Source organism: Lonchura striata, chromosome 8 (assembly GCF_046129695.1).
Source record: "Lonchura striata isolate bLonStr1 chromosome 8, bLonStr1.mat, whole genome shotgun sequence".
NCBI classification, from domain to species: domain Eukaryota; kingdom Metazoa; phylum Chordata; class Aves; order Passeriformes; family Estrildidae; genus Lonchura; species Lonchura striata.
Genome location: NC_134610.1, coordinates 31,706,312 through 31,850,490, shown reverse-complemented (window position 1 = coordinate 31,850,490; position 144,179 = coordinate 31,706,312). Strand labels below are relative to the sequence as shown.

At 38.3% G+C, this 144,179-nt stretch overlaps 1 protein-coding gene across 3 annotated transcripts; it reads right to left on the bottom strand.

Moving 5' to 3' along the window:
• Positions 1–76,729: 76,729 nt before the first annotated feature.
• On the bottom strand, positions 76,730–139,983 carry CALCRL (calcitonin receptor like receptor). 3 transcript variants are annotated; one of them, XM_077785154.1, is made up of 13 exons: positions 139,880–139,983; positions 107,193–107,292; positions 106,015–106,159; positions 104,470–104,580; positions 103,443–103,555; positions 101,019–101,110; positions 95,846–95,972; positions 94,326–94,479; positions 93,081–93,141; positions 92,899–92,965; positions 87,255–87,473; positions 86,848–86,889; positions 76,730–80,776 (listed from the first exon to the last, which is right to left on the bottom strand). In XM_077785154.1, the coding sequence occupies exons 2-13, from the start codon at positions 107,247–107,249 to the stop codon at positions 80,555–80,557; spliced, it is 1,410 nt and encodes a 469-aa protein (XP_077641280.1). In that variant the 5' UTR covers positions 107,250–107,292; positions 139,880–139,983; the 3' UTR covers positions 76,730–80,554. The 3 variants fall into 3 exon arrangements, with proteins under 3 accessions (XP_077641280.1, XP_021396613.1, XP_021396614.1); XM_021540938.3 differs by lacking the exon at positions 139,880–139,983 and adding an exon at positions 139,689–139,849; XM_021540939.2 differs by lacking the exon at positions 139,880–139,983 and adding an exon at positions 116,651–116,657.
• Positions 139,984–144,179: the final 4,196 nt, after the last annotated feature.

Sequence of the window (144,179 nt, the reverse complement as noted above, 5' to 3'; positions counted from 1 at the left end):
TGGTCATCTTAATTCAGTCAACTTGCATAAGATGCAGAAGCAATGGGTTTTTTTAAATTTAAAATATACATAGAAGATTATCTCTTGTATTTAAAAATACTACCTATCTGTGAAAAGTAGGATAGGTTCTTTCAGCTTTAACATTTCATAATGCACAATATACATTACACTTTCTTATTTATGTTCAAAGGTTAAATCTAAAGGTTGTAATCAAAGGGCATGTTCCCATGTGCCAAGAAAAGTTGTGTGAATAGTAAAGAGAGCTAAGATGAGCAAGTGACGAAACAAGTCCAGTGATGGAGGCTAGTTTAGTCACACATTCTATTATAAAGACATAACTGTCTTCAAACTTTGAAACAGGAGTTGTGTAAGATATTGTGTTAAGACTTTCACAGGAGGCAGGCTTACTTAAGACAAAAGGTATTTTCTTTTTTAGGGAGGGCCTAAATTGTTTCTGTCTTGCTAATGATTATTTTGCATTGTGTATCATGCCCATTTTTCTATATCTGTGTGTAGAAAACCACACGATTAATAATTGATATGAGCAAGAATATACAGCCTATTTTGCAGGACCAAGGATTTGCATTTTCTCTGTGAGATTCAGGTAATGCTTTCTGTGGCTGGTAAATCCTCATTTCATTCAGACATTCTGTGGCACTTTTATTTGATGTCTATTTTGAAACTTTGCTGCAGAGAGATTTTAGGGCAGGCAGTAGAGTTAATGTTAAGCATGTGCTTGGGTGTGTGGAGCTTTGCAAGAGGAGAAGAGCTGAAAATGATACCAGTATTAAAAGGCTTGTGGAGTAGGGGGATGGTGGAAGAGTTGACAGTTACAGCAGAACAGGAGGGAAGGAGCTGGGAGGAGAGAAGAGACTGTTTTGACACGTTGATTTTCATTTGGCAAGAGGACATCTGGAGAAGATTGTGTAGAAGCAGTTTGAATTACAAGTGTGAACAAAAGGGAAGTGAGTGAGGAGGAAAGAAATCTGGAAATCATTGACACAGATTGTAATTCAAATCCTTGAGAATAACTAAGGTTGCACAAGGACAGCCTAGATGAGTTGTGTGCATACTATATACTTAAATATCAGATCTTCCCAATTGGATACTAATTTTCTGAAAATTAGAATAATAATCTTGAAACATGGCTATCTGTTATAAAAATGTATAATTCTTATTTCTAGTAAAAGCATGAATAATCACAGAAATGTATAATTTGAAAATATTTTTTCATTGGACTGTAAGATGTCTTCAGAATTACAAAGGAAAACAACCAAGGGAATTTCATTATGCAAAATTTCCCTGAACACGCAATGAGCAACATGGTAAAGCAATTCTTGTTTTAGTGAGGGAGCATCAAAACAATTATTTTGCAAAGATGGTTGATTTTATACAGAGTATTAAAAAAATAAAAAAACCCCAAAACAACAACAACAAAAAAGGCAATAATTTCCCATGTATAAATTGCTTTTTAAGCCTGAGGAATTTTTGTTACTATGATTGTCTGAGAACTGCATCTGATTTTGAGTTTCACACGCCTGGAAGTTACTGTTCACGCCCAGTGATAAAGGCCACGCAAAATAGTGACATAACTGGGTGTACTGTAGTTCATCTGCTGACGTGTCTGACTTTTGGATTCAAAAAACATCAGCTGTTCAGAGCACTGCAGTTAATAATAAATAGAGGAAAGTATCAAGAGAGTCTGTTTCTTCAGACATTCAGGCTTGTGATAAAGTCAGGTTATCTGCTTCTCATTAGAGCTTAGTTCATAGTTTTTCACAGAATTAAAAAAGTCATACAGCCTGCTTTTCTTGCATAAATATTTTCATGATAGACAGGGTGTCATTTTTTCCCTTCTGTCTAGTCCAGGCTGCCTTTTTTATAGGTTTTTTTTTTTTTTTTTACAATCTATGACTTGTATACTTTAGCAAAGATACACAACCTGGAGTTTATAACATACCTGACATGGAGGATAGTAAATTTTAAGTAAATATAGATGTTTATTTAGAACATAATGATTTTCTTAGTCAGTGGCTGTAGTTGATGTATCATTTACATGTTTGGGGATTTGTTTTTTTCCCCCTTGATCTTCCTCATATGAAAAATGGACTGTTCAGAAAAAGGAATATTTGTAAAAAATATTTTTAAAAATATGCTGTGTCAAGAAATCATTTGTAGATCTAATTCTGATGGTTTCTGCCTTAATGCCCCAGTTTTCACTGAAATCAATGCAGTTGCATGAAGTATTGTCTCGATGTTGGATTTCAGAAAAAGACCTAAAGTATATTCACAGAATCATCAGGTGGTTGCCATCCTTTGGCATTAATGTGGGTGAATATTCAGAGATCTCTGTTAATATTCAACAATTCATAGCTCTGTTAGGGCTTGTTACCTGAAAGTCTGGGTTATTCTGAGAAGTGATCTCAAGATGTGAATCAGATAAAAACAATCCCCAAAGCTCTGGCATTCAAATTCAGAGCTACATCCCAACTTCCCCAACTGCTGAAGGTCAACTTTTGTCTCTTGTCAGTTCAATTCTTGTGTCTCCTTTCTGAGCCTGGCACAGGAATTAAAAGGAACATTGGCTCAGAACTGGAAGCTTATAAATAGAAGCCACTCTGTTTATTTATATCCCTTCATAAAAGGTGGTTGTTGGAGGCTTCATTCAACAGCTGCTTGCACCCTCCATAAAATGGATTAACCATCTCCTTCAGTGTATGATGAAATGGAATCACTTTACTCTGAAGTGAGTTTTATCTGACTAAAAAAAGGTAATACCCAGTGCTTTGGAAGAGCTCTGTGAAAACAAACTGGAGCATTACACTGTTGCTCATAAATGCCAAAGGATGTGGTTACAATGTAAAAAGCACGGAAGAGAGAAACCTACTTTGTTCTTTATTGTTTTCTTCTGGATAATTGGGAAACCTATATAGTACTCTATGAATCCTTAAATAGAAATCCTGGAAACTCAGAAATTTCTTGGATGTTAGTGTGTACACAGTTACCTTCATTGGTTTCAGAGATTTTCATGCTCATAGTTGACACGTAGAGCTCTGTATTTACCACAAAGGTGATGTCTGTATCTGCTGAAGTTTCTGGATAATCTGTCTCTTAATAGGTGTTTAGTGGCTCCTTTTAGCCAGAATATTTGGATTTACAGTTCTAGTGTTTACAGAGATCATGGGGCTGCAGTATTGAAAATGTTATTCCAAGAATCAACAGGTAATCATGACTGTGCAAAGACTTAATGCTGAAGCAGAAAATTAATGTATTCTAATAACACCCAGCTCTTTTCCCAGACAGCTCTGAGCATCCTTAACCACTTAGTCTGCACGTGCATTCTCTCCCTGATTTTGTAGTATCTGATATCTCAGCACACTACAGGTAACAACCATCCTCTTCTCTGGAAATTGCAGTTCATTGTCCTTGTTGATTTGGCAGTTGCTGCTTCTGGCAGCAAAACAGCCTCACTTCTGTCTCTGAAAAATGAGAGGGTGGGGTAACACCATGGACAAATCCATCGGCAGCCACAGTACTCTTTTGTGGCTTTTTAGTTTGGATCTGGTTTGGATTTACCACTGAGGTCAAATCTAAACCAAATATCCCCAGTTTGGTTTGATTGCTTGGCTGTGAAGAAGTGACAAATGGTGCAATGCCACATTATTTTGTTTCTCCTATCCTTCAGTTTTCACTTTTTTTTTTGTTTTCTTATTTAATTTAATAATTTTCTTAACATTTCATTGAAGCACAGCATGTTTTAGGATTTCTGTAGTTTATAGTTTATGAGATACTAACAGATAAGAAGTTTGGCAACAAAAAATCACATGGAACTTCCCTTCAGATTCTTTTTACACGTAAGCAAATCATACATTATGGTGAGACAGAAACAAAACAGTACTAATGTATATGAAGTAACCAATGCTAACATGATTTTTTTTTCCAATTGACTCCTTAGTTGCATAGTGTTGTACAAAATAGCACCTTCATTTCATCCTGAGGTTTTGTTCCTGCTGGGATAAACTTGTTCCTTTTCTGGCCCAAGCATTAGTCATTAGATTAGAACTGGGTCTGTGTTAGGCAGGAGAAAAAGGAAAAATCTGCAATTGAATTAGTCCCAGAGCTCTCCTCAGAGAGTAAAAAGGCAACATTTCACTTCATTGCTCATGGCATGAGAAGGAGACAAATCTTGTCTGCAGATGTTTTTTCAGCATTCTGGGCCACACCTGGTGGGGGAGTTATGCTGTGCTTGGCTGTTTAGCTCTAGCCAAGAGGGGGAAAACTCCACCCAGCCCACAGGAGGAAGGAAAGCCTGAGCTCTGAGCAATGCTGTGTAGCTGCACCACTTTCCATAGGTGCCCTGTCACTGCTGACAGCCTGGCAGGGCAATGTGCTGCCCATTTAAAAGAGTATGTGTAGCTGCTGCCTCTTCCCAATGCAGGAATATGAATACAAGGAGTCCCTCACTAGGGTCCTTTCATGACTGTTTGGTGTCATGGGAAAATTAGGGAGAAGAAAAAGTAATTGGATTTTAGATATATTTGTGTGGGAGCAACACTTGTCCTGAAGCATAACCATGAACTCACAAAAATATCTTCATTTTGTGGTTGTTTTACTGTTCCATGTTGGTCACACATTAATAATGAACCAGTAGATTGTGAACCTCATTTTCAAGGCTGTTTCTGGCTGGTTGCTGTTGTGAGAATTCCTGTGGGATGAGCTGATCTCCAGGAGCTGTGTATTTAATCTAAGGGGACTTAAAATCATAACTGTTGACCTCTGCTCCCAGTCCTTAATGTGTGGCCTTGTATGAGACTTAACCTCTGCATTTCAGCCTCAAATTCTTTATGATGAGCATAAAAATGAGATTTTCTCTGAGTATGAAACTGCATCTGGAGACTGGAATGCAAAAGTACTGCTAAAATTCCAAGTATGCTAATGCCTAATTATTTTTGCTACCATTTATTTATTTCTTAATGATTGATAACTAAGCTGTGCTCACCTGTTAAATGCCTGCAGCATATAAATGCCTAGTAATCCTTCTGGTATTGAGCACAGCCTGGCTATATGAAAGCTTTGGAGAAGTGTTTTTGCTGACTGCCTAAACCTCATTGATGAGGTGAAAGTGTGCTATTCCATCTTGAATATCTGTTGTTGTTTCTAGTAGAATAAATTCAATCACCCTAGTGCTGAGCCTGGGACAAGTGAACAAAACTAGTCAGCCTTATTCCTCCTTGATTTGGATTAGGTCATTGTGCCTTAAATTAGGGAGTGTTGAAGTCACATTTAGGATTTACACATCCAAAGTACCTGTTGCTTATTGTGGGCATAATAGGATTTGTGCACTGCAGTGTCAACCTCTGTAGTTTATAAAGGTGAAATATTAATATTGGGAGCATAGAATATTCTAGACCAGTGTAAGTTTAGAAAGAGAACAGATACATGTATTGGAAAAAACAATTTAAGAGGTAAAGCACACTCAGCTAAACTTCCAGGCTAAATTCAGAACTGGTATGTCTGGCTGAATGTGATTAAAGGAGGAAATCTAGTTTTGACCAGAGATTGTATTTCTCTGAGCAGACATTTAAAACAGGAAGACATGTAGAAATAGATGCAAAATGTCTGTGCTGCAGCCTGACAAGTGGCAATACCATATGTAATCTATTATAAGATGAATGGCATGTTGAGAAATGATTCAAGCTGGCTAATTTACAGAGCTCTAATTCTGCAGCAACGTCCTGGAGAATACCAGAGGAAACAGCAAGTCCCATGCTAGAACACTGTAGTGTGTGTGCATGCATGTTCATATTTAGTTGTCATATTACAACAGGAATAATGATTGAGATTTAAGGCATTTCCTGGGACTCAGAGATCAGCTGGGATCAGCTGAAGCTCAGCCAGGTGCCATCAGCTCTCACCAGACAGTCATTAATCCCCAGGCAATGCCTTGCCCTTCAGTCACTATTCCTTAGCTGAAAGTTTTCTTGTTAAGGTTTCAACTGTCTCTTAGGATCTTATTAATAATTATTTTTCCATAGGAAGTAATGGTTTGCAATAAAATACAGCATTTGATCCCTGTATTTTTAGCATTTAATGACCTTTCTATTATAAATAACTTGTGAAGTTGAGGGTTTGTGTTAACTCTAAAGAATTTTGCCCCATACTGGGGCATTCAGTAATAGTTTTGTATCCTCAGGTAGTGAACTTGTTAGGAGTTCAGCTGATTTCCATAAGAGATGTCTTATATATGTCCCAAGTTTGCTCTTCCTGTATTTATAGCATTTCCATGCAACAGCTCTTACCTGTTCCACTGAGTGTGTTTGGAGGATTTTTGGGTGTCTGTTTTCATGCTCACCTAGTACAGTTTCTGTGGAATGCCACGAGTGGGTTAATAGGGAAAAGCACAGGAAATGTTAGAGGAAGGTGCATCCGGGGAGGGTATTTGCCCATCCCTTTTAGGAAGTGACAATCTAGTTCTCTGTCATGTCAGTCAGTTTAAATCCACTTGATGTAACCAATTTCCTCCAATTCATGGTTGTGTAAGTAGAGCACTGATAGGTGTTTCTTTTCTAAGTTTCAAAGTCCCTTTCTAGGGAAAAAAAAAAAAGTTCTAATTCCACCATTTCCTGCAATTGTTCTACCTTAAGCTGAAGAAGATATGTGCATAGCTGAGAAAAAGCAAGATCCTGAAACTTTTAATTGCTTTTGTTACCTGATTTGTTGCCAGAGGGAGGGGGAATATGATAAGCTGTGACACCTTCATTGATAATGGAATTTTACAGCAGTATGTGATACTGGACAGCCAACTGAGTAGCAAGAATTTAAGTATCTCTCCTTTCACAGAAAGCAGAATTGTATTGCCATTCTCCTGCAAACCCACTCTGTTATTTTTGACAATTGCAGAGTAGGATTAAAGTTTATCAGATGGGTGTCTGGTGTCCAGCCATTCCTTATCCTGCTTTTGCTTAGCAACTTGAAAACACTGCTGAACTGTTGGTAGCTGCTGTGTGTGCCCAAAGCACGATGTAAGAGGGATATCTGTTATCTTACTGCATGGACTAAAACACAGCTCAAATCCTTTCAGCTGCACACTACTGAAAATAGCAAACAGGGAACAATTCTATTTCACCTATCTCGAGGTGACTATTCTGTTAGTGCAAAGTATTGTTTGGAATTGAGTGGCAATATTTATAGGGCTTAGAGTTATTTGATTGTGTAAATTTAAGGCAGAAATATAAACACTCTTTCTAGATTGCAGTGCAAAATGTAGCCCAGAGTTCACAGCTCGGAATTTTTGGAAAAAACATCCCAATAGGTCTATAGTGAGAAGCAGATCAGAATTAAGAAAAAAATCCCCTCTCCTGTCTGTGCAGACTTGGGAAAAGCCAGGTCTTTCTTAAAGTACCAGAGGTGAGAGGCCTATCCAAGCTAGACAACTAAAGTATCTCAAATCTGCTTTGGGTAAATGCTCAGAAATTCTAAGTTTGTTCCCAAAATTTAAATCAATGTAGAGCCTGTAAAAGAAAATGGCACAAGTTTCTTAATCTGAAAGTTCTTCCAAGCTTCTTAGCAGTGATGCACAAGCATTTCCATGTGGTTGAATGCCAGTGCCTTTGGAAAGGGTTGAAACCACAGAATGACCTGCTTACCTGTCAGTGAGTGACCTGGGGGATGGCAGTAGGGAAGAGCTCTTAGCTCCAGATTGACATTCCAGCTTGTTTTGTGTTCCTCTGGCTAGGCAAGCCCTAAATGAGATTGTTTTGATGTGTGGGAATCAAGGTATGGATCTTGTTAGGTTTTGCAAACTGTCAAGTCTCTGAAATTGTTGTTGGCGTATTTCTATGCAAAGTTTTTGAAAGACAAGGAATCGGCTCTAATCTGCAGTGGCAGAATTCCAGGTTTCCGCTTTCACATCTCGGTAGAAGTTAGGGAGGGGAGCAAAAAGTTACATGTGGACAAACTAAAAATAAGTAAAATAACTGTAAGTGTTGCTAAGGATTTAGGATCCTTACTCTGGGATGAAAATCATTGTTATACCCTAGCTAGATTTTTTATTTTTTACTGTTTGTGTGGACTTTATTTTTTTAATTTTCCCTTTATAAAGCTTAGAGATAACGAATAATTACTTTGGAGGTTTTTCGCATTCTTCTCACTTTGTTTTCCTTTGGAAAGTAGTCTGTGTGCTTCATGTAATCAACTTTTAAAATTAATGTCTAGAGACTGTTTTAAGAAATACTTGTTTTATAATTCAAAACCATAGTTTATGTGAGGACTAATATTTTTTTACTTTAAGAAATATGTAATGGAATTGCTTTGTGTTCTTATCTAGATGAGCCAGTAGGGAGCAGTATCTTTCTTGGCATTGGTTTTATTTTCTCAGCACTTGCTGGGTGCATTGTAGCTCCCTTTCTGATTTTGTGGGATTATGAACACTTAGAAGCAGATATCCTCTCAAATAAATTGTCATTATGAGAAGAAGATTCTATCTTGGCACATCAGCAGAACAGGTGGAGATTGAAAACAAAACAATTTTTTTGAGAAGTTGCCATGGCATTATTTGTATTAGGTTTGCTCCTACCCAGCTACCTGTAGGAAGTGAGGATTTTATGATGTTAATTGTGAAGTGTGATCTCATGGGATTCCTTGATTAAAACACTTGCAGGTGTAGAGGCTTGCAGGAATGAAGCATAAATGCAAAACTGCTGCTGGTAATTTCTGTGAGATCTGAAGCATATTTCTCACTTTAATCCTTGTTAAAGGATTAATAAAGAACAAGGATTTACTCCTTGTTAAAGCAGGACAGTGGAGAGAAGAAAATAATTTGGAAGCAGAGTTTACACACAAAATATTTTAACTTGAGTTTGTTTTTTTCTTCTTTTTCTCTCAGTAGGTTCATTCCTTCACCAGTATTAACAGAATGAAAATTTAAGGTTATATATTGTCTTCCCCTGATATTGCTTTAAATTATTACTTTAACACATAACAATACTTTAAAAGTAATAGTTAGAGAAAATGAAAATTCCTCACTCCCAATTTGCTTACTTTTTGTCTCTGACCACTTTTGTATATGCCGCCTTAACCTTTTCACTGCTAGGTAATCTTAACCATTTCATTTTGTCAGTTTTGAAGCTCTATGAAGTTGTGGCATATCAGTGAGAGTATTTCTTAATTTTTGCTTGAAAAATAACTGCATGATAAAGCCACATAGGGAAAGTGCAGTAACTGAGGAACCTTTAATCTAGTTTTGCATGAAAATAACCATTTTTCTCTATTAAAGCAACTGGGTTTGAAGGATGTGAAGTAGAGGGCTCAAATTTAGATCTTTAGATTGCATGTTTTATTTAGTTTGCAACTGATGAGTATGGAAGGGATTTCCCTCTCCCTCCCTCTACCTGTGGTACTTAATTTAGTACTCCTTCATCCCTTTGTCTCTTTTTTCCTATTTGTCTGTAGTTATTTTATTTTCTTTTCTTTGTTCATCACTCTCCTCTATTTGTCTTGGCCTACACTTCTCTTTGCTTGTTTATTATTGTCTCCTATTTTATTTCTGTTTTACCTTTGTCAGTATTCTTTTTTTGCCTGTCATTCCCCCCATCCTTGCCAATCAATGCTAAACCTCTTATTCTCTTACTTCAATGATAATTTTCAAATCCCATGTTTGATTATTCCTTTCTGTGAAGAGGTTAAAGTGGGGAGCAAAGGCAATTTTTTTGCCTTTCTAAAACTTCAGGTAACTATCCCAAAGAATTTTGTTTGGCTTCTTTGTTCAAGAAGGTGGCAATCAGGGGAAGCAGAAAAAAAGATGCTGATGGCAAATTCTGAGAATTTGTAGGAAAGGGAATTTTCTAGTGCTATTTTAATTTTGCTTTTGTGTCGTGTGTCCCCCCCCCCCCCTCCACCTTTTCCTGCCTTACCAGCATTTCCACTGCCTGTAAAGCAGCAGCCAGGGAGGAGCTGAGCAGGCACCAGCACTGGCTCAGGCCAAATGAAATCCTGATCTGATGTTCTCCTGAGCAGCCACTCGATCAGCTGCAGTGCAGAACTGCTGGTACATTAATCAACTGTCTCCCTGAGTCCAGAATAAACACTGAAGGGAGACCTTGGTGAACTTTCCAGTTGAATTTCAGCTGGTTCCCAGGGAGCTGGGGAAAAGCTCTGGCACTGCAGCTTCTTCTTGGATACCTTTCCTAAGAGATCTGTTGGATGTCTCTTCCACAGAAGCAGAAGGGCCATGATGTCAAGGCAGTAGAGCAGGACTGGGAAATTATTTCCCTGAATTTGGAGCTTCTTGGTTGTGTGCATGTAGCCTTACATTTATTTAATAGTGTCCTAGAAAACAATACCTCCAGGCTCCTAAAACTGCTGTAGGCCTGGTCTAAAGCCAAATCTTTAATTACCATCCTGTCTTTTGATTGTTGACTCTGCCCTGTAACAACAAAACAGAGCCTCTATTTTGGATTTGATAGCGCTGGTTAGATCATGACCTTGCTACTTACTGTTTCTTCTACTGTTTCAAAACTAAGTAATCCTTAGAAATATAGGTTAATAAAGGCAGCACCATTTTCATATTAATCCCCCTGCAGATGTTAAAATACAGAGCAAAGTTTTCATGTGAATAATATCTGAACTTGGTATTTTGTGTTTTCATTCAAGTAAAAACCAATACTTTATTCTCTGATTTGCAAGTGTGCAGTCTTTCTTCCACAGATCATCAGTAGAATTAAATCTTAAAATGCTTAGATATGATGATGTTTCCTGTTTGCAATTTGGTATTTTAACTTTCTGACTGCTAGTTTTCTTGGTACCAAATATCTGACCTTTACCACTTGTCCTAAAGGATTCCTTCCTAATTTGGCTCCACTCTTGGTAATTGCACTGCATGGACCCTATGCTAATGTAAATGGTAGTTCCACATTTAGCTCCAGGCATTTAATTACAGATTAAACTCATATCAATGCTGCTTCCTGGTTGGTAAAAATGGATATATAGTATATTAATTGGAAATCTAGAGCTTTCTTGGTGATATGATTAGTAATTTGGATAATGAAAATATCAGAGTAAGTGTGGAGGCAGTTAGCTCCATTAAGAGGCTCTTAGCAAGGTGAGTTTTGGCAGAAGCAGCAGCTTGCAAATAAATCATGGTGATGATGGGTGAGCTTACAGAGCTGTTGAGATGCAAAATTGTAGAGGACTTGGACGAGTGAGTACGAGTAGGGCAAATGGGTATGGTTTTCACTTGCCAGAGGAGAAGCGAGTCTGTGTATCCTCAGAGAGATATTGTGAAGTGAAACAGTGGAGGAATAAATGAAGGGCATTGGGAAGGCATCACCAGAGTGAAAAGGGTTCACATTTCCAGTATGAACAACAAAGTCAAATAAACATTGGGCTAATTACTTGGTAGCCTGAAACTTTGCTGTTTGTGAATATACAATCAAACCACATAATTCTGGAATCACTCTATTCTACTGCTTAAAAGCATGCCCCAGGTTTGTCTTTTCTTGATTTTCTGGATAAATTGGATATATTTGTTTCACAGTGAAATAAAAATGGGGCCTGATAAGTTCCTGGCCTATCTTAGGCCTGATTTTTCCTCACAGACTATGCTGAGACCTTTGAAATGTCAGTAGAGCTCTTGTAGAGAAAAATTAGCAGAAACATCTTACAATAGCAGGAAGGAATTATAAGATTCCTATTAGCAAACACAGATGCATTATTGTTATTATTGCTTTGAAAGACAATTTAAACAGAAGTGCCAGATGTCCACCCAAAAGAAGAAGGTTTTTAAAATATAAAAGCAGTTTTCATTTTTGAAAGATCTATTCACTCCTCGTTATGCTGTCTGAAATTGCATTTAAATGTAACAAAAGACAGCATTTCCAAATGTAATGGAAATTAAGCTTATTTGTATTACTTGAACAGTTGTCTGGGGTTTCAAGAATATAATAGTTCCTTAAACTGAAAGAACAAAAATTAAAATGCCTAAGTAATTTTAGGATTAAAAACTGTCTGGGGTGGGTTATGAGCTATAAAAATCAGATGAAGCATAACAGATTCTAATTTAAAGTGGTATAAATAAAGTTATAAGTGATGTTCCCAATTTAAGTAATGAAAGAATGTAATAAGTGCTTGTACTACAAAATCAGAAGGTATTGGTACCTAGACTAATTGTGTTATTTGCTCATACAAGGGAAAATCCTGAGCTAATATTGTAACAAATCTTTTAAAACATATCTTTACTCAGTAGAAATGGTCTTTGCCCTATCAGCCTGGTGTCTGTACAGTCAGTGTAAATTCAGTTTACTCCAAACTGGTTTCGGAAAAAAGCCTGGTCTATTGCTCTTTCAAGTAGCCTATTCACCACTGTAGTGGCAGAGACACAGAGTACAGAATCAGTTTTTCCTAAAGAGGTTTTCAGTTTTTTTGTTTGATATCTCAGATGATACAAAGCATCAGCGTGTTCCTTTAACTTTTGTTTAAGTACAAGTGAAAACAGAAAAGAAGTGCAGGGAGCTTTGTTTCAAAAGGAAAGGAGCTCTAGGTCTTGTTTTAGCTGGCAGAGGTGATTGTGCCTAAATGGGAGGCCCCACTGGCCCTCTGCAGTTATGTATAGGCACAAGGAGCTCCTTGAGTGAAAATGGCATCTTTTTTCTCTAACTTTGAGGAGCTTTTTAATTCTGGTTAGTGAACAGCCAAAATAAGACTGGTTTGTGTTTAATGACCAATTATATATTTTGTTATATTCCTGCAATAATTCAGTGGAACAATATTTGATGGTGAATTTTTCAGGTGCAGAACTGTGGCTATACAACTGAATAAAAAAATCATGTTCAAATCACTTTTCATTGCTGATCAGGTTTTAAAGATGTCACATGCAAGGCCCTTAGGATCAAAGGCGTATTTTTTCTAGTGTGATAGTAATGCAGAGACATTAGGAAATTAATATGCAGGGATTCTTTGGCAAGAAGCAGAAACACTGTGTTGTTTCACATTACTTGCTCTTGGAGGTCTTTACTGGTTTCTTAGGAATTCAATCCTATTCTGCTGCTCCTAAGTAGGAGAGAGAATATAACCTGAAATCTCAGTGGTAAGGTTTGAAATGAGGTGTATTTGGACATGGAAGCAAGGCATAGGAAAAATCTGAAGTAATTCATAAGGGAAGATTTTTTTTTTATGAATTAAATGTGATTTAATCTGACAGATGTGAGACAGAATAGACCTTTTAAAATGTCACTAAATCTGTTGGAACTGGACATGAGGAGCCACCCAATTTCTGCTGATAGGTGTAGCAGTGCATCATGATAGTTCAGGCTTGTTTGCTCTGGCAGTCCAGCTTTCCCCTTTGCAAAGGCAGTGAAAGAAACATTTCAGTTCAGAAAGCTCCCATTTCAGTTGAGCCATTGTATTTCTAAGAAGGGGTCCAATATATTAGTAGGTTTTCCTGTTGTTTCTCTGGTTTTGGGAGAAAGGAGTGGTAAGGGAGGAAAATGTTTTGTGCTGTGTCCAAGGACAGGTTTGATGTCCAGCAGTTTCATCAGTAAAACTTTAAGCTAATTTTGCAGCTTAACTACAAATCATTGTGTTGACACTGCCTCCAGATGAGAGAAAAATATCTAATGTGAAATCCCACAGAGCTTAATACTAACATTTTAAACCTCTTTAATATATTTTTTGTTTGCTTGTGGACATATTGTAGGATTTAATATACAAGGGCAGGGAAAAAACTGTAGAGAAATATTCACTATCAAAATGAAAAGCAGCTTTAAATAAATTTCTTCAGAATGATAGGAGATCACCAATGGGATTAATCTCTATAGGTCTATATCCTTTTCTTATGCTTACAGAAGGTTTTAAGATGAAGGACATTGTATTGCTGAGACCTTAGACCAGGCTTTCTGGGTTTACATCTAGCCAAAGATTCAGAACTATTTTAATGTGTAGTGCTTGCAGAATATTGTTTTAGTTTGTTTTAAAAGTGTGATTTTTTTTTTTTGTACCTCTGCATGCTGCTTAGAATGTATTTGATAAAGAATTCACCTTAGCCACAATACTCATTATTCCCAAATTGCCTAACTGATAGCCTGGAGTATTGGTTTCCCATGTGTTATTAATCTCAGTAAACCAAGTCTTGAAGGCCTTGTATCTTAAAAGAGGAGTCTTGGAATTTTACTGGTGTAAAAGAGCTGGGATATATATTCTTTTAGTGAATATGTTTTTGAGAACTGGAACTGCTTCTGTCATCAGAGAAATCAGTCCTCTTCATTTACTGGAGAAAGCCCTTCCTCCACGAGCTACATTTTGCTCCCACAGATTTTGGATTTCCCATCCTTTAGCTTGTAGTCAGGATTTTAGGTCATGTATTTTGTATTTTCAAACTATGCGATGCCATGACTAAAATGGCTTTGAAAAATTTGTTTAAGGGTTCAGTTTTATGGTGTCTGCTATTTTTAGCCTACAAAGAGAGACCACCAAAGCTTAAAAAAGCTGGAAAAATACATGCAGGTGTTTCTCTTTTCCTGTTCCTCTAAATCTCTCTTTCCCTTCATGTAGCTGTTAAGAGCAGTATTATCTAAACTAAACTACATGCTGATAATGGTCAGATAAATGTACTATCCATTAACAAATTTCAGCTCTAAATTAGCTGGTTTCTAACCATTGTCTAATTAGTGGAGAAAGAATCTCCCAACTTAGTTCTTACGGTGCATTAGGAATAGTTTGTGAACAGGGATATATTCAGGATTGCTTACACAAGACAAGGCTTGGTGATTTGATGAATCTCTTTTTACTCCCTGCCCTATCTTGCTAAATGCAGAGCTTTAATCTTTCAGACTTCTTATCAGTAATATTAGATTAATGATTGCAGATGGATAGGCTGTATAAATTTAAATCAGTGGTGTGTTGGCATGGTCAGTCACTGGAAAGGATCTTTTCTCGGCTTTGTTTTCAGTTTGTATCTCCGTTGTTGTCTTTTTCATGTTTATATTGGATAGAAACTAAATCTGGATGTGGCATGACTCTGACAGTTGAAAAGTAGTTTCTGGAAAACCTGATTAAAGAATTGGAAAACTGTTCCTTGGTATCATTGCAAGTTCAAAGCCTAGTTAAATGAAATTTGAAGAATCTCAGCCTCCAGTAGTGAAGGTATTTTGGAAATTAGAGACAAAATCAGGAACACAGTCTGATATTTCTCAAAGGGACATATAAAACCCAGCATTACACCATTAACTAATATAATACTAATTAGAACACTAAGTATTCACTAGGTGAGTATCTACTCATATTTCCTGAACCTTGAAGTCGTTCATAATACAGTAAAAGCTCATGCTAGAGGGGAGGATTACAGAAAAAGGCAGAGTCTTACTTACATTTGATAACATTTGAAAATGGTGCAGATATTTATTTACATTAAGTATATTTTCCTTTTTAACATGGGAGAAACTGAAGTGTTTATTAATGTAGACAAATACATATGGGGCTAATCCAAAGCCCAACATGTCAGTTAAAAAATTTCTACAAAGGTAACTAATCTGCAGGTCAGGCCAGTGGATTCCCCCAGTGCACAGTACAAATGGGACTCTTTATATATATGGCCAAACAGTGTGTTTGGAATGCTGCCAGCAGAGTTTGGCTTTGATTTCACATTAATTTATTTCAGCTTGTTAAGCCACTGCTGTATGATTTAAATAAATGTTACTTTAATGGATGCTGATAAAAAGAGATGGACTTCATGACATGAAGTTCAATTTTGGAGCCTGGCTGCTTAAATACCTCAGTTTTGCCAGCACATAAATAAGTTTTCATTAACAAAAAACCCTGTGGATAGCTTGGACACATCTGAAAAGCCTCGGAGTGTGTGTTGGGAGAAAAAAATAATTTCTGTTTGAAGTTTGAACTCTGTTGAGTGACTTTTACATGACTGTTTTCTCTAGAAGCTTCTTAGGAAAGTTTATTTTTTGTATTTCTTGAATGTTGCATTTCAATTGCAGTTTAGATCTCCATAGTATTAATGGAAACAAACTTTATAGTAGTTCATGTGAAGGAAGAAGGTAACACTTTAAACACATAAACAGAGAATTATCTAGCTGTCCACCAGAATTAACTAACAGTCTACTAGTCTCACCAGAAGTCTAGGCAGCCAAAAAAATTTAAACTAATATTTAGAAATTATGGTGGTTTTATTTTTTAAAACCATTTAGAGTTTTTCCAGGAGTGGGCATTGTAATGAGATAAAGGTTTTCTATAGGATGCAGCTTGAATTGGAGAGATTCTCACATTTTCCTGTGCAACATTTCTGTTGCCATGTTGAATTCTTCTCATGATGAGGAATTTTTTTCTTATGCCTGTATGGATTTCTTCCTGAAGGAACTTGAGTCTATTTCCTCTTGTCCTGTCACCATTTATCCTTGTGAAGAGAGCATCTCTACCTTCTCCATAAAACTTTTGAAATATCACAGGTATGATCAGAGCCTCCAAACCTCTCCCCATGCCTCCAGTTCCCAAACCATTTCTTTGGCTTGGTGTCCCTCCATGACCCTCTGTAGGTTTCCACTGCCTTTCAGAGTGGGGTAATTCTAAGGACACCCAGTGTTCTGGGTGTGGCAGAGTGAACTCATGGCATCCCTTGATCTTCTGAACACTTTAAGATTTACACCTGTTTTTGCTAAAGCTCCTGCTTTTCTTGTTAGGCCAGTCCTCCAGCCTGCTCTGCTTTCCCTTCCTAAAGAGGCTTTTGTCTCTGCTGTATCTACTTCTCCTTCTAGCTCAGTGTCACACCCCGATTTCCAGTGGATACTTTCAATTCCATAATTCCAGTCATTTATACATAGTGAACACTATGTGCATTTACATTGGATGTCTAGCTGGGGGTGGCAATCTTCTGAACATAAAAAAAATGCACCTATTCTGTACAGGTTTACAGCATTTCTAAATAAAAGGTGGCTGTGACATGTGAAAATATGACTGTACAAAGGCATATTTACCAGCCATTTGGAAGCTGTTTCCTAGACAATAACTTACATAAGATTGATGCTTTTCAGAACATTTAGAATTCTCTAGAGACCTGTAGTAAAAGCCTAAACTGTACTTTGAAGCAATGCATGTCTGTCAGGATATTTTATTCACACACTTATTTTTCTGATTCAATCATTTCTGAGTGATGTAGACAAGAATAGTCATTAAAGTGCCAGAGAAAAAGACATTAATTAATTTGCATGCTTCATGGCACAATATATTTCATGCCTCAGCTCTTAGTAAGCTGTTTCAGCACAGAATGGACAGACTTCTTCAGTCTTATATTGTATGACATATTGAAAAGTTGTGTTATTTTGTATTGCTCCTAAAGGATATTTCAGGAATCTTATGAAAATAGGATAGTATTGTGACAGCCTGAAGTTGAAAATGGGCTTGTATCAAAGTTTTTTGGGTGCTTTTGAGGGGGGAAAGCAAAAGAATCTGGGTTACAGGACTTGAAATCTGTGTCTAGGTTTTAGGTTTAGGGACTTGGTCTTCATAAGCGGAAAGAAGCTTCTCTTGAATAGAGAAGTTTTCGATGACAAATTGCAAACAAACTTTAAAGTTAGAAAAAGGAAAATGGCTTCCAAGTAACATGCCAAGAGGCTTTATTTTTAATAAGGTTATTAAAGACTTGGCCATGAGAGTTATACTGTAACTGCCATCTGTCTCTTTCTTCTCACTTCTCTCTCTCTCTTAAATGTTTCTCATTTGTTTATTCCCCATTCCAGGTGAAATCTCTGTGGAAGTAACTGTTCATTCTCTTCCCAGTTAATTCATGAGGAAATCTTAGCTTGGCTTTGGGATGGAACTTTGTTCTCCTTGTGTGGCAGCTGAGCACTGATGATTACTGGAATAAGTATCAAATGACAGAAATATGTCACTTGCTTTTTGATCTTTAGTTTCAAGACCAGATGGAAAAGATATAATTGTCTAATCTTTTTTTTTTTTTTCTAAGAATAAACCCATTAAAAGTAAGAATTAATATGCACAAGGGTAAAACTGCTAATGCAGTAACTGAGCATGGTTTTATGAAGCTGAACAAAAACATCCTGCCTGTATCTTAGGAAGAATATTTTTTCACTTTTCTGTTCAGCTGATTTATTACACTCCGTCGTGTTGGAGGGTGCCTGAACTTGCTTCCTTTTTCCTTTGCAGCTTCCTTATTTTAGCTCAGATGGGACTTTGCTTTAAATCACATAATATGGTAGAAGGTCTGTTATTTGACCTGGGACTAGGGTCACACAACCAATCTTGGCTAATCTAAAATTAAATGTAAACAATTCTAAAATATATTGAATTTATCTACTTAAACTTGGGAGCTGCCAAGTAGAATGGTACTTTATTATTGCACAATAAAACACCACTAAAATAATGGCTGTTAATATTTAAAGATTTCTTTAAATTGAATATAGCAAAGCCTTAACTCCTCAATACTATTATTGCAGCTGGTTCTCTGTTTGTTGACGGCTTGAGGAGACACTTCCTATTTTGTTTGATTTATAGCCTTATAGCATCACAAGTAAGAATTTTCAACTGCACAATGGATGGAAAAGACAAAACAATTAAAAAAATGGATTATGTTTTGCAAGTTGTTACTTCTACTCCATAGTCAAATATTTCCTACTTCTGGAGAGATCCCCTCCCACCCCCACCTTCCTTAACCATGATAATTGTATTTCCAGTTATATTTCAAATTATTACACCAATAGGATATTTTTTATTATTAAATTTGTTCTTTAGAAAAGTTGAAGTTAAAAAGGAATAGCCACAGACTATGGTTTTAGAGACACAAGTTATAAAAATTTAGTATCTAGATTAAACTGTTTATTTGAGGCTCTGTTTTTTTTATATGGTTCAAATCTGTAGCTGCAGCAGTTTGAACAATTCCAGGATAAATTGCCATTAAAGGCTATGAAAGTCTAGGAGTTGTTGTGCATCTTGATAAATACTCCATGGGGGCACTTGGATTTTTTAAGAGAACATATCCCAGGTTGCTGTGAATTAATTCTGTTTCCTTGGTGAAGCCTCATGAGTTCAGTACTGTGTTCAATTTTGTTCTAAAATATTTCCAGAAATATTTGATACTAGACAGGTATTCAGTCATATTTCTCACTTTATCATGTGTCCTAAGAACATCTGTGGTTGTTTTTCTCCTAATCTGGCATGGGATTAATTCACATTCAGATCTTTCTTTGATGGATGTGTGTGGTGAGCAAGATGGTTTAAGATTTTACTTGGTTACTGTAATTCATTTGGAACAGACAGCAAAGAGAAAAAGACCTTTTCACTCAGAAAAAAGAATAGCAATACTAAAAATTATGTGAGAAGATGTGAAGCTCTCTTTAGCTGTTAGAGTTTTTTAAGTATTCTGCCTCAAAAGCTGGGAAAATTTCAAGCCCTTTTGTCAACATTTTGTATTGGCTATAGTGTTCAGGCAAATTTTGGGTATCATCACAGCCCCAAACAGACATGAAATACTTTTTTCTACAGTTTAATATCACTCTTTTCACTTGAGCTGTTTAATACAGCACTGTTCTGAGAGACTCATAAAAAACCCCAAACTATTGTTGTTTGGGAGGCTGCCTGTGCCAGAAATGGTGCTGTCCCTAAAATAATCTTCATGTGACTGTGATTCACAGAGATTTCTGCTTTAGCAAAAAAGCTGTTAAAGGTCACAAAGCATTCACCTTCATCTATTAGCTGTGCTGTGTGGAGGGAGTAGGTGGCTGATGGTCAGGGTGTTCTCCTTGCTTGCAGGAGGATTTAAGGGGAAATCTGTGGGTTCAGTGTGGCTGTCTGACCTCAGCCTCACAGCCTGACATGGGCGAAGCTTTCATAACCTTCACTTATTGCATCAGCTGAGATGGGGAGTGGCACTTGTAGCAGGGCCAAGGCATCAAGACATTATCTCTGTTTTCAGGGAAAAAAAAAAGAAAATCTATATTATATATTGTCATTATCCCCTTTGTCACTGTTTTTATCTGTTTCATTACAAGTTTCCCTGAGAAGTTCAGAGGAAAGTCAGCACATGTGTTTGTGTGTGTTCCTGTGCATGTGTTCTCCAAGTATTTCTCTTTTATTTGCTGTAGTTTAGAGTAAAACAAACCTTGGAGCAAAATGCTGAAAGCTTGGGCAGCAGATTTGAGTGCCTCTTGAGTTCCACAAACCTCTATTGTGAATTATGATTATGAAAAAGGACTGGTTTATGACATTTGAAAATAGACAATTTCTGCACTAAATATAAAGTTTTTAACAGCCTAAACCCCAGATTTTAAAATGGGTGAGATTTAAACATCCAGATTAAAACTGGATTATTCTGTCTAGCTTTTGCATCTACAATATTTGCATGATAATGCTTACCTTTTTTTTAGAGGTTAAAGAACACTGCAGATTATCTTTTTATTGAAAATCAATAAACTTAGAACAGAAAGCCAAAGAATAATTTTGTCAGGTTAATTTTTAGAATAAAATCTGAAGTTTTGAAATACAGAATTTTCCAAGCCACCAGAAATACTCATTGTAGAGTACTTAAAAATGGCACTGATGTAACATTTGGTTTTATGAAGAGCTTTCAGAAACATTAATTTTATGGCTGATAGTCAGTTATTTTAATTTTTAAATTTATGATAGACACAACAGTATAAGAAGAACCTTGCTTTGTGTTGAAGACTATAAAAACTGAATTTTCATTTGGCTAAAACTCATAGTCGTGCACCTGCGAAAAAGAATATGAATCTGTGTTTGTTCTTGCAGACAAAGGGTGGTTGGGCAATTCAGCATCTGTTTATTAAATATCTCTTGCTCTTGTGCCTGGGGGCAAGTAAAAAACCAGGAGTTCTGCTTCATATGACCTGCTCCATTCTAGAAACCTCATCTGTATTGCTCAGCCTTGCAACGCTGGCTCTGCAGTCTTTTGTGAATTGAGATTTTTGGAACCAATTGAACTAGTAAGACAAAAGTCTTCAGCGTGTGAGACACGTGATGAAAAGCGTTTGAGAAAAGTATGAACACAGTCAAAGTAATCCAAGAAGTCTTTTCAGTCAGGACACAACCTTTTGCTTACCAAGTTTTAATTTCTTACATTCACTATGAAATTAGCTGAAACTCCGTTGGTTGTTAGAAACAGAAATGAATATACTTGGTTTTAAAATATATTTAATTATTTATTCCTCAAGATTGCACAGAAACTCCTTGTCCAAGAAAAAATAATAACTTCATTTTGCAGAAGAAAAACAATACAAAGAGGCTGCACTGCAGAAAAACAAACGCTGGTATATACTGACAGAAGTAGAGGAAGCTTTCCCAGGACATGCAAACACAGTACAGTTGGAGGTGATGATAGATTTGAATGTTTGTTTGTGTTTGGGAGTTCTTAACATTAACATGAATGTATATTTCCTTAGGTGTCAGATTGTTTTCTTCCCACTGAAAAAGGATTTTTATCCTGACCATAGTAAATGAAATGGCAGTAATACACAATTCAGTATATTTAACACGAATCTAAATTCTTAAATCTTAATATAAGCAGTGTTGTAAATGGCTTAAAGGGCTATTAAAGCTGTTTTTGTGGAGTAAGATTTCTTACCAATTTATTCCCATTTAGAACACTAGAGGATGAACTGTGTAATCTTTGATTTTATGATATAAAATCTACATAAGTCTTTCTAAATGTAAAGTGCATCTATGCAATTTCATTGCTAATTAGTCAGACAGAACAGCCATAAAACTGGTACTTACTATAGTAAATATCACCAGGTCTTAGAAATATCAGAAAAGGCATAATTTTCTGCTATTCAGCTTCTTGGTTAGATCCCTATTGTAAAAATAGCTTATCATTTATTCCATTGTTAATTGTAAATGCAGAATCTTGGTGTTTTGATCAGTTGATTGTAACTCCCTAGATCTAAAGAACTGCCCTCAGGAAAGAGGAGAAAATGTACTTAAAATAAAACAAGGGAAAATTTATTGTGGAAGGACAGGCAAAGTCCTATCTCTGCCTATATCCCTGCCTTTGAATAATGTCTTTTTTTGGCTAGTTAGTCCCTTTCTGCAGCAAGGGTGTCCCTGACTTCAGCAGTGACAGCCTTACAGATTTCTTTGAAGTCCTATCCCCAGAAAAGTGTTCAAGCTGTCTGGCTGGCCAGTCTCAGGATTGACCTGCAGCCCATATCTTGGGTGATTTTCACTTTTGTTAAATGTTCAAGGAAATAACCAGATATAATCTCAACTCTATCAGGAAAAATTGGTACAAGTATTCAAGTCTCTGTAATAACATAAAAAGAGAGTGCATCTTCACCAAGTCAAGTCTTTGCTTTAGATCTTGTTCACCCTTACTCTGCAATAGCTCATATTGCAGAGCAACCAATGCCTAAGAAAAAAAAAACAAAAACAAAACCAAAAAAACACACACAAAAAAACCAACCAACCAACCAAAAAAAAAAAAAAAAAAAAAACAACCCCAAACAAAATTTTAAATGGAAAACATACTCCAGAAGCACACTGGAAAAAATTACTATTGTGTTTACATTTGTATAACTATTTTGAGGCCAACATGTGAACCCAAGGAGGGGCTGAGAACTTTTCAACTATCTTGCTGATTCTGGGTTGCTTTGAAATGTGCTGAGTGGATACCCCTGGAAGTCTGCCAAAGTTGCAGCAAAAGGCTCAGAATATTTTGCTGGAGAGGTACATGTTTTTTTTACTGGGTAAACCAAGAGCCTATTCAAAGAAAATAGCACAGAGGCACTATGCTCTGTTTTCGTGGAAAAGCTGGCAGCTTTTCAGGTAATTCAAAGGCTGAAAAAGTGGTGTGAACATTGAGTAACAAGTATCTGCTGTTGTTTATTTTCAGGGAAACAAATTTTGTAGATAGGATTTTAATAAGGAAATATGAAACACTTTTATCAGTACTTACTTCTAGTAGTAGTACTATTTATCCTCTGCCCATATAACTATGAATATGGGTCAAAGAAGACTATACAACCCCAGTCTGAATTGTTTCTGTGTGCAGATCTACATCAACAAGGATGACACCAGTCCCTTGTTGAGAATATTCTGTGCTAAAGAGGTCCTGTTTGCATCTGACTTTAACACCTCCAAAATAATCCTTTTCTGACCTAAGTGTTTTGGCTCAGAAGGAAAAGAATAATTACAGAACTGATTCAAAAATAATTGGAAAACATTTGACTTTTCTTTTGCCTTTCCCCTTTTTATTTTTGTTCCAGTATGCTAAAACAACAGCTTTGAAGGCATGAGGCATCTTTGTGACTCAGTTGTCAAATAATACGTCAGAGAAGCCAAGTGTTGGGCAGCGCTTCCTTACCTTTGCTCTGCCTCACATGGCCTTCCAAAACCCAGAGTGTGGACAGCTAGATATGTAAATAAAACTCTGGACATCTCTTTTAGTGATTGTTTCATGGGGACATGAAGTCTGCTATACTTTGTTGCTTAATAGCTTGTTCTGAACTTTGGATCTGGGGACTGGCGTGGGGCTCTACAGCTGTGCTGGTGCACTCCACTCCTGTGAGCACACCCAAGGGCAGGGCACTGCCCAGTGCTTGGGGTGAGCTGTGCTTTCTGTGCACTGCCCAGTGCTTGGGGTGAGCTGTGCTTTCTGTGCACTGCCCAGTGCTTGGGGTGAGCTGTGCTTTCTGTGCACTGCCCAGTGCTTGGGGTGAGCTGTGCTTTCTGTGCACTGCCCAGTGCTTGGGGTGAGCTGTGCTTTCTGTGCACTGCCCAGTGCTTGGGGTGAGCTGTGTTTTCTGTGCACTGCCCAGTGCTTGGGGTGAGCTGTGCTTTCTGTGCCCCCTGTTCTGAGTTGGCTCCTTGGGGTGCTTTTATCCAGAGCCCTCTGCACCATGCTTGACAAACAACAGCTTCTCTGTGCTTCTTTTGCTATCTGTGCACCCAGGTCCCATGGGTAATTCTGTGTTCTGCTGAAATATCCTTTGTGAGACAAAGGACCTCAAAGTTTTCTTCTCCACTGCTGCTAAAGAGTGATTTAACTGTTTCTGGTGGCTGCCACATGCTGCTGACTGACTTTTAGCATGTTGCTTTGAATTAATGTGTGACAGGAAAATAAAAAATCCACTACTGTAATTGCTTTGAAACGTCGCTTTGGATTTAGAACAATAAATATGCCAATGGATTTCTTGAAGACATCGATGTCATTAACAGAATTTATGCAGGACTTTCTCGTTGTTTTGTGCTTTCTGCACTTAATTACCTAATTCATGTTGGGATGTTCATTAAAAAGAATAATGTCATATTTCTGTGATGCCTCTATAAATCCTGTATAATCTGTCAAGTAATAGATCTTAGTTCCAAAAGTAAATTTATTCTGTATTATTTCATCATAAAACACTTATACAACTTGATATCAAAATTAAATTAGTCAAATGTTATTACTGTTTCTTCTTTCCTGAAAGTGAATTGTGAACTGCCTGTTTTGGGTTTAAACTTCTGCCTTGGAGAAAGTTCATTTCATTAAAACAGTTCTGATGCATCTCTTGGCTGATAAGTGATGAAATCACTCTGAATCTCAAGGGAGAAATCCTTACAAACAACCACAAACTAAACAAGTGCTCTGTTTAATACTAGAGTTAAAAGGAGATATTTTCAAATACCTTACAAATCCTACTGTGTCCTTACAAATCCTGTCCTTGCTGCAGGAACCTTTGTAAATTCTTATTCTAAGGAACCTTTTAAAAGTACTCAGTTTAAACTTTGATTGCTGTTACTTCATTTTTTGCTTTGTTGGCACAACATCAATGTTGGTGAGTGGGTGCTACATATTCACTTTGATAAGTCAATGTAATGACAGAATAAAAAAATGGTCTCTATTCCCAGAGAATTCTTCCTAGACCTTATCTGTGCTGCCTCATATGCAGATTTCAACTACTGGGAAACTGAACAGGCATTATTTGGGATATTATTTCTATTTAATTGCTGTTTCCTACTTGAATGTTTGTTTTTAATATTAACAAATTGATTTGAATGTTTGTTTTTAATATAAGCAAATGTATTTTAATCACTGTGCAGTCACTAAGGCTCTGATCCTGAGAAAGGTTGAATGTAGTGATTTTGGGAACAACTGTAAGAGAAATGAGAAAGATTGACATATCAGCTGAATGTTATCTATCAGAGCTTCCAGCTTTATGTATAATAATGTTTTTTTCTCATGGTTTCCAAAAACAAAGACAAGCTGGGTATAAGGGATATAAATTCCAAATAATATAAAGAGGAAAATACACTTCAGTCATAGAGATAAGCTAATTACATCTACCATGGAAAGCGTGAAAAATGAAAACCAGAAAACAAATTATACTTGGAGATGAATGAAAAATAGCTTAGTTTCTCATAGAAGTCTCAACTACTTTTGAAAGCAGTTTTGCATATTTTAAGATATTAATGAATCTTTCCAAAAGTTTTAAAATTATTTATGTCAGCTGATTGTTCTTAATTTATGGAGCTTCAGAACACTGTGTTTATGATATACTCACCCATATGAGGCAATTGTATCAAAGAGACTTTTTTGTGCTATACTTGCAAAAATTCTGGGAGCAGCCCCAGCTCCAAGTGCACTTCCTACCATTGTCATAAATCACTAGCTAGATGTTTTGCCTTACTTGGGAAATGCTTTTGTAAATCAGTGACTGATTTACAAAATCTGTTGCTTATGAAAGTACAGTGAGACATTTGCTCTGAGGCTTTTAGCTTCTCTGGAAGTCACAAAACATATTTCATTTCTTCCTCTCCATTCAGTTTGTGTGATATTTGAGTTTTGTAATTAATGATGCTTCAGTAGTGAGCTTGGAACAGCCTAGTCTTGGTTAATTTTGTAATAAAATACTCTGATTATATTTTTTTAAACTCTTACCACTTCTTCTGTCTATTTTGAAATGTAGATTGTTTTGCTGTGAAATAACTTTTAATTACAAAGTTATGCAGAGGTAATTTTGAGTTTAAAACTTTCACTTCTTTGTTAGGTGACTTTTAAAATTTGCCCACAACGATTAAACCTTGGATAAGAAGGGTTCTTGGCAGGTATTGTCACTGTACAAATGAAGTTTGATATTTGTTCATTTAATATTTGACTCTGTTGAGAGGGGGTTGTTGAAATTAGAAAAATATAACTAATCACAGTTGATCATGTTTTTGGATCAGAGTTCCTGTAAGTCCAGCTATTTTTCCTGCTGTATTTCTTTTGAAATAAGCCTGAATCCTACAAAGTCCTCATTGCTATTTTAGTGAAATATGAATAGTAAAAGTATTACTCTGAAGTGTTTTAAAGCTTTTCAGTTATTAACAGATATGATTGACATGGGAATCTTCACTGATATGTTTTTAACCGTGATGAATTCTCTTCTCAGTTGTATGTTTGCATTTCCCAGCACATATTTAACAAATATAATGTATTTAATTAATTGTAATTCATTATTTAGTAGATGCAAAAGTGCTGAGCCAGTGCAAGTGAGGAAGCAATAGTATCCAAAATGATTGAATCAGAAAGATGGAAGACCTTGGAACACTCTTACTTCAGAATAAATTTTGATGGGCATAAAAAGTGCCCTTTATAATATCTTGGTTTGTCATACTCTTTGGATATACCACTGATCAGAGCAAGCAAATATTCCTTAGGACTTTATCTTGTTTTCATTGAGATAACACCAATTCCTGTTGATCTCAAGTTTCTCCCAGTCTGTTTCCACTGTGCTTGCAGGGATATTATTGTAGCCTAAGAAGACAAGTTGTTTTCCATAGGCAGGAATGTGTTTTAATCTGTGACTTCACACATGGAGGAGTTTCATGATATATTTGTAGATTCATTGAGAGTTAAGTATTGACAAAAAGAAAGAGGCAGGTAGGTTCAGGCCATTAGAATATGATTCCCAGAGCTTCAAAGGGTTGAACTCTGTTCCTGATGGTGATTTCAGGAGCTGTCAGCCTGCCTGCTCACTGTGCTGCACTAAGCAGTTTCAATCACTGCACAGTATTTATTAAGAAGGGTCTCTTCACAGGGCAAAACAGCACTTTCTGAGAGCACTGAGAACATTACAGTGTCTTGACAGGCACTCTTTTCAAAAAAAACTAAGAAAAATGAAATGATAACCTAGGGATCTTCCATAACTTTAAAAACGCCAGGTATAATTTCACATGTTTACACATTCTGCATCTCTTTTTATCAAGCATCAAAGCTTTGATACTAACAGAATAACCCCACTGCTGGTGTAACTTACCAGTAACAATTTTGGAAAAAAATGTGGATAGTAATAAATTTTAAAAAACCTGTCTCTGCAGCTTCTGAGGATTCTGTAATCCCTCTTTGTCTTCTTAGGCAGGAATGGAATGTACAGTGAAAGAATATAGAAGACTTTTCCAGAACAGAGACTATTGAAATGAGCCTTACAATTAATTCTGTTCATTAGCACTATTTCTCATTCGTTGGAAAATTGGTACCTTAAAGTGCCTTTTGTGATTCTGCTGTGAACTCTTATGCCTCTCACACTAATAAAAATATGCAATGCATCTAAGAAGAAGCGTCTGATCTAAATCCTCCACAGAATTGAAATCATTGGACTGTGACCTGTTGCTTTATTATCTCAGAGGACAGCTAGTAAGAAAATGTCAGAGTAAGGAATGGGAAATGTAAAGCTTTGCTGGCAGGATAAGCCTGAGGCTTATTGATGAACTCTGCCTTTTCATTCAGGCTCTAAGCTGAAAGTTTCTGCTCCTAAGAAAATACATATATTTCTAAAATATTATTGGAAAATATTTTTCCTGAAATCAAAGCATTTCATTCCCGAGTTTGCACTATTCCCTGTCATAGAAAATCAATTGGTCAGGTAAGTGCTTTTCCTTAGAGCCATATTGAACATTAATCAGAGGGAAAGCATGGTTCTGTGAACTCAGCTGGGTCACCTGGGCTCATTTTGTGCTAGGCCTGCAGCAGTACTTTGCCTTATGCTTCATTTTATCACAAAGGTTTGTCAAAAAATACTCAATTCTTATTTTTCTTTCCTGCTTCAGATGAGAAAGAAAAAGGCCTTCATGAGGTGGGTGAAGGGAATTTTTTTTAACTACTTCTTCTTAATTATTTTAATGGGAATCCTTATAGTAGACAGTAGGGAACTGGGTTCTTTCATCTGCCTTTTTCGTAGAGCATTGCCCAATATATGGTGCAAATTAATACTTCATTTCTTCATTCTATAGGCCCATATAGGGCTTTAAGTCACAAGTCTTTTTTTGATAGCACTACTGCTCTACAGCAGAGCTTTTTTATCTTTAAATTTCAGAAGAGGGGCGCCAAATATCACTGAGGGGACAGCGTAGTTTTGATGAAACTCCTTTAAGATGCTTATTTAGGAGGTTAAGGCATCTTGTTTCCTTGCCATTGTGCCTGGGGGTTTGGAACTACATCTCTGTGTCACCTGTTACACTGAAGCCATTGTGTCACAGGTGCCTATGTGCTGACCTAAAGCTTTATTCGAGGCTGTAGTTAGAGAGTGAATGCTGCATTCTTGTCTGTTTTCTGTCTTAACGTGTGTTTCTGTGGTGATGGGACTTGGAGACATTCACTGCTCAGGGAGGTCACCCTGTTGTTCAGAATACCTGCACTTGGATATACCCTGAGGCATTCTCATGGTGACTTTTGCATTCCTGTTATTAGCAAAAGTAAGCCAAACACTTTACTGCTCTGAAGTTGTATGAATATAAAAGGCATATTTAACCACAGGTTAACATTCAAGAGTACAGCTACCTGTTGAGAACCTGTGGCTATGCAAATCTGATTGGCAATTCAGCAGGATTTCTACAAATTGTTTTTTTTTTTTCTGCCAAAAAAAGAAGAAAAATCAAAATCAAGACAGTGCAATGCTGCTACTGTTTGGATCCAGCAAATGTGGAAAGTTTGATGAAGTAACACTCAGTAGCACTTCTATACCTCCCTGCCTTTTGGAATTCCTTGGTCTCACTCAGAGCTGGTTTCTCCAGATAAGGAAAATTATTACAATCAGAAGAGGACAAGATACCAGTGCATTTCTCTGTATCCCAAAACCTGGTCTTGCAGGAATTTGGCTTGAATAATTATTCTTATGCCTCTTGGCTTGGTATTTTTCCCTGTGAAGTTGAATTTGCAGTTGATAAATCCTTCAGAGATCTAAACAAATACATACAGTTTCAACAAACTTAGTATCTAATTTAGCAGTTGCGGTCTTGAAAGGCACAGTTCTATAATATGCTGACCATAAGGTTCAACAGCTAATAAAAATAATTTGCTATAGATATTATCTTTCTAAAGCTGATCTCTGACAAGATGTTTTGTTGTTAATGCTCTGTTTGGAGACTTTTCTGTTACATCAGTTTGACTTGGATTTGAACTCGGTTCCAGAGGTGAATGTTCAGTGCTGCAAAGTGAGTGCTCCACCCAATGCACTGATTATGCAGGTTCAAGAGATTTCTTTTCCAAATTTTCCACCCAAAGTGTAGGGACAGAACACTGGGGATGACACAACTACTTTCTGTATTTGTGGGAACTGTTGCTATGAGCAGATCTTAATCCCATATGTAATCTTTCAGTTTCAGAAAACAAAAAAAACTAACAACTCCTTACACACTACCCAAACAACAAAGAATTATTTATGGCTGTTTTAAAATAATTTAAGAGAATTTGATTGCTTTATAACCCCAAAGCAGCTTGAAGATGTTAATTTATTTGATAACCTGTGCAAATGCTTTTGTCTCAGACTGAGACCTCTCAGCAAAAAAAGTTGGACCTCTAAACTCACATAATTCTTGATTTAACTGATGGATTTAGTAGCCAGAGTAAGAGAAATTTCCTTTTCTCTTCAGACCACAGTTGTGAAGCTGTGCCATTGTCAAAATTTTGAATTTAGTGGAGGAAAACGCTGAATTATAGGCACCTCAAATCTAAGTTTGTGCCAAATGCAGGTGGGTATAGCTGAGTAAAGCAAAATCCTGAATCTGTGGCTTATGCAGCCTTTGAGATGGTCAAAACCCAGCCAGACAAGGCCCTGGACAGCATATCCTGTTGATGCTGTTTTTAAAGGACAATTGAACTGAATGATCTTCAGAAGTCACTTCCAAACTCAACTATTCTTTGCATCTGTGAATTATTTTTCTGTATAATTTAATTATTATTTTCCCCTGCACAGGAATATGTGAAATTACACGTGATCCCTGCACTGTGCATCTGGTGTTATGCATAAAAGAAATGTGATGAAGATGGAGAAGTAAAAATATAAGTGAAACATAGTTACAGTTTACCATCCAACTTCTTTACATTTACAGGGTTTCAATGTCCAAGATATTTAAGGTGATTTCATCCTCTCAGAGGGGCCTGAATACAGATATACTTGTATGAAGGCCACACCACCTGTTTTCATACACCTTATTTTAACATGCTTAGCCTTGAACCTGAAATTCTGCCCTAAAAGCATAATTAGTGGTTTACCTTTGTGCATAAAACTCACACTTAGGAGAGCCTGTAGAAATTACCTTGGAAATTGCAGTATGTCTCTCATTAATGCTTTGGAAAGCAAAAGTGTGCTAATAGAGGTGCTATTTGCTAATTGTCATAATTGATGTAATTTTGTTCATTATTTAATACTAAATCCAAAAGGAATAGAACAAAAATGGTTGATGCATGTAATTTATGGAATAGTACTTAAGCATTTAAGTTGTCTGAATATAATGTTTTAATGTGGGATCTTGATGTTAGTCCTTTTATTTTTTCCAAGAATTCTATTATTACAAGTTTGACAAGTTACCTTGTGAGTTGGATTTCTCAGTGGAAACTCTGACCTGCACAGAAGTTATTAAAGGGGGGAAATGACAGATTCTTGCTAGTCACTAGTGACAATAATTTTAATATTCCTACACAATGTGTCTTTTAGGCCACTGGTGTAATTTTAATCTTGTGATATCCTTCACTCTTTTTGCATGTATTTTAAACGGTCTCTTTAGTTGAAGTTTACTTTAGCACTGCATGAATTAAATGGCAATTAAAAGTACAAGTTGCACTGTATCTGGTAAATAATTCAACAATTTGAATATCTTACAATTTTAAACTGTTTCTTAAATTAAGTTCCAGTATTTTTAAACCAGTATACTTTAAGAAAAATTGGAATAGTTATTTTTTAAACAATAATTGCTTGTCTTTAGTTTCAACTAAATATTAATTTTCATCATTCTAGAAATGATACTGAAATAAAAAACATATTTAATGGTCTTTTGTTTTTTTTTTTAATTTTATTTTTCTAAAAGTGCCCCATTCCAAACTTCTATTTTCAGTATCAGACTGTGAGCAAAAGGAAAACAATGCCAGAACTCATGAACTAAGCCAAATAGACTATTCAGAAATATTTTAAATTTATTTTTGATGTCTGGACTTTAAGGATTAATGCTTAATGTTCCCATCTTACTTCTGGGTCTTGTCTGGGTTTCTTGGTTAGGCTTTGCATGAGAAGTTTGCACAGATAAAGCAAAGTGAGGGTTTGCACTGATTCTTAGATAAAGATCATGTTTCTGAGCTAAGCTTAAATTTCTAAGGTTATTTCTAACCATGGACTGGCTGGTGTGGAATAGGACTTAGAAATGTCTCTTCTAATTGGAATGAGAAAAGTCTAAGGAGTTGGAATACAGAAGTTAGGAAGAAGTGCCTTTCTTCTCTTTTTCAGTGGTTTCTGAAACATCTGGTATATTTCTGTTAGGATGACTTACTGACTGGGAAACGTGGAGATATATTTAAATAAAGTTACTACAGAATTTTCAGGCTGTTGCAACAGATTAAGCTCAGACCTTTGCCCAAGAAGTTTGGCCAGAGGGTGCCTGAGGCTTTGCTCAGGGAAATGTTGGCTGATGCCAGCAACAGCAGAGTGGTAGGAGGCAAAAGTTAGAGAGTGAAGAAAAGGCAAGTTACTCCTGCAAAAGCTCTAGCAAGAACATCTTACAGATCACACTCCCCCACCAGAGCCTGGAGCTCTGAGAGCATCTTCTTGGTATCCTTACCCAAAATGAGTATAATGAGGCAAATGAGGATACTTGGAGGGAAGGCGTTACAGGAAAATAAATATATAGCCAGCTGGGGTGGGCTCCTCTAGGTTTGATACCAACTGTTGAAACCTGACAAAAAAAGTGTGAAATAACAATTAACAGACAGTTGGTTCCTTTCCATCCCATAACTGCAAAGTAAAGTGACAGCTTGTGGCTTCACTTTGCTATCCTTGTGTTGCTTAAGATAACAAGAATTTTTGCTGGTTTCTTGATAAGTCAGTTTTCAAATGCACTCAGTGATTTCCCTTTTTCTAATATATCAGAGAATGTGGGCAATTGAAGAAGAAATGAATTGTGCACTACATAGAGTGTCTGTAGAACAGATCTAAAGGGTGGAAATACATTTTTGTGGCAAGTATTCTTCTCTCTCAGGATTTTTTCATAGAGCAGCACAGAAGAAAGAAAGAGAAAACAATTTCTATTTCTGCTCCTTGTTTTTCCCATGTGGAATGTGTTTGGAGAATTGCTTACCTGGGGTGATTGCTTGATTGGATTCAAGTGAGGATTGTCTGAGCCTGATGACCAATCCAGCCCACCTGGGGCTGGACTCTGGTGAGAGGGTCATGAGTTGTGAATCAGTCAGATATGGTACTTAGAGAAAGTAGGTAGGTAATTTTAGTATCTCCTTTAAATAGTGTATTAATGTATTATAATATATTTATAATAAAGAAATCATTCAGCCTTCTGAACTGGAGTGAGACATCATAATTTCTTCCTGCCAGGTTCCCCTGCTTTTACAATACACTTTAAGAAATATAAACCACCTAAATTTCAAAGTGGAACTAGCAGTTAAAAATGGTCAGTTGGACCAAGATGGGGTGTGTGGGAGAGAGGAAATAGTTCTTTCAATCACATTTCTCTGCATCTTTTAATTATGCGAGTCTAACGTAATCTAGTATCCAGATATTATCCAGGTGTAACCAAATGGTTTAAGCTCTACATTTTTAAAATCACATTTTATTTTTTATTTGTTGTGTATGGAGTCATTGTTACTTATGCTGGTGCTAAAATCCCCCATGCTTAATTCCAGAAGTGATATTTTAATAACTTCTGATCTTGAACTGTAGTAAAATCCTCAGGTGCAGGTGCTGCTCTAGTCACTGATGTGACTTGTGGAGCTGAGCTCCCTGATTCATATCAATATTCCTGATGGTGACTGCTCGTGGTGGATGGATTGCCCTCACTCTGGTGCCTGGTAAGGGAGCAGGTGTGACTTTTAAGCAGCCTTAGTTAGGTGAGGCATGGCTCTTCCAACCTGTGTCAAAACTGAGCCTCAGACACAGGTATTTTGTAAACAATCTCAACCTTTCTGTTTTCTGCTTCCCTGAAGTTGTTCAAATGAAAGTGAATATCCCTAGACACATGTCCAAACTATTACATCCTATTATCCCAGCATCCTGTTTTTGATAGTATCAGAAGTGTTTTGTTCTTAAGGTAGATGAATAAGTTTCCTGCACAGAGACAACCTCCATGAATAGAATATTTTTATTACCTATCTCATTTGCTTTTTAATAGACCATAAGACCAGTGGGTCTATACCTTGGGTTGTGCTAATTTGATAGTGCAAAATGGGTTACTGGGCAATAAGAATGTACAACAAAGCACTTTTTGAAGTTACTTTTTCAGACAGAGTGGTGATAATTTATGCATAATTGTATGTATTGGTTTTCTGCTTTTATTACTTTAAATTACTTAAAGAGTCTCCTCTTAGTTTGCAAAAATCAGCCAATCTTACTAAGAACCAAACTTGAATCCTTCAGATATTTAAAGATGAACCCACCAAGCCTGAGGTAGAAAGCTGTAGACTGCTATTAGTATGTCAGAGATGCTATGGTTATATAAATAGACTATCAGGTACTAAACTGAGTTTTGAATTGCTGATCCTTGAGCCTCTTCTACTTGATACACTCGAGTTTAAATATTTTAAGAGAATCACTGAATAGTTCTTTCTGCTGTAACTACTTGGCATTGCTTTGACTTTTGGATGATTTTTTGTCCTTGGGTGCAATGACCTATTCTTATGGTTGAACAGGAATGGGCAGTAGAGCTTTCCATGGACTTAGAAAGAAAATGTTTTAAATCATATCAAAGGTTAATGACTTATAAAGCTAAGATATAGATGAGTGATATTCACAATGGAGAAGAATCAGGGGAGTTCTTTATATTATAAGTCCTGACCTTGCATTGGTTATTTACATAAAAAGCTGAGAAACTCTTACAGCAATAAGAAACTTATGAACAATAAGGAACTTATGCTTATTCTTCAGCTCAGTTATCAATTTGTGGTGAAATTAAAAATATTCTTTGAACATCACCAGAATTTTACCAATATCTACAGACAACCTATTTTGCTCTGCATACTGAATCACATGGAAATGTTTCTTTTGTTTTATTTTTCTTGATAACAGATATTCTTAAGACATAATTATACTTGCTCCTTCACCATGGGAAAACCTTAATAGTGAGGGAAAACCTCCCTCTCAATAGTGAAGGAAAACCTCACTATTGAGAAGAATGTTTGTTTCATTTCCTGCATGACATGTACCAAAGGAAGAAATAAAATCAGAGGTTTAATATGTTCTGAAATATTTCTGTCAGTGTGACAGTCAATCTATCTAGAGCATTATCATGTCATGGGTCTTCTTTAGGTTAATACTTCATTTAGAATGCATATTTTACAAAAATTAACCTTAATATTCTAGATATAACCCAGGCTGACTATATACATAGAGAGAACTGAATATAGACATAGAGTACTGTAAAATGTGGGGTGTCTGTATGTGTAGAATGCATCAGTTTTGAGATTGTTTTTTTTTTAAGTGCATCTAGAAAACTATAGAAGTAAAATCAGACTACAAAGGTACATGAATTATCCTCCACAATAATAATAAAAATCTCATCAGTAAATGTGCTTATTTATGTCTGATTATAACATGGGAAATTCAATATCATGTCAAACTGAGTGCTAAGAATGGAAATGTAAGGGAAACAATTTCCCTCATGTTTTTTGTTTCCTTTGGGAGTTTTTTTTCCCCAACATGGAGCTTTTTAGAAAAATATATTTTCAGATATACTGTAATGAAAGCCAGGGTCATTTTAAGACCACAAATGAAGATAAAACCATGATTATAGTAGGCATCACAAATATAAAGGTTTCGCTCACTAGGGCTGTTTTGCTTGTGTCTAGAATTTCTAGTTCAAAAATAACCAAAGAGAAATGGAGAGGGGAAAAAAAAGAGGTTATTAGCATCTTTAGGACTCAGTGAAACATACTCTCCACTGTTCTGGATTTGGTGTCTGAGAGCCCTTCCTTTAGAATTACAGCATGGTTGAGGTTGCAAGGGACCTGTTGAGATTACTTACTTATGTGTCCCTACTCATGATGCAGAGATGATTTTTTTGCCTTTTCTATACGTTTCATATAGCTTTTATGTATCCTCAGTATTCTTAACATACCTGCTTGTAATTCCTTAAGTCTGATAACTTTGCATAGTCCTGGTATTCTCTTGGGCCAGGAGACCAAACATCCTAAAGGCTTTCTAGTAGGAGGCTGGAGAACCCCATGCTACCTTGGGAAACTAAGGGCCTCTCTAGAACATACCCTGTAAACCAGAGATTTTGCCCATCCAGGGGGGAGTTCCATGGATGGGGGAACTATCCTGCCATTCATCCAGGCCTCCAACTGGGGCACCCTTGTTAGATCTGCTAATTTGTAAGGTCTATAAATTGTATACGTGATCTATTGTGTGTGTGCACTGTGTTGCTTTCCACCTTGGCCAAGCGGTGCACCATAAGGATCCTTATTAAAATCCTGAGGTAAAAACCCCTTAACCCTGTCTGGCTCTCAATTTTTTAAGCCCTGGGAAAAGCATCACTCAGAGCAGCATCAACTAGAGCAGTTGTGCAGGGCCAGCTCCACTTTGACTGTGTCCAAGGATGGAGACTACAAACTCTCTGAGCAACTTGTTCCAGTGTTCAGGTGGCTGAAAAGAAGGAACTAAACCTAAATTAAATACTGGGAACTGGTCTATCATCTGTGAATTTCTTGACAAAGAACATGGATTCTGTACCACTCAAATATTTGTAGCAAAGCTCTGTTTTGCAGCTGATCAGTATAGTGTAGTTCAAACTGTGTATGGCAACTATATGCAGCGAGTAGATTGGCTTAAGTTAAATGGTTTTACAAGCAGACATTTCTACTTGCATCAATGGTAAATTCAGTATTTAAGTATTGTTTGAACAATGTTTCTGGGTTTTTAAAAATTTTTTCTTCCTGCTCCAGCTTGGCCTTGCTTTATTAGCTACAGGAAGTTGAATTTATTTTCCCAAAAGCACCCAGTTTTGCTGTTTATTTGTACTTTGTCATTATCTGAACTTTCCAAGTATCTTGAGATCACATAGTTGTGCTGTAAACATGAGAACTGGTTTTGTTAAGCTTTAATACTTTTGGATTAATGGGACACGAGAAGTCCATCATGCGTGACTGCTGCGGGGCTCGCTTGCGCGGCCCCGTGCAGAAGAAAGGTTGGAATGTCCCAGGGGAGGACCTTGGCCTGGGACAGCTTTGTGTGGCTCTGTTCAAGAAGAGCTTGAGCAATCTCTGTGGTGGTGAAAGCACAGCACCGAGCTGTTGCTGTGCATTTCAGCTCACCTGGCACAACCTGAAAGAAAGCAGGGAGCAGTGTAAAGCCACTTGCCCGCCCTGTGGACTGGCACACGGCAGGCAAATCGTGGCAGTGATTTGATATAGGCCCAGAAATTTCCTACTCTTTCTTCTCATTCCCCCCTTCTCCTCCAGCAGAGAAATGGGAAGTGTGTAGGGCTTTGTGTCATTTCTAGGGAGAAGCTCACCTTTGTTGTCAGAGTTGCGGTAGCACACTTCAGGGATGGGCTTAGGAAGATATTATTGCTCCAAAGTCAGGCAGATCTGAGGGCAACGAGTCTTTCTTATGCTTATTCCTCTGTCTGGCTATAAATGCAATAGAAAATAATTGAAACTATACCAAATCCCATTTTGATTTTACAGCGTAAGGGATACACAATTTCACTGTTTGTGTTACGCATGAAAAAATTACACAGGGATATTAAAAAAACAGAAAGAGCAACTTCATGATTTAATTTAAGTGCATTTTTAACAGCATGTGCTTTTTGGTCAGCACACTCTGGTTTAGATAAACACTGTGTTGGCAAATAGCAAGTGACAAGGAGTGGCCAGTTAGCATTTAGCATGTAATCACTGAATGAGTCATGAAACCAATATTATAATTATGCCACTATGAGATCAGGTCTGCAAAACCCCACATTTGCAAATATACAAACCAGTGACTGAGGAGGTTTGTTGTTGGCTTGGTTTGGTTTTTTTCAAGGTAAACGATTTTGAAAAAGGCACACGCAAAATAAATTAGTCCCTACAAACTGGGAGATGAAATCCAAGTGCTGCAGATTATAATAGATGTGCTGCCTGTTGGTTTTGTGGGTGTTATGTGGAACAAAGAAAAATACCTGTTGTATTTTGTGGTTACAAAGGTGTTGCTAAGGTTGTAATGTCAAGCTAGGATTTTCCAGCAGTTTGTGCCATCCTGGAAGAGGAGAAATTTTAGAAATCTCATATATGAGTAATTGGTCTCTTCTTTACCCTTAATGGTAATAGTCAACAGGGCTCATGACATGGTTGTGTATGATGTCAGCCTGCAGTATATAATTACATATAAGAAGGACAAAAGGGTGTATTTAAAGAACTAGTGAGCAGAGGAAGGGACAATTGAGCCCCTCAGGACTGTGAGGCCTCAGTGGCCTCTCTGTAATGATGTCTCAAGAACATTCAGTCAGGATTTGATCACCCTTAGCATGGCTAAGGTCACAGATCACCACACTGTGTGCAATGCCCTAAGAAGGGTCCCAGAAGAATAACTAACAGTCTTCAGATTGAACAATAATATAAAGTCCTAAATATTTGGAAAAATATGTTTGCTGTTCAGACCTGAAACTTTATTTTTGGGTCTCTGTATATTTAGGAGAGTGTTTGACATGTATTTTGATTTTACTGTAAATGGAATATGCCTTTCAGAATCCAATTCTGATTAAATTTGTGGGAATTCTATAGATGAAAATAGAAGGAAAAAGTAAAAGTCTCCTTATTCATCCTTCTATTATTATCCAAATTTTAAAAAACCCCAACTTATAGTGGTGAGGGGGTGGATTTAAAATCTTCATGCCACTAACATTTCAGTTTAATTTATTATATGTAAGCAAACCTCTGAATTTCTAAAATATGCCCATTCAGGTGTGCTAGTAATCTCCGATGCACACTTTCAATATTTAGTGATACAAATATGTAAAAAACCTGCGGGAGCTTTTAAAAAAACCTTTGAAAATCAATTTACACATAACTTTAATTTGTGAGGGTTTCTCTGTGCTTTACTCTTATCCCTGGAGGGTGTAAGTGGGATGGAGAATAGCTAAATAGCAAGCACAAATGTTAGATGTGAAATCAAAATTAGGTATTCAGATTTAATCCTTCTTTTTATGTTTGGTTGAATGAAAGTTGTGTCTGTTTACAAAGAAGCAATTAGTTCTAGAGGACTACTTATTCCCCTCATTAAATCATATTTGTCAAAACAGAATAATTTACATGGTAATTAATTTTAATACTGCTTATCCTGGGTTCTTATTTTGGTTGAGAAATAGGCCCCTGGAGCAGATGTGCTCTTGCTGAGAAAAAAGCCTCCTTTTGGAACCACAACTAAGGCACAAGTGGAAAAAATAATGTAGAAAAGACTCACAAAACAATTGTTATTTAATAAATTCTTTGACTATTTTGTTTTGAAATATATGAAGAGCAAATTCACCAGCTGCGTCTTTGCTTGTTTAATCAAGGGTTTCAAGGCCTTTTGGCTGGCAGGTCAAATGCCTATTTTTTCTTTATCTTATTTCAGAAAAGCCCAAAAACCTCATGCCAAGCAAGAACTTACTGTTAGAAAAGTGACTTATACTCTTGGAGAAGTGTCTGCACCACATTATTTGTAGCTTGTGGTTGTATTTCATGGCTGATGATTAATTGCATAGACAAGGGGTTATCAAAGGAAGCAGCAGTAAATCAAGTAACAGTAGTTTTTGTTTCTTTTCCAAAAATGACATAAATTGCATATCATTGGAAATGCTGGCATAGTTATGCATTGGTTGCAGGCATTAAAACCTCAGTTACTGAGCAGTAACTGAAGATTATGATCCCAAGAGCTGCCATTATTTCTGCCATTTGGGATAAATACATCAGTTCCTGTTGTGGTGAAATGTTTTAAGCCAGGAGGAGTTCATCAAGGAAGGTATTCAGAAGCAGACTGTAGAATCATATCAGTTTGTCTGGGGCAAGCCATTATTTAAGGAATAGTTGATTGGTAAATATGAATTAATGTGGTCAAAAATAACAAGCTTGTAGTGATTGTTGCAAGAAGGCTGTGCAGCAAGTGTCTCCCTGAAGTTTCTGGGGAAGCAGGAGCTGTGGAAGAGGTGCTCTAGTGAATAGGAGACAGAGTGAAAAGGCTTTTCCAGCATCAGTGCCTCAGTAATCCAGCCTACTTTGTTCTTTTGGGCTGGCTTCTCTATCACATGCTGGAAGCCAGCAGCTATGAAAGCAACTTAACTCTTTTGCTTCCCTCTTTGGTCAACTGATTCCCTTCCTTACACCATGAGGAAGTGCCTCACAGTCCCTCCCATATTTTCTGGCACAATTAACCCCATCCTGTCATCCAGCCAGAGGCACGAAGCAGGTCTGTTTCCTGGTTTGGGGCTGATTTTTATTTTGCTGCCTGGTCCTTTCCTTGACCAGAGTGGAGAGCTTGGCTTTCCAGCACGTCAGCTGATTTATGCCATGTGCTTGAAGTTTGGAAATTATAGCTGCCATTCTTCACTGCCTGATTTTTACTCTCCAGGAATCTCATTTCAGAGAAAGAGACTACTATTTTTTGTGCATTTTCCATCCTAGATTGAAATAATAAGGACATCAGAATACGAAAAGTACAGACTTTTTTCTGGTTCAAAACATCCTTTGTATAGACATGTCATGACAATCTGAAATTTCCTCTTCCAGTTTATGAAACTTCTCTTTTGTTCCTAAGGAATATTAGGGCTCCTCCTTTCCCTATAATAAGAAGAAAGAAAAAAGTAGCACTGCTGTCGAAATATTTTGAGATGTTCTAGTCATGAAGTGATCCAGGGAACATCAAGGCAGTCATTTACTTGGCTGGGAAGGCAAAGAAAAATAAATAAAATGACTGTAGCAACAAATAAAAACACATGAGCAAGCCTTTCCCAAGATAATTCCCAGCTCATAATCCTCTCTGTGAAAGGAGAGGCTCATTTGCTGAAAGAGAAATGCTAGGCTGAGCAGCCTCACATGCAGCCTAATAATTTATGAATATTGCCTTTACACTTCAAGTAAACATTTACAAGTCTTCTTAAAATTCATACTGAGACTTAGAAATAATTAAGAAATAAAATAATTTATATAGCTCTTTTCCTAACATTTTTATTTATCATATTATAAACGTTTGAAAGTCTTTTCTTTCTGGATTTTAGTTTTGTTGTTTCTCTAGCATGTTTTAAGTAATTTTGAATTGTGGAACACTGTCAAGTTGATTGTTTTTCAACAGATATTTTACACTTGAGTATAAAATTATAATAATGGGTCACATGGAACTGAGCAAACCGCAGAACTCATCTCAGAATGTTTTTATCCAGGCTACAACAGAAGATAGTTATTGGGATGTGAACATAATCTAGAATTTAGTGGAATATTCAGTTGAACCACCTTTCTCATTAACTTTGAAGTGTTCAAATAGCTTTTTTCAATCACTTGCTTTTAGAGGTGAAGAGGCAAACACATTAGTGTTTTTCAAATCAATGCTCATGAACATGTTTGCTCTGCATGTAAATTAATGAGCTCCTTTGTTTTAAAGCCTTTAAAAAATACCTAATCCTGGGAAGCTGGAGCCTGTAATTTTCTGTATACCAGGTTTAATAATGATTAATGAATTCTGGCTGTGGTGAAGCAGCTTGTCTTATGTAAGCAAGATATCTTAACATAAACAACTCACTTTTCTCATTAAAGTAATTATTGAATCAAAGCCAAGGCAATTGTTTCAAACATGTTGCAGTTCTGCTCTGGTGTGCTGCTCAGAATCAATGCAGCAGACCACTGAAATATACTTACCAATGAATTCTCAAAAGGATTTGGAAGCTGCCTGAAGAATCCTTATAGACATCAGGACATTTGGACAGTTCTGGGTTTGTTTGCAAGTTCCCTTCTTCCTTTGCTGGTCGCCTTTGACTTTTGGGGCAGAGATCCTGGAGGGCTGTGCAGCAAGAAAGCTTCCTGCTGCCTACTGCAGGGAATAATTCTGTGTCTTTGGATGAGATGCAGAGCAAACTGCAACAGTTTGGGTAAAATCACTTCAGGTGGTGAATGCAGACAATTTTACATCCCGTGAGGGATGGAAAGAAGTTGGCTGTTCCTCTTCAAAAGCAGCCAGGTAACAGGCACTGGGTCCTGGCAAAGGGATACCTTTAAAGTGATGGGACGAGAAGGCTGAGGACACAGGTGTGTCATTCTTTTTCACTTCTCTGATTTGTACAGTGACAGAAAACTCTGCCTCTCCATACAAGAAAGAATACAACTGCTTACAAGACAATACAACTCTGTACAAGAAAGAATACAACAGCAGAAGTCAGCCTCTCCCAAAGACACAGCTAGTTCAGAAACTGACACCCAACAACAGCATGTGCAATTAATTCATACACTTTCAGATTTATTCAAAGAGGTAATGAATCTTAAGTCATATATAGAAAAAGCAAGAATGTTCACAAGGAAGGTCTTTGGGTAGTCTTTGACGTACCCAAACATTTTGTCATTCATTACTCCTTTTTTGATAGTAGCAGTCTAGAAACACTTATTTTCAGTTGCACATAAGCTTATGTAGATTGTGCTTTTTATGACACAATTGGAAAAAGAAATTATCTTGAAGACCTTTGCCATCATTTGAATATCATATATGCTTACTGCTGAAAGCCCAGTGAAGCCAATAGTGACTATCCTGGGTTTCAGTATGCAAATAATAACATCAGGGATTATTTGAAACACAGGAGGGTAAAGACACTAAAATAAGAGATAAGTGTAGCAAAACATGACATCTGGTAGCTGACAAGGGAAAAATTAATAGCAAAATTAAATGCAAATTAGGAACAGCAAGGAACAATGAAATAGCTTATGATATAAGTAATGATTTCTCCATTTGCTTGTGTCTATAATTAAAGACTTGCTAGGATTTTTTTCTGTTGGAACTCACTTTTTTTCGTTACAAAAGTAAAACTACAGGTAGTCAGCCATGGAAACGTGTTACTGATCAGTTTGCCCTAAATGCTAGCCCACAGCAAATAGCAAATATATATCTGGTTCTTGTAGGTTCTGTAGCCTGGGCATCCTCATGCTGGGTGGATGGCAGGTCTTAGTTAACCTGCATAGCTGCAGTAAACTGGCTTCATCACTTCTTAATTTAATTAAATCTGAGATCTCTTCACAGCATTTGGAGAAATCTGAAGAAACATTACTTCTTCACAACTCAGATTCAGCCAGATTTCTCCGAGAACAGAGTGACCGTGTGAATGTTACCAAAAGTGACTAATGAGAACAGCATGCTTGAAATGTCATTGGATGTTTAAGGAGAACTAAAGTGTGAAAATCAGCTCAGGAGTGGGTGCTCTAATGCACCTGCACAGCCCTGCCAGGGTAGGGATGGGGTGCCAGGTTGTTTTGTGAGGCTTCAGAGACTGCAGCGCTGCACTGGCACTGCTGAGCAATTTGGGAAAAGCCATATCTGCTGTCCTGGTTCAAATAGGTCATTATTATCCATGAACAAATATGTAGCTGACAATTTGTAATTGCTAAGCTTCCTTTTGGTTATGCTTTTGGCCTGCATCCTAAAGACACTACATTACCAGTGCAGAAATGGGATCTTGGGGATTGTTCTAAGTGCTGAAGACTCCCTCCCTTAAGTTACTTCCTCCTTTATCAGAGGCACAGCTGATTAGATAGGAAAGCCTGCTGGCTGGCGCCTTCCCATCCCGTTTGTTTTTGTACCTCACTGCTCTGTGGTGCTGGGTCATGTTCCTATTCATTTTTCATGACCTTACCTCATTACACCCCTTCCAATTGCAGCTTGTTTCTCTGACCTTGAAGTCCTACAGGCTGATCTAAATGATCATGTTTTTAAGTTACTTTCTGGAAAGGCTGGAAACATGAGGATATTTTTCAGCAAAGAAGTTTGTGTGTATGTGTACACTTTTACTTGTGTATTTTTTTACTGTTTTATCATGTAATATTTGACTCAGTGTTGTAGACTGGTTGTGCAGCCCACTAGCACCTTAATGAATTCTGGTGTTGAATGATTTTTGTTTACAAACATTTTATACTTGGTAAATGTTTATAAAAACAAGTGGATAATCGACAAATATTGTGGGAATATCTGTCTTTATTTCACAGGTTTTCAGTCCCACTGCTTCTCTGCTTATTTCTACATTGACTTTGTGTGTTTCTGTCCATCTGAAAATCATGCAATTATAGTGGCTTAGAACTCACACCTGTTTATTGCAGCCACAATAGATGTTGAACTTATGCTATGGGCAACTAACTAAATTGAAAATTGACATATATGCATTTTGATGTGCTTTACCACATCTAGACGCCTTTGAATAGATATTTTATTTTGATTGTTGGCTTTGTTTAATGTTTGATTCACTGTTTTCCTATGCAAACATTCAGTGGATACTCAAGCAATTGAACAAGTGTTGTGATCCCTTATTGATGACTAAGTGGATTATTGCTTATTAAAGGTACTTCCTCCCTGCCTAAAGTCATCTTCCTATCAGGTTCAGAGCCTGAAGAGATATGGAAGTTATATGAGAGTTTTGAGAAAACCTGAAATAGTAAATAGTCTGCCTGTGTGAGAGTACAGGAACAAACAATCTGCCCTCCCCATGTGCTCGGCGAGCCGATGTGAGGCACTTCTGGCCAGGAGTTTTGTAACCTCACTTGTGTGCCATGAGCCCCTCAGCATCCAGGGAATGCTGCTTCCCATGGGAGCCCTGGCAGAGCCCATGGGCTGGGTGGAGTGGATGCACAATCATCCCTACACAGTCCTGGCAACATGCACTTGGTGCTGCCTGCAGGGCACGGGCGGTGCCAGCCTCATCCAAGCTGGTCTGCAGGTCGTTCTATTCAACGCTGGCACCCAGTGTGGGATGCCTGTAGGTATGTGCTCTTGCATGCACTGGCTCCTGGCAGCTCTCCCTAAAGCTGGGAAAGGAAAAACAAAATCTGGATTCATCCACATGCCTGCACTTAGACATAAGTCGGTTTAACATATGAATTTAAATCTGTCAGTTTTGGTGTTGATGTATTTTATTATAAAATCCTGTCATAGATGCAGAGGCAGATGCAACCTTGATGTAAATGGGAGGATTTTTGGAGCTAAATGTTCTCTTTTTTTGGTATTTATGCCTCAGAGACAAGTTGCACTTGTTTATACCTCACCAATGGTGTCTCCTTTCCCTATATTCTCTTGATTGCCTTGCTAATCTTCAGAAGGAAAATGGCCAGGATGTTTTATCCTGTTTTTTCTGCAATTTCAGCTCTTTGGAGCCATTGACTGCTGCTGTAAATCAGAGTAGTCTTGGGATTGAAGTAGAAGTACAGTGGTCATGTGAAATTGGGATAGATATTTGTTTTATTCTGTCTATGACTTTCTAGTCATAATGGCAATACTTTGAATCATAATAACATGATAATCATAATATCATAATGATAACATGAATCATCATAATGAGTAGTAGAGTACCTAATAGTAAAAATGCCTTGAATAAAACCTTGCTACTCAGTGTGCATTAAAAAAAAAGTTTCCCAAAAATGTAATTTGGTATATTTGAAAGTAAGAGCTTTCATTTAGAAGCATGTAGAGTTCTAGCATAATTTAAAACTTGGCTTCTGTTAATTGTAGTTTTACTTTCATGTGGTGCTTTTAAAGGTGAAACTTGTTATCTAGAAGGACATGATTCTTTTTAAAAAAAAAAGTAGATGGATGCATACTTTTGACACGAAAATAAGTTCTGAAAGGCATTTTCACTGGTTCAATTACTCTAGAATGAAACAGGAATTCATTTTAACAGGAAAAGTAACTGCAGTCCAACCTAACATTTATGCCTATTAATCTTTATAGTGCAAAATAGTTAAATATTAGTATATCCTATGTATCAACTTTGTTTCTTAATATAATATTGGCTCTTATTACAGTACATGTGTTAAGTACCTGCTGGCCCCAAAAGATTGGATTCCACTGACTCAGAGGTTTTGTTACTGCAGCTGCAAAACATTGCTTGACCTGTAGCTAAGACACAAATATAAAATTACAGGCAGAATATTGAAGAGAAATTAGGGTTAATAAAAATACACTGCTGCTGAAGCTAAAAGGAAGTTTGTCTTCTAATTCAGCTGAAATGTAAAAAGTGTCTTGTCAACAGCTTTTGAAAATCTCTCTGGAAAGATGAAAAGAAAATTATTTAAAAGAAATGGAATTGTATGTTTGGTCAACCCTTCATTTTTTCCCTTGCAACTTCAAAAACCTATTAAACTTGATGAAAACAACAAAAGCTTTGGCTCATTAAGTGCCTTCAGTTCAAGGTCTTTCACTGACTGCCTAAGCACTGTTGTAGGCTCCTACTAATTAAGCATGTAAAGAACACGTGATTTGTGCTTAGAAAGTATTTTTTACAATTAATTAAGGCAATCTAATAAAAAAGTGCAATTTTTTCTGGCAGGAGATCTCACTTTTTTGAAATGTTGCATAACTAAGGGAAAAGAATAGTGTTTGATAAATCTAATTCTTATCCATTTTTGCAAAAAGAATGTGAAAAATATATCGCTTTCTTTAACTTATAAAACTTGATTTGGTGTAAGCCAAGTTTATGTTGAAGCAAGAGATGGTGTTTGTTTTAAGGCTATGAAAGCTTCAATTCTTGTAATGACATTGTAGAGACAGAGGCTAAAAATGAGCAATTGCCTACTGCTTAAGATGCTGTGCCATGGCAGGCACCACACCAAGGGATAATCCAAACAAAGGCTTCCTCATCATGCCCGGAAACTGCTCCCATTGTTCTTGCCCTGGTGCTGCTGCTGGTGGAAGGTGATCACTGGCACTGAGGCTGCTCGTGCTGAACATTTCCAAGAGTCTCACATTTGTGAAAGAGACTGAGAGGTCATAAGAAAATCCAAAGACGTTTTGAGGATTTTCTCACCCAGTCCTCAGCATGGCTAAGCACATGTCTTGGGCAATCAGAATTAAGACTAGGTTTGATCTCTGCAGGAGACATAAATACAGAGCCTAAGTAAAATGGGCTAGACATTTACAACAGTGAGACCTGATGGTAATTTCCTTTAAGTGAGTTGGCTGTAAAAATAAGACTTACTCCTACATAGACTTTGTTTTAATGAAAGCAATTTATTTTAACATCTAATAAATAAAGCAACTTTGTTTCCTATCAAAGATTAATGTTTTGTTCAAGTTTCTATCTTTTTTAATGCCCAGTTCAGCCAGCTGCAATGAAATGAAAAAACTGCTCAAAACCCAGCAGTCAGGGACACTTCCTTCTGTCTTCAACATGGTGCACACTTGTTTGATGAGATGGTTGGGGTACCTGAGATTTGGTGTCTGCATTAATGCTCATGCTTTCATTCTGTGATGTAGTGAATGTATTTTCATTTTATCTAAAATATAATAACTTCTGCAGGAGGGATTGCTTCTCTTAGTGTGTACTGCAGAGTGTAAGAGTCTCCTCTAGGAGGCCAACAGCCCAAGAGGGTTATTTATTGAAATACTTGTTCTGATTCATGTGCCAACAGGCACTGACGTGAGGTCCCAAATATCCTGGCCATGCCATTTGAAGGTGAACAGCAATACTTTGCTTTTGTTTTTTGAAATAGTTTTGGAATTTAGTTCCTCAAAATGAGACACATTTCAACACTTTCCCCACATTCCTTCTCTCCTTTCTTCCCTCCTTTCTTCTTTCTCTCTCATATTCTTTACATCTTTCTCTGTATTCAGAAATTCAAAATCAAACACATGAATATTTTCAGTTAATTTTTTGGCCTTTTAGCATTTTTACTCAGCTGTAAAATTATTGTGAGAAGCTGGATATAAGTAATATTTGTGAGTATATTATACATATCTGTAGGGAATATTTAATTTAATAAAGACAGGTGTTGTAGGCAGTTGCCCACCTCTTTTATTAATTCATTTATATATTTCTTTATGTTATTTTATAGTCTGTTTCCACCAATAAAAGTGGTCTCTGCTACACAATGCAAATTGTCTATTGTTCAGATTTTAGGCACTACAAGATTTAATTGATTAATTTAATTGAAATGCATCAAACCAACATCATAAAAATGTTGTTTGCTTTTCAGCACTAGATGCTTAATTAGTGATTTGGCAGATAGGACAAGCAGGGAGGGTATTTCCTGATGGTGGATAATTCATTAAGTTGAGTGCCAACAGAAAATCTAAAATCCCTTAACTGCCGTTAATTAATCACCAGGAAATACCTGGCTCGGGTGGAGGGGGTCATTAGGCTTGTATTCCACGTAAAACTGTGAAAGGTGAAAAGAAATCAAAATAACACAGGCAGTGTATTGTGCAAAGCCAGTACAGAGCCCCAGCTGTGTCCAGTCGGGGCTGTGCAGTGGCACCAATGGGCCACCACATCTGTCCTAGAAACCAGCACAGCTCAGAGACACAAATCCAGAACTTCACGGTGCCCTTGGGTTTAGTGTGCACTGCTGCAACCAGGATTGATGTTTGCAGCAGGGCAGTGCTTTTATGTTCGTGTTTGAGAACAGTTTGCCTTGGTAATACCTCAAAGCAAAGGCCTATTGAATGGTCTGAGAATGTTTAGGCAGTGGCTTCTCCCCTAATGCTCATTCACACAGGATAAAATTGGGTTACAAAACGTGTTGCAAGATATCAGGTTGCTAAAGTGTGCCTCTGAGTTTTCTTCTTTTATCTTACAGTCTCCAGTTGCTCATTTATTACTGTAAATTGCTTTACTAATAGATACAAAAGAATAGGTAGTCCTTGATAATAAATGATGTGTATTTCGCTGATTATACCCTTATTTTTCAATATATCAAAGGAAAAGGGAAGAAAACCTGATTTCCTCCCACCTCCCCCCATCACTCCCTTTGCTGAGATGTCTATATAATTATTAACCAAGAGAAGTCTTGGTTTTGATTGAAATAGAATCTTTAGCCTGAGCTGTGGTGCGCATGTGATTTAGAGACTTCATGATTCTGGAATACATTTATTTCTGCTCACACAAGTCCAAGTGAGAGGAGGACCAAGCCCAGAGAGGCACCTTTAGTTTCCTTCTAATGAGGATAGCCATCCTTCTGGTGACAATAAACACAGGTAAATAAAACTGGGAACTGGTGCTATTTTGTATTATCTCAAACTCTGTAAAGATTTTTCTTTTGTGGTGGTTTGTTGACTACCTGAGCATTTCAAAATAGGTTACAATTTATTATTTTTAATTTTTTTTTTAATGTTATAACTGTCAGAGGAGATTTCCTCACCCTTCTCTCCTTCAACAACAATTGAGAGTTATATTTGGAAGGTACTCACATGCACATAATCAAAGTTGAGTACTTCAGATGCTTTGGGAGTCCAAACCTATTTCAAGTTAGAGTAATAAAGGTTATTAAAGAGAAGAAACTTAATCCCTAACCTATTTCATACCCGTAGCAAGCATATATACAGTTATTCTGATAAATTTCTTTCCAATTTTTAAACTTCCCATTAGTCTGTACAAACTTGTCTTAAATACAGCAAATCCTGGAGTGTAGTTTCAACAACAGGAACACTATAAATACTCAGGATTTTCACCTAAATTTTTATTTCATCAAGTTGGAGTTTGGTGAGGGTTTTGTGATCTCAGTTTGTGTACACAAACTCTTGATACTGTTCAGAAATAGATTTGACAGAACATTTGAATTTGCTTTACCCAAGGAACATTTCCACCACTTTACTTCACCAGGCTGTGCAATAATTTTTTTCCACATCCTGACAGCATCAGCACCTGGTGGGTGAGCCCAGAAATTTTTCCATCATTGGATTTTCAATAGAATGTGTGTGATGAGATGGGAAAATCCCTTTAGGCAGTGGTGCAGAAGGTGGAGACTCAAATGGGACTGAGAAAGAAAGGGGGAACTGTAGGAAGTGTACAGCAAAGTAGTTAATTTCCTTATATTTGTTAAATCGGTGAGTTCCCACACATTAATTTTGGCCAGATTTGTGTTATATTTTTAAGTATCCTTGAGGATCAGCTGATACCATGGTTAGATAACTTATTGGGCCACTTTGCCTTTTCCTTAATAAAATAAATCAGATTTTTTTTCCCAGGATGCTGTGTCTCAGGAAAATTTTAACACCTTTAGGAAGAATAGGAATTCTAATGTATCTTAAAAAGCCCTGCCCTGGTTATTCAATGGCTAGTTGTTTAAATTTAAACAGTGTTCCCATGGGACAGGAAAAAAACTACTGATAAGAAACAATGTAGTCTAATGGTAAAGATCTTGTGATTGTGAGCTTTTCAGTGATCATTCTAATAATTCATGTACTTTCATAACAGAACAAGATATCTTGTACTTATAAATGAAGGGTGGATATTCCTGCATAAACTATATACAATGCCTTTCAAGCTCTTTGTTTAGATGCTGTCTAAATAAACAGCTCAAATCCCTCTATCACCAGGATGAGTGGGGGAGCTTCAAAGGGAGAAAGAACATACCCACTTTATCTGATCTAGCAGAGACACAATGGGACAATGAATACAAGAATATTTCTGTTTTCTTCAGATGTAAACCTAAGGACAAGAAAAGAATGTCTTTTATTGCTCCGTTTTCCCGGTGGGACACACCTAGGAAATATTGCGGTGTACTTATTTTTTTAAAGTGAAGGTGAAATTGCAGATTTTGTCTGCAACCAGATCCCATTAAGAAGATACAGCCATATTTCTTTCCTGCTAGACAACTAAATTATATTTCTGGTGTAAAAGCTAATATGGCCTAAAAGAGCTGCTGATAGCCTTGTCCTAATCTTAGAATCATCAAAGTGGTTGACATAATGCAATTGTTAAGAAACTTGATTTTTTTTGATGGAAACTACCTTTAGAAGTTCATATGGAGAGTAATTGCAATACATTCTTCATGAGGAAAATTGACCAAATGTTTGAAATTCATTTGTTTCCTAGAAAATGTAGAGAAGGTTTGAATAGCACTGGAAAAAAAAATAATTAATTATTCAACTCAAGACAATGTATTCTGTTATGCATTACAGAAAAATCAGTTCCCCAAGTTTCTTGTAGGAAGTTTCTTTTAATAATTCCTTTTCAAAGTTGCTTTGGCTCTAGTCACTATAGTATTTTATGCCCTGATTACTTGGTTCCAGCAAAAATGTCCTTAAGGTTTGCCAGCAGAAGTTCTGATTAGATATTAGGCAAACATTTTCACTGGAAGAATGGTCAGGATTTGGAGTAGGTTGCTGGGGGTGGTGATGGAGTCAGTGTCTCCAGAAGAGTTCAGGAGCCCTCTGGATGGAGCACTTGGGGCTGTGGTTTGGGGGTGGCTGAGGTTGATGGTTGGACTGGGTGATATTGAAGGCTTCTTCCAAACTGTGGTGATTTTTGTGTGATTCTGGGATCTTGCTGTATAAAGAAATTATGCAACCCTTAATATACAGTGACATTGTCCTTAAGTTTGCAAATAATGATTTGGCTGTGACTTATGTGAGACTGAGGATGAAAAAGGAGCATAGAAAGCCATGCTTTGTAACTTAACCCAGTAGAGCTCCTGTTAGAGCAGGAGGAGTTCTTACTGAGGCAATAAACTGCAAAAAGCCCTCAAATTGCTAATGAGAATCTTGAAATTGGAGTTCTTACAGATTCCCTTGCTTGTCTTAGCATTTTATTTCATTATTGCACACTGAAGCTTACTAGGAAATTAGATAATATGTGGATTTTATTTATTATACTCATTGTAATGCAATTAAGTCTTTATGATTCAGTTTGAAAATATAATGTGGGGGGTTTTATGGGAAATTTCAGTTGAGCTTCCCATGTAAGTGTCTGGGAAGTAGATGAGAATATTATTTAATTTTTTATATCTCCTCTTATTCAGTATCTTTCCCATCATGTTAATTTTGTACATTCAATTGTACATTTGGGGCATATTACCCTGGTACTTAAATGAGTCTGTGAATATGAAGTTTTTAAGCCCTTTTTCTTTAAACATACCTTTGCTAAGAATCTTTTTTAAGATTTTTCAGCTTTAACTTTCTCTTCACCAGTATCACGTGCTTTTGTGTATTTATTCTCTAGCATAAATGATGATAAATGGAGTAAAATACTTGTTTTTTTTCTTTTAATAGCTGGTAAAGGACACAGAGTATATATTTTGAATAAAAGCATATTTATGAAACTTAATTTGATGCCAATCCTTTAATGTCTACCTAATACTGGGAAATCCTACACCTATCAAAGAGCAGAGAACAAGAATAATTATACTTTTAAAATAATTAATTTCCCATCTCAGGCCTTCAAATTTACCCATTATCTCTTCTCCACTGTAGGCCTGTGTGTTTTATATATATATATATATATATATATATATATATGTATATAAAATAATGCTGTTAGTGTCATTACCCAAGGTAATGTAGGGTGGAGCAAATGTGAAGTTTGTTCAAGTCTATCTCACTCTAGTGCCAAATTTCAGCTGATAGTTGTTCTTCAGATTTTGTAATTTTTATTGGAATTTACAGTGTTAGCTAGTGACAGGCCAGTCAGAACACACTGGGGATATCTGGGTATATTTCTATGAAAAACATTTTTATCTTCAGCACCTTTACTGGTGCTGAAAGATGTGAGGCTGCACAAAGCTGGAGTTTCAGATCTTGGGGTGCTTGCAGAGTTGGAAGTGGTGGGTTGTGTTGTTTTCATCAGTAAGCCAGACATCCAGAACAAACATACCATTTGCACATGTTGTCAAGACAGTATCAAGGCATAATTCCATGTACTAAAAGAAAATAATATAATACTTTATTAAATTCAGTTCAGCCAACCATTTTTAATGAATGGTACTATTTTTATACATTTTTAATGTATAAAATACTAATAATTAGAAAAAAAGGTTTCTGTGGCTTGAAATAATTCGCTGTTCTGCAAATATGCTTTTCTCTACTCTGCCTTTTTTGCTGACTTTCAATTCCACTATCTTTTTCATCTACTATTCTTAACTCTTCTCTGAAGGAACACTGCTTTCTTTAAAGACAATTGCAATTGTCTGGTATTACTTCTGACTTTTAAACAAAGCCAAGCAGTAGCCTTTCTCCTTCCAAAACACCATTTATTTATTGTATGATGAATTATATGTTTTAACAAAACTTCAGGACTAATCTGGAGCTTTATTACACGGGATTATGGGGATGCACATGCACGTCAAAGTTAATCTCACTGGAAATAAGCAGAAGTAAATCTTCACAACTCTAAATTAGCCTTTTAGCTCAAAGTAAAAAATTTACAGTGACATTTATAAGATAAAATGATTGAGACTTGCTTTTAGTTCTAGCTTACTTTTGTAAGGACTAAAGTGATCATGGCACTAGTTCTGCCTGGGAAGTTCTCAAAGCAGACTCTAACCATAAGGACAATTTACCACAAACTAAAAGCATCTTGAAGAAGTGACAGAATGAAAGTTGAATGTCAGAGGTTAGAGGACAAACATTTAATTTCTGATTCCTAATTTTTGTTAGGTGACCACTGCGTTGGAAGTGAAGAGGAAGCTCTGAACTGTGGATGTTCTGGAGCTGGATACAGAAACCTTTCACTTGTGCCAATGTACAAACCCCTCTGGTTCCAGCAACGAAAGTGAGTATTTCCTACCTCAGCTTGGAATTTGAGTGACTTTACTCCATACAGTTCTTCACAGAGCTATTTTTAAATAGCACAGAAATTGTCATGTTCTTGATGTTTTTTAGTTTGTTCTGGCTTTATAAAACATGTGTGTCAGCTCTTCATCCCAAACCAGATCCTAAAGTTTTCCTCAATGACATTTCTGTTTCTAAATAACTAATCACTTATTCAGAATGCAGAGAATTCCATTAAGGTGTGACAATTCTCACATAATTGGAGAGCACCACTTCTCAGGTATTTTGACAAATACATACAATGTATGTGACCAAACTTAGTTGAGAAGCAATGGAAATCTTGGCTTTTGGGGCAGGTTCCCTCAATATAAAAAGGATCTGCAGCATTCACTGATGATCTCACAACTGACATATGTCCCATCTTATTGCCCATGTTTTCTTGTTTTACTTCATCAGTTATGTCACTCTTTGACGCTTTTCCTATTGCATTCCCATCACTTTTCTTATCTCTTTCCACATTTGTTTCCTTGTGGCATTGCCTCATTCAGTACATTACATTCTCCAAGTTCCTTGACAGCTTCTAGATTGATTTCTTATTTTTTTTCTTCTATGTAAAGGTTTTGTTTAGCCTTTGATTTATTTTCCTCTTGTGCCAGTTCCTTTCCTGCAATTTCAGCTGCACAGCCCTCTATAGCAGTGGTATTAACAATCTCCTGCCCTTATTGGCTTGCACACAATTAGGATTTTATCAGTCACTTTCTCGGATTTTGTATTTCTCTGTTTCTAGCTCTTCTTACCACATCTGAACTTAAATTCTGTTAACCTCAGCTGCAATTGATTCAGGACAAGCATGAGTTTTAAGTATACTAAGTTTTAAATATACCAAGGGAATCAATCTAATCAAAACTTACTTTTCAAATTATTTCTCTAGCAAAGTTTTTCTGCATCCTGCTCCAGGCTCTCTCTCTTTCTCCACCAACACATCCCCATATATGATTTGCCTTTCTTAAACTGCTTCTTATAATTTCTATACTTCATACAGAAAAAGAGGAGAGTTTCCCATACCACTTGTACTTTCAGCATAAATTATTGCCACAGGGTAGTTTTTGAGATTGCCCAAAGTATGTATAGATCTTATGCTAAAAACAAGGGAAGAAATATTTATTTTGTAAAATTCTTCAAGAGAATTATTTTGAACTTTTGTTTCAGAAAATCTTTCTTTCCACTGTTCTAAGTTATATATTGACATTGTAATTTTACTAGGCTTACTAGAAGTTCCTCTGATTATTTGCATCATTTGAATGTTAAAGGCATTTTTCACATTAAAGATTAGGAAAAAAAAGCATATTTGGTCCAACCAGATATGTGGAAATATAGCAACATTTGTCTTTATTTTTGCTATTGTGAAAATCCTGCTATTTGAGCAAAAATTTCCTGAAATTAATGAATTTATTCAAAGTAAATAAAACTTTCAGAGAATACTGACTTTGACTTGTGACCAAAATAAAGGGAAATTTTTTCATGCAGAGCTTATTACAGCAGTTTACTGTCAGTGAAGTAAATATTTTACATTTTCTACTGCCTTAAAAATAACAGAGCATGATTAATATAGTGTACTTTTCCATTAAAATATAATTTATAAAGAAGATTACACCTTCCTTTTTAGGAAGGCTGAGAAAATAATTTGGAATTTACAGTCTAGGTTTAAATTCAAATAATGTTGTCAACTTTTTTATGATGGACACAAACTTACATTTTAAACTGGAATTGCAGAGAGAAGGTAATTTTCAGAAGTGAGTGATGCTGCACATTAACAAATCTGTGCATATTGCCTGAAACTTCCTAAGTAGAACAGACCAAGCTTTATGAATGTATTTTGTTCCTTTAATTTTTTAAAATATTATGACATTTTTTTCCTATTTATTTTTCTTAATCTAATTGTAGGGGAGGTGAAAAGGCAATGCAGAAGCTGGGGAGAGCTAGAAAATCTTCTTGTTGTAGACACAGAATTTAATCTGTGGAAGGACAAGTTCCACCTTTTCATGTTCTGTTTCCTCACTCTGGAGACTTACTAGACCAGACCAGGCTAAAAATTGCATTAAATTTGGAATCCCTACTAAAGTTCAACAAGTTATCCTGAGGTACAGCTGTTCATTAGAAAATGTGCTGCTCTCAAATTCTTCATTGCATTAGGTAAAATGAATTCTTTTTCCCCAGAATTAGATTTTTCCTCTGTAGCATTTATTGCCCTCTGTTTCTGTGGTTTTTGGTTTGTATTCTAAATTTTGGAAGATGAGGTAATGATTTTATTGCTACAGAAAATAAAATTCCAACGATTTTTATGCAACCATTGTTCTTTTATTTGTGGCTGATTTTAGCTTTTGTCATTTTTTCCTTTCTGATTGAGTTTTCCTTTCCCATTGAATTAATTTTAACTGGGAAAAGTAAGTTATGGCTTACTTACACTATTCAGCAAGCTATAACTGCAAATCCCAGGGAAAGGCAGGGTTAATAAGGGATAAACACAGTATCCTGTTAGGAAAGAGTGCTTCATACACAAAAACCTTCTCAGAGATTGATACTGAACAAAGAAAATTTGTTGTGCTTATATTTAAATTGAGTTTCTAATGGGCCAGTTCCCTTGTTCCTGCACTGGGCTGCATCTTGTCATTTTATGTGCTGATCTCACCTCAGTTTCTTTTTGATGTGTTATGCACAGCAGTGAATTCACATTGGCAGTGTTTGAACTGGCATGAGAGGACAAAAGTCAAATCTTCTCTGCTCCAAGCTGTAGTCACTAAAGAAAGGAAGTTTGTGCCCTGTGGGGCAGGAACCTTGCTCAGCCACAGAGGTGCAGGTAAGAAAGCTGCTGGCTCAGTAGGACAGCAGAGCAAGCTAAAATATAGTAAAATATAAACAAGTAAACAAGTAAAATATAAACTAAAGTCAGTCCAACTGAAACATGAGAATCCCAGCTGTGAAGGTGGACTGACCCCATTTTCTTCATCAAAAATAAAACTCTTCCTATATCCTATATATGTGAGAAAGTGAGTGAATATTCTCACAGCACACAGGGACCAACACGAGCCCTTTTCCTGCCTGAAAGCCACGATCTGTGTGAGTGGCTTTGTGCTGAAGCCTTGCAGGGCTAATCCTTAATGGGAGTGTCTGGCCCAGAATACAGATTAGGTGCTGCTCCACTGCTCTGGATTTGGCTGTGGACAGTGTGTCAGCTGTAAAAAGAGCTGATGTATACACCTCTCCTAATGCCCTGAACAAGGGTCTAATGCAATATGTTAATTGCAGCTTCCACTGATTTTAATGAGATTTCCCATTGGGAGTGTTAGCCCATGAAGACATCAGTATTTTCTGTGTGCTCAGTCTGATGTTCCTTAAAGATCCATAATGGATATACATTAACTGCAAGCAAAATTAGGATTCCCATGTATCCTGAGGTGTCTTCAATTCTTTACAGGCTCTCAGTGTAGGCAGGAAAGCCTTACTGGGATTCACATGAAGCAAAAGTAGGCATGCTCTGAAGAAAACCAGATGATGAGGACAATTCTGAGAATGTGTTCTTGAGTGAATGCGACTTTGTGTTTGTTTGGAATATGTGTAACCATGAAGGGATGCAAAAAAAAAAAAAAAAAGCCTGAATGAGAGCTATTGTTAGCAAAAGCAAAACCCACTGCAGAATAGGAAAAAAACAACTAAAGAACCAAAACAAACTTAAGAAACAAAGGGTAAGCAGGTGCAGAAAAAAAAAAACCTTTATTTAAACATTTTAAATTTTGAAAGTAAATCTCTTTCCTCCTTGTTCTGAAGAACCAGAGCATAATTACACTGATTTGTTTGTCCTTCTCTTTAATGCTTTTATCTGCTGAGTTGCAACAGAAAGTGAGTAATTTTTCTGATGAGAAGGTAATTTTCTTTGAAGTTTGAATTATCTCCTTTTTTCTTTTACCTAATTTTTCATGAGTATATACTTCTTTCTTATTTAGGCAGCTTTAGGGACTTTGTTGTAAGTTTTAGCCTTAAAAATTAATACTGCAATGAATTCCATTGTCATTAGTAAAAAACAAGGAATCATTTAGAAAACCCAAACAAAATCCAAGGCACAGGGGAGTTAGACATATATAGTAGGAATGGCCTTCTGTCATGGTGAACTTATACTTGGAAAGGACCAAATAATAAGAGAAATGTTATTATCTCATTTAAGAATGTGGGATGAAGAACAGAGCAATGATGTGACTTGAGTAATGGTGTAGATCTGAGCTGGGAACAGAATCCAGACTGCCTGACTCCCCAGGCAGAGCATTAAACAGATTGCCTTTCTCTCCTCCTTGAGAAGTGAGGGCTACCTGTTTAACAGCCTGGATTTGATGAAATGTACACTGTATATTTGATTTAGTGAATTGTGTTTTATCACAATGATGGTATTTTCTAAAAGAATCTATAGTGAAACTCACCGATTATAAATTATTTATAGGTTCAGTGTGTCACTGCTGTAATGATATTTCTTTCTAATCAAAGTGACTGTATCATGTCAGAAGACACTGCTGTTTATCTCTCAGGCAATAAGCACCAGAAAATGCTGCACAGGATTTCTGTTCTTTCTAAGCAGCCCTTGTTAACATTTAACCCCCAAACACATGGTCTAAGTCTGAAGGAGCAAAAATAAATCTGTTGACTCAAAAATTGTTTTAAATATATATGCAAAAGTCTGTCTTTTTGGATTTAGCATTATCTAGTGTGTGCTGCAGAAAACTCCTTTAAAACCAGCCATGGTGATATAGCAGTACATGTCCTAAAGAAATATTCTTACAGTTTCCCTCTATAAATACATTCTTCATTTGTTAACTAGAATCCCAACCCTGCTGGAGGCTGAATTGGGTAGACTTTGCCTGAGAGATACACAACTTGGTAAAAGGAAATGACCTAAAATTAAACCAATCAATGTTTAGAGCAAACTAGGACTCACAAAAGAAAAGAAATATGTTGCTTAACTCCATAGAAGGTGTATAGAAGGGTGAACAGTACAATCTGTAGAAATGGGAGTTAAAGTGGTACTTTCTTTACTTAGTACAGTAACTGTGACAAAAGCTGGAGCTTGCACATTATGCATTCCCAGACATGTCCCTGAGCTATCTTTAATGAATGCTCTTCTCATTAATTTAAACGCTGCTAACATGCAGCTAGCAATAAGGTAATTGAAGAAGTTCTTAATTTAGAAGCAAGCTCTCTGGTTATGCCACATGAAGTAGCAGAGCTATAAATTGTTCAATTCAGGACAGAGAGTTGAATTTTCAGAGATGCATTTAACAGCCATGGGGAGGGAGAGTAGGGGAAGAAAAGAGAAATACTCACTGCTCTTTAAAAAAGAGAAGTAACCATGGGTTTGAAGGACTATGAATTTATTTTCCTAAAGCCTACTGTCTTCCAGCAGAGACTTCATGCTAATTAAAGTTTTTGGGGCAGGAATTCTCCTTTTGTTTTGTCCTTGCACAGCATTAAGGGTAACAAAGTTCTGGAGCAATAAATTGAGGGACCACAGTAATTCACCTGCCATCCAAAACTTGGCTTTGTGCAGAGGGTTACCTCTCTTCTCATTCATTTGAATAGTTTTCCCTGAATTCAATCCTGACTTTACTGTCAGTTACCTCTAATTTCCATTTTAGCAGACATGCGAGAGTGACCCAGGATTTTAAAGCAGCTGATGTTGAAATATTTTTTTTGTAAAACTTTTAGATATAGGGAAGTTCAGAGGCTTTAATATGAAGCCATAAAACCTGTCAGCTTCCTTACTGGAGATTTCTCCAAAGCATTATGAACTGAAGATTAGAACTTCTACCTCTATGGAAGCTGAATTTAGCTGGCTTTGTTTTTGTTGAATTTTATGAGACTCTTGTAGAGAAATTATTGAATTTCTCATTTTAAAATATTATAGCAGAAGGAAGCCTTATAATAAGTGATGCGAATGTGTAACATCTGATAATGAATTTCTGCCTCTGTGTATCAAAATCAACCTCTTTAAAAATGTTTAAAATTAGAACAACTCTTGATTTTCTTTGGTTTTAAATCAAGAAAAAGCCCCATTTTTCTGTAGATTGTTCTTGTAATAAACCAGGAAAAATAGTTTGATTTAAATATTGTATGATGTAAAATAACTGAATTTCAGCAAATCCGGCTTCTAGCCTGGCTTTGTATGACCATATTTATCTAATACAAATAATGCAAAATTTAATATTGTACTGGAACCATATTCTTAATTGCGTAATTCTTTATGTCTAAGAAAAAAAATCCCAAATAAAAAAATAACATTGAAAAAGTCAGGTTTAATGTCATTAGTTTAATATCCAAGTGTAACAAGCCTACGGATAATAAACTGATATTTTAATGTGCTAGGATATGTAAGGAAGATTTTATCCTGTACCTAAATCTGTTTCAGAATGTTCTGTTTTTTCTTGAAGAGATTCAGTCAGGCAGGCACTGCTGGCTGAGCACTGTGTGTGCCTCTGCAGGTGGGTACAGCCCTGAAAATTTAAATACAGCTCTAAAGGTTTCCTTGCAGTGTCAGGGGAAGGAATAGGAGAGAGAGATTTTTCTGTGCTCTTTAACGTTACTGCCATGAAACAATCCACTTCAAACACCCTTCTGGCCATCCCTCGTGGTGCTGGCTGGCACTGTGGCAGCAGGGCTTCCACTCAGTGCTTGGCTGGAGGCTTGGTTGTGGAGCCAGGGAGAAAAGGAGATGTGGAACGAGGTTCTCAAGCAGAGAGGAGGAGGTGAAGACAATCAGGGTGTTCAAGCTGAGTCCTTGATGTGCTGGCTGGTTTGAAGAGGGAAGATGTGGGACACCTCTTTGAAAAACAGATGTAAAGACTATTTTGCAAACCACTCTCTGTGGTTTTAGCCAGGGCACTGCCAGTTTGGAGCTCTCCCTCCTGCCTGCCCATTCTGTAAAAATTAGACCACAGTAGGAATCCATTTGCAGTAGTTGGATCAAACTTCATTTTGATGAAGTTTCTTACGTTCAGTTTCTCCTCTGCTCCATCAGCTCCTTCTCAAAGATATGTTCTCTGTTATTTAAGAATAGATGTTTTCATTCTTTCGGATTATTCACTAAAACTCATGTTGATTTATATGATTTGAAAATGGTAAAAATGATAAAAATAAATCCTCATAGTTCAAGTCTGCTGTTCCAAGTTAGATTAATATCTTATATATGTATCAACCTAACATGAGCAGGAGTCACCTGTGAATTTTTTTCTTTCCTTCTTTTGTTTTATTTTTAAACAATACTCTTGATTTCAGCAGCATATACATTTTATAATTTTAACTTTTCTTGGATATATTTTGAAAGCTCTCCTGTATATATACAACTTGTGCAGAGGGACATTGAGCTGCTGCTGTAAAAGTTAAAGAACTGGAGAAATCACAACAGCCATAGAATTCCCAGCCTTTTTGATGAATGATTCAAAGGAAGTAATTGTGTTTATAATTCAAAACCACCGTGATTAATTCTCAGATTTTTTTGATATAATATTATTAGAAATTTTCTCATTCTAGTGTGTCAAAATGTCTGACAATGGGCAACATAAACAGCAATACAAGAAATAATGCAGTGTATGTTTTTGGGTGTATTTGAGAGCACAATCTTGATCAACTATCCAAAATCCCTTGTTTTCCACAGGGTTTTTTTCTAAACAAGAGCCTTGTAGCCCCACAGGAGCTTTCTTCTATTTTCTTCCAGAATTTGATGCCACTTTCATCAGCTACTCCAACACTCAGGTTCCTCATCTGAGTGCTATTCTCCCCACATCTGTAGTAACTACTTAAACAGTAAATTAACACATATATTTATGGATTACATGCCTTGGTGGCATGTGCATGAGATGCTGTAATGCCTTTGTTGTACTTTAATTCTTCTTTCCCTTACTTTTTGTTAATTGGATCAACTAAGATTATAAATTCTTCTTTGATTGTTATCAGGAAATATAAATTGATCTGTGGAATTTGTTGCTGCATAAATACTCAGGAGAATCAGTGAAAATATTTTTTTTTTTCCTGAGAATTCCATGTTGGACAGTTTTGAATTTCCAAAAACCAAAGTATCATCTGATTCCTGGAAAAAATCTTGAAGACTTGAAAATTTCTTCTTCAGCAAACAGGCAAAGTTCGCACAAAATAAAAACACTTTTTACAAAGAGAAATGAGTCCCAAAGTTAAATTGCAATATTTGAGAAGTTCATATTTTTAATATAACAATTCTGCTGTGAAAGCAAGTGGTGAAATTGGAGTTTAGAAATCATGTTTTTTTTCCCAGCATTCTTGGCTTCCCTTTTACTTTATAGCTGGCTTCCAGTTGATTTAGTATTTCACATCAAGCATATTTCTAAATGAGTTCTGAAGACTTGGGAATTGTCAGATGATGGATGATCAGTCTTGATGACATACATTTTCCTCTTTAAGTAGGATAGCAAATTAAAATTCACCTTGACTTTTGTTCAGTTACACCTATGGCTAAGGAAAAATGCATCTAAAGTACTTGGTCTTTAAGAATCCATGATTCAGTTGCTAAGAGGTCCATCTAGAAAACTCTACTGCCTTTTTTCAAAAAATGGGCTGAGAGCTTTATATGGCATGTAAAGCCCTGTTTTTCTGTGGGATAACTTGGTGAGTTTCCCACAGTCACTGAGAGCCCATGAATGTTCAGCAGGTTCATCCCCCAGGTTACAGCAAGGGAGAGAGTTTTCAAACATTCTCAGAGCTATGTGTGCATTCTTGGGCATTCTTGGGCAGGTCATGCTTATTTTGGTTCTCATGACATATTGAGCAGTACATATATTTAGAATTAAATCCTTTGGAATCCCTATGTAAATATAACAGGGTTAATGTAAAGGCACTAAGTCTTGCCTTCCACATGTCAGTTGATAAGGTTCACTGAGCAGTACCTTTGATCCAAAGCTTTTAAAGACACTTCCCTGAGCATTCCAAAGCAATCTATTTTTGCACTGGCATTCTACACCAAATAAGGTATTTTGGTGTGTTTCACATCCTGGTGTTTATATTCGCTGTGATCATTTCTGCCCCAAATGATGTTTCCACTAACTGTGAAACAAATGTGCAATTTATGCTGTTCCACATCCTCATTCAGAGTGTTTCACATGAAATCCAGTTGCTGAGGGTTGAGCATCCTTAGTGGGAGCAGCCTTTTCCCTCTGGCCAGCACTCAGTGCTGCTGGGGGTTCCCAGGCTCTGTGCTGGCTGCACAGTCCCAGCAGATTGCTCTGCCTGCCCTGCCCACCCCAGCCCCAGGGGGGCACGGTGCCCACAGCATTTACTGTGCCCACAGGCAGAGTCCTCCTTTCCTTCTAACCTCCCAAACTACCCTGCTTTTCAGTGTATTTGGCTACATACCTACAGGCTTCTCCCAAGGGCAAGATATCAGCTAACTACTATTAGCTTGGCTAGGGTAACAAAACCAGTTGTACTATTAGCATGTAGAATTTTTCAGATTTAGTATTTTTCCACGTGTTTGGAATTTTGGGGTTTTTTGTGTTTGTTTGGTTTGGTTTTGGTTTGTTTTTTTTTTTTTTTCTTTCTTTTTTTTTTTTTTTTTAGAGAAGGTGTTGTTTGGGGGAAATTAAAAGTGTAAACCCATCAGTGTAGCAGCAATGCCTCTCCAGATTGCTCTAGCAGTTAGTCCTGATCCTTTATGGAGTTTTGAATATTGAAGAATAAAAAGAAATCATTATATTAAATAATCTATTTATTTAAGCACCGATTATCACTCTTAAGGTGGAGTTTTGTGTGAGAGTTCAGTCTGGGTGAAAAAAGATGGAACAATGAAAAGCACATCATCTCTTACTGCAGCCAAATATTTGTAAACTGAAGTTGCTGAGAGTGTAAGTGGTAACAGTCATCTTGCAAACAGATGGGACAGTCCTGTGTTTGTGAACTTTTGCCCTAGGAAGAATGAGGGTAAAGAAAAGAGGAGAAAGTACACGAAATGCTTAGTAATTATTAATTATTGCATAGTATTACCTTGAAATTATTGTTTTGCTCAGGCATATGAATATAATATTCATAAAAATAGAGTAATTCAGATATCACATGTAGGTGTAATTTTGAAAATTGCCACTGGATGTTTGTATCATGTTTGGGTTGGTTCCTTTTTCTTAGTCAGAGTACACAGTGTGACTGAATGGTCACTAGACTATTAATGATGTCATAGATCAAATTGCATTCTATAAACAGAAATTTGCACCCTGTACTTTCAACTGAATGGAAACGTCATTTTAAATTTGCCATAAATAGTCTGCACTTTCCAAATGTTAAAATCTACTTTGAAGTCTTAATAAATCGAATTAATAGGATTTGTGAAGGTGTCTTAGAGTGGTCTAAAATTTAGATGAGAAGGTAATGTATTTAAGGGTAATCATTTTTCTGTGCAGTGATGTTAAGTGCTCATCTCCTTTAAAGCATGAACTTGGTTACAGAATATTTTAACTTTTGATAGTTTAAAATTCCCTGTGACCTTGGCTGCCATTAATGCAGGATGTTTGTCTTCATTGATAGGTTTTTTTAATATCCTGTTTCATAATTGGCAATATCCCACTGTTTCATACACAGTAAAATCATTAAGACTTCCACGTGTGGTTAGGAAGGAAATACTTTCTACAGAGGTTTGTACACGAAATCTATTGGTGGGTTTGTTCATTCCCTTATGTTCTCTGAAATATGCTTTATTACTTTGCAGCATCCTAGCAGGGTCATCCTCTCTCTAAAACTCCACTGACACCATTCCCCCAAGCACTGCAAGGTGCCCACAGGCTTTCACCATAACCCCTGAGACACAGCCAGTCCAAGTCAGCTGGGGATGACCTGAAATTAGTGCTCAAGGCAGAGATACTTCCACACTCAAAGCCTCCTGCTTCCAGTACCAAGCTGGGCAGGCCCAGGATGCAGCCCATGAAGGACCTGGGGGCAGCCTTTCCATCCTTCAAAGTAATCACCAAAAGTGCTATTTTAACATAAGGCTTAACTAACTAACTAACTTGACTTTGCATGCTGCTGCCTCTCTCATAATTCAGTTTCTAGTACCAAACTTGGTGCCTGTGTTTGTTTCTATGCACAGGTTGATATCAGATCCACTATAGCAAATAGAATTAATATTTTAGGTTTTCCAAGTGCTTTGTGCCTAAATTTTTTTATTTTAGTGAAACCAGCTCCTTCATGGTGTATCAGATTTTTAGTTCAGGAAAACACTTGTTTAATAGGGAATAATTTGTATAAAAACTGTTGAGTCATAATGATTTAGGGACTTTGGTGACCAATGACCCCTAGTTGTTTTCACTACAGCCTGGTCACTGTGCCTGATGCTGTAGAGAGGCCCCTCTCATTTTGTATTTTCACTAACAAAGCCCCACATTTACACTGTGAAGGTTTCCAGCATTGCAGATTGCAGTGAGAATGAAATATATTGTTATTGTACTGCCTCAAACACACATTTGCTGCTGTTACAGCCTCTCCATGGAATATCCTGCTCATGTGGACACCCTCTTCAAGAACTCCATGGCAAGGTCTGGTCACTTGTTCAATAAAGGTGAGTTTAAAGAAGTTTAATTAGTGTAACCAGGCTCAGACTTTGTGCCAAAGTGACTCAGGTAAGTGCAGAAAGGCCTTTGTCTGTTTTCAGCAGGAAAGGGCCAAGAGGGTGGGAGGTTTGGGAAAGAACGTTTGTAAATTTTATTACTTCCACTCTAGAATTCATAAATTCCAGTAGCACAGAATTTGTTAATTTAAGGGTGCTCCCAATAAAGGATTGGTAACTTCTAAGCATTAGATTAATTACCAGTTCTAATTGTGTAGCTAAGAACTCTGATAGGCAGAAACAGGACAATTTCTAGTCAGCAGAACTTTTGAGAACGTTTTCAAGCTTGTTGCTGTAAATTAAATGAGCATTTTTCAAATGCAACCAAATGTTCTGAATTAAGGTCATAACATTGAAAAAGTAGTTACTAGAAAAGTGGAAAAAAGAAAGCTGCTTTCTGTGGCTTGGTTTCTTACAGAAGACAAAGCATTGCTTACAAAGGGTTGTTGACATCATGGCAGGACATAAAAGAACTGCACTGAGGATTGGAGCTACTTTCAATAACACAGCTGGAATGACTTTAATAGAACTCTCAAAAAAGCTTTTTGGGATATTTAGAATTTGCATGTTCTCTTGATTTAAGGTATATGAAAAAGTTCTGCAAATATATTGAGTACTACTTAGCTTTATAGTCCATAGATAGCATAACAGAACTCTTTTTAATTTCCATGGGAATATTCTTATCCTTATTTTATTGTGAGTTTCAGATGAAAGTTTGTGTTTCTTGAGGTTTTCATATAAATACACGTGGTTTAAAAATTTTTAAATGAAAATGCCACTCATGTGAGCACTTAATTCTGGGAAAGAAAATAAAAACAAAGGTTGAGGTTAAAGATAGTGTAAAGATCTTTGACAGTGGTTTCTTGTAAATGGATTTACCTTTTTTAGAAATATGAATGCTACAAGAAATTCATAATGGTTTTATTGGGATGGTACATATTGTTTAGAACTAAATAACATATGTTGGCTTAGTATAATACTACACCAGTTGTGACTGGCCATGACTGGGTTATTCAAGCTCTCTCATTCATTTTAGCCAATTAGTTTGGCTGCTTATCAGGAAGTGACTTCAGTAAGGAAGCACACTAATTCAATTATCAAGCACTCCCTTTCTTACTCTTCCAAGAAAATGCATATGAACTCAATGTAAGAAAAACATTTATTTGCAGCTTCTTGTCTGTGATAACTCATTATGTTACATGCAGCATGATTCACCCCAGAACGCTTATCTCTCATGGAGGGTGGGAGGAGGAGAATGAAAAGTTCTTACACCACCTAAAATATATCATTGCCTTGTAGGCAGTGGTAACATTTCCAGGAGAAATAGCTCAGTTATCTGTTTGGAGGAAATTCCTCCAGCCCCTGGGCCTTGTGCCCTTTGTTCCTGATCACCTTGAGACATGCAATTAGAAAATCTCCAGCTTGGGAGCCATCAGCAGGCAGCTCCTGCTCCTTGTGAAAAACTCAGTTTGGATTGTAATGTGTCCTCTGAATATTATTGTTAATACATCTTAAAACTGAAATAATAATGATTGGAGAGTGTTCAGAACTTTTCACTGGTCAAAGTTCACATTCTCTTATTCTCAGTGAGAAGGAAAAAATTAATATAAGACTAAATTCACAGCATTGCATGGCAAGCAACAGAAGGACCATGCCTAAGAGAAAACTAAGAGAAAATCTAGCTTTGGAGAAAACTTCAGATGTCTATGAGTAATTTGTGGATGGTTTTTACTGTCTTTATTTCACACATATAAATTCACAAAAACTAACTATCCATGCTTTGGGTTGGAAAAGACCAGTGTCAAATTCAGCTGTATTTTTATTCAGGAAGACATCTTCACTCTGTTTTGAGCATTGTGCATGGCTTCAACATGCAACTCCCTGATGGAAGATCACCATTTGTGTTGCAGAAGCTGGAAAGAACTTCTTATTTTTTTAATATATCAACTTATAGCGGAGGGACCCTCTAGTGGGTTTTTGTGGCTAAGAGAACATAACCTCTCCAATGTGCCTTTCATGCGTGCTCAGCAAGGTCTGTGAAGTAGCCAAGGTGCACGTAACATGAAGGAACATGTAAGCTGAGCCTACAACTCCTGTGTCCACAGCTGGACATTGATCATTCTGGACAGAAATACGAAAAAACAAGGATGGGCACTTAGGTGTAGGAGAGAACAAATTCATCCAAAGGGCTGTGTTGTATGAACAGATTTAAAATAATTTAAAAAGTAAGAAAGTAAGATTTTCCCTTTAAAAATAAGATGCTATACCAGATATCTTTCCAACAGTTGGTGATTTTCTGTACTAATTTAAAAAAACAGGCAGAATACCAACTTGTGGCCTTTTGGACTCTCTCTTGCATCAGGCTATGATTTGCCAACTTCTCCACTTCAGATACATTTGCCCTGTGTTCAGCACCATGAGAGTGTGGGGATTTACATAGGAAACTAAATGAGGAAACAAAGAGAGGCTCAGGGTAACATTGGATAGAAACAGGAATGTCAGCCCATAGTGTGGGTTCTCTGCTTGCTGTTTCTACCCCTGTCAGGGTCAGGATTGGAGAGGAGACTTCACATTCAGACTCGGGTATTGTTTCTTAGTGTCACAGCCTCACAGCCATGAGTTCTGCAGTCTTTCATTAGCAAGGCACAAAATGGCCAATTATCTCTAGTTACAAGGTCTTTTAAGACTAAACTGTCCAGTTAAGAAGGGACACCTAGACTATTTTCCCTTTTAACCCAATAACTGATCCCTTGAAGCCCTCAATGTGGACTTTTCTGTCTAATTACAAAACATCACCCAAACCCATGAAGAAGAAGGTGAAGAAGAACCACCTGTCTCTGCCCTAAAACCTCCATCTTGCTTGATATTTATTTCTATATTCCAAAACCCCAAACTCTAATTTTTCTACCCTGTGATATTACACACTTCTAACCAACTACACACCTGTAATCCCAGTGCTATTAATCAATTTTGGAAGTCTACTCCACAGCCCCAGGTCAAATGCAGTGTTCTGTTGGGGGTGTGTGCCTTTCAGCACAGAAAGATTAAAATTCTCAGCATCCAGAGCTCCAACACATAGCTGAAGATGAAGTAATTGGTGCAACTGAATATCTGGATCTGGGGAAAGAGGTGAGCATGCAGGTTTCTGAGCGCGAAAGTTTCTGAGTGTGCAGATTTGCAGAATTCTGAGCGTGAAGTTTTTTCGGCATGAAGATTTACAGATGTCTGAGCGTGCAAGTTTCTGAGCGTGCAGATGTACAGGTTTCTCAGCATGCAGCTTTCTCAGCATGCAGATTTGCAGGTTTGTGAGCATGCAGGTTTGTGAGCAGGTCCCAGCACGTCGCTGCCCCAGCTGCCGGCGCAGCCGTTCCCTTGGAAGGGAGCCCTGGTGGAGGTCTGTGCCCAAGGGAGCTGCATGAATCAGCAATCTGCCACTGCTGCTTGCGAGGGATGAGAGCTGGGCTGAGCTCCTGGTGAGCAGCCTGAGTGGTTTTGTTACTGGGACAACAGGGGTAAACTTCAGCTGTGTGCAGACCTTTCCAAGGAGAATACTGGCACGGTCCAGCTGTGAGCAGATCTGGACTCTCGTGCAGCTTGTGCATCACAGACACGAACAAGTCCTGCTGCTGGTGTGATCAGATGGAGAAAAATATTTGTAATCTAATTAGGTCTAGCGTCATGGACAGGCCAATTGTTTGAAATTGTCTGAAAAGATAAAAAAAAAATTATTTTGCAAAAATTTTCTTGGCAAATTCTTCTCATTTCCAAGAGTAGACAGATGAGTGTTTTAGATATAAAGCATGACTCACAAATTGAATATAAACCTGGAAGGTTTTAAGGATTTCAATGTACTGACTAAAAGGACAAAGCCCAAAGCATCTTTTTGCTTTGAGTGACATCAGAAAATATGAAAAAAACCCTACAGCTTTATTTTGCACCAAGTATGAATACCATATTAATGAATTTTTAAAACTAAGATTATTCTTCAAGATAAGAAGATACAAAATAACATTAAAGATACTAAGTCAGTGTGATACTAAGGCAGCTGTTTGTGTCAGAGCAGCTCTGAGCTCCACACAGGACTGTGGTATTTATCACAGAGCTCTGCTGCAAGGCAGGGATCTGAAAACTGGCATCTGCACCAGGGTTTGGTGATGAGAGTAGATTTAATCCATTGTGCTTGAAATGATGCTCTGTGTTGGCAAAAGGAAAATGTTAGGGGTGAATAAACTCAAGGTATATTGGTATGAATAACAAAAGACCAAAGAGTCTTTTAAATTAAATCTGATAAATTCTAGCGTTTCAGAGTTTTGCTTTTCATATTCTATATTTTGGATGTATAAAATATTATGATTTTCTGTTCTGTGTTTTATCATAGCCTTTTAAAAATAATGATCTTTTCCTTACAAAATAATTTCTTAATGAAAAATTTCAACTTGCTGTAAAAGTAAACAATTATTTCCTGCACTATTTCCTTAACATTTGTAAACTATAATTCTGTAAAGAACTTTAAAAAAAGGTAGTGGATTGATTTTCTTAGAGGGGAGTTCAGTTACTGTATTTCATGGTAGAAATGGAGTTCAGTCTGTAGCATTTGTTTTATTGCCAATGTCTGTGCTTTTGTGCATTTGTAAAATACACATTCACCCACATACACAGATTTTGACTGACACAGTTCTTGAAGGCTTATAAGCTTGCTGTAGCACCTTTTTTGTTTCCTTCTTTCAAGCAACCCAGATAGCTTCACTTTTTTTGCCTAGAAAAAATAGATGTGTGACTCTTTGCTGATGGTGTGCCATACCAGATATGGAGGCATGTGACAAATGGACAAGAACAGTAATTTTTACTATAAAATTATTCAACAGGACCTAATACTAGAAGATGCTGATTTACAGATTCAAAAGATGCCCTGGACTGCTGGAGAGTTTTGTTTTATTTTCACATTTGCTACTGATAGGACAGCAGTGCTTGGACATCTGCCGGAGTAGATATTCCAGAAAAAATACTTCATAGTTTAACATATTCTCTCCCGACATCAATAAAGCAATTTAAGTAAAAAACTCCACAAACCTATTTTTGTTGTGGAAAAACAGTGTTCCAGTGTTCACAATGGGAGCTCTGGAATAGTCTGGAATAGCTATTGTGCTAAACTGCCAGTGTATGAAGGGAGCACATGCTGATCGGTACTGCAACAGATTTTAAAACAAGCCAAAACACAAAAAATTATATTAGCTGTTGAAAAGGCCATCTTGGCTCTTAGAACAGAGCCAAGATAGACTCAGAGGAGGCAAGATAGCTAAATAAATTAAATATTTAAGCAATAAAAGATCAAAATATCAAATTCACAAGAGAGGTGAAGGTCTCAAGGAGCTTTTCTTTTGCAGATGTTCCTATATGGTTTACAGGAAAGAAGAGAATAATCAAGATTCAGCTGAAAAAGGACCCCTGAACAAGTTTCCTTCCAGGATGGCTGGGTGGTCAGAGACCTGCACTGAAGTGAAGGTAAAAATGCCTCTTGGCATGAGTGTTTGTGTCAGAGTTGAGCTCCTGCCCACGGCGCTCTGGCAGGGCAGATGCTGCTCTGCAGGGCTGGGTGGGTCAGGGGCTCACAGCTCCCTGGGAGCGCAGCCTTCAGAGGCACTCACACTCATCTGCAGCTGAATTTACTCTGAGCCTCAAAGCAGAGCCCAATGATTTTACTGACACATCGTTGGAGAGGCTAAAATATTGTCATTTCCTATCACATGACCATGCTGAGTATTTACAGATAAGGAAGGGAGCTTGCAGAAATACAGTGACAAGTTCAAAGCAAAATTCTTTTTTGCTGAATTTTCTGTCATCACTAAAATGAGAACATGTTGTTCTCACCATGCGTTTGCTAGTGAGAGGTTCTCCTGTTCTCAATTTTTAAACACTTATTTACACTTCACATGAGGAAAAGTCTGTTGGGCTTTTCTCTGCATTCAAAAGAACATACTAGATGATATTTCATGTATCTTTAGTATGTCCTTTGAGCTGCCTTGTTTGAAAAATGGAGTATGAAAATGGTGATACAGAAATACCTGCCAGCATCTTCCTTTAAATTTAAACATCTCTTTTATGCAAGGAAGTGTAATTTTGGACCTGTAATTATCACACCAGTGCATTATCTGCACTGGTCAAAATCAATGGGTCTAGAAAAGGAGATTCACTGCAGTACCCTGATGATGAGGGCAATGAGGCAGCAGTAATTAAATCTCTCTGATCTCTGCAACAAGGGAACCCATTTTTGCCAGGTACCCCTCTGTTCTTTCCTATTGTGCCCTGCAGTCAGATGTACATGCAGTACATCACATCCTTCAGCTCACTGTGGACCAGAGAACATAACACAAAAGGCCAGGAAAAGGTGATAATTTCAGTGTCAGCTTTCTGAAGGCGCCATTAACTTGACTTTTTCATTGCGTACTTTAATGTCCTTCAGAGCATATTTTCTCCCTTTGTTGTAACTCACATTTGCCTGTAAATGTCAATTATTTGAGACCTGAAGAAAACCTTGATTCTCTGAGTGTTGCTTGCTAAACACACAGCATGTCCATCAGAATGCACAGCTGCCTTGCCCTTGATTAGAGGACACACCCCTATCAAGACTTTTAAAACCTGACCTTTTTTTCTGCCTGTAGGTGATAATGCACTTTCAGAGGCTGCTTCAAATCAGGTAGCACAGAGCTCATAGAGGAGAGTTAGAATGAACACAGAGTCAGCTGGTCAAATGCAAAATGAGCTGGAATCTGTGGCCTCACAGTGGTTTTTAATAAGCTGGTGAATGGAACATGACAAAAAGGTGTTCCATGGGCAGACTGCATGGATGCCTGCTGGTTTGTGAATATGATAACAGTGCTAGTTCTAGGAGCAGGTGGAAGAAAGCAGGGAAAACATGCTTCTTAAATTTTGTTTAATAAATAAATAAATTCCACCTGTATTTAACCCAAACTCATACTAGTCCTTTACAATTTAGTTAGTTCCAGTTCGGAAGAAACCACTACTGGGCTAATCATTCTATAGATTGTTGCTTTCAGATGAAACCAAGGGAGACATTATTAATAAAGAATTTTCAACCTTTAAAAAGGTCATGCTCAGTTCAAGATTGTTAGCATGGTCTGGATGCCTTAGCCAAACTGTTTCACTTAAGTCTATGGGAACTGTCCTATCTAGCCTAGGCAAAGGAGATATAGTATTTAATTCCACAGTAAATACCTCTGACAGCAAAAAAAAATTATTTCTTTGTCTTGGAACACATTGTTGAGAACTGGGCTGGATGGCTAAGGAATTCATCATGTAGAATCACTGTAGATAAGGCCAGATGATATCATGTTGTACATAAAAGAAGGGAAATTAAAGAAAGAAAAGGCAAAAGAGATGTGTGGAGTTGCTGCCCTTTCCTTTTTGCTGAGTGGGCTGTGCCCACTGATGCTAATGGAAGAAGCCCCAGGCCCCCTCTTAAGTTTTCCTCTCACCAGAATTTCTGTGTCTGGAAAGCCAGTGGGGAATGTCTGCAAATATATGGATGTGCAATTTTTCTTTATTCTAAAGTACAATTCTTTTGCAAGGAGAGAAGAGAGACTGTTTTTGGAATTCTTAAATCAAAGACAGTCCCTATCTGTACAAGCATTTATTTATTCACTTTCTTTTTTATTCACTTTCTCTTTGGTTTGTGCTTTTTCTTTTTTCTTTGGTCGGTTTGTTTGTTTTTTTGTTTTTATAACTCTGCTCTATAAGCTTTGCATGCTGATGTTGTCTCTGGTCACAGTCACAGAATGTTCTGAGCTGGAATGGACCCACAAGGTCCAACTCCAAAGGGAATGGTCTGTCCAGGGATTAACCCATGACCTTGGTGTTATTTGTTCAGTAATTCTATGCTTTTATTTTATGCCTTTGCTGGATTGGGAATAGGATAAATTAGATTTTTCTGCCTTTTAGTTTGCAGCCACCACTGTATGTAGGAACTGATGGGGATTCCTGCTCCCATCAGTTGCTTAAACAGCACCAAAAGGCATAAACAAGGAGTGACTGAGGAGAATGTCAGAGATTCCACAGCTCACAGGGAGAGTCCAGCCAGAAACCAGCTCTGTGCATTCTTCCTTGCAGGAAGGAGCAATGCCAGTTATTCCCCTGTGCCAGAACAACTTTTCCTAGGAAATGAGTGAGGTAAAGGCTCTCTGAGGCTGCACTTCCTTCATCCCTGTGCCATGAAACTCGGGGAGTGCTGGTGATTGCCCTCCTGTGCTGCTCCTGGCACAGCTTGGAAAGGATGCTAAGCTGGAGCTGCATTACTCCACTTTCCATCTTTGGCTGGTGGAAAGGAAAGCATCTTGCAGAGCATAGATAACTGCTGGGGCCTGCCCTTTGGTGAACACTAAGAAATGGGAGGAAGATTTTTTTATTGGAAATAATAAAAATCATGCCACTGCTGGAGAAATACTGAGACCTGAGGTGATGGGACAGACAGTAAGGTGTAAAACTCAAACTATTTTGCTGACATTTAAACAGAAAGTATATTTTACCACTTTAAATGCTTGTACTTCTAAAAAAACCTCACTTTACGTGGCTTAAAAGGTAAAAATCTTTTTCTATTATATAATGAAAACATAATTATATAATGAAAACATAATTATAAGTAGTGCTGTTGTTGTCTGCAACAAAAATACATTTAGAGAGTTTTTCTACTAGCATGTTTCTATTTTTGCTTTCAACATTTTCATTATTTCTGTGAAAGCTTCCTGATTGAATCACCTTCTCTAAGAATTTTTTAGACTTGAATTACAGATCATTCTAATAAGCTTTTTAATTACAGCTTTTTAATTAATTATTTAGAACACTCCTGACTGTTAGAAACGAGTCCATGTAGGGTAAAACTGTGAGGTAATTAGCTTTACATGAAAAACAGCTGCTATCATTTTCCACTGACAAAAGGAAAGAGAAACAATTTCTACACCTCATAGCAAAGGCAGACTTGGACTGGAAAAGACTGTTTGGCTCAGAGTCCATAGCTTGAATTTATCTGAAATTTAACTAGTTTTGTCACAGGTATTTGCTATGAAGATTTTGAAGGCATTGTCACTCTAATTTTCTAAATTCTTGTGGCAAGTGTATTGCATCACCTGGATAAAGAGTATCCCAGTTCTGTTAAATGGAGATGCTTTTTGTAAGAGGATTGGGAATATGAAAAACAAGGCACTGTCATTACAGTGTGCTATAACCCATGGAATAGTATAATAAACTAGTAAAATAGTATAATAAACTAATAAACTAGTAAAAATAAATAGTAAAAATAAAAAATACAAAAATAGTATAAATAAAAAATCATAAACTTGAGGAATCTTCAAGTCATCTCAGACCAAGAGCTCTTGCTGTGAATTTTCTTGTTACAGATCCTGAAGCATTTCTCATGGCTGAATGCCTACAGGCTCTGGAAGCAAACTCTGGAGTAAGGAAACACTCACTGCAATCATCTGCCCAAACTATGCCAGAAGGAGCCAATGCTTGAGGACAACTCCTGGAGTCCAGTTGGCATCACAGGATGGGAGCTCCTTGTGAGGAGCAGGACCAGGCTGGGAATGGGCCCTGCTCCGTGGCTGCAGATCCCTCCAGGAATCCCTGCCAAATGCACTTTGGAGAGCTCTGCGAAATTTGCACGGATTTGGCTCCTGTTCAAGGTTAGCTAAGGAAAATGTGATTAGGTATTTGTGTTCCTAGCTCTTCTCTGATGTTTCAGGTCTACATCCAGGGCAGCATAAGGGACAAAGTCATTATAATTTCTCTATGTCTATAAAGATAGAAAGATATCTTGAAAGATAGCAATGCTCTGCTTTGAAAATTTTTATACCACATGAAAAAAAAAAAAAATATAGGCACAGAACACTTTATTCTACTTTTTGTCCCCTTTGCTCTATTTCCCTCATATCTAGCAATGTTTTTGTATCACCACTTTATTGTGTTAACTCTCTGATAGCTATTTCTGTTTAGTGCAATCTACTTTTTATGGAATCTTAATATTGTTGTTCCTTACTAATTCAGTATTTTATTTTCTTAGATATTTATATGCAAAGCTACTGGAGATACAGTGGACTGTCACAATATGGAACAGCTATGGCCTTCACTCTGTCAGACACCACCCCTTTACAGTGATCCCTGTCCAATGCATGGAGAACCTTTGGGAGGAGTTTTTCTGCTACAGGCAAACATTTGTCACCTTTCATTGGCAAATATCAAGGTAAGGAGCTAAGGAAATACATGAATACTTGTGTTCAAGCCTGTTTTCTCCTTTGATAATTTGTGCATGGCTTATGATTATGCATTTGCTGTACAGCTTTGGGATTCCTTGCTGGACTCTGCCCCAGGCACTGGCCATGGGCCCACTGGCTTCAAACCAGTTCTCTGCATAGAAGGGTTTGCTCCTGGCTCCTCCACAAGGAAGAACTCAGTTTAGTTTGTCTGCATCCACCAATAAAACTTGGATTCACCAGACACCACCAGTACCTCTGGGCACTTTTTCCTTTGTGGCCATTTTTCATTTTGATACTGATTGTGAAATCTGAATTTCCAGGAAAGCTTGTTCATCTTAAGTCAGGAATTAACAATAGTGTGTAAGCACTTTTCAGAAAACAGGCTTTGATTTTTTTTGTCTTTGTGTTTTGTTAAATTAACATAAAACAATGTATTAAGCTTCAAAGGAATTAGCAATAATCATATGATCTTTTCTCTTTGGTAAGAGTTTTTATTTAGAGTGGTGAATCTTGAGGAGAAGAAAACTTTGAAGCAGTGGCTGAAAATATATTTAAAATTAATGGGGCAGTTATAAAACTCAGTTTATTTTAAAAAGAATCTTGTATGTATGCCATTTGCCTCAAATGAAGCTTGAACTCCATGTGGATAAATTGGAATTATTCATTTAGGAAGTACGGTTTAAAAGATATTAAAGAGCTGCAGCTGTAGAGTGATTGATAGATAATTGTAATCATAAACAGAGGTCTGTCACTGCTGCACTTGCAGTCAGACTGACTTTGGAATGGATTTCATCTAATTCAAAATGAATTTTGTATTTTCTTGGCACATAGCTGTTCAGAGTCAGATCATTTTCAAAAGCTAAAACTTTGGTTTAGAACCTTGACTTCGATGGTGACTGTCATGACAATAACGTGCAAGATACACCATTGGAATAGTTTCAGAGGCAGTAATCTTTGTATCTTGCAGAGAGTGGAACAGGATTCCATGCCAATATTGATGGGATATTGGTAAGTTCCTTTCAATGTCTTTTGCTATAAGAACACTTCCTCTTTTAAAATGATATAGAAAGTGTAAGGATCATGGTTTAGTCTGAGGAGGTTAGAATGCTGGGTTTCATTTTTTTGTTTAATTGCTTTTTGGGCACCTATACTGCATTGGAAAATGCTACTGTAGCTATCATTTGTGCTCCTTTACTGCTGGCCATGAGTTACAATAAAAGGAACAGCTTTTGGATTTGGGGGGATGGTTTTACTTCTTCTCTACAGTTACTTGTATAATAGTATCGAGCAATTGTTAAATGGACCAGTTTTAACTCTGTACAGACAGAGAATCAGTAAGTGGGAGCATTGGTAGAGAACTGAAGAAACAAAATTTCCACTGCCTGACATTAGGTCCTAGGAACTGAAGATCAAAAAACCTACCTGCAATTACAGGCTACTGCTTAGAAGCCATGAAGAGAGGCTCCTGCATCTTCTGCAGATGTGCATTTTCTGGATGGATATTAGCACACTTTAACTAGGGGTAACAGGCAGACTGTAGTATTAACACCCAGAATTTAAGATTCCCTGTGGGGGGTTAAATATTTCTTGTGTTTTTACTTGAGCTCAGGTTTGCTTATCTACCTCCACCTAGACTGATGGGATGAAGAAGATGGATACACTCAATTTAGTCTCTGCTGTTAGTTCCTGATGAAACAGACATTTTGCCTTAATGTAAGTAAGTATTAATAACTTTTTATTAAAAGGTGGATTCAGAAGACAAGAAATAGGAATATCAAACTTTCAGGTAAACAATTTTATGTCCAGTCATCTCATATTATCTGTACAAACTTCCTCCAGAAATTCAACACTCTAGTATTAAATGTAAGTATTGAAAAACACTTAAAACCAGTATACTATATGTAATTACTTTCTCCCTGGGTTAATACTTAACTATCACAGAATTAAGACATCTGTGAAAGCCAATTTTGTCAGCTTTGTTATATTACAGCACAAGAGAGATGAATAAATGGAGTAATATTTTATTGATCAGAAACAATACTTTTCTCAGCAATTAAAATGCCTGATTCATATGAACAAGGTGAAAATGAAACAACCAAAAAAATAACTTCACATTTTTTCCATTTTCTTCTTAGTGTAAGCAATAAATACAATGCCATAGCTTCTATTAATCTTATTTACATAGTACAATAAATGAATGTTGCCTGGTTTCCAGCCCAAATGTTTCTTGACATCAAAAGGAGTACATGTTGCAGCATTTCTACAGCCAAATACTCTTGTAGATCACCACCATGAAAAACTGAATAACATAAATGCCAACATTAAACAACCAAGGGACACTGCAATGCAGCCATTTATTAATTGAAGACAGTAGCATTAAAAAAAGACATTTTCTTTCATTGCATCATAACATGCTGGTGTTACAGATAACAAATATAAGACAACTATTGCTGTAGCCCCCTGTAGATTGATATAATAAATCCTCACCCCATTAAAAAAAAAAAAAGAGCAAATAATAAAAAGTAATAAACAAATAATAATCTGCATGTTCAAAGGAATCTCACAGCCCCACCAAAAGAGAGTTTACTTCCAACCCAGAGAATACAGCTATGGACTACAACAGTCTCTAAAGCAGAACAGAGCCATGAGAAATCAGCATAAGAATTTGATTTTAATTTACGGTGGCAGAAAAACATTTTAAGAAGCAGACTCTTCTCTTAGCTGTGTAGAAACTGAAAGAAGGTGAGGTAGGAAGACAAAATAAGGAATTTGTATTTTCCAATGCAAATTAGAAAGCAGATTATCTAACCTCAGCAGGAGAGGGGAAATATAGCTCTGCTATACATGTGACCCTTCACAGCCAGAAATATTTTCTTGCAAGTCCAGCTGGCTGTGTTTCTTTTCCAAAGTGAAGATGGGCAGGTGTGTGCCTAGAAAGAAGCTGTGATTGTCCACCTAGAAGTCAGGTAATTTCTGTATAAAACCAATTTTCCCTCCTAAATTGCAATGACATGTTTCTCTAATAGAAATATATATTAAATGACAAAATCTCTAGCCTGTTAAATTTGAACTGCCTCTCTGAGAATGAAGCTTAATTAAAGTCTAATACTGTATCACACTCTAAACCAACATCTATGTGTTAATTAAGACAACAATCCACCAGGTACCATGAAATAATTGTCTAATAATATGTCATAAATGGTTTACAGCACATTTAAATGGACAGACACCTGTCTGGGCTTTGAGTCTCAGTGGTACCTGCAGATTGTGCAAAGGGAACTCAAGACAGATTTATACCAGCTGATGATCTGGTCCCGCAAATGTAAAGCTGCTATACTGGAGCAGGGATTTTCTGCACCACTGATATCTTCAGAACATTGCACAAATTTTAAGTAACACTACAAAGAGCAGCAAGCAGAGTTGTGAACAACCTCTAGTTGTGTTGTAGAAGACATTGTTACTGTCACTCTTAAAATGTCACAGACTGTGACAATCTGATTGCCAGATCTCACACTATTCTACACAATCCAACTGATTCTTCAAATCATCCCCATCAGCTGACCAGACAGCCCTGCAGAAGAGGAGAAATCTTCATTTGTCCATCCTGGCTGAGATTCCATATTGTGAAACTGTTATCGTTAATAAAGCACTTCCTATGTTCAATCTCCAGACATAAGAACTGTAAAAAAAAACACTAAATAAAGGTGCAAGTGGCAGGACCTTGCTAAATCCTCCCAAAGTTTTCTTTTTAAGTACAAAGCATGAAACACCTTATGAAGTCACAAAGTAATAAACACTGAAAATTACCTAGACACTACTGAAGCATAGAGAAAAGCTGCTGACAAAAATGTTTAAATGTCAAAGTCAAGGTGGTTTGTATACAACAATTTTGTATGCAAAATTATTTCAAACTGGTCTCAGAAAGAACTGTCTTCCAATTTTTTGACTGGACTACATGCATCAGTATTATGTTCATTAGCAAAACAGCCTGTCACAGATCCAGCATCTACTTTTTCTTCTGCCTAATTTTGTTTTTTCCCCATTTCAAGTAGACTTATCTGCAAATGAAATGTGTAACATTTTTAATTTTCAGTGAACTCACCTTGTTTCATGCCCTCATTCTTGAGCATTTTTGTCATTTCACTTAAGAAACCTACTATTTCTTTAAAGCATAAAGATTTAAGAAAAATACAAATTTCTGCAAAACACACTTTCTCCTAATTTACAGTCAGACCTTTATGCACCAGCAGAACCAAAGAAACAACATATAAAGTACTGTTCTTAGCTAATTAACTGAGACAGAGATTCAGAATCAACCAATCCAAAATAACATTGAACTTCTCAATCCAGAAAATTTTGAACCTTTATAAAACAAAACTTATACTGGACTTTCCAAATAATGAGATTTACTAATATTTGCTTGATTAGTCTGAGTCTCATATACTGGCTTTAAAGGTAGTATATCATGTGCATTGTGTTCAGTCTTGCATACTCACCTCAGACAATAAAAACAGCCACAAAACTTTGCCCCAAGAATGAAGGAATAAATTATCAAGCCTATGGCCAAGGAAATACGTAAAAGTAAAATCAGAACAATGCTACCATGAATTCTGTACATGTTCTTCTCCAGCTGAGTAAATTCCTTAAGCACACAGTGAACTTCCACCAGCTGCAGTTACTAGAGTGTCTGGGAGGACTTACAGTGACTCAGGTGACTCCTTTGCTCTCTGGCAGTGAGGCCTCATTAGTCTTGTCTTTGATAAATGAAGAAGAAAACTTCCATACAATTCAGGACAAGGAGACACTTCTGAATATCCTGAAATAGCTTAAATAAAATTGCTCAAATCTTGGTGCAAGATAGTACATTGCAGTACAGAAGTACATGAAAGCTCACACTGGAAGTGGGGTCTCTGTGCTTGGTGTAAAACAGTGGGAATAAAACAAACTGGCCAAACCAAAGCAAAACATCAATCTCTTTAACCAAAACAGCAGTATCTGTCTTTGAATCTGTTACCTCAGACTACCTGTCAGGCCTTTTTGACAGCCAAACGAATGCTGGACCAAAAAAAGAACCTGGAAAACTTCTTGTTATTGCACCTATTTAAACCATTTTGCTTTGTTCTATTTTAGGTTGAATTAAGACAACAGAGTATGGTATTTACACTCTAAGATTCTATAGGCAAATGAAGTGGCTTCAACACAGCACAGTCTTATACAAACTTCCAAGAAAATAAGAAATCCTTCATTGATTCCCTTTGTACAAAAATTTGCCAACTTTGTCTACACAGTAGAAACTGAAGAGGCAAAGTTTGTATCCTTATATAAATGCGCATACATATATAGATATATATGCACAGATGTCCATACTGTATAGATACACAAACACACGTGTATATATATGCACGTGTCTTTATACACGCACGCATACGCACAAGAAGCGCGTTGGTTTCGTTTGCATCATCCGGGACAAAAACACATCCCAAGGCGGGTGAGATCCTCTGGCCATGAAGTCACCGCGGATTGGCAGGGGCAGCCCCTCAGCCATAGAGCTTCTCAGTCTTGAGTGCCACGCTGTCCATGTCGTGGTAGCCCTTGCCGTTGAGGTGCTCGCCGGCGCAGTCGTGGCCGTAGCCGTAGCCCTGCACGTCGCTGATGGTGGACACGGTGTAGGAGGCCGTGCGCATGGCGTCCGAGTGGCTGAAGCTGTGCTCAAACTGGATCTTGTACTGGTTCCAGTGCCTCCTCAGGACAGCCTGCACCTGCGCCCCCAGACAAAGCAAAATGTGTGTAAACCACAGCTTGGGGCCTCCCTTCTTTCTGGTTTGTCTCTTGGCTCTTTGTCTCAGCAAATGGGCCAGTAAGGCTCAGAAATCCTGGACAAGGGTATCCACCTACCCACCATAGAGCACTTGAATTTTTCACCACTTAGGTAAGTGTTACAGTGCGCTCGAGCTATGCTTTCTCCATTTCCAGGGACGCCTATGACTGGGGTCAGATAAGCCTGGTCCCTTCCTGCTCTGAAGGGGTTGGCAGAGAGCCAGAAAGCCCTCCCTGTCCAGAGCCTAGATAAGGCCATGACCCTTCCTGTTCACCCTCTTTTCCCCCTCTTGTTTAATCTCATGGATTAAACAAGTTTGGAGAACCACATTGGGGAATTAGAGCCTCTTTTGTATCTTTGCCCATCTCCTGATTCACCTTCCCTCAAGGCCTCGTATATATGGGCTAGCCTAGTAATTTGGGGGGCTGAGAGGGAAGGTGCATCAGGTAAGCGTTATTCTTCAGCAAATTTGGTGTGGAGTAATGGCATTTTACAACTGTAGTGCACTAACCGCTCAGAAAAAGCGCAGGTTACAGAAGGAACAGCAGCCACACAATTTTCTGCTTCCTCCCTGTGAACTGCAGTCCAGTGTAGGACAGACAAGAAACAGAGGTGAAAAAGATAATTTCTGTTCGTCCTTATTTTCAAAAGGCCACATCCTCAGCATCTGTAAATCCATTTACTCTCAACAAACCATAATTTACATTTGCTATGGTTTTGGCACAAGTTGGTCGTTCCCAAGTTTTGGCCATACCTTAAGCAAATGACTAGAAGGACAAACTCCTGAACTCCCCATTTTTACCAGAGTTAAAAATAAAGCTGATAGAATAGCTGAAGGCCCCATTGGTTTACATGTCTCCACTGAAAGGATGTGATGTTTGTCATGGCCTTCCTCCCCTCCAATATGGTTAAACACCTGTGCAGAGTGGAGTGAGGAAATGTCACATTCATGAAATTCACACAGAATTAGTTTTTCAGGGCAGATGCCAAGTGGGGAATGCTAACAATGGTAATAGCTCCTGTTGCTTCTTCAGACATTTTTCTACATTAAAATAACTGCCTACAGGTCATGAAGATTTAATTTCCTTTTCAGCCAAACTGTACAGAAAGCAGTCCTAACTGCTAACCAGTGAGCAGGGACTGCCCCAGTTAATTGCTATATTGTGGGTAAATATTTTTAGGATTTTCCATATGTCCTCAGGGTTTATGTTTGCTTTCCATTTCCCTCACACAATGGCTCCTTTTATCTAATTTTACTCTGGCTTTAATAATGAAAAATAAAAATAAATGCAAGAAAAGGGATGTAGCTTTTAGACTTCCTGCAGTCTGGTATCAGAAACCTCTGTTTAAAGGAGAACTTCATATTTCTCAAATCCTTTCCAAGGAAATGTTAAACAGTAAGGAAAGATGTATCAACCAATTAACATAACAAATTAGCATTTTGGGGCAAAGGAAGTGCTCTCTTATTGTTCACAAAAACTTTCTAACTCACTCTAAACATCTAAACACAAATCTTCAAACACTGAGAAGTCAATTATCTTAATAATTTTGAGTTTCAGATCTCATTGCTTTTCATATAAAAATTCTGTATTTCCTCAGAGTCTAAAAGCTGAGTTCTTGTTTCAGCGTGGGAAGTTTTTGATAAATTATTATATGCATGGCATAGAAACTTAGAATAGAGCCAATACAGAACCTTAAGTCTTTCAACAATTTGAATCCACCTCCTGTAACCTATCATAAAGCCAAGACAAGGACCATATTCAAAATTCCAGCTTTTCCAAGAGGGAAGCTTGGAATTTAGTTTGGAGTCAATCAATCTGTGTTTATCACTAAGCTATGTGCTATTTGTTGTCCTTTCACAGTCAGTTACTTCAATAAGCTCAGAGTTTGAACATAGACACACATGCAAAAAATTACACATTGAGCAATTTTCACTTTAGACAAGACAGGCTGGAAGTGGGGAAAATGCTAGCAAACTGGAACTAAATGGCTTAACAAGGTCAAAGATGTCTCTTGGCAGAGCTGGGAGATTAACTAGGCTTGCCAAATTACACACTCCACTCCTCTTCCATACTTCTGGTTCCCTCAGTAACAATTATTCATCTTATTTTTGCTTGTTAATAACATTTATTAACTGAACCTAAAGGATTCCATAGCTCCTGAGAGTCACCAGCATCCCTGCAAGACAAGTGTCTTGGGGCTATTGCCAGGGAAAAGCAGTCCAGCTGCTCCATGCCAGGACAGAGAGCTATAAAAAGGGTTTCCTGTACGGGCAAAGAGCATTTCCTCTCTGCTGCCCCAGTGCCCATCACGCTCTCTCCTGCTTTTCCAACTGAGCCACGTATTCCTGGCATTCTTCCCAAAGCCTCTCCATTACTGCTGAATCAGGACTGCACCCCTGATCTGCTGTGTGTCTGTTCTTGTAGGGTCTTATATACTTTCATCTATTGTGAGTGCCTTTCAGTCTTCTCTAACCTTCCAATCATTTATAGAAAAAGATGGAAAAAGTCAATTACACTCTGTTTAACAATATGTGTGTCTGGCCACAAAGTGAGAATAGAACTTTTACCACTTTCTCCTCAGCTTTGAGCAGTGGCATGGAGCTGTAAATTCAGCTCAGGAGGAGTTTTTTTACAAGAAAGGATGTTAAGGAAAGCATTGGATGAAAAATATTGTAATAATATAATTGTGTTTCTCAGTCATTAACAGAGATACTGGTTCCAGCTGGAAAAATCTTTCTTTCTCACCTTGTAACTTAATAATGGCTGGATTTGATGAGTTTGCAGGAAAGACTCCTTCCAGTCAGCCCTATAACTCTGGTAGCTTGATGTTGGATATCAGACAAATTAAACAGCTCAGTAGCCAACCACGAGAAAAAAAAAAAAAAAAAAACAACAAACCAAACCACAAAACAGCCTCATCCCTCTCATCTATTGTACAACAGATTGTATAACCTTGCAAACCTGAGACTATGATCTTCATGGCAACATTTCTGAGGAGCAGTGAAATGAAGGGAAAAAAGCAAATAAACCCCACAAGGCTTACACAGATCATGTAGGTCATTATAGCACCTGCTATTAAAATTTCAACAGAAATCTTCCTGCTGATTTATCAGAGATCTGGGACGAGCTTCTCCTCTGACCACAGCCTGTATGACCCCAAAAGCCACGCTAGGCCATCTGAAGCTGGCAAACTGATGTGTTAAGAGATCTGAGCATCTTACTCTGTGGGCTGCTGGCCCATGAGCAGCCTGTGAGTGTCCTTGGGGAAGCCCTGGCACAGAGCATCCAAGCTGAAGGGTTTGCACATCCACACTGTCTGGAGGAGCTCTGTGACCAGCAGCTGCAGTGCCTGCAAGAACTGGATTTGACAGGCCATGCCTGGCTGCTCTGCTCAGCAAACTGGAGATGTTCCTTGGCTGCAGTCAGCAGCACAAACCAGCTATTTTTCTTACATTTCTTAATTCATCTTCACTGAAGTTCTGTCCTAGCAGATCACTTTTGTTCACTTTTTTGCCAGAAGTGTTTTGCTTGAACAGGATTTGGCTCCTGATATTTGGTGCAGAACACACTAAAATGTACAGCAAAAGGCTAAGACTTAGAATGAAATTAGTGCTTTTAGCATTTTTTAATTACTAATACCCCTGGTCTGCAGCCCCACTTGCTGGGGACAGAACCTTTTAGGAGACAAAGGAAAGATATTTTTTCTGTGCTGACATTTTTCACCACCTAAATTCTCCCCTTACATTTTCTTACTGACACAGTTGTTTATAAAGCAGTAAGTCCTTTCTTTAGCAAGGTGTACTGATAATAATTTTAAAAAAGTATAGTGGTCACAGAAGCACTGAACTCAATAGTGGTCTAAAGAGGATAAATTTCCACTCTCTATAGAGCAAATACAGACATGTATGTTTAACTAAGTCTATGGTCTAAAAATTGAACTAATAATTGAAATTAATTAATGTTAAAATACCTACATCCTCCTTTAAATGTTATTCTGCCGGTAGATATTCAAGCAGTGATTCACTTATTAGCATTTGTATGAGTTGTGGAAGAGCTCATCTTTTACCACTGATGAGCCCATGGGGATGACTCAGGTTTGGTTTTTCTTACACAGCAGAAAAGGATATGTTAAAAAATATGAGTTTGTAACAATGAAATATTAACAGATATTGGAATAGATTTCAAAATCAATCTCATTTAAAATTAAAAGCAGCCTTGGAAGAGGCACAAGGATAAAGACAGAATTGAGAAGTGGACAATATTGTTTCATAAAAACTGCAGAAATTTTCAGGCTTTCCACCCCTCCTCCTTAATTTTCCACTGGAGCAGAACAAACGGATTTTTTTCAAAACACCTGTTTTTAGGAGGCATTCTGAGCTATACTATGGCATTGTGAAGGCACCCTGAGCTTTCTGCACTCTAGAAGGGAAAGGCTGTGTGAAATGTCAATGCAGAGTGAGGGCAAGTGATCAGATCCAATATGGAACACTTAATGATCTTCATGCTATGAAGTAAATGTATGAGAAGGGACTTGAACCTGCATCTACTCTATGATAAAATCAGATCAAGGGCCCTGCCCCAGACCCACTGAACCCAGAGAATGCCCATCTTCATCTTCTCTGGCTACCTGGCAAAGCACCAGTGAGACTGAGGCATTTGGGTGGGGGGGCACACAACACTCACAAATAAATCTTCAAAGTCCAAGATAGTTTCATTGCAATTCTGTCAGCTCTGGACTTGGGAAGAGAAGGAAGAGCAATCTACACTAATGAATTCTAGCATTAGTGAAATATTTACCTCTGAGTAAAAATTACTGCCCAATAACAGTATAGAAACACACTGGCACAATTTTAGAACATCTGATCAAAAACCCTAAGGGTTCAGTCTTAGGAAAACATCTGGTTACTCCCAAATTTCTGCTTACAGCCTATACTGTAACCACACTAAATGTAGAACAAATGAGCAAACAGATGTGTACGAATAAGTATAGCATTGTATTTCTTCCTCTGCCAAAAGCATTGGCAAATTATCAGTTAGTTTTTTGGTGGGGGTAGTTTTGTTCATTTGTTTTGGGGTTGTTGGGTTTTTCTTTGCAAGCAAGATGAATATTAACAGTTTTAGATATATTTTTTTAGCCTTCCTACTACTCTGATCTCTGACACTAAGTCTGGGGAAATGTACTCTACAGCCTGAGACAAGAGTTTCTAGGTGAAAGTCACCCTGTGCACTCCAGGAACTTTGACCTAGCCAAGACAACAGCAAAGCTTGTTTGCTTCATCTGGATCAATACTATCTATTGCTGAACCTGGTACAATCCTCTAGTGTCAGAATAAGGTCTGTCCTTGGAACTGGCTGATCATGGTACCTTACACATGCACTTGTGACCCACACAAATTCCTGCCCCAGGTGCACCAAACTATTAAAGCCTGACTGTTGGAAAGGTTTTTTTCGCTTCTGCTAAAAAACACTTTTCCAAATCTCAGCCTAATTTCCCAGAGAGCCTCATAACCCAATCCCAGACTCATAGAAGGAGTTGGAAGAGACCTTAGTGACCATCTAATTCCAGCCCCCTGCCATGGGGTACAGCCATACCCCAGCCCAGCAATGTGTGTGCAGCGTGGTCCTGATCCTGCAGTGAGTCTCCAGGATAACGTCCTGTACAGCTTCCAAACAGACAAATAAACCTTCTGGATGTTGAACTGCTTTTCAGTGTTCTGATATTTATCTGGACTTTATAGCAAAGTGACAACTCTCTTCAATTTCTTAATCAAGACGAATGTGTATAGCTCAGCACCCAAGAATCTGTCCTAAAACACTTAATGGTACCATGAATGATAGCATAGTCCTTTCCAAGCTCTGCTCTTAGCATCCTGATACTTTGCTTTCTTCTTTTAATTTAGACAAATTTAGACATAAAATTTTTAAAAAAATTATAACCTCCTTAATTGCTGAAACAAAAACAGACAAAAAAGAAAAATTATTATAGATACAGTAAAAGTTGTTACTCTACCTCACCATTGAAGAAGCAGAAAATTGTAGCCACCAGCAGACCCTGTAAAATAAAGCCAAAGATTCTGCTTTAATTCACAGACATATAGGCTGCTTCAGGTGTGAGATAATTAAAGGTTTCTGATAAAATTCAGATATAGATAGCACAGAGAATACAAGACAAATTTGAACATTATGAACTATTTCTAAAAATAGATCACTAAAAATACAGGGCCAGCTTTCTGCCACGATGTTTCTTTCCTTTGAAAATTGGAAGGTGAGTAAATGAAAATCCAGCATACTGAGAAATCAAAGACTACTGGATGAAAATCTTTAAAACCTGCAGGAACACGACCATTTCTCTTCTATTTGATTGCCATGCCAACTGCTGTGAGCTCAGGCGAGCCAGGGCTGCGTGCTGAATCCCACCTGGTAGTGCATGAGGATGTGCATCACGTAGTCGTACACCTCCTCAGCGATCTGGCCCTCGGGTCGCCATGGGAACAGCACAAACTCGATGCCAAGCAGGGGGACAAGGATCAGGGTGGCTCTCACTGCTTTCATGTACAGGTTGGACTCAGCCTTGTGGGTGTCCTTCAGCTTGGTTATGAGAACGCGAACGATGTTCAGCAGGAAGAAAAGGTTCACCTGTCGGAAAAGGAAATGACACTCAGAAGGAGGTCTGAAAAAGAAATGACACTCAGAAGGAGGTCTGAAAAAGAATTCGACACGCTGGTTTGTGAGACTGGAAACCAGACAACAAAAAGTCACACTGCTTGTACAATCACACTTTGGTTATACAAGAGATATCAGATAAACATCTTTGAAAACACCTTTAAGTAACTGAGATGTGGCTGTAACTTCCAAGTATCCACACCCATTCCTTGAACTCTCTAAGCAAAGCAGTAACAAGCCACACACCTTTCTCTCTGCTGCCAGTAACAGTGCATGGGTGAAGGATTGATTATTTTCAAGTTGGTTGAGAGAAAGGATGATGCTTTTCCTTCCTTGTATTTAAATATGGTTCCTCAAAAAGCTACTTTTAATTTTTCAAACATGAATTTGGTAAACTTATAGAGAAGATAAGAATAATTTTTAAAAAACCAACAAAATGCTGCTACAAAGAACTGTATATTCCTCTAGACAAACAGTGGATTTGGCCAACAGTTGGATCTTGTATTTTTCAGCAGAGTTGCCAATGGGGCCAGCACTGAGGTGATGCTTTATATCATTCCCTTGCACTATTGAACTTGTTTGTTTCCATAGTTACTAAGGCTTTTTATTGGTTAGAAATGGTCGATCTCTGCTCCTTCAGTTTGACCAGGAAAAAAAAAAATCTCAGACTGTCATTGTGAGCAAGCACAAAACGGATAGACTCACACAGGTATGTGTATGGACACACACACCCCCCCAGGGCTGAGGAACCAGAGCAAGAGCAGCCCTAGGGATGATCCCACCCCACCCTCATCTCCTGTGCAGCCCCTGGTGGAAGCTGCAGGCAGATGAGACCCTGGGAGCTCCATGCATGAGACATGACAGAGGAGCTCTGGGGAGCTGCCATGGAAGGGACAGACACAGGCCCTGCTCCTATCTCTGCTTCCAGGGGATTGTCTGTCCTTGCCAACAACTAGAGACAAAAGGGGGGTAGGAGAAGAAGCTGGCAGACAGACAAATCCCTTCAAAAACACCTCAGAATTCCTGGTCTGGGAGGAGGCTCTGTCTTGCTGTAGCACAGGTGCAAGCAGGGGAAGCATTTCAGACCATGGGTGTCATTCTGTCTCCACAGCCCTGGCAGAATTCCTTCTGTCACTTCAGGCTTTCAGAATAAATAGCTGTGTGCTATTACAGCAACGTGGCCCTTTACAGATATGCGATGTTATTTATATTCTACTTACATGCTATTTAAATCATGCTAACAGGAAGCTGTTTTACATAGGAAACTACTGCATGAAGTTCTCCTGGAAGCCTCCAGCTACCTTTAAGCTTTGTTTAAACAGCCAAGGTCTTCTGATTATTTCTCAAGGGATTTATTTAGATTTTATGTAGCCCACGATCCCTATCCAACTTCCTACAGTTTGTGCAGACAATAAGTCCTTCCTCTATTTCTAAATTTAATCCTTCTCAAATCTACTTGTTCAACATGAACATGTCTCAAACACTGAGTTTTCTATCCTCATGTTTTGGTAGCATGACCAATTCCTATAAAACTGTCCTTAAGTGCTAACTGAAGATGAAAGTTGCAGCAGCCAGGCATAAATAGCAGCACCCAATGAGCTGGTCCTTTTACAATATGCACGGAGTTTTACTATTTGTTTCACCCACCAAAACTAAAATGCACAAAAATAAGCATGTAAAGAGTTTGCAAATAGCAAAAAGGGCAAACAGAAAGCTGGAGGAGGCAAAGCAGAGGGCAGAGCTGAGTAGAACAGGATGAGTGTCACTACAAGTATGTAGCACCAATTTTTGATGAATATCTCTTCTGTCAGAAAATAAGAGCGAGATCAGGATGAGCTGAATTTTTAATTAAAGTGATGAAAACAGCTCCTAGTTTTAAGTAAGGTGCTGAGTAGATTTTTACATTTAAGCAAAAGTAGGGCAGTGGAACTCCTTGCATGCACATTATCATCAAATTGACTGTGATGGTTTGGAAAAGCCCAAAGGAGCTCTGTTGTGCTAGCTGCACAATGAACACAGAGTGAAATAGCAACAGCCCCACAGTGACCTGAAAACTGAACAGGGCAACTGAGCAAAAATAGAAACAAAAGCAGAGAAGGCAATCCTAGACAAAAAAAAAAAAAAAAAAGTGCTGGTGCCTATACTGGAAACTCAGGAGCATTTAAGTTCTAGCTTGAGAATGGCAGTGAACTGAAGCTGAGTTTCTAAGTCAATAGGGGCTGCAGTTTTTGAATTAAACTCTCCTCACGTCCCTGATATTTCTACTTTTCTCCATGCTGAGTTTGCAGTAGGTAAGTATAGTAATCCTTGTAGGTTTAAATTCTGTTTCAGTTCTTCCTCAGGATGATATAAACAGACCATTCTCACTCAAGGCACTCAGACATTTTTAGATATGAGTTGGTAGCCACTGCCTGGCTTTTAATGCAGTTACTCAGCTCCATATCTTTGCCTGCTTGGACACACCTGAGCATTCAACCTCTAAACTCCTAAGCCTGGCACCGAGTTCAGCTCAAAGTCAATAAACACGAGGACACAAAAGACAAAGTAGGGAGCACCTGAACTTCCTTCTAGCACACCTTCACTCAGAAATTGCATCTGTAATGGTCTGTCAGACTGCAACACCAATACATAACACTATTACATGGATAAAGGAATATCCCTGTGACAATATTTATATAAAAAATGGCAGAGCTAGATAATCCAGAGGCATCCAAACAAACAAAACTACAAGAGCACTGGCACATCTGAAGTCTACATGGAAATCACTACTGCTTTCACTGAAGTGCAAACCAATCCCTTTTCCCTTCCTCCCTCAATTTTGATCAATATTTGTCTAGCATGCAAACTAACATCACCCTCTACTGTCTCATTCCCCCTCTGTTTCTTTAATTGTGACTGCTTAGGCAGACAGCTGTAATTTAATGGTCAGTTGAAGACAATTCCAATCAAAGTGCAACCTGTGTCTGCTCCTGTTTCTTTGGCAGAAGAACTGATCACAATTACGTAACAACAGGGACCATAAAAGCAGCGTTGTTTTTAACTTTATGTAATTGTAGGATTTTCAGTGGTGTACAAGAGTTAAACTCCCATTGGTTTGTGCCAATTCTCCCTGGCACCCACTTGACAGTCCCCTTCACGTTCTTTGAGATCTGCTCCTGCAAATAGAAACAGTGTCTTCCCCCTCGTTATCTAATTTGCAGTTTAATGTTGGTGCTTAAATATCTACTAAAGCAGGTCATGCTTAGTAAAGTGTGGAAATTGTATCTGGCAAGCAAGCTGCTAAAGCAAATGAGGGTTCTGTTCACAAAGCCTAAACACATGCATTTAATCTAACATCTTTAGCTCTGCCTTGTCTTTTCTGACTTGAAAAAAATATCGGGTTTTTTTGCTTCCGGAAAGGAAAGCAACTCCTTTAAAGTACTTTCACATCACAGGCAAGATGTACAGTTTAATCTGTTATTCCTGCATGATTTTCAAATAGATTTACTCATTGTACTGAGGCAAGAAAAATACAAGAGAAACACTTTTAGTTGGGTAATGAGAAATATAGGAATATCAGGTGAATAAAGTTGTAAATTGCAAAGAGGATGGACAAAGACACTGCCAAGACCAACCCCACAGAGATGATTATTATGCCTCCAGTAAAATCAAAGAACATTCTCAATGTGGCCTTGAATAGAAACAAGACTTGGTCATTTGGACGGATCCAGAGCATTCAAATCCCACAGGAGTCTGGCCACTTTCAGAGTGATCTTGTGGAGGCCACTGCTCAGAAGGAGAAAAAATGACCTTATATCCTAAAATGAGGTCACTTCATAGAAGATAGTACAGTCTCATAGTTTTTACACAAATTTTTACATTGCTATCTAAAGCAAATTCTAATAAAAATTATCACTCAGCTTGAAAGAGCTTTACTTAAGTGACATATCTGTGAAGAGACACAAGAACAATGGAAGCAACAACCCACCAGAAAAACCCCATTGCTTTTCTGTGAAAACAGAGTTTCATCTACTGTGTAAAGCAGAGAGAATCTAAACTGAAAGGATTTAGAACTGGGTTTAAGTTTACAGATTAGAGCACAGCAGATCCAAATACGAACAGATACAGCAGACCTGTCTGACAAGACAAGAGATTACCAGCAATAATTCACACCCAAGGGTCACAGCTCTCCATAACTTCATGGGCATTGCTCTGGCTGCCCACACAGAGGGGCTCAGGTGTGTGTCATGGTATCATCACAGTCTTCAAAAATTAAGTTCACTAGTTAATTGCACTGTGAATGAAAAAGGGAGTCACAAGAATCCCAGGATTTATACAATGGTCTTCTGGGAGAATTCCCTATACACATAATGCCCTCCAAGTTAACAGAATAACAAACAGAAATTATTTTCATAAAGTTAGGAAGGAATTTCCATAAAGGTTTTTATTCCTAATCAACTGCCTTTTGTGACCTGAAAAGCAGGGAGGAAAGTCAGCAGCCACAGACCTAGCAATTTGGCCACATACACAGTCAGGGGCTAATCACATAAGGAATACCTCTGCTAATTATGTTCATTATGTAGATAGTAGTTTAAGTGCACACCTATTTCTATTTAGCAACAAACTACTGCCTGAATTTCATAGGGTAAATCCAGTCCTAGTGCAACTGACATACAAGATTGATTTTTATCCAGTAATGTTCTCAGTTACTCATCTAGAGTTTCATTTAGTAGTGAACACTGAATAGAGCTGGCAGTGACTTGGGGTGTCAGATAGAACACTGTGCTCTAAGATTTCATGGGCACTCCAGAAACAGAGGAGCTGCAATACCCCAGTGGCCAAAGCAGGCAGGGCTAAATTAGTATCAGAACAGGGGCAGTCACAGGTACTGGCAGAACCATTTGCACTGGTTCTCTCACAATCACCTGCTGTGATTTCTCCCCATCCCATATTCCCACCCACAGCCAGTCCTGGCATCCAGACCCCCCTCCCTGAACCTCAGACAGTCTGGTGGCTGCTTGGCCACAGCACAGTGACACAGTGAGGCTTCTAGCAGGGTCCACCTGGTAGTTAGTCTGGGCATGAGAGGCATTCTCAGCTAAAGGAAGGATTTTAAACTCCCCTTCAGTACTCCAGGTAAGGTTTAGTCCTTCCTTATTGCTGGGATTTAAGTGGAATGATAATCAACACTGCAAACCCTGAGTTTCTCAAAGGACCAGAGGCACAGATCCTTAATAAGGCCAAGACTTCTTGTATCCTGTGTGTCTGAGGCACCTGCTGGGTTAAGCAACAGGCTCACAAGGGACAGTGACCTCTAAATGTTAGCTTAAGGCTCTTACCTTTGTAAGCTTGTCAAGAGCAGCCAGAAAAAAAAAAAAAAAAAAAAAAGAAAACAAAATACTATTTGAAAAATGCTTACCAAGAGAGCAGCACAAATAGGACCATGGATGATGTAAAGCAGATGAGTATCAGAGCTGATCCAACAACTACAGAAAACAAACAGGAAAAGAAAAAAAAAGGCATTTATTAGCTTTGTTTTTGGTTTCTTCTTTACCTTAAAGAAAATATAAAAGTTTTGTAAAGCAAGCTGAAGCTACTTACTTGTCATTATAATATAAGCTTCTTGCAACAGCATGTATGCAGGCAGGGATCAGTGGAAAACCTGTGGAGAAAAAAGCCAGTATTTTCTTCATTAGTCATGCAGGAATCTTCTGTATTTTCACCTCACCCAAACTATATACCTGCAGAGAAAATAAACTAACACAAAACAATTTAAATTTTCTTTTCTTAGATTTCTTTCTGAGGGCTGTATGAAACGTTATTCCCACTGACTTGCCAACAAGTCCACAGCAAGACACAGGAAAGGCAAAGCAGCTTTTCACTGTTTAGAACATCACAAGTGATCTTCATTAACACAGATGCTGTTCAGGCTGCCGCCTGCAGTAACAGCAAAGAAGGTAATAAAAAAATGGTGGTTGCATGCATGTGCACAGCTTTCACAGTATGACCAGTGGTGAGCATGTTCTCACTGGTATGAGGAGAAAGCATCAACACCTTGCTGTATTTAGAAACCAACCTTGGAATTAGACTCAGGAAATCAAGTCAAATGAAAAAAAAATTAAAAAGAATAAGCAAATAAGTCATCTGGGGCCCTTGACACTCTGGTGGTGCCTGACCTTCAGGAGCTGCTGAGCACCTGTGACCTTCCAGCCACGCCTCAGCTGTGCCTGCAGTGGGACAGTGGCCCAGGTACCGAGTCACACTGAGCTGAGTGTGCCAACGCAGGAAGGCTGCCAGAGCCTTCCCTTCCACTTTGTGAATAAGCCCTTGTGCATTATCTGAAGTGAGCAGGCTTGGCTTGTTGGTTTTGATACCGATAGTACTTGAGCTCTTCAGTTACAGCCATTCTGTGTTTGCTTAGTGAACAATACAGGTCAAATGGAAGTGCTGGAAAAATAAATCCTCGGCCATCTCTAACTCACTTCTGAGCCTCCACCCTCAGCACGGCGAGACTTCTCTGAAAACAAACATTCATTCCTGAATAAACATCTTTGAGGTGAGGAACAATGAATAATTACTTCTTTAGGTCTTTTTTATAATAAGAGACTATTTATTCTATACAAAGGAGGAATCACTTCCTGACTCCAGAGATGCATAATCTCCCTGTCAGCAGAGGTACACACAACTTCCTACATTAATATTTCTAAGCTTGTTAAAACACTACAGACAAAGAACTGGGGTGTGCCACGGTCACCCAAAGCTACAGCTCAGAGAGGCAAAGGTATGGATGTTTGAAGGAGGAAGAGGCTGCATTGACCTGAAAATACACAAGGTGAAATCACATACCCCAGCCAAGAAGGTAATACCACATCAAGTGCTGCTTCTCAGCAAAAACAGCCACCACAATCAGTGTGTGCAGGTAAATGCCTTCACAGAGCATCCAAAAGTAGTTGCATCCCATCAGGTACAGGTAGATGAATTGTGACACTTTGCAGCTAACCTACAGGGAAAAAAAAAAAAAAGCAGAGTATAACATAAATTTTTAATTTGCAGAAATCAGAGCTATATTTGCAAAGTGGAAAAAAATACCACTCGAAATAATGGTTATTCTGTTTTCCACTATAATTGCACATTTATTTACTTTTTAAAATAGAATTTTCATGATATTACAATCCCCTACTTTATGGTGACATAAAACTAATAACTGAGTCTGGATTTTTATTATTCAAACTCGAGGACCCTGAGATCCTCCAGTGTGACAGAATGCTGTTGTGATATTTTGCCTTATTGCAAACCTTGCCACATTTAACCACTCCAAATCCTTAAATTATCTAATAGTAACCCCACAAGAAATGTACTTTGATGTGGGTAATCCCCTCTCAGTTTCCCCCATCACAACATAGAACAACCTCAGAGAACAATCCATGTTTTTAAAATGCTTATAATACTTCCAGTTTTGACCTTCTCAGAACTGCACCCTAGAGACCAAGAGCTTTCAGTAGGTTCTGGAGGAGCCAGGAATTTGTTTGTATTTAGCTTCATTCAAAATATATTCTACAGTTCAAATACCACAATGTAATTTATTGGGAAGTCTAAAATGTGAGGCTGTGAACAAGAAGCAACAACTAACTTGCAGATTTGATCACATTAAATCTTTTTTCCCTCCTTCCAATATTGCTGCCTTTTTGATTGTTCCATTTCTGCCACTTGGCTTAAAACCCAATATTGTTTTACCATTTTCTGCTACCTAACTCACTTGATGATGAAGATTATTAGCAGCTATAGCTATCTCAGGTATGTTTTCCAGCACATTGATGATGGCTTCTAAAGGAGAAAAGGATATTTTCTTTTTACTCGATTCAGCTTCTGGAGTTTTTAAGCAAACTTCTACAGAATTAAGATTTATCTTCCATGTCTAAATAACAATAAAGCCAGAGCTAGGGATTTGTTTATGTACTTTATCTCTAGAATATTGTGTTGCAAAAATAATTTAATCTTATTTTAACTGAAGATGGCCAAGTTAAAGCTGTAAGAAACCAGAAGACAGATCCAAAACACCTCACAAAACCTTTTTTCCTGCCCTTCCTTGGTGAATTCAGCTGTCAGCCTCCCTGACACCATCTAGATTAGGCTTTCCTGCAGTTCTTTGGGGGCAAAAGCCATTCTGTGGAGCTGGGAGAAGGCGTTCAGGTAAGCTCAGTCTCACTTTTCCCATTTCACAGCCTGGCAAGTGCAGTGTCCCAGGCAGCGTGGGACATCTCTGTGCTGTACACAGCATTTCATCAGCTCTGCACTCCCACCTCTGCTGCAGCACTCGAGCCATGCACCCACCAACACCCAGGGCTGCCAAACACACTTCCACTCACTGGGTTCGTGGCAACCAATTCCTGGTTGTTGGCAACGGCCGTCAGGGAAATTATTGTTACAACAGAGTTGCAAACAAAAGAGAAAAACAGATTTTTATGCAGGGTAATCCTTTGGCAGCTCAAGCTCCTGGAAAACAGAAACAAGAACAAATGAGTACATGGGAGGACAGCTATGTGTACTTGGGGACAACTCTGATATTTGGAAATGCTAGAGATCTTGATTTTACTAACAAATCCTACATCAGCCCTTTCTTCAGGTCCAGAGCAAATTTAATACAGCAAAAGGAAGAAAGGAAGTACATTACATCCAATATGCTTAATGTGAAGGACCTGCTTTGTAGTGGCCAGCTGAAAATTATTTAAATGCTGATAATCATTTTCAGAAGATTTACTTTTTTTTGGCTAGTACCTGAAGAATTTTCCAATTACCTATCAGACCTGTGCTTGATGAAGCTGTCTTACCCTGTTTCCGTTTACCCAAATCTGTTCAGATCTTTTGAGGGTAATTCCTGTTACTCATATCCTTGTCATTTTCTTTCCTTCAGCCCAAAGCTAGAGAAATAGCTAAATAAGCAAAATAATGCAAATCTTCCCCTGACTTTTGTGTATAACTAAGTTATAAACAATTGATAGGACATAATTATAAAATCCCTTAAGAACTGCATTTCATTGTGTTAATTTCCAAGGTTTGCTTTTAATCTTGCAATAAAATTAAAGAGAGAATATATTTGGAAGGGCTTAAAAAAAAAAAAACCAAACCAAAATGCAGCTATATCACAGAATGTTGAACTTAGGTACAGCAACTTTCTCTTTTTCTACCATTCTAGAGGAAACAGGAATAACTTAGTGTAATCAAGGAGGGACTGCTGCTCATTCAAGTTTTTCCAGTGAACTCCTGGGTTGCTTCAGAGGCAGCACGGAGTGAAGCCTCTGCTGCAGAGTGGCCACCCCTGCCTGTCTCCAGTTCATGGCCAGAGAGATGCAGTGCAGCTGGCTGAGACCTGGGAATGACTATCTGGGGGAGAAAATCTACACTCACACACATGCCACTGAGAGAGGTCAGAAACACTTTCAAAAAGGCAGCAGGTGGCATGTCTAAACTGTCACCCAAGGGAAAAAAATAAATCAAGTTTTCTCTTCAAATAGCACGCCTGGAAGGAAAGGTAAAGGTGAGACATTGGTGATTCATTTTTAATTTCAGAGGATAGAAGGGAGACCTTTACATTTTTTCAGAGAAATGCAGACATGGAATCTGGAGCAGTATATACTGAAAACTGCTGACAGATGAAACAACAATCAAGGGGACTCAAATGAAAAAAGAACAGCCCCATAAGCCTGGCCATAGGGCAGACCTTGGCTGCATCCCTTGCAGCTCTCACAAGGGCAGTGTACAAAGCACCCACGGCTGCCTGCACTGAGCTCACAGAACTCACTGTGCAAGCCCTGGCACCAAAAACAGGGGAAGGAAAAGGAACCCCCTCTAGAAACCAGTGCTGCCATTTAACAGGCACCTACAGGAAACTTTGGCTGCCACGTGTCATTTGGCTGAAGAAAACACAAAAGAAAAAGTCGCCAAAATATGGAAAACAGGGCTGCATTTGAATTTGAGGAAAGAATATATTCCATTAGGCTCTTTAAGATTTTGAGTCTTGTTTTAATGCCCCAAAAGGATAAAATTTAATTATTATAACATGCAGGGTCTTACATTCTTTGAAAATATATTTTTCTATGGGTTTTTTTCCCCCTGTATGCTTTATATATGAAAAGAGAGACAATGCTAGATTCCAGCGAAGGGCTTTGTGTAAACAAGCCCTGAAAAACTCTGGAATTCTGTCTGCTTATTGTTAAGACTCAAGGCTCAGGCAAGGAAGAGCACGTACAGCTAATGGGGCCATCTCTCCGGGTCATCCCGCAGCTGTTCCTGTTGAATATTCAAACACACCCATCCCCACCCACCTCCACCCATGCATGAAAGGATTGAAAGGATCACCGGACAAGAAACAGAAAGCAAGACTGATGACATTTAAAAACTAAGACTGTTTTTGGTAATAAAAAGATTTTTCCTAAGCTTCCCCACCCTCTATCTTCTGTTATCCTTCCTATAGTTCTTTTTTCTGACTGTTTTTCTTAATGACACAATATCCTTTAATCACTTAATTCTCATGTTTATGATCTAAGTATATTTGAATGACCAGCCCCTCAATTAAACTATATGCAGTAAAATAAAAACAGACTTCCTACTAAATTACTTATTTTCCTTCTTTTTTTTTTTTTTTCCTGACTCCTGTGTATCTTGGGAGTTAGGGGAAAATTAATTTCTCCAAAAGAAAAAAGGGTGACATTTTCAAAAGCCCCTAAGTGGGTTTGAGATCTCAGTTTTTAAGGCATTTCAATACTGCAAAACTCAACCAGCAAGATCCATGTAAGCACCTAAGGGGAATTATCTGTTCAGATGACATTCACTGAGTGACTTAGGTAGCTCTGTCTCCATAACAATCCAATTACCAGTGCTTTGCCCACTCTAACACAGTGCTGCTCTCCTTTGTGAATGCTGTCATGGGATTTGATGTGACACTTGATCAAGAACTCCTTTGTTTCAGGTAGGTTTGCTTGTTTTTTGGTTGTTTTTTTTTTGGCTGCTTTGGTTTTTTTGGGAGGGGTGGGGGCATCTTTGAAACTGTAGCTGCCTTTTTATCCTAAATCACTTTTTCCTAAATTTGAAGTATTCTCTTGCCTCATTTTTCATTCTTTATGAAAACCATACAATTATTTTAACACTTGCATCATGTGCATTATCTCAAGCATGTAGCAATGAGAAAGCAGAGACACTGCACAAAGTTACTTTTATGTCTCACAGATGAGTTTTCAGAGACATTCAGAGTTCCAAGTTTATGACCAATTTCTGTTAAACCAAGAACTCCAATGCACTTGGGGAACACAAATCACAAACTGGACAAGTATTTCCAAGGAGAAAATTTTCTGGAGAAGAAACAAAAATTAAAATGCAAACACAAAATGCAGAAAAATCTTAGTCCTAAAAAATAATTCAAATCCCAAACAGTTGATATTTCCTTTGGGGAAAAGTTCTAGTCAAATCTAAAGGTATCAGGAATCCAGCAAATGTTGTCTGGAAACTGTCAGTTGACTTACAGATTAAATGTTTTGGAAATGACAAATTCAAAGACACCCCCCACAATAGAAAAAAAGAAGTCCACCTGTTAAAGCTATGAATAATTATCCAAGCCTTAGCTGATATATAATACATCCTGGTATTAATTTAGGTCCTTAAATACCCTTCTGCTACTAAAAATACTTTAGAGGAACTGTACATCCCAAGAGAACAGCTTGCAAAGGACTTTCTTTAGCTTCCTTTGAATTTTGTAATTTCCTTTTATATCCCAGCATAACCACAGTCCAGAAAATGTGGTTTGTGGGTCTGGATTCATTCCACATGGTTCTCTGAGGAAGGATAATCCTGCTCCCAGAGAAGAAGAAAATCCCTGGATGGTTAGACAAACATGACACAGGATGGCAGCACAGCAGATCACCTGCTTTTGCACTAAGTGCCACGAGCAAAGATGAAATTACTTTGGTTTTCATATTATGGTATAGAAAAATCATGCTTGACTCTCTGTGAACTTATAAAATCATATCTTACTCCAAATCTTTTTTTTCCCCTGCGTTAAAGCACTTTTCCTGTCACATTAAGTATCTAGTCTGCTAAAATTTGTGACGTTTATTGCAACAGTACTGACCACTTTTATGCAAAATCAAAGTTCTTACAAGGACTCAGAGCCATTTCACACATTGGTTTTGTGAAAGGAAAGTGAATTTGGAAAGGAGAAGCATTGTTTTTACAGATCATACAAAAATAAATTGATTGAAAAACAATTATATGAGTTTTCCTCATGAAACAGGATCAGAAAAAGCTGAAATGTCATCTTGCATTTTCAAAGGAAAGGCTACAAAGTTGAAAGACTCCTGTTTGTTGGAGATTTGCAGAAATGCTGTGGAAGCCTGGGGAATAATGAACAGCTAAAGTGGAAGCACTGCTTTCAGACATGTAACTAAAAAGAACTTTTTTTTTTTTTTAATCAGCTATCAGCTGCCTCCACCTAATCAAAGCCCACAGCACAAGAAAAGCAGCATCCACTGGCAGGGTATCTGCTATTGCTATTTAAATGTCAGGAGGAAATGGAGTGAGGCAGCAGGGTAGGGGAGCAGGAGAGTGTGAGGAGCAGATGTGCAGTGCCAAGGAGAAGGTGTTTATGAAATGATTAAACCAGGCTGACAAGGGCAGCCCAGGCTGGGCACGGCAGCAGCTGGCACAGGGAACAACTCGTCTTTCTCAGCTCTGCCCATGTGGCCACACTCCTGGGTTCACCTTTCCACCAGCCTCAGCAGCTTCTTAGAGAAAAAGAAAAGGAGTCTTTCATAAGGAAGAAAAGTTCACCAAATATGAAGTAATGGGATTAATTTTAAAAGGCCTGTGTATTGTATTATATTATATTATATTATGAGCTGTTGGGAAAGTGGTCATACACTGCTCAGACTTCCTTTCATGAAGGTGACATAACTGTTAGTCAGCAGATGACAAGCCTGTCTTACACAATACTGTGAATCAAAAAATGGGATTATTTTTACTATTTCCATTTCTACTGTAGCTCTTAGCCCTACTTCCCTTACAGTTGTCATATTTTGTGAGTACCACTTTGGAATGTTACTGTACCTATCAAATGTCACCACTATTTTGGTTTCCACTTGATCTTTAGTTCAGCTGATGCTTGGCATAACACAGGATCACAGAACATCCAGGCTTGGAAGAGACCCACCAGGATTATTGCGTCCAATTCCCAGTATCCACACTGCAATTTATCACTGAAGAAATCCAGCCATCACAAACCCAAAATGAACAAACATTTTCCCATTTCCTATTTTTAATATATTCTACAGGTTTTGGGTTGCAGGTTTTGGGTTGCAGGTTTTTTTTAGATTCCTGAGAAAAGAAATTTCCATTTTTGTTACAATATGAAGTCCAATGGCAAACCTATATACTGGCTTTCTTCACCTTCCTGCTCCATCTAATTTTATTTGGATGGCTGGTGTTCCAAAGCACTGAAACCAGGATTAGGGCAAACACTGGGATTTGATGAAGGATTTTAAATATACTTACTTAAAATAAAAGAATATGCCAAGAGAAATCAGAAGTGATGCAATTGAAAGCCCGTGTCCAATGATGGCCAAGTAATACAAGTTCAGAGCAGTCTGCAAAACAAAGCCAAGTGATTCAGACTGAGCTACTGCTGATAAATCACATATTTATACCCCTCTTCTTGCAGTTAGAGTGACTATAATACTAATAAGGGAAGAAAAACAAAACAAAACAAAACCATTTCAGGTAATGATGGAACAAGTCCAGAATCCTGCCAAACATCATCCTATTAAAATCTCTCTCCATAGGAAATGCAGCAGATTAATTGAAGTAATCACTAAAATTCACCTCTTACCAGCTAAAACACCAAGTTTCCAATATACAGTGCTTTGGTTTTTTTCCTGTGTATTTGTCTAAGTCTGCCTGAGTTCTGTACTGGGTGCATTGCTGTCTGAGGCTTGATTCCTCTCTTAAAGCACGTGCCTACTGTATGAATTTATGTAATTTTTTCTCCACAGATTTTTTTTTTTCTCAGCATTTAAAGATACTTCCTTCAAAGTGAGCTATGAATATGGTACTGGAAATTCAATTTTTATTGACAATTTCAGGAAGGGCATGAAAGAAAAATGATAATGACTCAAAAATAGTGAAGACTATTATGTAAAATAGTAATAATTATGCTTCAATATTATGTTATGTTAAATAAGCCTACTGCCAATTATGGAATTATGAAAATCTGGATAGATACAAAAGGTAAAAAAAGGAACTGATGATTTAATATTTGGAATATGTTCATGTTATCATTAATTCTTGTACCTAATATATTAATTAACTGATTACTTTTATCAGAAAGTAACAAATCTTTGCTTTCAGTCATGGAGTCTCTTGCAAAAAACCTTTGCTGCATTAAATGTAAGGTTATCATTTGGCACACAAGGAAATGAAGATTTTCAAGTTGAACCTTATACTCTCACAATAAAGACAAGTATTTGGGTTCTATAGGGAGAGTTAGAGCAAACATCCAAATACTTACATACTGCAAACTCTGTGTGTGCCCTGAACTTATCATTCCAAGTTAGGGCAGAGTAATTGCAGCTTGTTACATATACCATATACTGACTTTTGAGATTAAAAAGAAAAAAAAGATAAAAAGATTACAGGTAAAGATTTAAGTAGGTTGTAAGATGACACAAAGGGGACTTGATGTGTGTTAGAAATTTTCAAATTACATTTTTTTTAAATGAGATAGCTTCCTTAAAAAAAAAAAAAATCAATGCAATAGGTATAAATTGAATTTATTTTGAAATTTGGCAAGTGAAAAATTTTAAGGTGAGAAAAATCAAGCATTACCCCAAATGCTAAAATTTGAGATGTAGAAATGACAACAGGCATTCTATGAGAGGTCCATATCCTGTTATCGCCCCCTCACTCAGTGGCCAGCCTGGGCAGAGGTGCATTTTAAGGATCTAGAGGTTGCTCCACAATTTAGAACAGGCACCAAAGCGTGGTGCAGCAGGGAGCAGTGCTGAGGGCAGCAGCAGAGAGAATTAACAGTGCAGGAGAGCCCCAGGCACTGAGTGCAGTGTCCCACCCACTGCCAGGCACAGCGGGGAGACCACGCTGCTCAGCAGAGCAGCACACAAGTGCAGCAAGGCTTTCTTTGGAGCTCTTATTCCATACAGTGCCTTACTTCAGATTTGTGACAGAGTGTAAATATGCTGGCAAAGCAGCCTGAGGGAAACTACCTCATTATTAATAAAGAGGGATTCCCATAGATCTGCTCTTTCTGAATAATATCCTCCATTCCCAGCCAGATATTCACAAGAACCAATGGATTATGACAATTCTGCTAATAGAATTAAACTGCCATTAGCAAAATCAAAGTCTCATGCTTTGAGAAAAAGCAATAATAAAGTGCCTTATCATCTGTAACCATCTTTTGGCCAATATGGTTTTTAGGTAAGGCATTCAAAAGCAATGGTTTCAGGCAGTTGGATACTATTACAGGTCAGATTTCTTGACATAGTCTGCTACTACTGAGCCCTTCAACATGAGGTCTAAATTAATTTACATCCTGTCCTGGTCTGTGGTTTGTATTCCTGGTTCTTGAGAATTTACAGTCTCCATTTACTGTTTGTTCCCATGACTGAATGTTTCATAAACATAAGAAATATTAGTGGACACAGAGCTGGGGAATGGGGCAAAATATGCAATTATGCCACATATCACATATCAATTAACTCTAAGAAGTCATTTAGATATTTTGTTTTTCTTTTTCTAACTCTTTTAATGGATGGGCATGTTCAAGATAAACTGAAGTCTGTAAAAAGAGCATCTATACATAGACCCGCACAAGTACAGAGCCTACTTTTGATACATAGAAACTTGTAAAGATTCTCAGGTCAGTTTCTTGACATGGGTACCATGCACACATTCTTCTCCTACCTTCACCTTTTCATGTGTATAGATATTGCACTGGGTGTAGTTTGTCCAGGTCCTGTTGCTTTCTGGGTGTCTGAACCAATTTCCATTTGGATCACAGATCTTTGTAACTTTTTCTGAATCAAAGTTGATGGAATGAAAAACAATAGAAGAAAAGTGAAAGAAAAACACAACAGTCAGCACTGAAATTCTCTTTCCTCACGCCAAATATTTAATAAAGATTGGCAAACAATTGACAGCTTTATTAATATGACTAGAGAGACTTTGCTTGTTACTATGAATTCTGAGAAACTTGAGGCCGTTGCTTTTGCTTGGCAAGGGCAACCGATGATGTGATTTTCCTTAAGAAAACAAATAGATCTTCCCTGTCCAATCCATTAAATATCAAAATACATGGAACTAGCTCTTAGGGAAGTACCAGATGAAGTGACAAGAATATTTAAATGTCTTGCTTAACATCCAAGATGGAAACCGAAGCCTAACATCCTACCACTATAAATTAGTATTGGACAGGCAGGAAAACATAAATAGCAAAACTGCTCAAGAAACAAACTGAAAAATTGCTGGAAACACAATGATTTCCATCATCAAAAAGAGGCATGACAAGACCCTGGGAAATACAAAGAAATCCATGACATTTTCTACATGCTCACAAAGCTTAACCCACGGAAACAGATAATTATTCAAAGTGGGAGACGCTCTATGTCAACCTCAACTGTTAAATTAAGGTAAAGGAGTAAGTCATATTTCTGCTTGTCTGTCAGAAAAGCTGATCTCTAAGAGGAAAAAAGTGTGATCTAACTTCAATTCCTGCTCCCTAATCTACAGAATTCCTCAGGGATGCATTTCAGAAAAGAAAACAAGTAACTTGTCAGTTTTCTATGTGAAAAAAAGAAAATGCAAATAATGAGTCTTGAGTTTCTGAAATCCTGAGGCACTAATGATTTGAGTGAGGCAAACAAGAGACATCAAGCCCCCAGACTCTCATTTCAGTGAGAAATAGGCTGATGTAGAATCAATGCACTCATACCTGATGGGTTGAAATCCTGAAAGTAGTCAGGACAACGCTGCACCGACACGGTTCCAGCAGCAACATCACTCCAGCACAACCAGCCATCCCAGGTCCTGTTGCAGTAAGGACCTGCAAACAGAGAGAGACCTGGGAATAAAATAACTCCTGCTTCAAAATAGTCTTTCAAAGGTAAGATGTAGGACTGGGTAAGGTAGGTGTGCAGCAATGGGGAAAAAAAGAGAAAAGATTTAGCAGTGGTTAATTAAAACTTCACTTAACAGAGACAGTTCCTTATACATACATTTCTTTGAACACATTTCAAAATCTTTTCTCCTTTACCTTGAAATGGCCTACATCTATAACTGGCAAACCTCAGATCTAGAACATGGTGGGCAAAATCCCCTAAATCAATTCATACTCAATAGTGTACCTTAAGCAAAGACCCTCACTCTTTCAAAGATGGCTTTACTGAATTTATTTCTATTTTGGATGCACACCAAGCCTGTACATATGTTTGCTCACTCACAGAAAACATGGTGGTATCCCAGAAGCCACAAGAAATCCTGGCTGGGAGGCTGCAGCAGCCACTGTGGACAAACATTTCCCTAAGTGCCCCAGGAACAGGGAATCCAGTGTCCCTCAAGAGCCTGTTCCAATGTCTCATTGCTCACACACATTCCAACATCTAAATAATCCTCCCTTGAGAATGAGCTGGCATTTTACAAACAGCTTCTTTCCCAAAAGGCACACAGAATGACTCTGTGCCTCCCTACAGATTTCAAGATGTTTTTATTATCTCACTTTGGTTTTCTTTTAAAGGCTGATTAATGTCCCCATCTCAAAGGCTTCAGCTCTCAAATGTCATGTAATTCCTCCTCATCTGAAGATTTTCCAATTTGTGCCTGTCCTTCTGAAGCTGTGAAGCCCCCTTATGCTGAGGGCATGAGCTTACACTGCCATACTTTATTTCTGACATCCAGGCACTCCAAAGAATCATTTCAGAAGAGAAAAATCTCTTTGTAGAAGAACACAATCACCTTTCCTTGCCTCAAAAGCCACTCAGCATTTACAGAAGCTCCCAAGTGAATACAGCAACAAGTGGAGTGGCTGAGGCCAGCTCTGTGTGACTTATCAGGAAAAGCAGCAATGACACCAGCACAACCCTCAGAGAAGGGAAACTGTGGATTGAGATGCTTCAAATTTTTAAAGGCAGATGTGACCAGGCAGACAGAGGTATAAAAAGAGCTTGAAATGGCATAAGGTAGTAAGATTAATTAGTAGTAATTTTTTAATATACATATCTACTTCAATTGATATTTTCTTAGTTCATCAGAAAGAAAAGCTTTCTATTACATCTGAAGTGGTGCTATGGGCAGATAGTATAACATATTACTTCATGCATCCCAAAGTGATGGTTATAAAAAATTGGGAAAATATTGTTACAACCTGAGAAATAACTGCTAGCAAGATAAAAAATTAATATAACTACAGGACCCTGAATTACTGTAATAATATCTGTTGACCACTTGCATTAGTAAAACCTCATGAGAAAGCAATCTCTACCTTCTTTCTTGTGAATAGGGTCTTGCATAATCTTCTGGTAGCATTCATACTGTGCTGTCATTATTTTATTCCGTGTAACACTCAGCTGGGCTAAGTCCATTGTGGAGTTCTGGTGTCCCTCAGCTGGAGAAGCAGTGGCAAAAAACTGAGAGGAAAAACACTTATTTTAGCAAACTACAAGTACAAGCTCCAACATGAACTTTTTCAACATCAATCTTTTCAAATATTGCACTTTACATATAATTTTACTGAAAGAGAGTGATCTTCCAATCTTATTACTGGCAATATGATTTTATGTTTTTCTGGCAATTCTTACTACTGAAGATAAGATGTTGACAAACATCTTCAGTAAAGAAGATTTAAACTTCTCCTGAATGAGCATTGGGTAGGAACAATTGGCAAGATTTGTAAATAAGAATGGCAACATGCATAGAAAGCACTGAGACAGTCAGAACCATAGGAACAGCTTTTTATAAAACCCAGTGAAATATATCAAAGTTTAGTGTAAAAGACATTTCAGTCAGGCCTAAAATGATCCTTTACAAAAAAAGACCTTCCATATATTTTATGCACTGAAGCATTTAGCTTGTCTAGAGTTATTTGGTTTCTCTGCAATCTGGTGAACCATAAAGTCAACCCTCAGAATAGAGAATGTTATTCAAAAGACAAGACATACACTGATCATAATTAAAATTGAAAATGAAAACATATTAGGAAAGTTAATCTTGACCAAAAGCTGAACCTTTTAAGTGCATTTTTAATAGTAATTAAATATTCTGTGGGAAGCTACTAAGCTTCACAGAAAAGCAAAGCTGCAGATTGAAATACTGTCCCACTTTTGTACAAGGGATGAAATGAAAAGTTCTGAGGATGCCTCTGGATCTCAGTTGTCTCCTCCTCCTCTTCCTGGGGTCTGCAAGGCACTGCCTCTGTGTCACTTGTCCACCACTACTGTTCTGAGCCAGCAGAGAATATGCTGGATTCAGCAGAGGTAAAAACTATTTCTGCTCCTTTGCCAAAGGAATTTAACAGATAACAGAAGATAGACAAAGATCCTCTTGTGCAGAAGCTACATTTGAACACAAGATTAGCTCTTTCTGTGCTTCCATATTAATAATTTCTATGGTACTCTGCACAGGGTTGTACTGGAAGTGATTTTAAAAATTCATAAGACTCACCATAGTAACCAATAAGAAGAGCAGCAAAAATGTGATCCAGATTTTTGTCATTTTCATATCTAGTGCAGTCAATCTTATGTTGTAGCTGAATGAACTCAAACTGCAATGGAAAAAAAAAAAACAGAAAAAAATTAGGAATTAATGAAAACCAACACTGATAAAATACTTTCATATTTTACTTCTGAACTAAAATAAATTGATGGAGGTGCTCTCCATTTCTATGCACACAGTGATGCCATGTGACATACACAGGGATGCACCAAAACAAGGCACTGGGTTCCTCAGCACGGAGTTCCAGCAGCAGGATTTTCCTGCTCTGCTGCCTCCACTGCCTCAACCAACAGTGCAGAGGGTTTGTACCCTGGCACAAGCCCACAGCAAACAGCCCCAGACACAAACTGCACTCTGGCATCTCTGCCCTTGGGAGGCACAGCCAACTGCAGGTCGGTTCCCTCAAACACACTCAGACTTTCAAACACACACATTTATTTCCCATTTTCTTCAGACCTCCTGATATTTAATTTTGCCACTTCTGGAATGACTGATCTAGTGAGAAGCCACTTCATCCTGAACTTCCAGCTTTGCAAGGATGATAGTAGCAATCTTATCTTCAGTAGCAAGAATTCATTGTGAGCTGTAAAATAGTTTCTGTATAGAATCTGTAGTTTCTTTATCTGTCATTGGAAGAAAACACAAATACGCAAGCCAACTATAACCACCTTACACTGCAGATTCTTCTTGGAATTAATTCTTGAATTGAAAAATTCACCCAAATCATAAAATATACACAATTATTTATGAAGCACATAGACCATCTAGCTAGTGTAACCCTGCTGTGACAGCTGCCTCTGGAAGGAAGGGAAATGTCAAAGAGTTTGTCTTTTAATATTTCAGTGTCCTGAGGTATCCTGAGAAGATCACAAAGCTGAGCCTGGAACTGAGATAAGAGTTTTTCTTCTGATTGCATCATGGCAAACGACCTCTGCATACTCAGTTATTACAACTAAACCACACTTCAAAAATCCAAGTATCTCACTGCAGCAGCATTAATGAAGCTATTTCCAGCTAAAATAAAAGCAATAACATGTGTATGAGTTTAGCTCCCTGGTACAGATGAATTCACTCCAGCTCTCACACTGTGATTTAAGACACAATCTTTGCATACCCAAAATCCCCACCCAGCTCAGAGATCCCACTGGCAGAGAATCCAGAGGGCTGTGGGTGCTGTGCCACACACAGACCTGCATCCTGAGCCAAGCCACCTTCCCCCTCACATCAGCCCTGCTCTCAGCTCTGGGAGTTTTCTCTTCCAGCAGTGATGTGCTGTGAGAGAATGGGGGATAACAAACAATTGCCTGTACACTGGCAGGCAGAGATTATGGCACAAAAAGCTCATTTCATCCATGTCTCAGTCACAAAAAGCAAACATTCAACATCAAACTTTTCTGCTTTTACGCTGGGACTGGCTCCTCCTAATACAGCTGTAGTACAATGAACTTGTAGGACATATTAACTACTAAATATGAAATCACTGCTGCAAAGACAAGAAATATATTGTAAAATCAGCTGTGCCTATTTAACCCAGACTAAAGTTGTACCCATAACCTTCCTTCTATTTTTGCCAGTGGCATGCAATCCTGGAGCACTGCTGCAAATTATACAGGTGAGGCTCTGAAATTCAAATCTGAAGGATCTTAAAACACTTAGAGAGGAATACCAATTAGCACATATGAAATATATCCTTGGTTTGAGCTACTATTGCCTGGAATATCCACATGTTTAGAACTAAAATGAATAGATAACTTTAAAGATCTTGATCTGCTAGCTAAAGAAAAATTTAAATACCTTTGTGCAGTGACTAAGGCTTGACTAAAACCAGATATCTAAGATATATTTAAATTAACAGAAGGGCAAGATGAGTTCAATTCTGCATGACAACCAGGGGCAAGTGTGATTAATTCAAACTTATCACATGTTTCATTCATTTACAGCTGTGTCTGTTTTCCTAGGGGAAAAAACCCTGACCTTCTAAGGAGATTTGAATTAATAACTTACTGTAAAGTTATTCAATAATATTTTCACTCCCAAGTATGACAAAGCACATCTGTGCAGGGTTAAAACCCACACATGATGCACACAGGACAAGCTAAGAGATGAACCAAGCAGAACATAGCAACCACAATTTAGTGTATGTTTTTCTATATGTGTATACAAGAGTTCAAAATAATTTTCTCTACAATAGTTCCAAAAATCCTTATGCTAAAACAAACGTTGCATGAAAAATTTAAAATGCATGTTTGTATATTGCTCTCACTTAGCCTTGCTTATTTTAATTTATCTAGAAGATACAACATCATATAAACAAAGACAGAAATTATCTGCTTTGATTCAGAGTCCAAGTTTGTTTCTGTTTCACAACATCAAAAGTCATCCCTTAACTCAGTTCCTTTAATGGTCCAACTCTTTTTATGCCTAGTAGTTTTGTAGACATTTCCTATCAACTGCTCCAGTATCTGCTGCTAAATTATTAAGTCTTCCCAGGAGATAAAATGTTAAGTCAAGCCTATAATGCACTCTATGCTTTTCACTCCTTTCTCTCAGTTGCTAGAATATAGAGAGAAACAAACCCCAACAACCTCCTTTTTCTAAACATCACTACACATGGACTTAATTATAAAATGCAGGATGAAGGTCATTCAGATGCCTCTTTGGACTGCAGGAAAGCATTTCTTGCATCACTACATGAATTCATTCACTCAACATTTATTCCAGTTAGTCTGGACAAGACCTTTCCAAGGAAAATTAAGAACTTTCTTAGGGATGGACAGCAATATATTCCATTGACTGAGGCAGCAAGCCAGTACAGCTAAGAAAGTCAGGCTGCTTTTATTAATCATCTGCTCTGATGAGATACAAACCAAAATTAATTCTCTGGAAGTTCTTTCCCTCTCAAAGCTGGGAGGTATTAGGCACAGAAGAAATTAATAGTGAAAAGAGACCATTCTTAGGTTTTCTTAAATTATGATGCTTCCCAAGTTGTTCTGCTATTGTAAATCTAATTAAATCCATCATGGGGCAGAGAAAAGAACTGTATTGGTTTGAGATTAATCTGAGTGTCTTGAATGAATCCCCTGACTCCACTCTGACAGTGGAAATCTGCACAAATGCCAGTAGGGCTGGGATTCCCATGGCAGGTGCTGACTGACACTGAGGTGGTACAGACAACAGCCTTCTGGCTGAAGCATTTTCCCACTAAAAGGGAACATCAGAGAGAAAGGGATGGGGAGTTGTAACAGTAGATCAGACCTTCCAGATCTTTGAAATACAATTTTTATTTCTAGTGCATGTTTGTGCATTTAGTGAAGACTGGGATAACTTAAAACAAAACAAAACAACAACAAAAAAGGAGCTGCCAGTAATGATACTCCCAAGACCTACGTTGTATTTGTCACTGGTAGCAGTGACACCTACTGAACAACAAGGAATTAAAAAGGAATTGCAAGCTGGACTTAGCTAAAATAGTCACTGGTATAGCTTTAACAGATGTTCCCATTTCTCTTCCTCCTGCTTTCTCTCAGAGCCATCCTGCCTCATCAGCTGTTTCTACTTTTAACTTTTCCCCATCCTCCCTGGAGTAAGTGGCACCCTTGCTGAGCTCCAGACACTTCCCATTTCAACCATACATTAAAAGGGTTAAAAAAAGCAGTCATTAAAAAAAAAAAAAATCATTTTTTGAACTTGAAAACCACATTTTGTAAAAAAACAAAAAAACACAGGCAGCTTCCACCTCAGGCAGCTCTCAAATCTGACTTCAAGTGAGAATGCAACTCCGTGGGACTGGGACAGGAGGGAGAGCCTACTTGTGGCACTGCAGGCCCATCCATAAATGCCCAAACATTTTTCACTAGTTTTTTTGGTTTTTTTTTTAATTTGCACAGAAGGCAACAAAATAGCCATTCCCAATGACAACAAAGAGAAAGCCACAAAACTTGTGCAGGGTAAATTATATAGCTGGCAGTGTACTGTAACCTTGTAACACTGGACTTAAACAATGTTTAAGCATACAGATATATAACCTTCATCTGAAAATGGGGTCAGAATGGGTATTTTTTTGACACCTTGCTACTTCTGGTTCTTTTTTGAGGGAGGCATACCACTTGAAGTATTTAAAACCTCAGGAAGTGTTTGGTTGTTTCAGCCCAATATAAAGGCAAAACCAACAAGTTGAAAAATGCCCAATACTTTTCCAAGTGTCCCTAATTTGAATTTCTGTTCAAGCTGAACTGTTAATAAAAAACTCCCCCAAGCCAACAAAACTAGTAGCCTCAAATGGAATTACAGATAGAGCCTCCACCTGTATCTTCACTCACATAAATTTTCTGGGAAATATTTCTCCGTCTAAAAGGGCTTCCACACTTACATTAGAGAACAATGCAAAGCAGTTTGGAAATCTTCCTATTTGGGTAATCTGCCTTTTTTATGAGGGAATAATTTCTGCCAGGATTTGAACAAACTGCTCAATGGTATCCCATAATTACCGCTGGATGTGTGGGAATTACTCCATTCTCTTGATAATTATGCAGCTTGAAAGTAAAGGTACATAAAATACAACATTCTCATAAACCACAAACATTCTCTCTCTACCTTTCTTTCTTGCAGGAAAGAAGTTGTGGCACAATGGTATTTAGTGTCTTCTTGAGGATTAAAAGAAATAAAGAGACACAGTGGCATATCCCAGTTGATCCCTGAATTATTCTACAGCACCTTCCTTGTGCAGGTGGTAGCTCAGCTCAGCAGGAGAAAGTCCTTGCTGTTTGACTCCTGGGCCATGAGCTCTGCTGGTCTCATGGCACAGGTCTGTGCAAGTAGGAAATTTGGAGTGCCTCACTGGGATGTTTTACATCTTGCATACTCTTTATCAGCACACTTTTTGCTTTTGTTTTTGCATGGCTCTGGCTTCGTGTCAGAGGCCTGGAGATTGCAGAACCATCTGCGTATGAGATTACACAGATTAAATTACTCCTGGGTGCTTCTTCCCATGAATAGCTTTTGGCAACCATTCAGATAAGTTTTGTCACCTGCACCCAACAGAAATTACTAGCAGTAGTTGGCAACACTCGTGGCCAGTTCCAATAACACCTAAAGTTGCAAGAATCTATGACAGAGTGATAGTGGTGTTAGTTTTCCTCTATTTTCTAACATTTTTTTGAGCAATTCACAAGTGTGGATGACATTGCAAGTTATTCTGAGGAGGCCCAGTTAAAATCCAAACTAATAAAAAAAAAAATTGAGCAAAAAGTGGCACCACAACAGAGCTCTCCAAATAAGATTTTGGAGGAAGGAACGTCTACAAGGTTTTTCCCCTGGCATATTCTGCAATTTCTACCCTTGGTTAACATTACTCCTCTCCACACAGCTGACTGCAGAGCAGATTTTTTGTGGTTTTGTCCATCACACCAATTTTGGCTTTTTAAAACGGGATTTCCACTGATAAAAATGGTAAGAGTATTTTCTCCTTGATTTCACATTGAAAAGTCTTCTCTTGGCCCTTGTGCTTTCCCTTCTATCCCTATAAATTGTGAAGGCTCTGTCCCTCCTCAAAGATGAGCTTCCTACTGACTTCAGGACACAGGAGGCCAGGAGTACAGGTGGTGCAAAGCCACGTGGAAGCATGGCAAGGACTCAGTGAGGGTCACAGCTACAACTCAGCAGGGTGTCTAGCCCTGCCAAGGAAATGCAGCCTAGGAATTTTAAAAATATGGAAGTAAAATTATTTGTCTCTCCTGAGGAACTCATTAAAGGAAGGCAAGAGAGATTCTGGCAAAATAAAATCTTTACCAAGAGACTGCTGAGGTTTACTGTCAAGAGATGCAACTGTGATTTCCAACAGTTTATAGTTCTTAATGCCTCCAGAGCTCCCAGTGAGTGCTATTTGACTACTATTGTGTAAGCACACTGTCATGCTTATTTTACAAGCTTAACCCTTTTTCACCCCATAGCCCAAACCCAGCTGTATCTTGATGCCTAAAATCCATCGGCACAGCTAACATATGCTACCAGGCATAACTCAGCATGTTCACTTCAGAGTTCTGTGAGCCACAGCACTGAAATTCCACAGAAATCACTCAAGCACAAAACAACTTTAAAGAGAGGCTGCTCTGCTGAATGAAATCATCTGTAAAAACCTACTATTAAACATCCCAGAAACAATTATTAACAGAAAGGAAGATGGTGGCAGACTAGTGAATGATTAAATTAATGGATCAACATGATTTAGTTTTGGTACTTCCCTTTAATTTTTTTTAGCTCTATTATATTACTATTATAATATAATAATTTAAAAATGGGTTGAAGTATATCCAAGCAAACTTCCCTGAAATTCTACTTCTTCCAAAACAACTGCTGTGAAGTTCCATGGATGTTCCAATTAAAATGCTGTTTTAAATAAAAGGGAATAGCTCATTAGTTCTTTTCCATAAATTTCATGCTTTTAACAAGCTGGAGAGCTCCCACCTTGTCACTAGGTATATCAGTGCTGTTACCTAGATGCATTTATATATGGATGATACTCTTAGCCATAGGATTTAATTTTAGGCAGTCCTGGCAGGAGCAGAGAGATGCACTCAGTGAGCCTCATGGTCCCTTTCAACTTCAGAAATCCTACAATATATGTGAAAAATACAGTATAGTCCTCCAAAGAAAATTTCTCCAACTTCCAGAAAAACTACTTCTGTTTTGAATTAAAGCAAAGAGTATGAATTTATGAATTCATCAAATAGACCTTAGGACTTGTGTAACACCCCTTGTTGAGATGCTGAAGTGGGTTTTTTTCCCACCCACTGCTGTTTAAAAGCTGCAGAGTGTACTGCTGCTCTGTGTGCCCATTTCAGGCTGTGTTTTTTTTAATTTGAATGACTCTGTTTGATGCTGTTTACCAAGTAATGACTCAAAAGACATCCAAAGGTTTCCTTGCAAAAATGTTTACGACATGAAGTAATTTTCTCAACTGGCTGAGTTTTAAAAGATTTTTTTTTTGTTATTTCTTCATTGACAGATGCTAATTTTACAAGAACAGTATTTCCACAGTTCAAAGACTTTTTTCAAGGTCACAACAAGGCAATAGGAAAATGGGTTAAGCAAAATGTACCAGGACTTTCTTTTGGTTTTTTTCAGTGTACCACTCAGGCTTTTTCTCACTGGCCCCAGCCCAGTTTGGCAGCTGATCATATCCTATGAAACTTACAGGTTTTACACCAGTTTCCTTTAGATTCACATTTAGAATCCAAATTTAGAATTATAGAATTTAGAAGTGGGAATTTAGAATTTAGAAGTCTGACTATTTATGCAAAAATATATTAAGTTCTAAATAAAGCGATAAAGTTTCAAAATCTGATTTTTTAATGCAATTGTTAATGTTCAGGTGGACAGTGGCATGACACAGCTCAGAGCAGGATGGAGAAGGAGCAGGTGGCCAGGAAAGGGAACTGCTTTTGCCAGGATAAACAAAGAGCTGGTGCAGCCACTGCATCAGAACCGGTGTCCCAACTTTGGGTTCACCTTTGGTCAATGACTTGACCAGAACTGATGAACAAAGTGCAGCAATCAACTCTTCATGGAAATGTCAGAAGCACTATAAGTCTTCTGATTTTGTGTTGCATTTCTTTCTTTTACTTAAAAAGCACCCCAAACAACAGCAACTAAATAAAATCCCAACAGCAGGACAGAGAACTAAAATATCCACAAGGCAGCTTTCACTGGCAGTCATTTTAGTCTGGCTAAGGATGAAATTTCAGATGGAAAGGTCATGCCAAATATTTGCATTTTCTCTCATTAGATATTTCTGCATTTACAAGTCCAAAAAACTTCAGGTAAATTTACGGCAGCTTTAGAAAAATTCAGTTTGGTGTACTTATTTAAAACAAAATAACCTTTATTAGATCAACCTAAGTCACCACAGTTCAGAACATTTCCTCTTAAATTTAAAATTTCACATGCCAGAAGTCAAAAGTGCAAGCTCTGGAATATTTCACCCTTTGAATATTAGATAATACATGTTGTACTGTGCTAAATTATCAAAACTACTAATCCATCCTGTAGAAAAGCCAAGAACAAGCAGCAGCCTAAACCAACCTTTTGCATTCTAGTGGTCTGCAGCTTGCCTCTTTTGTTTTAATTAGCTACAGATATTCCTCATCTTTCCTATGTTTTTGCATCTGCTGCATTACTAAAATGGCATTTTAACAGCAAATGGTTTAAGCTGGACTCACACAGGGCTGTAGAAGAGTCTCTGAGACTCAAGAAAGGTAAGCCAGAGGTAGTTATCTCAACAGTATGGAAGGAAATTACCTTCTGTATTTTTTCTATATCTGCATATTGGTATATGCACCTGCTGAGGTCCCTACAGACAGAGAGCCTGTGCTCAGAACAGAGGAGGGCAAAGGCTTGGGAATGACCTCCCGTGGAAGAAAATCATGGATGCACATACTCAAAGGGCAGACTAAGAACACAACAACATCAAAGCTTTTCTCTTTATGTTCATAACCAGAGCCTTCCTTTTTATCATATATACAGGGAGCTGTCTCTCCCTTTCTCTTCAGAGTAGCTGCAAAAACCATCTTAAGGCAGCCATAGATTAGGCAGTGATAGAAGGTTTTCCCATCCTCTGCCCTCATTTCCTTCTGAGATATTGCTAAAGCAAATGGTATTTTGCATTAACATTATTTTCTGTCAATCTGAGTTAATATCAGCTTAGCCAGCCTGAGGAGAGTATTACCCATAGTGGTTTCTAAGTCTTCTAAATGGGAATTACCTTCAGCTCCATCCACACCCTGCCACACCCACAGGAATATGGACATAAGCAAACCTCTGACACCAGTGGGAACCTCCAGGAGAAAAAAACACTTTGCTAGAGATGTTGTCAGTTTAAAAGTCAATCACAGGACCAGGGCAATTAACTAACCAGTTTAACAAAATGAGATCCTTGGAACAGATGCAAACTGCTACCCAGTAGCTGCAGTAACTCCTCTCAATATTTCTCATTCTGATCTGGACACAGAGGCCAAAAATAACTGGCACCAGTATAAATAAACTTGAAAGTCTCAGCTTGTTTTGTTACATACATACAATCCCCCAAAGAGCACTTATGACTGTTTGGGCAGGCAATGCCATTTTCGACCACCTAGAACATATTTGAGTGTTGATTTTTATGAACTATCATTGTCAATGTGCAGTTACTTTTAAAAGAGTACTTTTTTTTTTTTTTTTTACCTGAGCTCAGTCTTTTAGTCTAAGTAGAAATCTTTAGCATTAACTGAGATAATATATTTTCTGAAATACCACTTAGGTAAAATTTCTTTCACCTGGAATTGTATATAATCCGTAACTGAAAGTAAGAAGCTAAGCCTTTTCTAATTTTCAAATTTGTACAGAAATTGCATCTGGAAGCCTTAATAACTTACGTTTTGAAATACTAGAGAGTAACAATGCTGGAAACTGGGCAGGCACAAGCCTATATGCTTCAGCTGATACCCTGTTCCATTTTCACGCTGTTAACAGAGAAGGGATCCCGTGCCACTGAAAAAATCCAGCCTGCAGAGCTTCTGCTGCCGTGCAAAGCTTGAGCCAGCAGGAGCAGTGGCAGGGGGAGATGCCAGCTGGGCTGGCACACAGCCTGAAAGCCACACGACATCTGAGGGGAGCAGAGCCCACCCTGCGGTGCCCAGAGCCCTCAGCTGAGCACGCTGCCCTGCGTGCCCCAGCACATCTGTGCCCCACAGGCAGGGCAGAGGCAGCATCCCAGAGCAGCACCCATCCCATCCCTCTGCTCCTGCGCTGTCGCAGGCGCTGCCAGCTGCGATCTGTAGGAAGCAGTGTGAATGTTTCCATGAATTCAGTTGAAGATCATATGCTCAGGGTGTGGCCGTGGGAAAGACCAGTGTATCTTACACACGGTCCCTAAAGTCCAATTAGCGCTCCTTTAATTGCAAACAGACTTTTCCACATCCTTTTGCAGGATCCCGCCCTCTCTTACCTGAATGAAAACCAAAATAAAATGTTGTGGACGTTAAAAATGTTACATAAATCAGACACAAAAATGTCTGCCTTGATAAACTCGAGTCTCACTTGGACAAGAAGATGAAATACTACATATCAAATGTAATAAAACATTACAAGCACTCTAGCTACAGCAGAGGAACGTGCATCAAGCACAGCTATTCTGGTCATGAATTGCATACAAATTTTACTTGCACATAAATTTATAGATTTAAGCACATTTTCTGCTTTCCAAATGTAATATTAACAATAATATAAAAGGCAGGAAATGTGATGGAAAATCTCAGTTTTAAGCTTGTCTAAATTGCAAGCAAGTGAAAATTTTCCCTGCAAGCATGGAAAATATTATATGGCTTTAAATAGGTGCCCATATTTTCTGCATACTCACATCCTGCATTTATTTTCCTTGAGAAAAATAAACCTCACAGAAGCCTCAGACTGATTTCACACTCCAGAAAAAAAAAAAAAAAAAATCCTTGGCAGAAGCAAAATGCTTGGAATTTGATGGGAAGCTTTTATAAGGATGTCCACCCAAATTAAGTTAAAAAAGAATAATTTGAGTTTGCATTTGTACAGAGCAGATCCTGCCATTCTTAAGTCAGTGTTTCAGATGCCAGTGCAGAACTCACAGGCATTAGTTTGACTTTGATACACAGCTTGGACAGCAAACTTGCAGGCACTACTTCCCTCAGACTGAGGTATTAAAACTCACTAAGAAATGCACTTGGCATGCATTTTTAATTTTTTCCCCATACTCTTTAACTTAATAAGACACCTCAAAGGCTCATCCATTTCATGCACCTGCAGGAACTCTGGACTGGCACCCCTCAGCTGCGACCCTCTCAAAGCTGTATTTGTGTGTCCTGTTCCACAGAGCATGTGAAAATTCAAATCCATCTTGCTGAGAAATTCTGTTCACAGCTGCTTGCTTGGCAGAGATTTGGTTGGGGAGGGAAGGGGGGGAGGGAGGAGGGAGAGACAATTTTCCAAGCAATGGGGAAAAACAGTGCAGAACTTTCATCATCAATGGCCTTGACATCACTGGAGCCAACGGAAAGAACATCGCCCAAGTGACTCCATGCAAGGGAACCATTCACAAATAAAAAATCTCCTGCATTGATTTCTATCATGGTAGCTCATGCCAAGCTTCCTTTGGTGAAATCCAGATTTCTCCTGCATTGGCTTCCTCGCACTGTTGATAGAGCAGGATATTTGCTGAAACAAGCAGGTGATGAATGAGATTTCTGAATTAATCAGCATATTTGCTGGAGAGAGAATTGTGTTCTCTTATGAAGCTCTAAGAAGAGCTGGCTGTGTTTTTCCAAAGGAGATAACAGACATAGGATTTCTGTACTAAATTCTAACTGGATTCAAGTCTTGCTGGCAGGTGAATTTCATAACAGGTGCATCTCTTACTGACCCTGCCAGTGGATTTATGGAAGCGAAAATGTCTGGCAGTTGATACGGGCCTACACCACACCAAGAACGGGTAACATTTCATGAGGAAACTTCTCATTGCCATAAATCCTCCAGGATTCCAAAAGAAATGCAAATTCGCAGGAATAAAGCCTGGTTGGTTTCCTCCACAACCAGTAAACATGTTTCCCTTTCTCAAAAGAGCATCAGAAAACAAGTACTGCACAAGTCTGTTTTATAACCGCTCAATGAGGAGCATAGCATACAGAAATCATAAAATAATTTTTATTCTTGGTGTTCTCTTGTGATATCCCAAGTCTTTACTAACTGTGCAGTGCCAAACACTTCCTGCACATCATTCCAAAACTAGTGGCTTTAGTGATGGCATTAGTTATTCCATATGGCATACAAATGTTTTACAGACCAGGAAGAAAAGTACTTTTAGCTTTGTCTAAGCCAAGAATGGATTAGATAAAAACCCTGATCAAGAAGGACAGAAAACTTTATGTGTATTTGGTTTTCTATTTTGAAAGACATAATTTCCCTCATATTAATTCAGTAAGATATTGAGATTTCAGAAAGCATCATTTGCAACCACCAGAATAAGTAAATCCACTCTCATGTCATTGTCACCAGACAACTTCTATCTTTGCAATCATTGTTGATCCTCAGGCTGCTCCATTACACCACTTTACAAAGCTTTGGAGAAAAGAAAGATATTTTTGATGAGTGTTTTTATGGAACAGAGAACTTTAAATCCAGAGTGGCCACCACCCAGAGATCTGAACTCTGAACCCCACTTGGCTGGTGATCTTTGAGGGTCAGACATTACATGAAATATGACATCTGTTGGAAATCAGACTACCAAACTGATGGGAAGTTTGGTCTTAAATGTGGGAGCCAAGTCAGCTACTGAAAATACATAATGCTATCAAATACAGACTCATTACCCTGTGAAGAAAATGGTTTCAATTCTAGCAAGAAAATCGTAAAAATAGCCCTTCGATGCAGTTTTTCCTGTAAGGTCATGGAGAAGCACCAAAAAAAGAATATAAAGGAAAGACAAGAGCAAGAGAATTAAAAAAACTTGATCCTAAATCAAAGCGTTGGCAGTCAGTTGATATATTCAGTAAGGGCTTTGTGAAAGAAGTTTTAAGGCATGTGTGGCTCTTACAGACACATCTATTGTGGGTGGTATTTTAACCAGCTTCATGTCTGACAGACAGTCTGGAATAAAAATAAATTTCAGCTTCTAATACAGATATAATTCTCCTGCTCTGTAGGAGTGAATACCAGTGAGAAAGTGCAGTGTGTTTAGGATAAACTACTTGGATTTACAGTTTTGAGAAGACTACAAAATCTGACAGTTTTGAAGTCCATAAGTAATAAAACCTTTAATGTGCTGGAGAAAAAAAAAAAGGAAGGCATTTAAGTGATTTCCCACCACCACTTAGCACATTGTGTCACAACTGAGATTTAAATATCCATTCAGCAATTAGCAATGGATTTATCATTCATTTCTGTTGGGATTTTCATGAGAATGACTGCAAACAGAGAGTAAAATTCCCTGGCTTAAGAGAAAACCCAAAGAAATGAAAAGTCAGGAAAATAGAAACCAATATTTCTGCTAGTAAATTACCAGTCATTTATCACCTACAGCAGTATTGCATCTGGAGTTGGATTTTCCAGCCTGTAAGATGGTTTTGGGACAAAAACCCCTTGTAAGGCTGTGGTTTGGATATTAATGCCTCTCACTAGGGACACCCGAGTTTAAAGGAAAATCTCCCACAAGGAATTCCCAGTGCTATGTGCTACTCAAATGAGACAATCTACCTGAACATTCTCTTGGCTCCTAAGAAACATGGAGGAGACTCTTCCCGTGCTGAGAAGGAACCATGACCTAAGGTGAACTCCTGCCTCCAGCTCTATCCCCTTCTAATATCATGCTACCCGTTCCAAGCACTCACCCCACAGACTGAATTGCATTTAGCAGCACTGTGGATGTAATTTCTCTCAGCCACTTCAATAAATGACTTGTAGGCTCTGTCCCAGTAACCAAACTGACACAGCTTCCCATCACGTTCCACCTGCAATTCCCAGCTGGAAGCTGCAGGTTACCTGCTTGGTGTAATGAAACCTGAGTGCCACATCCCACTATGCAGCAGTCCCCTGCAATAGACAGGCTTTGATGAAGGTGACTGAAATGTCTGATTCTGGTACTCTGTTGATCAGTCACATTTGATTTTCCTGATTCCTTCATTACTCCCATAAAGACCTAAGAGGAGTTGGAAATCTCTCTTACACATAATCACAAAGATATCACAGCTCTAAAGAAGGCCATCGTGACAGAGGACAAGAATGTTAAGGAAGGACAGGAACCATGAGAAAATTACTTGTCAGAGAATGCATTCCTACAAAAAAATGTGAAAAACTCTACAATGTAAAATAGAATACAACTTGCCTTAAAATAGCATGAATAATGTATTAGTGCTAGGTATCCATTTAACACCACAGCACATTCACAATCCTGATAATTACCATTAGTGAGGATAAATTTAAAAATCTGCAGACGTAAGAGTCAAGCCTTCACTTAATTTTTGAAGCATTCAAACTAAAAGGGATTTTGAACAACTCTATGGTCCTTTTAGCTGGGGAAATGTATTCACAGTGGTCCAAGTACACCAAGAATTCTCAAATCTCTGCACTCCAAACAAAACAAAGGAACTGAATGGGTGTTAGCTTCAGAAGCTCACTTGAGCTTTTTAAGAACCAACATCATCAACTATTTTGCTTTCCAAAAAATACCCTAGAGACACCCACAACACATGCTGGTGCACTGGAAATGGACCTGCCCAGCTAATCAGGACCATCCTTTTTATTTTTAATTGACCTTTTACAATAGCAAAAGGTGAACAACACATGTAAATGTTGCAGAAAGCACAAACCCATTAGAAATAAACCTCTGTCTCCCTTTTTGTATTTTCCAATCTGCTAGTGGGGCAATCAGTCTATAGCAGAGGCTCCATTTACACCACGGCTGCACTCAGCTGTGGCTGCACACACCTTGCCAATGGTGCTCCTCACCTGTGTGGGTCAGGAGATGGATCAAGACCAAAGCCTAAATTCCCTGCCTGTCACAGAGCTCCCTGTGCCCTCTGAGATGCCCTGAGGGTGTAAGAGACACTTGCCAAACCTGGCCACGATGGATCTGCTGCATCCTGATGGATGGAGCCAGGACTAGTGGGCTTCCCAGGAAGCAGCAGGTGCCTGAGCGCTGGGTCATCCCATCCCACCCCAAACGTGGAACACTACAAAGCCTTCCCCTATTAGTGGCTTCCCTATAAACAGCTGAGCTGAAGGAACAGGAATAATAAAAAAATTAAAAAAAAAATCAAAGTTAAAATTTGATGAAGAATAAAAACCACACAGCATGTTTGCATTCTGTTCAGTTTCACTGAAGTCACTGAGTCATTACATGGCCACAGCAGAATCAACTCAGAAACAAAGGTCCTGAGAAAAGGGGGTCACACACACTGGGCCACCTCCAAGGACTGCAAGTAAAGTTCACGTTGCCAAGTGCAACTTTTAGAGAAACCCCAACAAGAGCCAGGAGAGCAGGATGAGAATATTTGGTGAACTCTCACCACAGAGCTGGCAGGTGGCCTCAGCAGGGCTAGCAGCATCCAGAAGGTGGCAAGCACGGCTGGAGCAGCTCTGCAGTGGCTGTGGTGTCCCAGCCCCAGGACACAGGAGCATGGGGCTGCCTTTCCTCTGTCCTGTTTACACAGCCCCTTTTTGCAGGAAACGGCTCCTCCCAGGGTTGAAGGCACCAAAAGAGCCAAGTGATCTTGAAGTACAGAGAGGAGGTGGAGGAAAGGGTGGTATTCTTTCCCATCAAAGATCATTTTTACTTAAATACCATTCTCTGTTGAGCTTAGACTCTTGTTTCTGAGGCTGTAATTGACACTGATGAGCTCTGCCAAGCAGCCCTAAAAACAGCAGCTCTGAAGGTATAACCTTACAAAAGCAGTTCAGGATCACCATTCTCTGCTTCCCAAGGGAGCCCAAAGCAATGGATCTTTGTAGAGACAAATTTGACAAAGAGATTTGTATACTCAAGAAGAAATGCTATTCTGCACTGAAATAAGACCAGGCTGTGAATCTAGATAGTCCCTTGAGAAATTATTAAGTCCTCTCAAGTATTTTCACCACATCTGGAAGAGCTGAACAGCCCAAACAGAACAAACACTATAAATGAATAAATAAATAGACAGATAACTAAATAAAGAAATAAAGTGCATCCGCATTGCTCTGTGAGGTCTAAGTTTTGCTCAAGGTCTTTTCCATGGGCCTTTTGGTGTCTGTTCAGCTGGAAATGAAGGGCCCAAGAGATTTTTGTGAAAGCAGAAAGGGATATCCTGAGTCCCAGCCACCAGCCTAACAACACAGCTTCCAACAGCCAGGACTGTGTGGATTGTGTTAGGAACATCACTCATTACTGCCCTGTGTGCTCATGGAGCCTTCTTGTAATTCCACTTACCTATTGAAAATGTTCTGTTTATGATGAAAAAAATATGGTCAAGCAACAGGTTCCTACTCTATAAAAATCAAACAATGACTTTTAATTACTTCTTATCCCTCAATATATTCAGGTAGTGAGCTTTGAAAGGTACACTCTGTAATTCTAGTATATTTCTTGGGAAAAACAATTTGCACAATTTAGGCTGTGGAAAGTCTATTTCTAACCTCATTTCAGTTTTATTTGACTTCTGACCACAGTAACTTGAAATTTGCTTTATGACAATAAAGACTAGGTTTCAAGGCAAAAAAAAAAAAAAAAAAAAATTCCCAACCCGAAACAAAATTCAAACTAAACAAGACAAAAACCCCACCCAGTTTGTATTAAACTCCCATTGAAGTCCTATGCATCTCCTGCTGTTTTCTACCATAAAATAGCCCAAATACATTTCTCTCAGCAACATCCTCTCTCCTGCAGGACTGTGACATAGGTGGAGATGATCACTGTGGGACGGGATTAATTTCTTGGCAAAAGTGGTTATGACGTGCTTGCTGCTACATCCCAGGGTTTGTCAGCATTCCTTGCCCAAGCTGGATCTACACCCCAGAGGCACAGCTGAGGAATTATTGCAAAAAGCCAGTATGTGAGCTGTGCATTTCAGAATTAGCTGCATTTATGTCCAAGGGATGAAATGCTTCAATAACTTCTGCATTATTACACATTACTTCCTATTTGTACTGAAGCTCATAAAAGTAAGAAAGCAGAACTGCCTAAATTATAAAACTCTAAAATTTCTAAAGGCAAATCTTTACACTCTTAAGACAAATTTATGTCTCATGCAGCAGTTGAAGAGCTATAAACATGTTTAAAACTGTGAAATTCTCTAAGTTCTCTCATTTTTTGGTACACCTGGAAGTTAATCTGAATTAAGGGATTTTAATTTAGCTGCAGAGACAGACTTGTTGAGACAATTACAAATGTGAGTCTTCACACATTTCTCATTGTCCCTGTGCTACTTCTCACAGCTTGATGGCACATTGGAACTGACTGCTCCGTGTCATTTCTGCAGGCTTACTCCCCTGAAGTGCCTCCTGGCTTCTCAGCCCTCCCTGCCCAGAAGAAACCTGGGTGTGATCCTGGCTCTTCCCTGATAACCTTCTTCATTACAGAAACTGTGCTTATATTTCATTTATTCTTTTCATATTTCATTGGCCTCTACCCTATAATGAAGCAAAACATGGTCATTGAACTTATTGAGGGCATCAAAAATTATTAAAATCCACAATGCTTGATGCTGACATTATTAATACAATTTCTTGTGGATGAAGGAAGAAGCAAAATTTGAGTAGGTGGTGAGCATTTATTCTGCCCTCAATAACCCAAATGTTCAAATGGTCTTTGTGCACAGTTCTTCACCACTCCTGGAGAAGTGAAGTTGTATACTCTTAGCAAATGCTTAGGGGGCTAATAATAATTTTGTCACTCTTACAAAATCTGACTCTGTTTGAGCCACAAGTTTAGTAACATAAAAAAGAAAGTTAGGGAGTAGTTGTTGATCAGGGCTTCAAACAAAACACAAGCATGCCTTCCTTTCTGTGCTAATTCTAGGAGGAGAAGGAAGTCAACACAATTAATGGCTGATAATTATAAAAATACTGTGTTACTTTATATAGTGCAGCATATAGCTTTCATAAACACTAAAGATGTTACACTCGACTCCTTTCAGTCAAGTCTACTGAATGTAATGTTACATACTATCTTTGTTAGCTAAAGGTATAGTTAGACTACAGATATGCAAGTCTCAGAGTACTAATTAGTTCCCAAAACCATTAAGGAGAAATAATTTTTTCTGTAAACAAGTCATTGAAAAAATAAATTCAGTTTCTTAAGGTGTCATTTTTTTTTTCCATTTCAGGAAGCACCACGCAAGGGTATGTGCAGAAATTAAAAGGAGGATACTAAAGCTCACTGGTCTATATCTGATTCAAGATGGGAAATCCTATGTCCTGAGTATAAAGGTTTGAATTCAGTTACATCTGTGAAACAACATTAAGTAGTCTAAAATAAATGAAAAGCATGAATTGCATTACAAAAATATAATATCTGGACCCCTGAAATATTCTGGTCCCTGAAAACAACATGTCACAAATCAAAATAATTGTTTCCACAACATTAATTGGTCTTAAGAGGAATTTGTTGTGGGGATAAACTTTTAAAAACTTAAGAAAAAAAAAAAAAGTCATCAGGATGGGACAAAAGGTAACAGTGGGGAAAAGGGTTCAATCCCAGCATCTGGAAACAAACTGGCACATTTTCTTCAGCTCATTGGAAACCTGGCACATTTGTCAATTTACAACATTCTCCAGCCACAGCTGCAAGGTACAAATATGTACAGGAGACGGTATGAACATAGAGTATGATCATATACAGACCCCCTTGGAACTGTTCAAGCCTGAAAAATTCTGGTCCTTATGTTATAAAAGTTACCTAATGACCACTTAAATTTGTAAAAGCTAAACTACTGACTCAGGTGCAATAGCCAGGAGCCAACTCACAAATTAGGAGCAGAGGAAAACAAAATCAAGTTTATCAGCAAATACAACCATCTTTGACTTGAGATTATTAGTAGCAAGTTCTCTCTGACCTGACTTATTTTGGAGACACATGGTTTCCATAATTTGTTTCATCTGTTGCAGATCTGCATATTAGGACATAAAAATTCTGTACAAATTTACAGTAGGTGGGGTGAGATGATGCTGAGGCTGATGTCCAAAGACTGGGAATGGATGAACAAATTCAGTTCCTCAAATAAGAAGCTGCATAGTTGGATGAGCCAAGTAGCCTTTTGTATATTTAATGTTCTTCCAAGCCCCATCATATTATGAACAGAATACACAGAGGCACAATAATTTATCTAATAAGAGCAATTTGAAATTAAGTTTACTAACGTTTGCTGAATTAAGGCTGATAAGAAGATGCTACTAAAGGTCTCAGTGCAAAAACACTTATCAGTTTACCAAGACCTGGATTTTCCCCCTCAGAAGTGAATATATTTTCCTGTCTCTCACCCAATGCAGGAATCTTATTAACATTTCTTCATGAGCCAATGCAACAGTATACAGGTACTAGAAAAATACTTTTTTTTCCCCAGCAAAAAACCTGCAAGTAAATAATGATAAATTCTAAAAGAGCATCCAAAACCATTCTGCAACCACAAGTTATGCTGACCAATGCTTTCCCTCCCTCACATTCATCACATAGATAAAAGCTTTCCTCCTAAAAGGCTAATTAATTTAAACTTATCAGATTATCAGATTTTATTTAAGGAGAATATGGATGCTAATAAATAAATAAAATTTAAACCACACATACCTTATTAGATTACCTATTACATAGGAACCATAAATAGGAGTCACCACTGGAAAATATCTATTTGTCCACACAGCTAATGTATGGCAAATGTGTTTTTCTTTGAATGATTATGTTTACTGATTTATATCAGTGAAAGATGACAAGCATTTCCAGTGAGCTCAATCCTACTTCCCTGAGAAGAAAACAAAAACAAGGAGCAGCACCAGCTGCTTGGCAGGGCTGTGCTGGAATGATAACATGGTCTCAGGGCGCTCTTGCTTAGGCCATGGAATTAATTACTGGTGAGTGTTTAATTCAGCCACAGCACTGACAGTTTTGCTTCACCTTGCCCAGCAAACAGCCTGTTTTGCTCACGGTGCTCGCTGCCTCCACACAGAGCTTCTCCAGAATTAGTTCTGCATGCGCTGCACATCTCCAGCAGGATTGAAACTAAGGAGTGGACCATGTCAAATTATGAAATATGTACTCTGGAAAAGATTTGTGGACAAGAACAGTTTGATACCCCACTCTGTACTCTATCTACCTGAAACTAAGCAATAAAACCCATTTTATTTAATAATATACACCCACTAATTTGAGTCAATGAGCATTAGAGATCCAGTCCTAATTAGAAAATTATTATGAACTGATTCTATAGTTCATTCAGCAAAACTTTCATCACCCTCCAACTTAAGAGACTCTTGTCATAAAAAGATGACACTTGTTTCTAAGAGAATGGAAAATTATCAATCTGAATTAAAAAAAAAAACCAACAAAATATTAACAAGGGAAGGAGACAAAGAAACAAGATAAAATAATACAAAAGTCCTTTTATACAAAGTGGCAAAGGAAGAACAGCAACCAAAAAAAAAATTTTCAATTTGAAAGCCAAAAAAGAAAACCAACAAAACCACACACCCAGCAAAGCCACACCACATCAAAGAAACTCAACCACAAGCTCTACTGTAACTGTGTGATTGTGTAGATTTCTACACTTCCTTGGATAACGTTCCAGATTTGCTGGAAATCTGGACAGGACTCTCATGAGAACAGTCTTTCTGATGATATTTTAGATATTCCCAGGTTATAAGTCTGCCAGAAAAAATGCAAGAGCAGCCTTTTTCCATAGAAGTTTTGTATTTGGATTCCAACTACAGCAAAAGAGGAGGAACTACAGAGATGTGTAAACTAAGAGAGGGATCAGTCACAAAGCTTTCCATTTTCCTGACCAGTGCACAATATGGTACAGCCTGAATTTTGGGCAAAACACAGGAGAACTCTGATTTCATTCAACTCTCTTCAGCCTTTTCTAGTTTTGGAAAAAGTATGAATTGGTGCTATTGAAAACAAACGCCTGACGGGAGTCACAGCGCTATCCAGTTTGTTACCAAATGGTTTTCTAATGAAGAACAAGGATTTCTGTCTTGAGCACTGCGTCGTGGGCTGAACAGGAAGGATTCCTGCAGCTTACAGATATGGCTGGTAAATAAAACAGGATGTTACAAAGGTTACCTTCCTCACACAAAACAAGGAAAATATTGAAGTCGCTGGAAGACTGTGAAAATGGATCTTCCATCAGCAGCAAGAATAACACAGCAATAATAATGCTCACTGCATTTTGGAAGGGAAAAAAAGCCAGGGTAACCACTGATTTTCTGTTACTCCTTTATGCTGGCAACAAAACTAGAGGCAGCTTCATTCCTGAAAACAATGACATAACTACAACTTCCACATATATATCTTGCACATCTTTGCAAGAGATGCAACTTAGAAACAGGTGTTATGAAAACCACACTATCATGCACTCAAGACAGAATAAGTTAAAAGCTCTTCTGGGAGAGGAGGTTCCTGGCTCAGACACCTTTTGTGTTACTGAAATAGGTTTGCTTCTATGCTTTGTTTTATTACTATTTATACTCTCTGGTTTTATGGGGAGAGAACAGTAAGTTCCTCCAGAGGGTTGCAGAAAAGTGGAAATCCTTTATCAAGATATTTGTGGATACAGACAGCTTTGGAAATGCAGCTTTGGAAAGTCCAAGACTCTTGGAGCATAGGAAAAGGAATGAAGACACATTTGGTTATTACAGAGATTCTGGCAGATGAAGAGCCAATAGGATCTGAGGAACACAAAGCAGAATGAAAATAATTACTTTCATCTCTTGGGGTATTTACCTTTTCAGCTCGGAAAAAAGGCCTAGATACTGTCAAATTCCCAGGAGCAGCACTGGTTTGTCTTTGAAAGCTCAGGTTCTGCAAAGTGGGGCAGGAAGGGCAGCTGAATCTCTTCAAACAGAGAAGTTAGCAGATAAGTGGGTGCCCTTCCTGTTAAGCCAAAAGGGCCCCAAACACACAGAATCCATATGACCCATGACATCATCAAACACTGGAAGTTGTTAACCAAATGCCCAATGTCAGGAAACAACTATCTATCTGTGACAAACCGAGTTCTTCCCTCTCTATAGGGCTGGAACTAATTTATTTTCTATCAAAGTTTGCTTGCAACCTTTCCCTCTTTTCTCTCATCCAAAGAAGCATTTTCAGCAGTTATTTGCAGCTTATCCCTCTGGAAACCCAATAGGTTTTAACTTGCTTTGTGGTTCCATTAATGGAATGATATTCACCAAAAAAACTTTGAAATGGTCACACTCTAGGAAAACCCAGCTGATGTAAAAAATCATCGCCTGTAATCCTTCTGTCATGCTCAGTGTTCTGAGTATGTAAATATTTGTTTAAAAAAGTTACCAATGGATTCTGGAAATCCACATGTATTTCTTGGCGCTTTTAAAGTTCAATAAAACTGCCTGCATTCATCCACACAGGATCATGTGGTTTTAGGAGGAACACCTTAACTACTGTGCTGCAGTTAATCGAGACAATAGTACTGTTGATTTGCATTAATTAGTTACTTTTACACTAAGCAGTGCACACAGCCCTTCCTATACCAAGTGATACATCAAATTTTTTTTTTAACAGATGAAAGCAACATTAGTGAGCACCCTCTGTATCTCACCTCTCAAAAGCAGATGCACTGTGAAGCCAGTGTAGAATAAATTTTCAGCATCACATACTTACTCTCTTCAGTATTTCCTGCTTATCCCTAGTTTTCCCCCCTCATTTTTAACTGCTTTTAAATTGGTGCTGGATTTGCAAACCTTTGACCTTGCTTTGTGCTCTGAGCATCACCCACACAGTCTCACTAAGCGTGCTCCTTGTGATTTGAAGGATTTTGTGGGATGGAAGACTTCAAAAGGCATCAGAGAGCTGAGGAAAAACGACTGGCCTCTAATGAGCCAATTGTCAAACTGGACAAGAGCTGTACAGCTTACAAAAACTTCCAAGGAGCAACTTCAGTCTCACCCACTGTCACCTCGTGTCTGTGGATCTGTGGCACTCGCAGAACATCCCTGCTGTGGCCAGCTCGCGTGCAAAGGAGGCAGCCACGCCGAGGCATCCTCAGCTGCCAGACTTCCCCTCTCAGCCCTGCTAACCTCCGTGCTGACCTACAGTACCCTCAGTTTTCCATTCCTTTAGCCTCTCTTACGCAAATATAGCCCAGGTTCCAAATTGGGCTCTGTTTATTCCAGGAACACAAAGACAACCGTTTTCACATCTAAGAAAATGACGTGTCTTGATAAAGAATTGAAACATTTTCACACAATGCTGAAAACAAACGCCGTTTTCATCAGCATCCCCAAATCCCTGTGGACTGGTTTCTAATCTATTCTACTAATTCCTGGATCTCTATGCCAAATTAATGTCTTCACAAATTTCACTGAATCCTCTCTTGCTTGAACTCCTTATTTCACTTTAGCTTGAAACCTTCTCCAATGTTTGCAACTGTGTCCATTAGCAGGTGTCTTTCAGGCAGAAAGTTAATTCAACAGCACACAGAAACGGTCCACAATTGTTGCTCCAACTAGGTGCTTCATCTTTGCCTTTTAAACAAAACCGAGCATTTGGATTCCAAGTGTTGCAAACTATGGAAAATATCCAATATGACAAAAAGCACCACTACGAATAAGCTGCTTTTGTTTCAAAATTCGAAGTAACATATTTTTCTTTTAAATGATCTAACTAAATTTTCCAATACAACATCCCCATCACAAGATTCTGTGGTTTCATTTTGCTAAGTACATTAAGGCTAATTTGCAGTTTGACAGTGAAAATCTTCCTGACTTTTTCTTTTGTGTCATTACCAATGATGATAAATAAATATCCAATACTTTAAAAATCCATAAATTCATTATAAATATTGAAAAGCAGCTTTCCACAGAGCTATTAGAAAAAAAACTTAATTTCACCAAATTGACCTTTTCTAGAATATGAGCAGTTCATAGCCTTACAATACCAATTAATAATAGGGTGCTGACAAATAAAACAAGCTGGTAAGTATGAATCTTGTTCATAACAAGATTGCACAAGAAAATATACTGTAATGACCCTGTCTGAACATCCTGTAATGGCCTATTGTTCTTCTCTATTACTGTCATTCAGCAATTTTTTTTAATAGCGGATGCATGGCAGCAGAGGAACCAATGTGACATGGGACTGCACGTGCACAAATCCTGCCCCATCCTTGAGGTGAGCAGACAGCCCTGGCACTCCTGGGCTGCTCACTGCATGCTCACAACAACCCCACATCTCAGCAGAACTCGGGTGAGGCAAATAAAAATACTCAGCTCTAAGTGCCTTAATGGCACTCACATTTGAGAATTGAGAAGAGAGCAGAGTCCTTTTACCTGTCAAGGGCAAACTACAGGAACAACAGGAATGAATAGTGGAAAAATCATAAGCTTAAATTCTGAGAGATCGTGAAGTTTTTTAGACAATACGTGGTGGAAGAAATAGGAGGCATCCTTCTGTTCCACAGGTGAAGAGGAAAGGTGGTAATGAAGATCTTCCATGTGTGACAATTGGGTATTTCACCTGCTCTCTGTACGAGGAAAAATGAGCTAACTTAGCACTGCAGTTACTGACACCTTCACTAGACCACGGACTGAAACCCAGCATCTGGTTTTGCTATCTAATGAAAATACTGAATAGACAACTGATTCCAAAACCATCCTGTGAATTCATGTCACAGACAAGTAGTGGAATCTCTCTGTTTATCAGTTTGACTGACCACAGGACACCTGACAGCTAAAGGCAACATCATTCCATTTACTGATTATTTCAGTTCACTTTCCTATGGGAACAACATTTTAAGGTTCAGAGTTTTTCTCTTCCTTTGTGCATTTGTTACTCCTTCCATCACTTTGTCTTCCTTACTACCAGGCTTCATTGTTTTACTGTTAATTAGTACTCAAGGAAGGAGGAGTTGGACAATGTCCTGCTTAAAATCTGTAAATGTTTAAAAATATAAAAGCTCAGAATTCTGTGAAACACAAGGGATAAAGAAATTGTAAAAATAAAACAAAACAAAACAAACCTCTGGCTTAACAATTTCCACATTCCTGTATGGTTTAAAGCTATTTCTGAGCACTTTGGTTTGGCACACGTGCATTCCCTGAGGAAGCTGAGTTATCACCCATAACTCTGTCCTGCCAGTTTGTCTTCATTGGACAATATAAAATTCTCTTTCCTTGCCTATGCTGACTGAGAAAGGTTATTGGTCCCTAAAATCTGCTTTGAAGCAGGGCTCTTTTGGTGCTGTTGTACCCTGGAGGTGTCAGCAGGCGTTGCCGTGCTCCGGTGCCCCAGTGCCCCCACAAAGACAGCACAAGCATTTTGCCAGCCTTCCAACAAACCCTGAATTACTGCCATGTCCTTCACTGGTCTGTAATGTGACTCTAGGAAAAGCTTAGCATGTCAGCAGACTATTTTATCCCTGCAGCCCTAAATAAAAAGTGTCCAGTTAAACTACATTGTCTGAATTCTTCCCCTGGATTGCACGCACAGTTTTCAGAAGAGGGATCTTCTGCAGAGAAAGAGCTTTACCTGTGCAAGTTCTTCTGAAATAGCTGAGGGACAAAAAGGGAAAGAAAACCTAGACCCAGCAGCTATCCCAGTGGATCATGCTAAAAGGTTAGAAACACCTGAATGATTTCCCTAGGTACTCTCAAAATGCCGATATAGCCCATCCAGCACATGGGGTTGGGGGAACAAAAGGCTCTGAAAGGACCACACTGTGACTTCCATAATCAACCAATAATGACACTTTAAAGAATAGAAGATGGACCAAGATCACCTCCCTTAGTCAGAAATTAAAGATTTCCAGAATGAGAAACTAAAAATAATTTCAAATGAATACGACTGTACTCCAGACAGAATTGTTTGAGCTTCCAGTTACAACCATTGCTCCTGTTTTAGATAAAACCTACACTGTGTTAGCAAATAAATATGAAACAAAAATCTATTTTCCCTGGTGTGTAACCTGTGGCAATGTTAATTGCACTTAGGACACAACACAGAGAAAATTACATCTGATATAATCTTTCACGTCTTCCTTAGGGAAAAATGATGGAGGGTGAGATCCTTGGGTTCTGTAAGACAAGGAGAAGACTGCAATACCAGAGTTTAACTTGATGGGTATTCTTACTCCTATTTGCTTATTGGTTTCTAAAGTTCTTGTTTTCTAGGACTATAATTTCCCATTTGTTTTCAGCAGAAAAACTTTCATTTCCTGATGCACATACACAATTAACAGATTAAAACCATTTTTTAAAATCCCTCTTCACCCACTTCTTCTAAAACTGGAGAGGAAAGATAAAAAAAAAAAAAAACAAAAAAAACCCCAAAGCAAAACAACAACAAAAAAAAAAAAAACCAAAAAAACAAAACAAAAAAAAAAAACAAACCCTCCCCCTCAAGCCCCACACTACAAACATAACCACAAGAAAGGCAGCATCTCAGTTCAGTTTTTAAGTGCTTACTTAGCATGTGCTTTTTCCCCAGCTGCTGCCAGCCACACACAAACCCAGCGCAGTCCTGGTGGCCCTCCACACATTTTAATGCAATAAACAGCACATTTAATAAAGAATGAAGAATGTGCAGTGGTAGCCACGCAGAGAGTACTTGAACAGCACACAGGAAAGAGCCTTAATTTGGCTTTCCTGAACTTGTTGAAGCTAACTTTTTGCCCAGTACACACTAAACCAATGTTAGAGAGGTTCCCCACGCCGATGGTACGGTGCACACGCTCTGCAAGGCAGATGCCTCTGAAGTTCACCACGGTCATTTATGGAAAGGGTTCCCACCCCCACCTTCCCCTTCCAAGAAACTGGACGTGTGAAGACAGACATTTCTCTGAGAGGAAGGATAAGGCAAGAGGTTAATTTCATCTGCATGAGCCAGCATAGGATAAGCTGTTGGAAATATTGTCAAGCCACATTCTTAATGCCTGGCAAAGTGACTCACTCAGAGTCATCACAGGAAAGGAAGTTGAATAGAATCAAAAACGGAACAGGATGGGGGCTTAAACAGGAGAAAGAAGTGAGAGAAAGGAAACTGGATTGTTTAAAGTAGGCTGAGGTTACAAGTTCTAGAATGAGATTATTTTTAAAATACACATATAAAATACATATCTGTAAAAATATGTACGCATATGTAAAAATACATTAACGTGTGCATGTATTTATAAAAAAAGCTTCTTTCCATTTAAAGAGAGACTTGTATTTGTGGGTTGCCTTCCAGAGATGCCTGCTGAGGTATTTGTTTCTTTTTAAGGTGGAATTAACATGGTCTGGGAAATAAACAACAATCCCCTCTAGAAACCCACAAATTTTTAACGATCGCATTCCTATTCCACACAATATGAAATTCCCAGAATATTGAGTGCCACACTCATGCAAAAATCCACCACAATACAACATTACTGCATGATTCCCTAAAGAAACACTAAGCAATAAACCAGTCACTTTTTTTTCCCCACACCAAAAAATTCAGCATTGACTTTTACTTGAAACTCCATGGCACACAGCAAAGTCTGTCCTCCCCAAATTTTTTTACTGTGAGAGTTTGGATGATTAACCACCTCACATATCAATTTCAGATATGTCAAACACAAAGAGTATGTAGACTGTCTCAATATGTAAGTCACTTGCAGAAGCACCTCTCCTTAACTTCATCACAGCTGAAAACACATTACTTGTGCAAAAGAATGTTCACCACCAAAAAGAACAGTTTTGTCCCCAAAGAAGATGACAAAACCACATTTTTTTTAACATCATCAAGGCAATATTGAACAGAGTCACAGCTCTTTATGTTTCAGCTGTTCATCTGTGGGTACAAGTTCTGACCTGTCTTTTTTCATGTTCAAGGGGACACACAGAAAGATGACTACACCCATTAAATCATATAACTAAAAAAACCCCCAAATTTCAGACTTAAGGAGGCATGCCTGGTCAAAAAATTATTCTGGAAAAATGTATTAAGATAAATACTTCTAAATTCTCCTAAAAAAGCTTATCTCTGTATAATATTTCTTATTTAATCCCCAGAGTGACACCTGCTGGATTTCACTAACTGAAACTAAAGGGCAGATATTGCCATTATACAGAATATCTCAGGATAATAATTGCAAAAACGTGCCATTTTAGTAATAAAAGACTGCAGAGCAGAATAGTTTCCCTCCATTTAGGGTACTAAACAAACACATAGATGCAACCACGGAAGAAGTAAATATAATGTCTAAAGGTCTTACTCATTTCTGGAAAGTACATTTTTAAATTTCTATCTAGGAAGGATTCTAGCACATAACATTTGGTGAAAAATTACATTAATTTCTGAAAATATTAATATGGAAAAAATACTTTTAAATCCTAAAACAAATTAGTTCAGGTATAACAAACATGTTCTCAGTGCATCCATTGCTTTACTTTAATGAAACGCTAAAACTCTACCAGAATTGCCAGTATTGGGATAACATAAAATTTACGAAAATCAATTGGCAAGAATTTACCACTGTAATGGGAGAGGAAAAAAGTAAGGAGAAAATATAAATGGTAATTCAAAAAGGGATGCTTTGTGCCCATACAAATACTCAAAACAGTGCAGTTTTCAAGCTGAGAATATCAAAGAATAGGTGAAAAAGATGCTGCAGTTTTTAGGAACATAAGATAGTCAGCCTAAACACAGCTGATGGTAAACAACAGTGTAGGAGGTAGGTGTAGGTGCTTTGAATATAATAACCAGAAGAAAAAAATTACTAATTTCTTTGGTTGGCTCCTTGTTCATGGTAATACAAGGGAAGTCAGACTGGCATGGGCTTCATTAAACACAATCATCACTAATTTTTGCGGGATATTTTTTTAAATGTAGCCTTCATGACCCAGACGTAAAACCAGATATGCAACATTGTTCTATTTTCTAAAATCCAGTTAGAATGGTCAGATACAAGTTAAAAATAGCCAGAACTGCTAGAAAAGGCTTGAGTGACACCTAGGATATACTAAAAGGTAATAGCCTCAGACACACATGCAAACTTACCACAAGAGTCTGATTTCTTTTCTCCAAGGAATAACATGGTTTCTTTCATGGAAAGTCTTTTTTGGTGCATTACAATGAGTTAAGTGCATTTCAATTGCATGTTTCCATACTGCAGAAATGATTGAAAGTGTTTGCACAGAGCTAGGGCAGAAAAAGGATGACTTTGCTGGGAAAATGTAAACAGTATAAACAAACTTGGGAGACTGAAGCATGAGAGACAACTGTTAAAACAAAACTTTGAAAATGTGAAAGTTTAGCCTTTCAGCTCTGCCCACATTCTAAAATAGAACAAAAAGTGTTGCTAAAAAGAAATGGTCTAATAGAACTCAATTTCATAACATCTTCTATTGTACCACACTGGCTGTGGAATTCTCCATTAAGGTATCAGGTAAGAAAAAGGCTATTTTCTGCTGCTCTTTGTACAAGTTTTTTATACTGAAAACATCAGAAATGCCAACATGAATACAAAAAGTAAAAAAAGGGGTTGTGTTCACATGCAGAAAGCTTTCTCATTTTTGTTTCGAACATTAGAAAGATGCAGCATTCAGACACATGCAGTTCAGATTATTAGCACGTCTGATTCCCGGTTTTCCAAATAAAGGATAAGGTTAATTTCCTCTGAAAGTTTCTTTGTAAACTTAGGTTCTCTCTTTAGTTGTTACATTGGCAATAATGGAAATCAGCATGCAATGGACCTGCACATGTTGTTCGTAGAAATAATGTACTAAATATAGTATTATATGTCTAAGACATAAAAACACATATAAAACCACACTTATTTTACTGGCTAAAAGTTATTCATTTGCCAACTCACATCTGTTTTGGTAGCAGCAGTATTCATTCCTTCCTCGACACAGCAGTACCAAGCATATAGTTAATTCCAGAGCTCCGACAATTTGCTACACCAATCACTTAAAATACTTCCCAGGGACAGAGCAGTTCCACGAGCAAGCAAAGGCTGTTTTCAATAAGTGCAGAGCCTGGCTGAGCAAACTGCTGCACATGAAGCTCAGTGACAGAGCTGCCCAGGCTTGCAGAGCAGGGCTGGCCAGGGCACCGAGGCAAGGCAAACACTGCGTGTGTGCCACAGGGGTGGCAGCTGCTCAGAAGCACTGAAGGGGCTTTGGTACCAAATCAAGAACATCATAAACACACTGGCAACAGATGGGAACAACTTCTTAAGGAGAAATCCTGCTTTGTTTTCCTAACTGTAGACTTGTCTTCTCATTGGACAACTTCCCTCAATGGCTTTGATAGCTTATGTTCAACAGTTACTATAGCAGTGACTAGATACACCTCTTTTAAATATCACTGAATACATGTTATTATTAAAACATATCGGTATAAAACACATCATTTCTTCCAAATGACCATGGTCCCATTTTAATTGCATGACTGCATGGCTTCATGTACTTCTGTGAGTCCAGTCCTACCAAGTTCCTGCACAAGCCAGGAATGCTACTGGAGAAAGATGATTACCTCAAATGCAAGTTAGTAACTATATAGATGTCAAAGGAAATTTGTTAATGTGCTTTCTTCCCTCAGTTTTACTCTCAGTTGTATCCTGGTCTATAATCTGAACTGCAATACCCAGACAGCCCATGGAATAATCCTGTATTTTTCAGAGTAAGTCCCTTTACTGACCCAGGTAAGGCACCGGTCACCCAGCGAGACACATGCAGTTCTGTTTTTCAGATCATGTTTTTCAACTGAAGTGCTCCAAAATTACAGAAATTACCAAAAAAACCAGCTGCCAACAGACAGCAGAATGTAAAGTCCCTGGATGGCTGACCATCTATGTGTAATTCCTTCAGCAGAAAAATACCCACATTTAGGAATGTCTTGCCCTTTGACAGTCAGTGGAAAAGTTCCCACTGGCTCTCAGTGGGCCAGGGTTTCAACAGTTGTGTTGTATCAAGAAAAGCCTATTCAAAGGGACAAGTACTATATCTCTTAAGGCAGAGAATGACTCCAAATGATCAGAAATTCAGTATGCAGTAACATTTGAAGTTGAAAGGACACACATAAAGCAATTCTTGAATCTGCAATCTATCAGGTACTCAGTTTTGTCCAGTAAAAAATGCAGTCACACTCTTCTTAAGCAAAGACAGCCCCGCCTGTCTTTGCTTAACCTGCAAACAACATAGATTCTGACATACAGCCTGCAAACATGCACATGCCTGGCATATCTTCTGTGGGCAGACCCACTTCAACATACACCAGTTGCCTATGAAGAACAAAAAATAAGAATCTAAATCATTTAGCTGGTATACTTCTAAAGACAGTTGTTCCCACTGCACTGGTCATTTAACATAAGCACCGTTTATGTGAAGTGCCATCTCTATTGACTTAGTGTCACCAAGTGCCTTTTGTGCAGATTCCCAAAGTTGGATAAAGACTTTGGGATTGCTTCTATATACAGTGAAATAATGAGAGTTTAAGCAAACTAGAGAAGAAAATACCATGCTAATACAGATAACTTTTTAAAACTAAGGATTTCACATAGTACCACAGCATATGTACTTTAAAAGAAAACACATCTGTTTTCAGATGTGGTCTTATATTAATCTAGAGTGTCTCCTTCCCATGCACCGAGAGGACCTCAGATTCAGAGTTTTCAACTGTTAGAAGCATTACTAGTGTAAGGGAATGACAAGATCCCCAGCAGGCACATTAAGAGTGGGAAGATTGCATTGGCACAATTGTAAGAACAGCAAAGTCCATCCCCAAGGTCCCTGGTGTAAGTTTATTAAGGTAAAGAGAAAAAAAACCCTCAGTTATTTTTATAACAATTTCATTCTCTTCTCTTATAAACTGCATGGATAACTGAAGGATTAGTTGTAGATCAAATCCAGGTGTGATTTACAGCCTAACAAGATTTATTTTCCTGGTTCTATTGCTCCCTTTCTTACCACACGAGCAAATGACTAGAATTCCCAATCTCAGCACTGCAACCGCATTTGTAAAACGGGAGGGTATCACATCTGTTTTGGAAAGCTTAAGGAGTGTCAAGACGTTAACTGCCTATCAGCTGGCAATTGAAAGCACGGCATCACACACTTGCCACCGTTCAATAGTTTCTCTAAGGAAGGAAAAGTGGGCATTTAGCTGTCAATAAATCACCTCGGTGTTTGCGGTCAAAAACCTCAAACAGTAACGTGCCGGCAGGCGTGCAGCCTTCAAAGCAACCCAACTTTTGCTCAAGCAAACAGAAAGCCCAAACAAAACAGTAGCTTTATCTTTTAAGTTGTGTAATTACAACACAAAACCTAATTATGAAACAACTCAAGTGTGACCTCTTTCTGGTAGAATAAGTTTAGAGAAATACTCGGTAAGTAAACCTACACCACTTTATCACCTAATTCAGCCTCTATTGAAAGAGCTGCAGTTGTACTGAATTAGTCTTAAGGACCCTTTTCAAGCCAACGAGTCTCTAATTCTCTCCAGATGTGAAGACAGAGATTTGGTTAGTTAATATTAGGTTTCAGGCAGAATCCTTAAAGCGCTACCTTTGGGCATTTTATCTCTATCTATCCTACCGAGCGTAGACCATAACACCGCCGGTTATAAAATCAGCCCAACACCTCGCTCGCTAAAAACGAGCGAAGGTTTTCCTCGCAGGCTGTGCGGGCGCAGACCGCATCGCCCGCCGGGGTCGGGGCAGAGCCGCGGTCCCGCCGCCCGCTGCGGTGTCACGGCGGCAGAACGAGGATCCCAATGAAGCCACTCACCGAGCCCTGCTTGCAGAGAGCGCCGCGGGGCAGAGCGAGCGGGGCCGCCTCTCCCGGGGCTCCGCAATCCGGAGCGCTGTCCCGGCGGAGCGGCGCTGCTGCGGGAGCGTGTCCGAGCAGCGCGGAGCGGCGGCCGAGCATCAGCGCTTCCTGTTACATCACCCGACCCCGCCTGCGGCCGCGGCAGTCACTTTGCTCTCCCGCACGGCGTGGCCCGGGGAAGCGGGGCTCCGCAGCGGCGTCCGAGCCCCGGCGCTGCCGGCTGGCCCCGGCCGGCGCAGCTCCGCCCGCAAGACGCTCGCTCGCCGCTCTGCTGCTAGGAGGAGACCACGGGACCTGTCCTTTCGCGTATCGAGCCACTGAGATTCGCCGTCCTCCTCCAGCTAGACCCATAGAAACAGATTAGTTTCAGAGCACACGAGAGCTGCATCGCTCCTCAGTATGCCTGACCTGACCCACCGGCTCTGCATGACATCCCATACCGTAAGGGCTGACAAGCTCTGCACAGAAATTCCCTTTATTCCTCAGACGTAAAGCAGCTGCACAGGTCAGATTCAATTTTTCAATCACAATCAGGCACATAATTTACAGTGCTACTATTTTTTTTCTTGGGTACAAAAAAAAAGTATTAAAGAAATAAGTCTTTGAAGTATCAAGACTTATCAAGAAGTATATAGGAAAAAAAGCAACAGGAACATTGCTACTGCTGATCTCTACGCTATCTTTTTCTAAACACTGGTGATGTGAAAGCACAAGTATGAATGGTTTGAAAACTGCCATGACACAGGACAAAACAAAATGGATAGCAGTCTTTCCACTAGCTTCAAAGAATATTGTACCAGAAACTACAAATATTTTTTATACAATCAATTCCCTGTACTATGGACAGAATCTGTGCCCTCTAAACCAATAACCAGTTACTGTATGCACAGGAAAACTATGCTGAACAAATGGGGAGTTCATGGAGCATCAAACTGAAATTATAAGAACGCCTGTAACACCAGTACTCCTTAGGGAACACCACAAGAACCTCCCAAAAGTCACACTGTCACAAGGTTTTATCAAAATTATACCACTGAATTTGCTCATAAAACAACATAAAATATTCTGCTTGTTTCTTGCTACCTGTCACTTATCCACTTTTCTTTTCCTCCAGCAGAATAATTTGTGGAACACACTGTGAACTGAATGAAAGAATTTACCTGGGCATTGAAAACAGCAAGGAACAAAAAGCTAAGGGGGAAATATAAACATAAAAACAAACAAAAAACTTCAATAAAACCCAGCCCAAACCCAGGGTCAGGAAAAATTGGAAGAGGGAAAAGAAGGCCAGGCATACTTTCAATCCAAATGGTCCCTAGACAATACAATTTGTGAAATCCCACTCCAGGATTACCAAAAAAGCAGGCTTGGATACTCATTTGGCACATGTGAGAACTGGTGCTTCATCTCTCATCAACAGGAGAATGTCTGAGTTTTATAATCAGTGAAGAACTAAGGACTGTCACTCTGAACCTCTAGGCAATGTAAACACATATAAACTGTGGATGAGCTCTGATTCTGAACAGCAATGGAAATTAACTTCTCTAAAAGAAGTGGTGTCATCTCAGGTACAGGAATTTCACCAGGAATGAGCCTGGTAGCATTGCTTTAAACCAGTTAGGTCTGGGTTGAAGATTGCAACAGGGTACATTACACACTCCAGTTTAGAGAATAATCCATGTATTCCAGCCAAGCTCACAGCTCTAAAACAGGCACCTGAATTAGCTAAACACGTATTACACAGGCCATGCTTCATTTGGCTTGTCAAAGTCACTGGATTTTTGTGTGAGCATTTCTGTTGGTGGGGGTTTTTTTTGGTTGCTCGCTCGGGGGGGTTTTGGAGTTTATTTTTACAATGTTTTATATTCTACTGATTAAATAACATTAAAACTTACTTACTCATACCCTACAGATTCCCGAGACCCCTCCGTTGTTGCAGCTTGCACTTCTGAGAGTGGCGGCTCCCCTGCATCTCCCCGTCGCTGGCTGCGTAAATCACGCCCGTACAGGTGCCCTTCTTGCCGACAGCTAAGGAAGGAGCAGTTCAAGGGGACCTAAATGTGCAAACCTCCCTGGAGTGGGACCGAAAAAGGCTTAAAAGCGAGAGAAGAAGATAAATCCAGGGAATTCCCCCTTTTCCAGCAGAGCCGTCCCGCCCAGCGCTCGCCGCGCCGCTGGCGCCCTCTCGCGGCCGCACGGGGCATAAACGCAGGATTTACCTGCACAAGGATTTACCCTCTTAATTAATTCGGGAATTAATTAATGCGGGAATTAATTGCCCTGTGTGAACACCCCCTAACCACACGCATACAGCTCTGCTTCACATGAAGCCCGCTCTTTCTGTGGAGACACCATTGAAAACATCTGGTTAGGAAACGCAACCCTTAGGTCTCCTTCACTAAGTTTCAGAAGGTAGAAGCTGGAAACATGCTCAAAATGTGAATAAAAAAATAACTATAGCTTTGAGAAAGTAAGGGGATTAGAGATGCAGGGAGAAATTCTGGCTCAAGTGAACCATAAATAAAACTCAAGCAGGAGGTAGAAAATAAAAATGAGAAAAAGGAGGGCATATCAGTACAAATGTGAGGAAAAAAGAGAATTAACAAAAGGACACTAATTTTTTCTCAAAAATATTTTGATATCATTTGTGTGGATTAAGAGCACATACCAAGTTATTGCAGATCAGATGATATATGGAAACTCATCAAAACCTCTGTGAAACTGCTTCAGCTTGTTGGCTGTTACCAAACAGCGTGGGAGAAATTTCACAGCACTCTGCATTTCCCCTCCCAAAGCAACTGGAGAAAATTCTGGAATGAAATGACTGGATGAATGGACTCTAGTCAAGTGGAACTGTACAGTCACCGTAGCACCTTAGCACAGCCTCATCTTCTGACTGCCTCACCACTCTGGCACCTGACCCATACCTTTTCCTGTGTTGTGCCTCAATTATGCCCTTGCTCATCCTTTAGTTGTCTTTGGGAAATGCGTAGATCTTTTTTTCTTATTGGATTTGATTGTTCTGCAGCTATGGGAGGTACAGAAGCAAAAAGAAGTGAATTAAGCAGAAGGGCACAAAAGAATCTTATTATGTTGAAGATCATTTCACGTTGCAGTTTGGACTTTTTATGGGAAAAAAATATCTCTATGTACTGTTGAGCTAAACAAAAACAGCTGGATAGCTGGTGTGGTGGCCAAACTGCACACACAGCTGTGAGCAGCCTGCACTCTCTAATCAAATCTTGATTATAATCAGGTCTTTACAGTCTGTGACACTGCAGTCTTGATTCTCACTGCACCAAGTAACAGGCCTGACAGATGAATCACTATGAAATGTTTTCTTAGTCAGTTGAAAGAGAGGTACTCTTGAGATGCTAGCTGTACCATTTCCCTCCTCTCTCAACAATGACACAACAGAGACCTCACTGGATCCCTTAATTGCTGTTATTACAAGACATACCACAGGAGCACAAGAAGTTTCTCCAGTACAATGTTAAGTGGGGTATGAGAGGATGGGAGAGTACCTGTCAGTCCTATCCTAGCTACAGCAGTCCTGGAGGAGTCTCACAGTCCTGGGAGCAGCTGATCCCTCTCAGTGAGGAGACCCCGTTAGTCTGCAGTAGAGCTCAGAGAGAAGGAAGTTTATAAAATGGAGAGCAGCCACACAGCCAGGCTTCTGCTGGGACAGAAAGGATGATTTTTTTTTTCCCTAGATCTTTTTTCCCATGTGGGTTTTGTAGATGTTGAATCAAGGCAGCCATGGAAAAGTTGCTGGAACAAGAGGGAGCCTGAAGGAGAGACACTGTCATGAAATGACAGAGGAATCACAATATAATCTGCATACAAATTAATCTTTTCTTTCCTAACATTTTATATCTATTGTCTCATTTCAAAACATTCTGTTTTAGAAAGTTCATCATTCTAGTTTGTAATCTAATCAATCTCACAAATCTTACAAATCCTTTTCAATGTTCTTGGTGGGACAGCTTAATGAGTTTTCTTGTCTTTTACATGAAAGCCCTAGATGTTTTAGTTTAATGCAGTCACTTCAGCTCTGCCTCCCTTTGAGCTGCATCATGGAATCTAGCAATTATGTAAGCTTTAATGCTGGCAGCCCATGAGAAATTTTTACGACTAAGAGTGGAAGATCAGATGTTTTTACTGGCTTGACTATAAAATGCAGACTAAGGGAGGTATGCCCTCAGCTGCATCCCCAGCCTGGCAGACACAGGCTGTGTCAGTGCAGAAGCAGAGTAACCAATAATGCAAATATTGACCCTCCCACCCCAAGTGTGCCTAAATCCACTCGCCCTGGGGAGGCCACATGAGCTGCTGTGCCATGGGACAAGTGGAGAGGCCTGGGAGCAGTTTAATCCATGGGTTCTCCACTTATCTGCAGTGAGGGATTCCAGCTGGTCTGAGTATTGACCCTACTGCTCTGCTCCTCTG

Bases quoted from the DNA above. Each gene is read 5' to 3' on its own strand.
- CALCRL (XM_077785154.1), bottom strand. From the start codon at position 107,249: ATGAAAATGACAAAAATCTGGATCACATTTTTGCTGCTCTTCTTATTG. The intron at 101,111-103,442 runs GTAGGAGAAGAA...TTTGTTTTGCAG, and splicing joins ATACACATGAAAAGGTGAAG to ACTGCTCTGAACTTGTATTA. The intron at 80,777-86,847 runs GTAGAGTAACAA...CTGGGGGCGCAG, and splicing joins TCTGCTTCTTCAATGGTGAG to GTGCAGGCTGTCCTGAGGAG.